At 40.8% G+C, this 144,179-nt stretch overlaps 7 protein-coding genes across 10 annotated transcripts in view; 1 reads left to right on the plus strand and 6 right to left on the minus strand.

Moving 5' to 3' along the window:
• Nucleotides 1-12,615: 12,615 nt before the first annotated feature.
• On the minus strand, nt 12,616-24,179 carry mknk1 (MAPK interacting serine/threonine kinase 1). Of its 2 annotated transcripts, XM_080431034.1 has the most exons (14): nt 24,076-24,179; nt 22,205-22,267; nt 21,253-21,355; nt 20,449-20,547; nt 20,237-20,334; nt 19,476-19,555; nt 19,233-19,306; nt 19,025-19,129; nt 18,876-18,931; nt 18,457-18,552; nt 17,642-17,836; nt 16,597-16,761; nt 16,361-16,404; nt 12,616-15,582 (listed from the first exon to the last, which is right to left on the minus strand). In XM_080431034.1, exons 1-14 carry the CDS (start codon nt 24,121-24,123, stop codon nt 15,351-15,353), a joined length of 1,458 nt encoding a protein of 485 aa, XP_080287160.1. In that variant the 5' UTR covers nt 24,124-24,179; the 3' UTR covers nt 12,616-15,350. The 2 variants fall into 2 exon arrangements, with proteins under 2 accessions (XP_080287160.1, XP_080287159.1); XM_080431033.1 differs by having other exon boundaries at nt 18,876-19,129.
• A 1,035-nt stretch (nt 24,180-25,214) lies between these two features.
• On the minus strand, nt 25,215-32,945 carry mob3c (MOB kinase activator 3C). The gene is made up of 4 exons (XM_080430226.1): nt 32,577-32,945; nt 29,054-29,648; nt 27,251-27,453; nt 25,215-25,538 (listed from the first exon to the last, which is right to left on the minus strand). Exons 2-4 carry the CDS (start codon nt 29,469-29,471, stop codon nt 25,509-25,511), a joined length of 651 nt encoding a protein of 216 aa, XP_080286352.1. The 5' UTR covers nt 29,472-29,648; nt 32,577-32,945; the 3' UTR covers nt 25,215-25,508.
• Nucleotides 32,946-39,608: 6,663 nt separating this feature from the next.
• elovl1b (ELOVL fatty acid elongase 1b) lies at nt 39,609-60,527 on the plus strand. Of its 2 annotated transcripts, none has more exons than XM_080429817.1 (8): nt 39,609-39,761; nt 56,754-56,839; nt 56,953-57,143; nt 57,597-57,677; nt 57,830-57,886; nt 58,453-58,558; nt 58,903-59,039; nt 59,457-60,527. In XM_080429817.1, the coding sequence occupies exons 2-8, from the start codon at nt 56,779-56,781 to the stop codon at nt 59,784-59,786; spliced, it is 963 nt and encodes a 320-aa protein (XP_080285943.1). In that variant the 5' UTR covers nt 39,609-39,761; nt 56,754-56,778; the 3' UTR covers nt 59,787-60,527. The 2 variants fall into 2 exon arrangements, with proteins under 2 accessions (XP_080285943.1, XP_080285944.1); XM_080429818.1 differs by lacking the exon at nt 39,609-39,761 and adding an exon at nt 50,361-50,747.
• An 870-nt stretch (nt 60,528-61,397) lies between these two features.
• On the minus strand, nt 61,398-71,444 carry zfyve9b (zinc finger, FYVE domain containing 9b; the record flags this gene model as incomplete). Its single annotated transcript, XM_080430560.1, has 13 exons — nt 61,398-62,084; nt 62,903-63,082; nt 63,522-63,627; nt 64,807-64,969; nt 65,570-65,650; nt 66,027-66,177; nt 66,373-66,477; nt 66,901-66,983; nt 67,137-67,361; nt 68,647-68,802; nt 69,671-69,793; nt 70,494-70,617; nt 71,196-71,444. 13 exons carry the CDS (start codon nt 71,442-71,444, stop codon nt 61,923-61,925), a joined length of 1,908 nt encoding a protein of 635 aa, XP_080286686.1. The 3' UTR covers nt 61,398-61,922.
• A 4,499-nt stretch (nt 71,445-75,943) lies between these two features.
• On the minus strand, nt 75,944-82,268 carry btf3l4 (basic transcription factor 3-like 4). Of its 2 annotated transcripts, none has more exons than XM_080430150.1 (6): nt 82,187-82,268; nt 81,255-81,315; nt 80,307-80,420; nt 78,765-78,966; nt 76,866-76,925; nt 75,944-76,325 (listed from the first exon to the last, which is right to left on the minus strand). In XM_080430150.1, the coding sequence occupies exons 2-6, from the start codon at nt 81,306-81,308 to the stop codon at nt 76,279-76,281; spliced, it is 477 nt and encodes a 158-aa protein (XP_080286276.1). In that variant the 5' UTR covers nt 81,309-81,315; nt 82,187-82,268; the 3' UTR covers nt 75,944-76,278. The 2 variants fall into 2 exon arrangements, with proteins under 2 accessions (XP_080286276.1, XP_080286277.1); XM_080430151.1 differs by having other exon boundaries at nt 82,065-82,202.
• Nucleotides 82,269-85,873: 3,605 nt separating this feature from the next.
• Nucleotides 85,874-88,334, minus strand: ptgfr (prostaglandin F receptor (FP); the record flags this gene model as incomplete). The annotated part of the gene is made up of 2 exons (XM_080430561.1): nt 85,874-86,161; nt 87,537-88,334. The coding sequence occupies 2 exons, from the start codon at nt 88,332-88,334 to the stop codon at nt 85,874-85,876; spliced, it is 1,086 nt and encodes a 361-aa protein (XP_080286687.1).
• A 50,414-nt stretch (nt 88,335-138,748) lies between these two features.
• The window catches only part of LOC308086919 (scavenger receptor cysteine-rich domain-containing protein DMBT1-like), a gene marked incomplete at both ends in the record, with an annotated part of 18,582 nt that continues 13,151 nt past the window's right edge, over nt 138,749-144,179 (minus strand). Inside the window, 2 exons of the mRNA XM_080430562.1 lie at nt 138,749-138,889; nt 142,941-143,059. Of these exons, the coding sequence (XP_080286688.1) occupies nt 138,749-138,889; nt 142,941-143,059 (260 nt within the window). The remainder of the gene's footprint in view (nt 138,890-142,940; nt 143,060-144,179) is intronic.

Consider the following 144,179-nt stretch of genomic DNA (forward strand, 5'->3'; position numbering starts at 1 on the left):
GCACTCAACACTCATGGCAGTTATTAGGAATTAGACGTAGCCAGCTACTGTTCGAAGGGACATGCTCCAAGGATAACCGCAAAGAGGAATAATATTAATGGCACTTCATTTTAAGAGGCAGACATTCAAAGCCCCATTGTACTCAACATGGGTGGGAGTGCTGGTAGCTACATAAAAGAAACTTCAGCGGTAGAAAGACAAATGACTCGTGCAACTGTGGGCGCATACTGCATGGGCTGGCTCTGTGAGGGAAACACCGCGGGTCACTCACCTGCATGATGATTATGCTGAGAGAGCGGGTCAAAGACACTATAACCTTGCTATTGTTCTATCTTCCAGTTATCTCGGAATGTGGTCTATTTCCTTGGGGAAATGTATTTTTCAGCAGCTACGAGTAGACCTGGCTACGTTTCATGGCCACGGGAGGATAATGTGCATCCCTACTGAAACATAGCAAGCTGGAGGCATGCATGAGGCCCAAGGACGGTGAAGTTTAATGGTAGCCTAGTAGCTAGTAATTTGCAGGCGGTGATACATATAGTACAGGCAGTGAGGTGTATGTACATGGATAAGTTTGATATAATTGACAGCACATTTCCCAGACTGGCTCATCTACACCCTAACAAGTGATTTTCTAGACCGTGGCAAGCAAGACAAACACATGTTGTCAACATAGGATCCTTTTTGACCCTGGAGTTCATAACTGTAATTATGTTTGATGTTTCATTTGATTTAGGTGTTTCTGTGTGCCAGCATTAAGTTAACTGTAGCTATATAGTTTCTGCTCATGCGGGCACACAATCAACAACTAAATGAAACACATTAATGCTATTCCTTAAACATGTGTTTAGAAGTCAACATGACCACTGTGAAAGGGGTTTATTATATGAAATTACTTTTATTCTCTCAGTTGTAATACAAAACTGTCAGGTAACTGCTTGATGATCAGTCCACCTCATACACTGTGGAGCAGGTCAATATCTCCCTCCAGTGACTAAACAAGATATTACACCGTGAATTAATAAAACTCCAAAAACATTTCTTGGATTTTAAATATCATTCTCTATTTACTTTCTACAATAGGCCTATTATTAGACGCATAATATAATGTAGGCTTCCCCATGACATGAATAAATCTATATTGGAAAATATAAGATGATAACATTATTGCTTTGAAAACAAACTCAACCGCTGATAATTGCACCACAAATTAACTTACTGTGCACATACTGAGTAGGTCTCCTCCTCCTGACCTGCATGCAAAAGAAAAAAGAATATTATTCACATCACATCTCTGCAGAATGTATAAACAAATTCTATCTTTGACGTATGAACGTACATTTTAAAATCTGAAGAACATTTTGGATTGTGTCCACAGTGCAAATGAAACCTAGGCTTTGTTTACCAATCTAATTTAGTTGAGTTGAATACGAGTTAGTATGACTGACATAAATGACAGTTAGCCTGCTGTTGTGTTGAGCAGAGCTAGCATATAATTCTAAATAGCTACTCCAGTCCACACAAGCTAAATCAAGATTAAATCAGATTAAATTCAGTGCTGTTTTATAACTGATGCAAGCATTTATAGCCTAATAAAGCAAGCACAAGGTTTATTAGCCCTAGAATGGCTGTGATTCCATAGGCTACATCACTGATCACTCACACAGCCATAGATCACTCCCATGCCCGTTTGTTGGGGACTCATTGCTGCGCATTATAAGTTGTCAGAAATAATTGCTACTGGAGTCAGCTATTGTCATCTAGTTTCATATCCATTTGAAGGTTCTGGCAGAAAGCGTGTATTTAATATATCTCCACTTTCACTCGGACCTCATTCTGTCCACTGATGTTACGGTGTAGGCTACAATTAATAACTGTCGATATGTGATATCACACTAATCACAGTCATAGCCATTCTAGGGCTAATATTAGTTCAAGGGATATTACAGTATGTCTGTGTTGCGCACGCTACGCTACGATATCCTTGCAGTGTTGCCCATTCCAACTAGTCTAATTATCAGTGAAAGTTGTTGGGGGCAGGAGCATCCTGAGTTGGATTGTTGCTAAATGTTGCTAAATTAGCTACTACAATGTGATGTCATTGCGTGACGTCATTACACACTGTCTCAAAGCGTAAACATACACAATGACGACATTATACTATAGGCTAGTAGGCTACTCAACTTAATGGCCATCTCAGCGAAAAAATACGACATGATGTGTTAGTTTGGATATTTTTGTTTGTTTATTATAAAAAAAAAAAAAAAGTAGGCCTAATGTAAAAAACAGCACATTTTAATTGCAGATATTTTTAAGCTCTATCTAGGTCACTTGACATCACTTGTGCACTACAATCAAACTACTACTACTATCAAATGTGTTGTGACTGTCAAAGAGAATAGTTTTTCTGTCATTAGACTGAAAATGTGTGCATTTTAGTGTTTTTATACTGCAAAAGTTGCTAAAATTGCCAGACTAATTTTAAAAAGTAGCTACAATGTAAATGTATTGCTTGGTGCTGTTTGAAAAGAAAGTTATGGGAGTTTTAAAAAATTGCTAAATCGTTCAACGCAGCGATGCAATGTGAGAGTGCGGACTAGTCGACATCATAGCGCCTCTGTCTAGCATTGAGCTCTGCAGTGTAGCTAACTTTGCTGTCACACCACAGTATTTCCCCTCCTAGCTGTGCCTTGGGTTGGCTCCCACAGTGTCAGCTTGCTCGTTACCAATTCCGGGTGCCTGACACAGTGCCTTTGTTGCTGCCCTACATGCCAGCCGGCATAAAGGGCAGTAAGTAAGTAAGACTGGGGCGATATGACCCCATCGTTACAACTGACCTAAGATGGTGGGTTAAAATTTCCGTCCCTTGATTTTTTTTCCTCATCATGTACATCTTCAAATGGGAACATGTTGAGGTTTGAGGTGTGCATTGGATTGGTTTGTTGTAGCCTTGGGAACGGTTTTGGGGGTGAGAGGCCGGCCTTCAACATCCAATTTGGGTCTGATTGTTGGATGTTGAATTTTGGGGTAAGAAACGGGTTCAAGAGTTATTGGTCAAAACGTGAATCGGCCTGTTATAGCACCACCATGAGGCTGATTTGAAGGGGAGGTTCTTCCTTGGCCTACTGGGAGTGTGCATGCAAAGTTTCATGATGATTGGCCCAGCGGTGCCCGAGATTAGCTGTACACAGACACAGACACAGGAGTGAAAACATAATCCCTGCCTGGCTGCCTCCACCTTTGGGCCTGGTGGAGACAATCATCATCATAGACCTAAAGAGATCATGGTAATGTTGGCCTGTTTTCCACAAGGTGGAGACATTTCCCCTGAACCCTGTTAATAAGAGCTAACATCCTCTTGGTAATGTCTTTTGAACAAAATTATGAACCTGCATGAATATTATTCATGGTGCTGTTGCATATGATACAAGCACAAGCACATTGTACTGTATGCCTACAGAACACATTCTTTGCTCTAATAGTGATTTACCTCACCAGATATACTGTACTGGCTGATTTTGTATAATGAAGGAGGGAAAAAAACAGAAGGAACATGGATTGTTTTTTCATTTGTGTATTTGTTTTAGTGGCAGCCCAGCTTGTTACTGTTCTACCCAGAATATTTCCTGTTCTACCCTGTATTTGAACCCCGGTCTCCTACACAAGTGCTGAAATCTTTACAACTGAGCTAATAAAGCCTGCCTGCTTGGTTAGGGGAGACATTTTATTTTGATCTTCAACTCAAAATTTGTCAAACCAGAAACAGATTGTGTCTAACCTAGACACGGGATCTGAATCTCAAAAGAGCACAAAATACAACCACCCCAATAGTTATATTTTGCTAACATACTCCACCATACAGGTTGGACAAAATAACATTTAATTCACCAGAAGATTATATTGTTTCTCTTTCTTTTAGGTAGTCATGGCTGCCAGTTCCCCCCATATTGTGTGGGAGACCTAACTGCTCCAGACCGTACTGAGTATGCAAGCTTGCATAACGTCTTCAGACTAGGACGGTAAGTCTAAGATGTACAGGCCATCATGCAGTTCATCACCAAAGAAGGTGATACAATCTCCCACCATGCAACAGCACATCAAAAAACTCTGAGACAGGCCTTTCCCCTTGGGATCAATCTTCTTCCAGTAGGTCCTTGGAATGCATTTCCATAGATCATTGAAGGTCTGGTTACCATTACGCCCGCCATTCATGCACAGCTTTCCTAAATGACCCCAGTGTCCTTCAGAAGGCATGCTCTGCCAGCAGTTGGTTCACTCTCAAGTGATCTGGCTTTATTATGTCCACCTCGATCACTCCAACCACCTGCATGTCCTCTCTAACCGCATCCACAGAAACTCCTGCTTTATCCTCGCCTCCAACCTACAAACTGATCCTTTAGTCATTTCTGATCTTGTTCTTCCTCCTTGTTGTAAGCCCTAATAGCCTTCTCAATTTCCGCTGCCCCCAGCTCCGCCACCTATCTTTCTACAGGGATACAGGATAGGTGGGCATTAGGGACATCTGGGCACCATATCTTTGGGAAGACTGGGCACTAGGAAGAGTGGGCACCAGGAAAGGTGGGCACCGGGATAACTGGGCACTAAAGAGTGGGCACTAGGGAAATGTGGGCACCTGGAAGAGTGGGCACTTAGGTGTGGAGAAGAGTTAGCCTGGTAAACCCTCCCTCCGGAAATCTCATTTCTATTTGATTCCAGGAGAATCAAATAGAAATGAGATTTCCGGAGGGAGGGTTTACCAGGCTAGAGAAGAGTGGGAACTAGGGAAATCTGGGTACCAGGAAGACTGGGCACCTGGATAAATGGGCACTAGGAAGAGTGGACATTAGGGAAATGTGAGCACCCGGAAGAGTGGGCACTAGGGAAATGTGGGCACCCGGAAGACTGGTCACTAGGAAGAGTGGGCACTAGGTGCACTGGTGCGAGACTTTGAATACTTTATTCCCATCTGTATTTATATGTGTTAGGACCTAACACTCTGCTGTTGGGCAGAAACCAGCTAACTCCAAAATGCTCATTTTTCAAGAAATGAAAAAACTAAATATATTTTTTTCAGGAAATGAAGAAAACCTTATATTTTTAAAACAAAGCAATACAGCTCAAAGACACCGGAAGGAGACAAAACGAGGTGGGTATATTTTTTACTATCCATAAAAAAAAAAAAGCTTTTAAGCTCTCAAATGCACAATTTTAGCCATACGGATAGTTTGTAATGTTACATTTGAAACGTGAGATGATACTATGTGTCCCTTGGGTTAACACACATCTTTATTTTAAGAAACATTATAGCGTTGACACTTGACAAGGAATGAATGAATGGATTACTTTATTGACAAGATTGTGATGGCAGTACAGAAAATACAGATTCACAATTTATGTTAAAGGTAATCAGTGATCACACATTTGTAACTACTAGTACAGCCAGGTACAACAACACAAAATGTCAAAATAATTGAAAAAAAAAAATTGCCTTGTTTATATTGCAATCCTAAGAATTCAATTCACTGTTGTACATAAAATGCACACAGTTCAAAGCAAATATATAGCCTACAAGTCATGATCACAGAGTGATCAATGATCCAAAGAAAGGAAAATAATGTGTTTTTTTTAACTAATAAATAAATGATTAATCAATGTAATTTTAAATGAAGATTTGTGCATGAGTGATTATCAACTCAAAGTGCCCTCTTTTAGGATCATGATAAAGATTTGTTCTCAAGCTGAAATCAACTTGAGACAAGTGATGTCATCATTTATCATTTTCATTTATTACTGTTCCTCAAGTCACGACCATTAAATGTAAATATCTAGCCTAGTTGGTTTACAGTCTTTATGTTCAGGACAAAGTGCAGAGATACTGCACATTTACACTTTGCCACATTTATTATTATTATTATTATAAAGGGGCTGATAAAATACGAGTTTTTTCGTCCATTTTTAGCCATGGATTCTAAACATATAATTCATTATTTGAATGTAGACTATATGTTTCCATGAGTGTAACAAATAAATCAATGAAAATATAAATGAATATAATACCAGTAGGCATTTCTATTGTACCCCCATTTGCGAAACAGTGCCCTAGTCTAATGTATCGCATTAGCGTGAACATAATGGTTCCACCTACCACTGTCAATGAAAATCATGTGGTTGACACAAACACATCTAACCATAATGACCCATAATCACTATGGGCCTTTAGCTTCACTGTTAACATGATTAAATCCACAAATCACCACTTTAATGAGTGGAGACAAATTAAATGAGAATGGGTTTGCAAATTACAGCAATTTCCTCTGTTTGTCAATTACCATAGCCTATGTTTGCAGTCAATAACATATAACCAAGAGAATAAAGAAGATATTGTGCTTTTATGGACACTGCCACTGTTTTGCCACTGTGTTTATTAATAAGAAAGGAACCTCCAAGACAAAATCTTCCATAAAACTCTGGTAAGCTCCACTGTCCTCTTCCTGCAGCGAGCTGTATCAGACATACACTGTTAGGTCTGCGGAGAAACTGGGACATGAGGCAGCATTCTGATATGAGCTCAGATCAGAAAACCTCTTCAAAATAATTCCTCTAGTGGCAGGGTTGCTATAAGGTCAGCACACAGGATTGGCACCAGGGACAGTTTTAGAGGGACGAATGTCAGGACCTCCAGTGAGACAAGCCATTTTCATCAAGCCCCCCAGCTGATGAAAATGACGTGGGATTTCTGATTTACTCAGCACAGAAGCCTGAAAGGTAGAGAAAGCTCTTAAGCAGTTTCCTTTGTCCTTTTAACAATTCACCTGCTCCATATCACAAATTCCAGTAATAATAGCATTCATGCAGAATGTATTTAAACATAGCTTGCATTAATTATAGTAACAATCTGTAACTGTGTTGTGTGTCATGTTGTAAGGAAACTTCAGAATGGGTACAGAGAATTTAGCAAAACACTTTTGTTGTGCTCCTTAATTATTACGGTGATAATAATGGTCATGGTCCAGGGTCCAGTGTACGGTATATGTACAAACATTTATAATTCTGAAATGGCCCTGAAACACACCTGTATTGTCATGTCATATTGTCACAGAACAAAAAAGCACAACAAGAACAACTATCAGTTATGCATCAACACATTCCCTCATATTATCCAATTATGCATACCAAACAATGGCTTTTCACTATGCTGATCATTGATGTCGAGAGTACTGAGTTCCTGACATTAATCCATCCAAGCCTGTCCCCAGAGCCGGAGCTGTTCTCTAGAAGTCAATCCTTGGTACTGACCCTAGCAAACCTACCGCTATAAAAATAAATATTCTCAAGAGGATTTCTGGTCTGAGCTCATCCCAGAATGCTGCCTCATGTTCCAATGCATCTCATCAGACCTCCCAGTGTCTGTCTGTCCCATAGCTATGGACAGGAAGAGGACAGTATAGCCTGCCAGAGGTCAACAGATAGTGGTGAAAAAAGATGTTAATCAAAGACCTGAACCCGACTCAAACCACCCGCAGGACCTGCAGGTTGTGGGTCGACCCGTGCATCACTACTGAAGAAAGTCCCTGTCACCCCTTCAAGGATCCTGAGAGGAGGGGACAGGGGTGGAAGTCCGAGGTTCCTGCAGTTGCAGTAGGCAGTAAGAGAGCAACCGGAGAGTCCAGCAGTAAACCATCCAAGCACTCATATCATTGTCATATCATTATCACCCTACCCCACTGAGGTAGTTGTGCGGTTAGAGAGGAGATTGTTTCAATGACCCTGATTTTCAATGACTCTTCGGCCAAACAAACTTGATTCTCTACATTTTGCTGACACGTCCTCCAACAAGGAGGGGTCATTATTGGCCTAACATTTGGGAATCTTTGACACTGTCATGAGAGTGTCATTTTGAAGGTCAAAACCATATTATATTATATCACTTTGTATTCACTTTGCAAATATTTTGATATCATCCTTCCAGTAAAATCGAGAGAAACTATGTAAAAATGTATCAAGCATGATGGAATGCCTACAAACAAAAACAAACATCTGAACATAACTTTTCATTTTGCTAAAAAAAAAGAAAGAAAAAAGATTCAATGCAAATTGAATAGTAGAAATTACTTTCTTTTACCTCTGCATTGAATGAAATTCCCGTTGCTACCCCACAGAAAATATTAACTGCATGATGGCTTTTGCAGAATGAGTTGAAGTTGCCTAGATATGTGATCCTCATGATCTAAACTCTGCTCTTGGCTAATTGAATCATTCCAAACACCTGCACTATTTGTACAGCTATCCACAAAATTCATGAGTCCTTATCTGTAGCAAACAACAGACAGCGGGGGCTTCTTTTTAATCTTTCTCCATGGCTTTGCAGTGCGCATAGATGTGTTTGTGAATGACAGATGTGTAATGGTGGGTAAACACTGCTCATGGTCTTTGCTAACAGCTGTTGGGTCAGATGCCATGTGATGCCACTATGCGCTGAGAGGAAGCTGTTTGTACAGTTTGCACCGGCTCCTCTGATAACAGCGAATTATCTTCACATCCTGCCTCTATTATCCTACCTGTTACATGAGTGCGGTGTCGTCTTTTATGGCTGTCTCTGTGTATCTTACATAAAAGGTCCTATTATTGAAGTGGGGTTTCAAACAGAAATGAAGACGTGTGTGTGTGTGTGTGTGTGTGTGTGTGTGTGTGTGTGTGTGTGTGTGTGTGTGTGTGTGTGTGTGTGTGTGTGTGTGTGTGTGTGTGTGTGTGTGTGTGTGTGTGTGTGTGTGTGTGTGTGTGTGTGTGTGTGTGTGCGTGCGTGCGTGTGTGTGCAACATTTCAGCTTTATTTCTAGAACTATGTAAACGTATATTCACTTGCAAATTAACATTGGTTGTACATCAAAATTCCTCACAACATCACTCCAATACTGTACAGTTTCAAAATACAGCTACTTGAATGCACCTTATTGTCTCCGCCAGGGCGAAAGGCTTGGCGAGAGAGTATGTTTTACCCCCTGTCCGTCCGTCCGTCCGTTTGTCCGTCTGTGTGTCCGTCATTCTGTCTGTGTACAGCTAATCTCCGGCACCGTTGGCTTGCTCGCAGTGAAACTGTGCACACACCCTCCCTGGATGCCACAGCAGAACCTCTGCCCCAAATTTTTCACATGGGTATTTTATAGCGCCATCAGGAGGCCGATTTGTGCAAAACATATTTTTTGACAGTACTCCTAAAGATTTTGTCCAAAAATCCTGCAAATCGGTACACAGTATCAAACGAAATGGGTCTTTCACATTTTTCATATTCCATCCTGATTGGCTAAAAATGTCTTCCAAAGTTTGAAGGAGTGCTCCGTTTTGAACAAAATGCCTCAAATCATAAACACAGCATGCAATTTCCTTTAAATCTTCCACGCATATTTCCACTATGCCCAGGAAGAAATGCACTTGAACATTTTCAAATCAGCCTCATGGTGGCGCTATAACAGGCCGATTCGTGTTTTTACCTATAACTGCACCGATCTGTGTAAAACTTTGTAAGCGCACTCCCTAGAGGTCAAGGAAAAACCTTTGCCCTGCATTTTTCACATCTGCCTTTTATAGCGCCACCAGGAGGCCGACTTATGTAAAACACATTTTTTTATATTACTCCTTCCGATTTTATCCAAATTTCACGCACATCGGTATTCGGTACACATGATCTCTATAGTCATGTGATCAAGACGGGTGTGTTTGATTTTTCATATTCCATCCTGATTGGCTAAGATTGACATCTAAAGTTTGCAGTAGTGGCTTGTTTTGAACAAAATGCCGCAAATCATGAACGCAGCGTCCGATTGCGGTCAAACTTTGCACGCACATTCTCACTATGTTGAGGAGCAAATGTCACCCTTTTAACATTGGCCTGTTATAGCGCCACCAGCAGGTCTAATTTAGCAAAACAATTTTTTTGAACAAAATGCCTCAAATCATGAATGCAGTGTCCGATTGCCTAAGAAGAAGTGGCACCCTTTTGACATTGGCCTATTATAGCGCCACCAGGAGGCCACAAGAACCTACCTGACCTGGCGGAGACCTGTGCTCCGAGGAGCACTTTTTCTAGTTTTTGTTTTGTTTTTTAATGAAAGGTGAAGGACAAAGACTGTGCTACTGAACATCCTCCAATCAAGGCTCAAAGTTACATTGCAGTTCATACAATGAGCATCAGAAACTGTGTGTAATTGCATGTAAATGGTAAATGGTGCATTTATATAGCACATTTATCCAAAGCGCTTTACATAGATTGGAGACAGTTAGCCTTCTTCTCAATCTTCAAAGTGAAGACCAAAAAAAGCAAGATATTCACCAGTAACACTAAACATAAGATGATATCCCCCTTTATCTGGGTACTTCACTTACTGTAACTAGAATCACATAATGTAAAACAGGCACTTAGATTAACATATTGTACAATGCTCTTGTTTCCTCTTTGTGAATCACAAACCGTAATTGAGCAATTAACATTGAACACGTAATAACCTGTAAATATTCATTATTTTACTAGTGACAAGTCATTAATATTGACTTGCAGTAATTAGACCCTTTTTTACAAATGCCAACACTGATTCACTGTCTTACAGACTAAAGACACATGTCTGTGTGTGTGTGTGTGTGTGTGTGTGTGTGTGTGTGTGTGTGTGTGTGTGTGTGTGTGTGTGTGTGTGTGTGTGTGTGTGTGTGTGTGTGTGTGTGTGTGTGTGTGTGTGTCTAGTTACTAAAACAACCATTTGTTAAGGGCACACACATGCTATACTGATATTCTTATGAGTCTGAACATACTTGCTCTCCAATGTCATCTGGAGCATTGTCTACAATGTAGATGTTGTCTCCACCGCAGGGGGGCTCTGTTATGTACAGTTCACCTGTGGGACCAGCTTCATCCTCACAACCACGTACGACAGCCGCAGTGTCCCCATGGCTGGAGCTTGACTTGTGGGACGAGCTGGGGGAGTTGGTGGCACTGATCTGCACGGCGGTGGTGTCCTGCAGCGTGTGCTCGCTTGTCTCCATTTCAAAGGCGGCCGCCCCCAACCGCATCAGCCCCCAGCTCTCTCCAGCTTTAGCCTTGCCCCTGGCCATGTGTGCCGGGGGTCTTCGGCTGAACACACAACACGCCGTGAAGAAGGCCACGGCTATGAGTAGGAGCAGCGGACCAATGATGATCAACGGATTGCCAGTGGGGATGAAAGTGCCAAAGGCAAAGGCTCCCACCAGGGTGATGTTGATGCCTGCCAGCATGATGCAAAGCCCACAGGCACAGCATAGCGCTGGGGAGGGCATGCTCTGAGGCTGCAGGACATGACGTTTCCTGCTGGGAGCTTTGGTAGAAGTTCTACAATCCTTGTCAGTGACCACCATGTCTGAAGGATGGCTCTGTCCGATACAGAGAGGCTGGACAGCAGATGGACAGTCTGTAGGCTGGTCAACTCCTTACCTTACCTCAAAGGTGTAAGGATGAGCAACTGAGAGAGAAAAACAGAATAGCAACTTCATAACATTGTTGAAGCTTTCATGTTTGTTCAGTTTAGCGAGCTGTCTATTGAACTTGTATATGAACTTGCATTAGGAAACACTTTGGTTCCAAGTTTATTTCCTGTCAGCCACTGAACACTGGACAGGAAACAATCTCGGACCCAATTAGTTGTCAATGTTGAAAAGGTCTATTGCTGTTTTCTATATTCCTTTTATTATTTAGGCTTCTTGCAAATGCAAACACGTTGGTTAATTTCGAAGCAATGATAACAAATATATAAAGCCTATATTAAAGCTTTAAATATTTTTCTGTGTAGACAAAATAAATAGTGCTAAAGTACACACAAAACCACATTTAACGTCACTTCAGTCTGACTAAGCTATGTTTATGATTTCTTTTTTAAAACATAGCCAATATATATATTTTTACTTACACCAGATCAGCAGCTCCATATTGTTGTTTAATGTGTTGCCGCGTGTGTAGTCCTTTCAATTGGATCGATCCGTGGACTTCAGTTAACAGCCAGCAGGAACAGCACTGCTTCAAGCAGGTGATACAAAGACCAGAGAGGACTGCTGCTCCGCGACGCACTCACACGCTCTACTAGTGCAGATATTCAACTTGATATATCGCTAGAGGGCGCTCTTTGTATGCATATGTGGCTCTCTGATGTGACCAGCCTTGATCCAAAGTTGATACATTGGATATTAAGAGTTTGCCTACTACAAAAAGAGAAAATGGCAGGGTCCAGAATACCATATGAATATCTGCTTTGTTATCCATTACTTTTTAGCCTATTAACTCATCATTTTGTGTTGTCTACAAGTAGGGGGGGGGGGCTATTCTGGGAAACGTCCTAAGCTATTATTGTTTTTTTTACATTGTCAAACCATACATAGTGAAGCAAGCAGGATTGCTATTCCTAATGTTCCTGATGCACTTTTACATTTAAACGACTAGCTCCTGTAGTGTCATATATTTCCCACGCTTCTGTAGTGTCATTCCCTATGCTCTCTTTCTTCCTTCATCTTCATACCCTCAATTAATCAATTAAATTTATCCAGTCATGCTGTATGAGTGCTGGGGCTGAAAGCAAGAAATTGGTCAGATTCCATTCTTTTATTCTCCCTTTTCCCCCATTTGAAAACATCAGTGATAACATTTCAGAGAATATTGAACATTGTGAGAGCATTAGCCAATGTGTTGGACCTCATGAGAGCTGAGTAGCTATTTAGTCTGCATGCCAATTACTGTTTCAAACAATGCCATTAAAGACAGAGGGGCAGGCACTTTGATGATTCATAACAATAGGGAGGGGGCTTTAATATAGCCCAGTGAGTGGGATTTAATGTAGCCAGACAGTGACTGTTTTCTAATGTGTGCACTCTGACGGCAAATCACTCCATTCCTGCCTTGCTTGTGTGAAGGACCTTTGTTGCTATAGGGATGGAGTGACCATGGCAACTGGGTGAGATCGGGGATGACTTGTTGACATTATCAGGCAACAAAGTTAATAGGGTGAGAAATAAGTGGTAGACTTACATCAGTGACCCCATTAAAAAATATCCTCAAGGTGTGAGGCAATCAAGCTGACTCCAAATTAATACATCAAAAGCAAAAAGGTTACATAAAATCATAGCTCACTGTCATTCACAATGTGGTGGACTTAAAAAAAAAAAAAAAAAAGTCTTGACCTATGTCATGTCATTGGCAAAACCATTCACATACAACCATCATACATGTTCCAGTATAAAAACAAATCCCTTTGACTCCAGAATAGAATTGCCCTACCGTAAGCCTAATTTGTCATACCACTGCGTTGCTTATCGAATATCTGTTGTTTTCGGCAAATGACAGTCATATTTCAAAGTATTATAAATCAGGCTTTAGCCTACCTAGAATATAAACTATATGCAGAAACCTTTAAAGGGCACATCAATTCATCAATCAGCAAAAAGTACTTTTAGATCACATACAATCTAAAACATGTCAAAGTAATTCAGACAAGCAATACACATATCAAAACAATACACTCATTTACTGTTAGGGAAGCCTGCAAGTCTATTCTGGATGGTTCTGCATTTGTACAAAATGTGCAAAGATGTGGTGCAATTGAGGACTCTGAGGTAATTATGGTAATTATGAGGATAACATGTTAAAAAGATAAATATCAGAGGTTGAGTTCATATTTCTTGACCCAAATCTATTATTCACAGTATTGCTACATCCTTGCCATCTTTGTAAAGTAAATGGGTAACGTAGTGCAAAGAAATAACAATAAGTCATCCATAACAAATCCGGATCAGATTGCATTGAAGATGTGAAAGCTAGAAATTTCTAGTAAAGTACTAAATAATTTGATCAAATCCTGAACTTCTCAAACTCACATTGCATTCATCCACTTTCCTCATCCCAGTGCTTTCTACATACACACTTTTAGGAGAAATGCATGGCATTGCCTAATGCCTACACAACTAAAACATTAAGAAAATGGAAGAGCTAGCTTCAGATTAAGGGACAATCCAAGTCTGTGCAGAAGTAATGGACATTCCCCTCCATCCAGCATTGACTATTTCAGCCCATGTGCACTCACTCAAATCAAAATAAAGCTAGGATAAAATGAATAGGAAAACACACAAAAATGATCTCAAGTGCCTGGAAAGCAGTGCTCTTAAAGCATTCAATAACTATCCATTCAACACCGTAAAAAAACAGTAACAATTTCACAGTTTGGGATGATACAAATAAAACCTGTAAAATAATGAGAAGGACTTTCGTCAACAGTAACAGCTACATAATGTAAGATTCGTAACATTTCCCAGATTGATAATAATACGCTACTATTTGCCATCAACACAGGATTATACTGTACTGTACTGTAAGAGGCCATGTCCACAGAAAGTGCTTTTTGAGCAGAGGTGCGCTTTGGATATCATGTCCAGAGCAATTAAGCGCACAGAGCATTTATTGATGCCCGCAACGGTTCAAACCCATCAACAATGTGACATGGGTGAGCAGCCTCCTCTCCCAAAGTTGAACCATTTTCTATTTGAAGCGTTCAGGGGGCTCTGCCAAAAAACGCTGGACGCAGAGAGCGCTTAAACACGATATTCGGCACTGGGAAGAGGAGCGCTCCAGCGTATTTATCATAGGAATGCATGTCTGAAAGGTGCTGGCAGCTCAAAATACAAGGACAAGGCCCTTTATGCATTATTTTCCAAAACGTACTGTTCCTTTACTGTGTAATGCAATGAAGAATTATGGCCACAAATCCAGTATCCACCTTTAAATATAAAGTAACACTTGAAAAAAAATGGCACAAAAAAATAAATAAATAAGTGCTAACTAAACTGTTCAGCATAGTAGCCAAGGATAAAATGTTCCCTTAGTGCTCAAAGAGATGAGATTACTGGCAATACATTGGAAACAATGGAATCATACAGGAGTTAGGTAGATGACTGGTGCATTTAGTCATCATTTCCAATACTGTGTGGCTAATCCTGATGTGGATTAAAATGTTTAAATATATATAAAATTCAAATAAATAGACAGTAACTCACATGAGACAATGCAGGGGTCAGCCAGAGAACATGAAAAGTGTGTGTGTGTGTGTGTGTGTGTGTGTGTGTGTGTGTGTGTGTGTGTGTGTGTGTGTGTGTGCATACATATGTTCCACACAAACTTGCATCTCCCTTTAGAGAAGAGGAGATGCAGGAACTTGAAATCAATGGAACAAGAAACAATGGGCTATACACACAAGCTGTTAGCAGGACTACAGCTGGGGTTTCTCGTGGTTCAGTATTGGGATTTCTCATGGTCCTGTATTGGGGTTTTTCACAATTATGCACTTGTGTGTATCAGGTTGCGAGGTCCTCTGAAGCGGGCATGAAGTCCGTGGTGCGCAGGGCGTTGGACTGTGCCCGCCTGAGTGCCAGTCTGGAATTGGATGGAGGGGAGAGCCTCATGGAGCATACGATGACACTGACATCCCCCTGCTCCTTTTCCTGCTCCTCGTCATGCTGGGATAGCTGCCGGTTAAAGGCGATGGCATCAGCAGCAAACTGGGTCAGATCTTTGGTGCTGCTGTTCCTGTAATTAGAGAGCAGGGAGAAGACAAAATGTTGAGTTGTAAATACTTGATTAAAAATTTTACTCATTGGCCCATTGTTATTTGCTAGCCATGAGATAGAAACAGATGTCGGAACCGTTATTTGTTCACACCCACACCATGGATTTGTGATTGTATACCTAGTATCTAGTTATTATTTGTGCTGCTCTATAAAGAACACTAAGGAATCTGTGTTGGTATAAGTGCTTTCAAGAACAGATCCATCGCTGCGCTTGGATCTGTCGGTAGCCGTGTTGACAACGCGTGCACATTGGCGTGGGCGTGCTTTCAGATCAGGAAGCAGGCCACGCTTTACCCAATCAAATGTAGTGGGCGGGATTTACATGTGTGCTGCTCGATTCCCACTGGAAACAAACCGAAACTCATTTAATAATAGCGTCCTCGGAGCAGACAAAACCACGGAAAGTTAGTAACATTTTAACTTGCCCTTTCATCATAGAAACAAGTGGGCTTATAACCAAAACGATCCATGTTCTTTGGGAGAAATTGTGTTAAGTGTTCCGTGGAGAAATATTGTTAGTGGGAATGAAAACATAGTCGCACCACCGGAAGTGGAAGGCTGAAGGCAGACCAAAAACCCGGTTTCCCTGAGCACGGGTCCTCCGTTCAGCTCCGCCCAGAGCCAAATGAATAAGTAAAAAACAGCAGAAGGCGCTGTATTTCCTTTTTATTTGACGATGGGTTCCCAGATTGGTGCTTTATAAACATGTGTATGAGTATCAAAGCAACATCTTTTACCTTTGTAGAAAATGAGGAGTTGGAAGACCTCTCTCTGGAGCATTCTGTGGAATTGAAATCACCAAAGTGTCAATGGAAATCGGGTCTTTTGAAACCGTTTTAAACAATCACAAAATAAAACTTGCACCATGGAAAACAAAAAAGGGATGTCAGCACTGATACTGTGTATGCAAAAACTACTAGATGTTTTCTAAGAACAAACAAAAATTATCATAAACAGCAGAAATGACACATACCCCCTGCACCCAAGGGTGCATCAGGACCTGAGCAGCACTGTGACGTAAAGTGGCATCACGGACCAACAGCTTGGATATGAGGTCCTTTGCCCAATCAGAGATGTGGGCCCAGTCCTTCTCTGGAAATTCATACTTTCCCTCCTGGATACTTTCAAACAAGTGGCTCTGCAAAGAAACAATATTCCAGAATCTTTTAATCCCCGTTATAGTGTTCTTCAAATATTGGTTAAAATAACTTGCGATGGGCAATTCCCATAATTTTGTAATTTTATTGTCATTATATGGCCTAAATTAAAGGTAGGGTAAGTGATATATGTATATTTTTTTGTTAAAAAGGTTAAAGTACCATATTCTGATAATCATTGCTACAGAGCATTTGTCTCTCCAGCTCTTTAGTAAACAGAATATAGTACATTTTCAGGTAGGTGACAACATTTAAACCAATCAGGAGAGAGCACTGAAAATGCATTTTCTGTTTAATAAAGAGCTGGAGAGACATGGGAGACTCCTTTTACTGAACAAATACTCTAAAGCAATGAGTACTATCAGAATATAGAGCTATTTAACACTTATTTTAACCTAAGTAAATCACTTACCCTATCATATAGATTCATCAAATAATTGATAGATGAATTGATAATGAAATTCAATAGTTACAGTAGTTGCAGCCCAACTATATTTTAGAAGGCAATAAAATATGCGTTGAAAAGATGCTCTAATCTCTGAGCAGTAAACAGGGGTGTACTTGAGGTGGGGCGCTGCTCCACTAGAAATTTGATATATATTGTGGGTTAATAGATAGGCCTACATCAATATACAGTATATGGGGATAAACAATTAGTTTTTGCGATTTAATTTGAATGTGATGGGGTGCCTCACCATACTCAGACAAATTCCCATTCTACCTTACAAAAATCTAATCTGCAGGCATCGCTTTTTTAATACATTATAAAATATCTTCCAAGACAGGACTTTTTTGTCATGTCCAGGTTTAAGGAAACATAGGTGGAGGCTGGCTGTGTTAAGTAGGTAGTTGAGAGCGTACCTGGCAGGTCCTGCAGGTCTCTCCGCGGTCCCAGCCGCAGTCTGTGCCACAGTGACCCGTGAAGGGCGGACTGCCACTCAGCAGAATATAGAGGACGACCCCCAGACTCCACAGGTCACAGCGTTTGTCGTAAAACGAGGCCTCATCGGTGAACACTTCCACCACCTCTGGAGCCATGTACTCTGCTGAACCGCACTGAGATGAGAAGGCAAAACTAAATTAAACCACACAGTACGGTTGCCATGCTAACAAAGGATCAATCTAGGTCAAGTATCACAGTTTAATTACATCATTTATTTCATTTTGCGAAGTCTAGTTCAGCAGACAATTTGAGCTGCGCTGCTAGACATATGATACTCCCTGCAACACACTTCAAATTTTCCTCTGTAATAAGGCAGTCTATTTAACCAGTAAAAGAGAAACATTGGACAATGCACAGTCACGCCCACAGCAACAGTAGCATGGAATGGGTTACCTGCAGACCTTAAGAGCAACCTAGTTCCCATGTTTCTTTTAAATATTCCCTAAAGGGATGGTTAAGGGGGAGCAGAGTCTGGGTCTAGACTTGGTCAAATGGATTGAAATACATTGTTTCCTTGTCAAGCCTGGTGTTTTATTTTCATTTTGAAATAGTTGTATTTATATTGTTTTGTACTACTTAAAAGTTATTCAAAATACAATTACTACACATACTTTATCTTATGAACGCTGATGAGAATACAGAACTGATTTATTGTAATGGTACACAATGCAACACATTGTGTTGTATCTATGCGTAGGGGTACTATGTTGAGATCGGGGTTTTGGTACATTACCGGTGTGGTGAGCTCTGGAGTCGTTATGGGCGTATAAGCACTGCTCAGCTTCACCCCACTTCCCAAGTCAAAATCACAGATCTTCACTGGGGACACCTGAGTAGGAGGACGTGAAGAACACAATAACTATAAACTGATGAATTACTTATTTCCTGCTGATTAGTTATTGTGCTACAATAAATAATTTAGCCACAATAATAAACAGTATTTACCATTTAAGCCTGAAGCTGTCGCACAACGAAAATAGCCGATCTACAAACTCACAACACATTACAAGCTTGTAGATCTGCTATTTTTATTGTACCGAATAAATTAAGCATATAGCCTTATGTATTTTCGCCTATAACAACATGCCCAATAGAGACATCAGGGTTAATGTTGTTAATAACAATTACAAACAATCGCCATTATAATCTTACCCGATCAGTGTATTCACAAAGGATATTCTCAGGCTTGAGGTCTCTGTGGGCAATGCCTGTTGAAAAGCACAATCCACAATGAGGAAATTTTAATCCACAATGTTTGCAGGTCTGTCTCACAGGTGTAGATGATAAAGTAAGCAACATACCTTTTGTGTGGAGGAAGTCAAGAGCCTGGGCGATGTCTCTGACCACCTTGCTAGCCTCCAGCTCAGTAAAGTGCTTACGATTTTGGATGTGTGTTAGAATGGAGCCTGAGAGCAGAATTTCACTTTTAGAGAAATATAAAAGCCACTAATGGGATCATTCACATGTTATTTTGATGATGTATATTTATAAACACATTAGGAGCCTTACCTCCACGCAGTTTCTCAAACACCAAGTAAAAGCAAGTGTCATCTTCAAAAAACTGGATCAGCTCCAAAATGTTCCTGGATGAGGGACATTTACTATGAATTACAATGTGCTTTTCACGAGTGAAGGACATTTAATATGAATTTCAATGAGCCGTTCATGAATGAGGGACATTTACTATCAATTGCAATGGGCCGTTTATGGAATATCGCTGTTCATCCTCAGGGTGACGACAAGAACACACACCTGTTTCCTTGACATTGGTAAAGTGTCTCCACTTCTCGGAAGACCCTGCCGCGACTGTGGCCTGCACTCTTCTCTATGATCTATGCAAATAGAAATGGAGGTATTACAATTTATGCATTTAGCATATACTTTCCAAAACAAGGATGATAGTCCTAATCATCAAGCATGCTTTTAACCCCATAGCAGTAAGTGGAAATACAGTGGACACATCGAAATCACCTAAACACAAATCACTTTGTATGGTTTGAACGAAGCCTTGAACTTCTTTTTAAATCCTTCACAATTAATCAGGCCTGAGCTATATAAGGCTACCCATAGTAGTGGTAATATGTTGAGAGAATAATATTTATTGACAAGGACTTCTTTGTAGACTTTTTTCCAATAGTGTTTGATTTCACAGCATGGCTCAGACGGGGCCAGATGTTTGTAGTACACGTCCCTACAAAAGTAGACCAATCAAGCAAAAATACACAGCTTAGCTGATGCTGCTACTGTACAGTACACCAACCACAGTCCCAACAAAAGTTTATAAAGTACAGTGTTCAAATCACATTATTGTCTACAAGCCAGAGTAACCAGTACATTCCCAAAATTCACAAGGCATCTTCACCGTTCTGTCAGCCAACATTGATTTGGTGGCTCTTGGTCACTTGAAATTTCCCACTCTGATTTTAAGAATTATTGTGGTTGTCTTGAATGACATTTTTAAGAATCCAGTGAAATATGCAAAAGCAAAGCTGATATTGCAAAGTCTAACTTACCTTTACAGCATACTCCTGGCCATTCTGGAGGCTTATGCATCCTTGGACTTTGGCGTATGCACCCTGACCCAGCATCTCATCTGTCAGCTTGTATAGGTCTGGGGGAAAACATTACATCCTGTAAGTCTGCAGCAGGTGTCTCACATCATGCAAGCATGATCAAGTTATTCCATTTAGCTACGTTTCTAATCTGATCATTTGTGAGTCATTACCATCAAAAGTGCCTGTAAAGCTGTCCGTTGCTCTTGTTCTCTTCTTCTTCCTTCTCTTAGCTGCATCTGGGATGTTCAGAGGCTGACTTTTCTCCATCTCTGTACAAATTTAAGAGCCCGGTGTGCACATGCATGCAAAATAAGTGAGTATTAAAGATACATTTTGCCGATTTTGAACCTAAATCCAATTGACCCGCCCGTGGTTGTACCCCTCTTCGCACCCATTGGTTGCCGTTTCTTGGTTGGACAAAAGTCCTTTCTCTCCATCCACTACCATTGAAATAACGTTTTGTCAGTTGCTTCGTATTGATATTCAGTGAATTCTTATTTTAAACTTGGTCTCAGTAAAAAGGAACATCTCAGGTGCAGTATAAATTTTGTTTTTAAATGTTTTAGCAAATTCAACATAAACAACCATAAGGCGGAACCAGGGCAGAACAAGGCAGAAAGAGCCTGCTGGTTAGTCAGTCAGGGATCTATCAGAAGGCTGACAATGGGTCAATTGTTCTGATGTGAGGAGATCAATAATAGTGTGGCAAAAAATATCCAATGTCTTCTGTGTATTTTTGTGTCATCAGGCAGGCCTACATACGCCTGATGATGTGAAACGAATAATTTTATGTCATTTCGTGACGTCAAAATGTTGCGGAGAAATACACAGAAAACATAGGGTATTATTTTTTGCCACACTATCAATGATCTCCTAAAAAAGTTTCCCTTTAACAAATCCACGCATCATATACATGTTAGTACAGCACCTGGCAAAAATTACATTGATAACAGACAGCCCATGGCTGACAGTACCTGCTTGGCCTTGAGAGAGGTGCTGTCTCTCCTCTGTGGCCGTCCCGTTCTGCTGGATCCCCTCACAGCTCTCACCCACTTGGCCCACAGCCAGCGTGCTACTCTGTAACAGTGAGGAAGAGGCAGAGCGAGGGACGGAGGGAGGGAAAGTACGAGAGGGGCCAGAAATATCATGTGGTGGGTTTGGAAAGGGAGAGAAAGGACGAGAGAGAGAAGGAACAAAGTTAAAATATCAGTGCAACACAATGACTTTCAAAATCAAGTCATAGCTTACAGCTACCACTCAGTATAAGTTATAACAACTCTCAATTATTTTAAAAATCAAAGCTGAAGACTTTTGTTTGCTGTTGTCCATTTGTGTTTTTTGATTCATCACTTGTGCTGCTGTAACTTTATTCTCATATTTGTTTTTAGCTTTTCTATTGTCTTAACTCTTTAAAAAAGATTTGTTATGTATTCAAATGTCCTTTTATAATATGTTTCCTTTACAGTTTGCCTTAATGTTCTTAATGTTTTGTGTAAAGCACTTTGAATTGCCTTGTTTAAATGTGCTATACAAATAAACTTGCCTTGACATGGCCCACTTTGGATAAAAAACAAATGCCCCACTGACCCATATAATTGTCCCACGGTTACTTTACTTTCCCTATGGCAACCTGCCAAAAACAGTGGCGTGGTACATGAATTAATAGGAATACTGACGTAGGCCCCATCTGTCCTTGGATATTCCCAACAGCCGTCATACAAACACTGATAGTGCATGAGTCACGACTCACAGATCACAGATAGGCAACTTCCGCATTTCAAAGAAGATAAACTTGGTTACTGGCACCAGAGGCTATTCTATGTCATGAGATTATCTGACACAACAAACAAGATGAAAGCTTACAGGAAGTTACAAATTTACTGGACAAAACCACAATGTTTAACAGTGTACAAACATTGAGACTACCTGGAGAGAGTGCTGGAAGGCTTGCAGCTCGGCCATAGTCCTCTGTCTCACCATATCTGCCAACTGAAATTCACACATTTCAGTCATTTACAAGTGTGGGCAGGGCAACATGTACGTTATACATCAGCTCAGAGTGACAGCAAAGAATTTGAGCAATGAAGAGACTTTACTAGGTGTAACAGCCACTTTCAAGTGCAAGTTTCCACATGTAGTAATCATTACTTTACACACATTTGCTCTCACAAAGTGTGCACTTGATATTTTGTTTTGTTAATTCTAGATGTTGATCACTTTCTTGTACATTTTTTATTTTTTATTCATTTATTGTATTGTGAACTATAAATATTTCACATCCTTGTATTTATTCTATTAATAATCTGTGGTGTATGGTAATATGGGGTGGGGAGCAATGAGGTTATTTGCAGTCACCCCGGAAAATATCCCTCTTCTTCACAGTCTAGTGTTGGCAGGGGTATGGTAATGTAACATCAGCTAAACGAATTCCACATAGCAGCTTGAGTAAGGACTAACTCCATCTCTTCCTCATTTTGGTTCCGGCTGGGGTTGCAAACTACCAGAAAATTCTAATAATTATTTCCAAGAAAAATAAGGGACGCCCAGAAAAATATAAATTCTAACTGTATATAAGTTTACCACTTGAACCCCAGTATCCATATTCTAATCTGGGGGGGACATTAGCCAAAGATAAACGATCTACAAGGTCACAACGTGTTGGGAGCATATAGATCGGCTATTTTTGGCAAAGAGATTTGGTGTAGACAGAAATGGCAGTCCAAGCACAGTACAGACAACTCAGGTCCAGTTTACTTAAGTCTAGAGGGCCAACCATAGGGGCCAACCTGTACCATTCTTTGAGACACACATCCGGGTTTTTGACCAATAAGCACCTTTGTTTGGCCCGAATTCTGGACAGCTGACGGTTTTTCGGGCTAAACAAATGCATCACGTGATGTTGACCCCCCTCCCATATTCGCTCATACTAGGACATGACGTACTGTATGTGTAGGCAGAAGAATAGTATGTATATGAGCCTTTTAAACCTGTAAGGTGTGTCATTTATTGATTCCCAAAAATAAGTAACTGTGTCCCTTATCAGTTCACTGAGGGACGATTTCTTATCTACCCTAGCTCCAACTGTGGTGGTTGTGATTAAATTATTCCAGTTCAAGATTCAAGTTCAGATTGGAATTGAATGTTGATTTAATTTAACCTGGAATGTTAGTTTGAAGGAGAAAAATAATAATAATAATAATGAAACATGTAAATTGGTGTACAAATGTAACCAATGTACCCGTTGGACAATCCAAGTTCAACGTTTTGCTGTGCATCAGCAACAGCTCTCAGTGGAAGTCATTCATTCCTGAAGTTCAGTATGCTGTAGTCAGCACATCTAGCCTACTGTTTTGCAGCTTCACTAGAAAACACCACAGTGCAACTTTTTCGGACAGATAACGTTATATTAAGTGTCGTCAGCTGTATTTATCTGTAACTGACTCTAATCGGACAATCAAAGCCAGTCTTATGTCAGCCAGTCTTATGTCAGTGACCCGTTAGCACAACAATGCTAACATGCTAGGGAACAACGCTAGCTTGTGTAAGCAATGCAGCAGTAAACCGTGTTTTACGTCCATTAAACCACATTACAAGACAAGGACTTAAAATAAATACACTATATCATTAGCAAACGTCACTTGCTAGCAACGTTAGCCAGCAATATTCACATGCCATATCAATAATTGGCTAACATAAACGCTTCAAGCTAAAACGTTAAATAAAAGTTATCACCCACAGAGTTTAACTTACTTAGTGTTAATATAATAAAGAATAAACAATAACGAAAGTCGTCTAACCTTGAATGTGTGTCCAAACTGGCCAAAATCTTCAGTCATTAAAGCCATCTGGTGGAGTGGAGCGGCTGATGAAAGTATTTCATGAACAACACAACGATGAGGAGGGAAAGTACATAAACACATACAAGTCACGCCCACCCACTGCACGCCCCGCCCACCTGCTACACGCTCACCGCTGCCATTGGCTGAAAATGCCCCAGATATACTCCGTTGCACGACGGCGTCGCGCGTCGAAAATAGCAGATGTACAAGCTCACAACGCGCCACATTCGCTAGCGTTGTGAGCTTGTAGATTTGCTATTTTCGAGCTAAGGCTTAAAAAAAAAAAAATCTTCAACGTCACTCTCTTTATCACGCCCCCACTCTCCAGGGGAATATTTTTGACATGACCATGATACCCATTATTAAATATGTATTCATTCATTGACGCCAGCTAACCACATTAAAGCACTGGTTCTCAACTTTTTTAATTTCAAGGACCACCATTTTTTATACAATGTTTATCTCTGGTACTCTCTGGTAATCTACACTGTAAACTCCTCAGGATCAATGAAAGTGTAACCAAATGGACCCATTTGATTCAATTTTGTGCACTCTCTGAATACAGACCAGAACGGTCCATTTGGATACTAATACTAACTACCCCTGGGGGTCTCCGGGTCCGGACCCTGTTGTGTTGTACCACTGACATGATATTTCATCAGACAAAAAAAGAGGCGGAACTTTCGCGGTCCCTGTCTACTTTTAGTTTGTTCTAGAATGAGCTGGCAGTCTCTTGCCTTGGAACAGTCTCTTGATATCATACTAGATATAATACGGCCTTGAAACATAAGCAGCTCTGTTAAAAAAACAAAATAAATGAATATCCCCTCTATTTATCTTGTTGATATATTTTCTTCCGTACTGAGAGGCAGTTTGGGAAAACAAGGTACATTTATATCTTAAGGCACCTCAAGGTGTAATGACATTCTATTTTTTTTGCCTGAATTTCTGTCTATCAAAAGATCAAACTAGAAAGGAAGGTATGCCTATCAAGGAAAACACAACTTTTGACTCAACAAAATAAGGCTCAATATAAAAAAGTAAAAAACAAGAAAAGACATTAACAATAAGACATGCACAGAGAACAGACAAATCGATATAAAAAGAAAGTATGGTTAATACAGACAGTCCTAAAATGCTGAACATTATCAAAGCATCACAATGATGCAAGACAAGATATCTTAAGGGGCCACTTTCAGTCTGAACATGGCTGAAAGTAACACACGTGTGTTAAGATGAACATAGTGAAAATCTGTAAACTTGGAAAAGCACCATCACAGCTCAAATCCTTTAATTGTCCTTTGCTTTGAGCAATTGGTGTCGAAGCTGATGATTTGTCAAGAGGCTCAGGGAATGTAGAAATGTAAACTCCATTGTCCAAGTGGTTCACTTTAATTACATATCTTCTCTGTCATCGCTTTCTGTAGGAACAGAAGACAGAACAAAACAACAAAAACATATCCAGTTAGTAGTGATTATTATGAAATACTACATTTTCAAAGATGATGACAAGTAGCCACTTATTTTGTTATCATGAGAAATATAATTGAAGCTGTTCCCACAACTAAAAATAAGATTCTATAAGAGAGGTAGGAAAACAAAATAGAGTTGCGTCGTGTTGTTGTGTCTACAAGATTTATCTTTCCCCAGACTATAGACATGACTGTCCCATTAGGGTTTAATTTTGCCTAGGGAATTGCATAACCTGTGGCTCATAATGATGATAGCCAAGGCTTTTTATTGACGCTTGGAGCTCCATTATCCAGCTGCGCCAACGTAGTAACACACTGGTTGTCAACGTGGGGTCCGGGGACCCCCAGGTGTCCTTGAAGGGTCCCAGCTAAATGATTTATAGGAACCAAATGGACGCTTACGGTTCTGTAACTCTGAGTGTGTACACATGTCCACAAAAGAGAGCTTTTTACAGTGATCAAGCAAAAACATTTTTATCTGGGGACTACATTGGGACCCTCCCCCTCCCCCAAAACAACCCCATTTTACAGTAGTTAACAGGCTTATGCTATGATCAATCATCATCAACATCCTTTAATTTTTTAATTTACATAATTATTTTTAGCAATGTTAATACTGTACCACAGTATGTGCCAAAGGGACAGTCAAAGAAGCATCCTTATATTATAATTACCTTCATATGAAAACTGTTTGGTAATGTGTTTTATGGCACACACAGTGTGACTCAGTAATCATCCAGTTTCTCAGGCTTTAACACATGCATGAACAGACATAGTTCTTTGTGACGTGTGGTCGCACTAAGGAGCTTGTTCTGTGATGTGATGTGAAAACGACACCAAGTACAACTCAGTTAAGAGAAGTTACATGTAAAGCGTCTGAGTATGTAGAAAAACGCTATTTAAATCTGAGATATATTATTATCATTATTATCATTATTACATTGGTTGAATTTCTTATTTTTTTGTGGGGTATTGAATCATGGGAGGGCTATTGATGACATCCCATACAAAACTCTCATCCAATGACCTCTACATTGATCACCCATCTTCAGAGGTGGAAGAAGTATTCAAATCCTTTACTTAAAATTAAAGTACCAATAAAAATAGATTTTTAAGTCCCACTTCAAATCAATCAGATTATTACAAGTAAAAGTATTACAAGTATAAGTCCTGAATCCTACTTAAGTAAAAGTACATAGGTATGAGCAGCAAATGTACATAACATACAACAATAATTCTAGAGTTTTGTTGAGCCAAAAAGATTTTTACAATATTTTTATTCCACACCTTTGAAAGCTCTTTTATTCCACACCTTTTTAAAAGCTCTGTGGATGATGGGTTCTTTTACTTTTGTTATTCGTTTTATGCAAAAAATTCTATATATGCTTTAAATACAGTACTTGAATAAATGTATTTAATTACTTTCTTTCCACCACTCCCGATCTTAACCCCTACACCTCTAAAGTGTAGGTGTACTATTGATTTCATGTTTCTGTTTATCTCTGCTACCCTACACACACATTTACACTCAATGTACCACAACAGAAATCAGCTCTGAGATCTGAGCTCTTTTTGACAGATCAATGAATGAGTCAGTCAATCAATCAATCAATCAATCACTCAATCACTCAATCACTCAAAAAAGGTCTCACTAAACTCACCAGGGGCTCAAGTTCGGAGTTCTCAATGAGGCTGAACTCCGAGATGAAGAAGTAGTAGTGCTTGTAACAGGTGTTGATGTGGGCTTCAGCTCCCATACTGCAGATGCTGTCGAAGTGATGGATGTACACGTGGACAAAGACACGAAAGAGACGGCTTAGGATCTTCTTGCACACCTGCTGGAAGTTCTTGGGGAAAGGAACACCTGTACAGCAGTGCAAAGGAAGGAAGAACCTGTCAGCAATGTTTGGCGTGAACAGTAATTAAGTACATTTACTTGAGTATGAGTACTGTACTTTAATAATGTTTTTGAGTATCTGTACTTTACTTGAGTATTTGTATTTTTGATACTTATGGCTTTCACTCCAATACATTTCAAAGACAAATATTGTACTTTTGACTCCACTGCATTCCTAGGAAGGTGAAAAGGTACATTATGAATAAACCACTTAAGCCTTATTTAATATATTTCCCCAAAATATCAATAATAGTGAAAATAGCATTGAGCTTGAAGATTTGGTATTATTTTTTTTAAACATCTTTACACTTTGGGGGGGATATTATTATTTTTTTGAATAATTACATATATTTTTTAAAAGCACTTTAACTTAACACATTGGGTGCCAGAGGTTTATTAAAATATTATACGTTGAGTGCCAGCATTTCTTCCATCCACTTGCGTTATACATTTCGTGCTGTGAGAAGCCCCGACGCGGAAATGCATGTAAACAAAGCGTGCGTGCGAGACGGCGGAGGGTCCCGACTAACGCCTGGAACAATAATATTTCCAACGCGACCCTCCATTGCAGCGTGATCGCCGATCGAAAACGGCTCGTTTCCACCACATTAAAAAGAAATGGAGATATTAAGCTTTTAATCAAGGAGATAACATTGAAAACGCCGACCGGAAGGATTTTTGACATGGAGCCACATCCAGCCTCTTCTTCTCAGAAACTGCTTGGGTGATGTCAAAGTTTCGTTTTAGCGCCCCACGTGGCCCACATGTATAAAAATAGAATTGGGTCAAAAACGGTCCGGACCGTTTTCGGCACTTCTCGTTTGGACCCTCAAAAACGGTCCGGACCGTTTTTGGCATTCAATGTGTTAAGTACACACATTTGACAGAGCAACTTTCATTCACATAGTTGAGTAATATTTGACCAGGAGTACCTATACTTTGACTGGAGTTGAGTACTTTATTCACTACTGGATCTGAGGCATAACCACAGTGCCATTATGGGTCATAATTACAATTCAACTTATGAATATTTAATGTGATTCCTCTTCTATCATGCTTGCAGCACCAGGGGGCAATCAGTGTCTGATAGAATAATCTGACTTCACTTGTGTGAATGGAGTGTAGCTTATTGTTATTGCATCACACATAATACACTATGTAATGTACAGATGATGCATGATGTGAATAATACATTCTCTGTAATAAATACAGGCTGTCATTTACAGCGTTGATGAGATACAATCGGCTCATTCATCCATTCAAACGCTCATCTAAATGTCTCTCTGGTTGTAATTAACCTTTATTTGAACTGCTGCTGTTTCACTTTACGAGGCAGAATAGGACACACTTATACGTATGTGAATATAACACAATGTACTGTACGCACAATGTAAAATACTCAATGTTAATTTAACTCTGATGTTGTTCAAGTTAACTTCAGAGTTATGTCAACACTAAAGATTTTACTATGCATACATAAAAGACAATCATCGGTTGGATATACAGTACACTCTGGCAACAATTTTTGTACATTAAATGTGCTCAATTTTAAGGGATTCACACACACCTACTCTAGTGGGGAAGATGTCCTCATTGTTGATCAGTGACTCTATCCAGTCCATCATTAGGTTCATGTACTTGAGGGCAGGCAGTTTAGTGGGTTTCCTGTAGTCATCCCCATCCTGCCACCTGTACTCGTACCGCAGACCCCCGGACATGATGGGGCAGGTGCGCTCCGTGCAGAACTCGCTTACCGTGCCATAGATAAGGTTAATGCGGTTGAAGAAGTCCACCACGTGCACAGCGATCCAGTCATTAATATTCTCACCCTCTGGCAGCTGAACCACCTTCCTCAGGTCCAGCCCGGACTTAAGCGAGGCCTGGGCCTTCTTGTACAATTCAAAGCGTTGGGTGCCGGGCTCAAACCTCTTCCGAGGCCTGAAGGTTTTGTCTTTGCTGAAGACTTGTCCAAGGCAGAGCGCCATTGACTTAATTGTGGCCCAGGAGATGAGGGGTATGTTTAGTTAGAGTTTTGAGAACGGGCACGTTTCCTGAGAAAGGGTTCAAACCAGATCCGGCACTGAAGTCAGTTCACATGGGGTTGAAGTTGTAGAAGGGTTCAGATTACAGAGAGTTCTTATTTTAAGTTGCTGCATCCGTCTCTGTGGAAAAGAAACAAAACAAGGACAGGTCAGGAGAGGTCACAGGATTGTTTCTCCCTTGTCAATTCATGGCTTTGTCATGGCCAGCAGACACGGATCAGGCTTCATGGCCAAAAAAATGGCTGAATCATAGTTGCAATGCATAAACAACATTGTCAGATTGTATACATGGGGAAAGCTTGCCTGATTTGATAAGCAAAGGCTGTTGATATGTACCGTATCAACAGCCTATCAGGACCATAACAGGACCATATCAGCCATTTTGACATTTGGGTCCTTTGTCACTCTTCCTTTGATAGGATTTCATTCCTCAAAACTGTTTTTTAAACATGTTTATTTTCTGTTATAGAGCTATATCTGCCTATATATGATTGTTATTGAAGTCTGATGCCTCTCAAAACACACAATTCACACAGTTCACTGCAAAAATGTTGAATTTGCTTGTTCTCTAAATAGCTTGTAAGTAGTAAGTAGCTTGCACTGCCATGCTCTGCGAAACCAAAGTTCCCTTGACCATCACAAGACTCTCAATTGCCACCTGGAGCTGGAAATAGCCACAGTGTGATTTAATAGTCAAATCAGATCAGTAGAGATATTCAATTGTAATTGAGGGAACATGCTGATAGCATGCTGCAGCTCACTGGAGACTAAACCAAACTAAAACTAAAGTCTTTAAACGGGGTGTAAATGAAATTTCTTTGTTAAAATAAGTGCTAAATATCTCTATGTTAAAATAGTAATCATTGCTGTAGTGTGTTTGTTCAGCAACATGGGTCTCCTCTTATCTTCAGCTCTTTAGTAAACAGATAATACATGTTCAGGTCAGGATACCATTTATCCAGTTAGGAGATGGACCTCACAGGATACAGGATAAACAAATGAAATTGGAAGTGATGAAACCAAAAATGAGCAGACAAATTCACACTACAATTCTACATGTTCTTTTTGCGGGGTTCTGTCTCCTGATTGGATAAAATTACAAAGTGTCCTGATCTGAAAATGAATTTTCTGTTTTCTATATAGCTGGAGAGATTGGGAGACCCCTGTTACTGAACAAACACTCTATAGCAAAGATTATTATCGGAATACAGAGCTTTAACTTTTAAGTGATTAAGTGGCCATATCATGATATACCACAGTAGTTCTACTCAGACCCAACACTTTCGATTTCAATCAGAGCATTGAGGAATAAAGGTGGTCAATATGCACCACCTTTAGCACCACCTCAAGTTCAAACATCTCACTTCAATTATTGATCATGACACTGACCTGGCAATATATACAGTACAGAGGGAAAAAACACTGAGTGTGACACAGCTGATATATAAATCACATCTATTAACTCTCTGGAAGGTAATTTATTTACTAGGGACTACAATGATACCCTTCTCAATGGTGTTGACATTTTGACGTCAATCAAATATTAACAGTGGCCAAGAGGTTATGAGATCAAACGACTTGATTATCGTGAAGGTGAAAGAAATTTATATTAGTACCTGAACAGTAATTGAAGAGGTTTAAATGGGATCAAGTGGTGAGACATACCTTGAAAGTCACAATTGCCAAACTATGATAAATATATCATATATATAAAAGGTATAATGGCAGGCGATGTACTATATTATAGTTACAGTAGTAACTTCAGTATATAATTTAGGCTAATATTGAAAGATCACAAATGAATAGTGGCTTTCAGTCCTGTATTGTAGTTAACAGAATTATACAGTACCACATAAGGCCTTACAGTTTGATAATGCACTCTCGTGATAGTGGTTTTGATGTGACACTACGACTGCAGATCCACATTTGTGTCCCGTGTCCTGTTTCAAACAGCTGGACTGTACACTTCCTGTTTTGCTAAGGTTTCAGACATTCAAATCACCACGAGTTTAGTGTATGTTCATTCTGTAGTTTAAACACAGATACAGACACGGAGGGATTGCATTGAGGTTTGAAGTTTGATTCCAGTCAAAGAAACCACACATTAGAATCACAGGTTCAAACCAGTATACATCCATGGTCTGGAAGGGGATCACTAGTTAGATTGGATTGAGTTGAGCTATTATTTGATATACTGTAGACAGAATTTGGTGTGCAATGGAGGTATACTCCCTAGCTGTCAAAACGTTTCATAGTCTGCTGGGTGCATGTGGAATATTCACCAGGATCTCACCAGTGGGGGAGCATGAGTAGCCTATGTGGTCACGAGACAGCTACAAATATGAGTAGCCTATAAAGAAACACAGGGAATGGATAACTAGTTCTGTTCCAGGGGGTCCCCAACTAAATTATTGATCATTAGGAACTAAATGGACCGTTGCAGATCTATAACTCTGAGTGTACATATGGAACCATATGGACCCTTATATTGGGTCCATTTGTACACTCTCATAGTTAAATTAACACCCTGAATTTGACTGTGTACACTTAGGAAATCGATTGATTATGGAAGACCCACAGATCAGAGTAAAATGATCATGGGAGATAGAGTTACTTTCACTTTGACTACTTGGCATGCATGCCTCAGCAGCCCCAGACTGAAGCATGTCTGAGCACGTACGAGAGTTGGCAGCCCATCTGTGCATAGTTTCATTAGTTAGAATTTGGTCATCATGACACTGAAACACAACAATGCTGCTTTCAAGATCCTACACAAAAATGTGAGAGAGCGAGAGAAGAAGAATAAGGAGAGAGTGAGAGAGACAGAGAGAGAGAGACAGAGAGGGAGAGAGACAGAGAGAGTGAGGGAGAGGGTGAGAGACAGACAGACAGACAGACAGACAGACAGACAGACAGAGTAAGAAAAGAAAGACGCTTGTACAGCAAACACACAGTGTGCAGATCCCAAAATGTGCAACAAAGGGAGAGGCTGAGAAAGAAAAAAAAGAGGTTACTGAATGGGTGGAAAATAAAATCTCTCCACTGTACCTGGCCGGAATCCCAGAGCGGGGGGCTCGGAATGTGGTGAGGGATTGTGAGGAAAGCCAGGGAGAATTCCGTTGTGAGACCCCTTGACTTTAAACTCCCTGCTCAGTCCCTTTCCAGTTCCTTTGGTAACGCTGACTCCTTCCCCCGGCCACTAACAGCGACACAGAGGCTCCAACTTCTCTCAGCACAACACAGCGGAGACACAAAAAAAAGTGGAAAGAGGAGGAGGGGTGGGGGGTGCGGGGGGGCTGTGTGTGTGTGTAGAGAAAGAAGTTGTTTGGCTTCTCTTCCTGTAGATGATGTCACATCCTTACTTTGTCTGCTTAGGCCCCTGCTGTCTATCTATCCCTGTGTGTGTGTGTGTGTGTGTGTGTGTGTGTGTGTGTGTGTGTGTGTGTGTGTGTGTGTGGGTGGGTGGGTGTGTGGGTGGGTGGGTGTGTGTGCGTGTGTGTGTGTGTGTGTGTGAGACTGTGTGTCTGTGTCTTTATGTGGGTGTGAGTATGGAGGACCTATAAATCGACAGGGGAGGTTCCAGAAATATATAGGGGTGGGAGCAGGCAGGCCTTTACAGATCCCTCTTTCTCTCTCTCTCTCTCTCTCTCTCTCTCTCTCTCTCTCTCTCTCTCTCTCTCTCTCTCTCTCTCTCTGTCTCTCTGCCCTCCCACCATGCCTCTCCTTCTTTTCTTCTACTGTAGTTGTTCTTCCCCCTTTCTTCTTATCCTGTATGGAAGACAAACCAGCCTTACTTGCGCCACAAAACCCTGTCCCTCTGGGCGAAAGCCCTAAGCAAACAACCCAAATCCTGAGTACCAGTTTAACTCTGAGAGTGCAAGGGTCCCAGTTTTACACTCTCAGAGTTAAACTGACGCTCAGGATTTCACGGTGTTCTTATACCACACAGCAGGACAGAATGAGCAGACTCTCTCTACCCACAACCATTTCTGGTTGTTTGGCAGTCCCTGCCTCCTCCCTCCATATGAATACAAAAAAAACATATCATTTAAATTCCTTGTCTTTGTAAAAGATATTGCTATAAAAGAAAAACAGTGGTACGTGTCACAAAAGCAAAACAAAACCAAAATATGTTAAAATTACAATAATCTATCTAAACTTACAATAATCTATATTGAAAACTTTCATGTTAACCAAACTTGACAAGTCAAGTCTGGTGTACTGGTTGTTCATCGGGCACATGTGGTGCCCACACAGAATAAGGTTATACGTGTTTATCTACTTCATCAAGTAGCTAAATGGACGCCGTCCAGATGGAGGATGTAGACACATAGGCTGTAATAATAAGACAACAGGCTGACTCTGTGTTTTGTGGCTATGATTCCCTCCGGTGCTGGAGTCTGATACACAGTAACTGCATGCTGCCTGGAGGCCTGCAGGAAGAGATAAACACAGGCTCAGAGTGAAAGCAGACGCCTCACATTCACATTTATGTTCATGCTGTGGGGCTGCATTATTTGAGTATGTTAATTAATATGATTTCAGAGAAGACTAGTAAATCTGCAGAACATTGTCAATAATATAATTATCTTGATGTATTTGATGGAATGATGCAACGGCTACAGTTTATTTACCAATACACAGGATGAGCTGTAAATATACTGTAGCTTGTGTAATTATCATTTTAACCACTTTAACACTCTTTCATCCCTATTTTGGGTTAGGGCTAAAATAGCAGATCTACATGTAAGTCGGCTATTTCTGCTGTTTTTTTTTTAAAATATGGCTTTAGCAGTTAATGAAATTATCAATATTTTATAAATTACATCAAAATTACATTTTCAAATGTAATTGAAATAATATGAGATCAAATTGCAATATTAAAAAGTGCATCATTGTAATTCAAATAATAATGATAAGAATCAAGCCAACAATCCTGACTTGCAGTGATCAAATATATCCACTTGGTGTCACCATAACTATGTATTGTACTGTACATGTACTGTACACTATCGTGGGCACTTTTAGCCGTGGTTGCAGAATACACCCTGTTAAATTTACCTGCTTAAAAATCCATTACATTTACAATAAGAAATTTAATATAAGAAAATGGTGTGTACAAAAACAAGTTGGGTGTGGGGTTACAGAAAAATGGGTTGATATGTTTTTGAGTTTAGGCTATAATAACACTATGGACGATATCATGAAGGCTGTAAATTTGAAGTCATTGCTTGTTGAACCATATGTAATAAATCTGTAAATAAATGATACAATATAATATTACTATTTGAACAGATTAGGTCACACATCCAGTAAACTCTACTTTCAAAATGTTCAAGCTTGTTGGGTGGAGCATCTCCAGTCTCTTCAAAAGGAACATTTTGTTTTAATTAGCAAATTTCCATTTTTGATGCGAACGCATGCGTCCACTCACTTCTAGTGCATTTAAAGTATGAGACAAATTGTATTATTGTACAATAGTATAATGGTATATTGTTTTTTGTAGACTATCACGTCATGTCCAAATTTGGCTACATTCCCAAATTACGAGCAGTTGCCCTGAATGCTAAATCCTGTCCTGGCATGCTTTTATGACCCTTAGAGCTATGCTGGGCGGAGCCTCCTTACCAGATTGGTCTCAGGTAAGGAGACACAAGAGTCAACACACCGGCCCTCCAAGTTGGGGGTTGGGTGTGGCGCTAACAACGCCACCCCGTAATTTTTATTTTTTTTAAAGAAACTACAGTGTCAAGGGTTAAGTGTCGTCTAGTTCAGGGACACTTTGACACAGACCGGGGTTGGGAGGCGAACCAGTGACCATCTGATTACCAGGTGCAAACAGCCTCTCGATCCACTAGACTACAGTATGGAAACAAATGTACGAACGAGTCCATCCTTTACATCATTCATTTAGGCAGGTCAACAGGGCTACATGTATTAACCAAGTGAACAGAAAATGTAATCGTCGACATACAGACCTAATGACCTCAACCAACTTATGTTTGTGCACGTCACATGAATGTCACCTACTCTCTACTCTCATAAATATTTCTGTTTTCACTTTTGTGATCAGCAAAAGAAGAATACACACACACACACGCACGCACACGCGCGCATACTATATGGTCATCTAGAACAATGCACTGACCCTGGTTGTTCTGTGCAGCAAGGATATCAGTTCCAGTCTCTAGGCCTGAGAAGGTATACAATACATGCATACATTTCACATGTATGCATGCTGCCCCGCACCCAGCACAACCAGCCTCTCTCTCTCTCTCTCTCTCTCTCTCTCTCTCTCCCCCCTCTCTCCCCTTCATCTCTATGAAAGTGGGTGAGCGATGCATGAGATTGAAGGCCTCAGTGTTATCAGTGTCTTTGCACAAGAACCCGTTGGTCACAGTGACCTCTTTGTGGTAAAAGTTACTCCAGCGTAACACAGGAGCTTTCTAGGCAGGTCAACTGGGTTACATTTATTACCAAGCCAACAGATGAGATGCTTGCTGATAGCCTATCTTGTGCTTCAACTTTTACACCTCAGGTCAAGGAGTGTTAATGGAAAGTGCACAGCTACTGTATGTTCCATTGGCACAAATCGTTTTGTACAGTTTTACCTTTGCCCAATACATATTTTTGTCCGTCAGCTTCCATAGAAGTTGACAAGCTGAGGATTTGTATACTGATGGTGCAAGGTTGTATCAAGTACTTCCATGCTTTATTTAATTATTGATATAGCCCAAGTAAATCTGTTAACTTATTATGATGAATAGAATACACAAATGGATCTGAGCTGTTGCATGGTTTATGTAATGTAGTTTACTGTACAATACATTTTGTCTCTACACCTGTACAGGCACAGTAAGGTCCTTATCTCTTCTAGGGATCCCTTACTGTCATTTATCTTAAAAGCCAGCACAGATCAGCTATGTGAATTGCGTCAGTGAATCCTGTACTCTCTGTGCCTGCCTCAAGGTACACTGGCAAGCTGTTAAGGCCATCAGGCTGTTAAATGACAGTGGAAAATGAAATGTGCAATAACTGTACTCTGCACTATGCACTTTCCTTAAACTGATTTGCCTGTGTTTGTTTATTTATTGCTTATGAGCGTTTAATCATGTTTTTATTGTTTTATTATTGGAGCTTCCGAGCACAAGTTTTTCACATGTATGTACCTGTGCATCTAAGTGACAATATAAGTGAATCTGAATCTGAATCTGAAAGCTGCAATCCGGAATTAATTTTTATAAATAAACATATTGTAACCAATCTGTATGGTATGTTAATACAATAACTGGCACATGATCTGCAGTGGTTGGAGATGGTCTCCCTGCTCTTCCATTTAGTCTAGGACCTGGCTAACATATGTATGCACTTAATTTAGGAGAGATTATCTCAACTGTTCTTGACTAATATGACCCCAAGGAACAATTTAGGAACTATGAGAAATTCTCTATCCGGGGCGAAATACTCGGAAATGACCACGCCCCTTTTAAAATGAACACTACTTCAAACATGGCTCTATCTTCTAAACCGTTGGAGCTACAGATTTTCTGTGGTGCTCAAAATGTTCAGAATACTCATGTTTGAAACCCGTGCCCGAGCCAGCAACCCTACAGGTCATCATAGTGGCCAAATCCAATATGGCCACCACCTGAAAAAGGTTTTGTCTATAACTTTTGAACCAGATGAGCTATGAATGCGAACTTGGTGTCTAAATCATGTTTTTTTGACAATTAGAAACATGTTAGAATGCTTATCTTTATGACTGGGTGTGGCTGGACCTCTATTTTGCATATTTCAAAGATGGCGACTATCTGACAATTAGTTTTACTTCCCTTAATCTTCTTCATTTTTGCAAACTTGGTGTCTATTTTATACTTTTTGAACATTAAAAACACATTAGAATGCTCATATCATTGATTGAAGCCATCTAGAGCACTCGGATTTGCTTATTACAAATATGGCCTATATCAAAAATGTTATGTAACAAAGTTTCATCCAGAGTGTAGAGTTGTTGGAATGAGTTAAGATCAAACTGAAGAAAACAAACAACCTGTGTACAGATGTTGAAACAATAGAATATGAGTTGAACACAAATTATACAGCAACAGCCAGTACAGTATATGCAGAGCAATGCTCAGTATAAATTGAATAATATCATACTAGTCAAAGGTGTATAGAGTTTTAACAATATTATGTTTAAATTAGAATCACAGATTTCTTTTGTTCTAATCATACAACTTCTATATCGAGGATATCCAACGGACTCCAGCTTCGCATAATTTGTCCACTACATGACTTTTGAAGCCACGGTGGAGGAGGATGGCTCAAGCTTTACTGGCATCAGCAAGACGGGTGCAGTAAGGTTCCCAAGTCTTAGTCATGGAGTCCCAATACCAGCCCAGCGTACTAAAATCTGGGATGTAATGGCCTTTTGACATGCTGAATGTATGTATCAGTTCTGTTGCTGTTGTAACACAATTATGTACAATGTACAATGATACATATTGTTCAAATTCTATACATCCTATGATAGGATTACATTTATGCTGTGCATTGTTGCACCTACTGTACTAGCTGTATAATTAGGAATGAGTTGTACACTAAATCATTCTATTGTTTCAATAAAATTACATCTGTAAGATACATTGGTTGTTTCATAACATAGTGGCCATATATGTGATATGCACATTATGTCCTCTAGATAGATTAAATCATTAAGATAAGCATTCCAACATGTTTCTAATGATCAAAAAACATGATTTAGACACCAAGTTTGCATTTGCTCATCTGGTTCAAACATAGCCAAAACATTTTCAGGTGGCGGCCATGTTGGATTTGGCTACTATGACGATCCCGAAGGTTGCTGGCTCGGGCACCCTTGCTACATCATCAGAGCTATCTGGGACACATTTGATGCTTTTAGATTGATTCATGCAAAAATATTCTTATGGCCCTGGACTGTAATAAGTTGGCCGTTTTTAGCCTTTTTTTTAGCTGTTCTGTAATAAAATTTACAATTTGACATTTTACACTTTTCTATTTTTCACTAAACATGAGTATTGTGAACGTTTTGAGCACCTCAGAAAATCTGTAGCTCCAACGGTTTAGAAGATAGAGCCATGTTTGAAGTAGTGTTCATTTTAAAAGGGGCGTGGTCATTTCCGAGTATTTCGCCCCGGATAGAGAATTTCTCATAGTTCCTAAATTGTTCCTTGGGGTCATATTAGTCAAGAACAGTTGAGATAATCTCTCCTAAATTAAGTGCATACATATGTTAGCCAGGTCCTAGACTAATTGAGAAATGTGTAGATGGCTGGTGTTGGGTATACACCTACAGCACTGATTGACAAGTGCTGCTTGAAGCAAGGATTCTGTTTGCCCTGGTAGCCAACATTTCAGGGAGGGTTCAAATCCTGGGTAGGACATGACAACTTATGTCAGTCACCCATAAAGAGCTGTTAATCATGTTAACCATGTTTAACCATAGCTGGCTGAATAGCAGCTGGACCAAATTATTACCATCAATTAATTGAGTTGTAGCAGACTGCATTTACAGTAGGCTACCTTGTGTTTTTGTTGTTTGTTTGTTTTAGTTTTTTGCTATTTCTGTTGTTGGAAATTGTATGAATGTATTTATTATTGATAAAAAAAAGTTTCTACTTTTTTTGTGTTGTATCCTTTTGACAGATGTAGCTACATACAAATACATTATGCTCATGTTAGCGTATGCATTTTTGTCAATATAAACGTCAATCAATCAATCAATCAATGAAACCCCAAGGCGAATAAAGAGACTGAAATAAATAATTAAAGAAGTTATCTTACCCTGTAGTGTTTGCACAAGGACAGGTGTGTCAGTGTGCCAGAGGGGGGGGGGGTGAATAGGGATAGTCTATTACTGATTAGTAAGAATTGATGATGACGGGCACCATGCTATATGGAGCCAGTTGATCACGTTGGCGTCAGGCGAGCATGTCGATGGCAGACGGTAGGCTCAGCTAAGAAGACTCCACCTTTTTCTAGTTTCATCAAAGAGCTGAACCAGGAACACACTTCAACCCCCCTCAGATGATCGTGAGAGAGAGAGAGAGACACAGAGAGACATAGAGAGAGAGAGAGAGAGAGAGAGAGAGAGAGAGAGAGAGAGAGAGAGGAGGAGATTCACCGGAGTTATCCATCTCACACATAACTGTTTTTATACTTTACTGATTCACCGGCCGCCAGCAGTGATTGGTGAGTACTTCTGTTGTTTAAAACAACAGTAGTGGTTTATTTGTCAATGTATTAGCAATAATTGGGGCTAAATGTCAGGTGCGCTATTTGACAGTTGGTGGCATGAATGATGTGAGTGATGATGAATCAATGGCGAACTCGACTATAACCGGATGTAAATGTTATTGCGTTTGGTGTAGAATAAATACACATATAACATATAAATTCGCATAAATAATGTAGGCAGTGTATTTCTTTGTGCAGAAAAAGTTTGGCTATAGCTCCACCACCTGCTTCCTGTATTTTTTTCAACAGTCATTTTCCATCTCTTTGATCGAGTCTGACTTTTCAGACTCGATAGAATACATCTACCATAGTCTTGATCCAAGGTTAGCGTGACTGTATAGCCTATACACGTTGTATGACAGTGTAGCTACTCACCCCCCCCCATGCTAATAGCTTTTATTTAGGCTAGTTGTCATTTGCCTCCTACGCATGATGTACTTGTAGATAACAGTGCTAAGGAACGGATCATGAGTAGAGATTATTAGCTTGTGCGTAGGTGCAACGTGGTGCAAGTCAAGATAACTTGGAGACAAGACTACATATTGCAAATAGTTTAGCCCTTCGTTTGCTGATAACTGTGATGGCTATCACATATTTCAAACAGGATCTGCTGTAAAAGAGAACAGATCACGTTATAATTGTTCCAACTGGTGCTGCAATATCGACTAGACTGCCTCCAACTCATCTCCTCCAACTGCCTTTTGTCAGTCAATAATGTATTTAATTTCACAATTCTCAGATATCTAATGAGAACCATGGTCCTAGCTGATGCACTGCCATTGTTCAGGAGTCACTTGAATAAGACCATAATGACATGTCAACAATTGTAACTTTGCAGTTTGCAATTTGACAGTTAATTAGAACGAGCTTTAAGGTGATCACCATAGTTGTATACTCTCATGGTGGTAATGCAAACACTGTGACTGTTAATGCAAACATTACACTGGTGGACTGGAGTGACTGTGACAGTAAGTTATTGGTTATTGCCAGGTCATCAGTTCAAAGTCAACGACATTTCAAGGCACTCAGTTTCGAGGCCAGAAAACCAATGATGGCCAACAATTATTCAGGGTTGGTTTTGCTGAGCACACTTGCTGTTAGGAAGTAACACACCCTGGCCTGCAATCTTAACAGTTCACACTACAGTACAGTAACCTACCCATTCAAGATCTGTGCTCTTTCTGGGGAAGTGTCCGTAGTTGTTGGTAGAGAAGTTACTCTTTCACTGTCCCTAACTAGATTTCATAGAAGTCTAGAGGTTCTAGGTCAGAGGGACAATCCATTTTGAATTGGGCTACCACCCCTCCCCCCAAATCACAACGTTGACGTCTACAAAATTGTAAGAATGTAGAAGGTCATCACGTCCACACGTGTTGAAAGCTGCCTTCTTGAGAATGCATATCCTGAATTTCAGCTGTACATTCTAGTGACAGACAGTGTGCCTGTGACAGACAGGCACACTGTCTGAACCTTCACTAGCTATGCTATGCTGTCTAAAACCCACTCAGTTCAAGTTGCTTTCTTTGTGGTCTGTGCTTCCTTGAATTTCTAAAGCCTGTTTGATACAGACGACTGCAAGTGACTTGAAATACTAAAACTAAAATGGATTGACAAAGAATGTGTACTAAAGAACAAGACTCAGTTATCAGTAATGGAAATGGTAACAGTGTCATAGGGCTGCACAATTATGGCTAAAGTGTTAATCCAGATTATGTATCAAATATTTAATAAATACCCTTTTTTTGTGGTTTTCACATTTCTTTTGACACAGAATCAAATGTTTTATGGTCATGATTCGCCAGCAACCTGTATGACTTGGTTCCAGGCTTAAAATAATTCATATAAATATTTTCTATGGGAAACATTAATGGGTTTTCTATCTGTGGATCCACAAAATAGCCGCCACTGCTATGCCCTATTAAGATCGCTTTGGCGATAATGGCCCATACCAAAAGATGTTGTCATGCTCAGACTTGTATGTGTGACAGGCTTTCCTTACAGATGTGAGAATGGAATGAAGTTGTCATTCCATTCACAGCATGCTTACACATGCATGCTGCGTAATCCCGGCCTCAAGGCAGGTCTGCTTTACAACCTCAAAATACACGTGTTTTTAGGGCGTGGAGTCAATGGGGCCTAGCTGTCAAGAGCATTTTTATTTATTTATGGTATTCATTTATTTTTAAGATTTATTTTTGGTATGTTATGCTCTATTTCAGATAGTGTAGAGTAGTGTAGAGCAGTGGTTCTCAAAATTGGGGTCCGGGGACCCCCAGGGGTCCTTGAGGGGGTCCCAGCAAAATGTGTTAATGCAGCATCACAATAAATTTAACCTCTTTATCCATACGTTTTATACGTTGGCCATTCAAAAATAGCAGATACACAAGCTCAGAGCTTGTACATCTGCTATTTTTGTATTTTTTTTGAAGAATCTGTGTTTTAAAATATTTTAATAATTTTGAATTTCTTAACACAAATCTCTTCTGGGGGTCCCTGGCACAAAACATTTTCAGATGGGGGTCTGCGGCCAAATATATATCAATTTGGACTGGAGGTCCTTGGCACGAAAAGGTTTGAGAACTACTGGTGTAGAGAGTGTAGAGACTAGAGAGACAGGAAATAAGGAAACCCTCACACTGCTACGTGCTTATAGCAAACCACACAGGTCAGCTCACACTGCTGCTACGTGCGTGTAGCAAACCAGACAACAAACCCTACAGCGAACAACAGCCCAGCACAAGCTTCTACATCAATCACAGCTCAGCTCATGTAGAATCACAAAATGAGCGCAGGGAAATTAATGTAAAGTTGTGTGGAATTTGGACCAATCGCAGATTCACTGGCAAATGTGTCTCACCAAATTATTTTATGATCAAGGGCTGAAACAACAAACAGCAAAATATCTTACTAAATTCAGTTACATATTTGTAGTCTAGGACCTGGCTAAGATATGTATGCACTTAATTTAGGAGAGAATATCTCAACTGTTCTTGGCTAATATGACCCCAGGAAACAACTTAGGAACTTTGACTAATTCTCTATCCGGGACGAAATACCCGAAAATGACCACGCCCTTTTTAAAATGACCATAACCGGTGCACTATTTCCAACATGGTAAACCGTTGGAGCTACAGATTTACTGAGTTGCTCAAAATGTTCAGAATACATATATGTTTAGGGAAACATAGTAAAGTGTAACATTTCTAATTTGATATTTTATGACAGAACAGCCAGGGCTTACAGTCTGGATTACAGTCCAGGGGCATAGGGATATTTTTGTGCTAACCCTAACCCTAAAAGCACTACATTTGTCCCAGATGTAACCCAGGGCATGCTCTAATGATTTAGCAAGGGTGCCCGAGCCAGCGACCTTCAGGGCCATCATAGTGGCCAAATCCAATATGGCCACCTGCCAAAGTCTATGGCTATAACGTTTGAACCACATGAGCTACGAATGCAAACTTGGTGTCTAAATTATGTTTTTGTACAATTAGAAACATGTTTGAATGCTTATCTTTATGATTTAATCTATCTAGAGGACATTAATTTGAATATCACAAATATGGCCACTATGTTATGAAACAACCAATGTATCTTACAATGTAATTTTATTGAAACAATAGAATGATTTAAGAGTAGAACTCATTCCTAATGATACAGCTACAGCTAGTACAGTATGTGCAACAATGCTCAGCATAAAATATAATACTATATAGTATTACTATATACTGACCATCTTAATCCGGCCCGCCAAGTCCTCAAAGAAAAACAAAATGCCCCCCCCCCCCCCATCCATCAGCATTCCTCCATCTGTATGTACATCTAATGATGTAACAGTGAAACAGTCAACCTTGAGTCCATATTTATAACATAATGCAATGTGTTTGATCAGTGACATTTATAGGCTCATTTAAAAGTTGATACAGCATTGACGTGGATTGTTTTATGCAAGTAATCTTTTTATTGTAAGGCCAGAGTAAACCAGAGTGATACAGTACAGCTGTAAAAAAAAAAAAAAAGAAACATTATTGTTGTGAAGTAATTCATGCAGTAATTCATGCAGTTTTAACATAATTCAGCACCATGTGTTTCACGTTTCAATTCAATTGTACAATATGTGGCACTTCACTCACTTTATCGAAGTCAGTATGAACCCCTGGAAATAAATCTTGCCCACCCCTGGACTAGTATGATATCATACTAGTCAAAGGTGTGTAGAATTGTTTACATATGTTTATATCACATTATGGTCTTGGTGTTACAACAGCAACAACTTTACTGGCACCTGCAAGATCCAGTAAGGTTCACAAGTCTTAGTAATGGAGGAAGAAGAGAAGCTTGTCTGAAGCAGTTTTTACATGCTGATCGTGTGTGTGTGTGTGTGTGTGTGTGTGTGTGTGTGTGTGTGTGTGTGTGTGTGTGTGTGTGTGTGTGTGTGTGTGTGTGTGTGTGTGTGTGTGTGTGTGTGTGTGTGTGTGTGTGTGTGTGTGTGTGGTGCAGTACTGTATGTATCAGTTATTGCAGATTGTTCTGTTGTTGTACTAACACCAAGACAAATTCCTAGCAACCATTTGTTGTTTAGCAATTAACTTTCTGATTCTAATTTAAACATATTGTTCAAATTCCATACACCTTTGACTATTATGATAGTGTTCAATGCATGCTGAGCATTGATGTGCATAGTGTACTGGCTGTTGCTGTATACTTTGGGTTATATAGTCATATTATATTGTTTCAATAAAATTACATTGTTTTCTCCAGTTTGATCTTAATTTGATCTCATTCCGACAACTACTGTATAGTACACTCAATCTGGATGAAACTATGTTACATAACATGTTTGGTATAGTGGCCATATTTGTAATAAGCAAGTCAGAGTGATCTAGATGGATTAAATCATAAATATGAGCATTCCAATGTGTTTCTAATGTTCAAAAAGCATAAAGTAGACTCCAAGTTTGCCAAAAATGACAAAGATTAAGGTAAGTAAAACAAATTTTCAAAACTAATATTTCTTTGAAATATGTAAAATAGAGGTCCAGCCACACCGTCATGAAGATAAGCATTCCAACATGTTTCTAATTGTCAAAAAACATGATTTAGACACCAAGTTTGCATTTATAGCTCATCTGGTTCAAAAGTTATAGACAAAACAGTTTTTTAGCTGTTCTGTCATAACATTTCAAATTAGAAATATTGCACTTTTCTATGTTTCCCTAAACATAAGTATTCTGGACATTTTGAGCACCTCAGTAAATCTGTAGCTCCAACGGTTTAGCAGATAGAGACATGTTGGAAGTAGTGCACCGGTTATTGTAATTTTTAAAAGGGCGTGGTAATTTTCGGGTATTTCGTCCCGGATAGAGAATTAGTCAAAGTTCCTAAGTTGTTCCCTGGGGTCATATTAGCCAAGAACAGTTGAGATATTCTCTCCTAAATGAAGTGCATACATATCTTAGCCAGGTCCTATACTATTGGTCATTGCATAGGTTATTGTTCCTATTTCAATGTAGGTACTTTTAGAAAACAGTACAAACAAACAAAACTTGTTGCTTCCTGACAGCCCTGCAGTTCCTCTTTCCACTCTGATGTTGGCTGCATGTCCTTAGCTGACCTCTGCCAGACATTACCATATTTCATAGCAATTGTCCTGTTGACATCCTTGACTCTTTGATATTCCTCATTGTGTTTTATATTATTAAATACTACAAGTGTGTAATGGAATACTATTTCTACTTTAATACTATGGATAATTCATATCTTGGCTATTTTGTTTGTTTAGCATCTACTGTATGCACACGCCTGTCCGTCCTGGAAGGGGTTCACCTTTTTTGTGATCCTTGCAGAGCTTTCTTCTTTTTCTTTTCCTGTCAAGGGTTTTTTCTTGGGAGTTTTCAGTTTTTCCTCTTGCCCTTGGCTTAGAATGTTTGACAGTCTACGCCAAGGTCAGGTTCTTTCTTTTGTTATATGTGAGCCCTTTGAGACTACAAACTGATAAAGGTAAAATGGAATATTCTTACTACTGTTGCTGCCATGACACCTGGGCTTCTTATCTTATCTTATCTTATCTTATCTTATCTTATCTTATCTTATAATCTTATCTTAAACAAAGAAACTTGACTTAACTTCAAGGACCATGTCTACTGTAATTGTAATTACATACAATTACAAAACATATCACCAGTACTATTATCTCAGGTAAGGTGTTGATGTAAAAAATCAACTGTGGTGCTATATTTATAGTTTGACATCAAATTGAGAGCAAAAAGTCTTGAGACGTATGTCTTAATTTACAAATCTGTGCGATCTATGTCAGCTACAAGTGGACAGGTACTAAGTAACTAAATCAGTCTTATTTTGGGGTGGAGCCATGTCAATGGGTGGACACAGACCACCGGAGTACCACCATTGTGCGACCCCCTCCACCAACACCAGATGTGCACCTGTCGGTTTTTGCCTTCCATGTGCATAAGGGCGAAGTCCTCTGCATATTTACAATGGAAAGTTCTAGAAATCTGAGTCCTCAGTGAGGACTCTGTAGAGGGGAGGGGGAGGGGGATAGATGGGTGTGTGTCTAGAGAATGAAAAGAGTGTCAAATGTGCAGTGGGCATTTTGCTTTGTCTGCACCCCCCCCCCTCAGTGTCGCCCAAACAGTTCACACTTAAGATGATGCCGCAGCAAAACCAGTTGCCATAAGATTTACATGTTACCAATGTGGGATGAGGAGGGATTGTTTGGAATGAGGAGGGATTGTTTTGGAATGAGGAGGGATTGTGCGGTGAATGTATCTATCTCAGTTGTCATCTCTCTAGACACAGTTAAACTTAACAGAGACCTTGCAACACGGGATGAATGCAAACTAAATGTATTACAATGAATCCGAATGTACGGCGTATCATGATAAACACTTTGTTGCGGGTCCTATCGCAGATCCTGCCTGATGGAAGGCAGGGGGCTCTGGAGCCTGCCCGTCTGTAGATGAACCCTAGTGGTAGCTGCTGCTTGGACGCTATTGGGGAGGTGGTGGGTGACCTGAACGGAGAAGCACTATTGAGACAGGATAAGAGAAGGGAGAGGAGTGGTAGGGCTGGGCAATTATATCGATGTGATGTGATACTATTTTGTAATCACTTAAAAACTGCAAAAATAGGCAATCTACAAGCTCACAACGAGTCATGTCATGACATGCTGTGAGCTTGTATATCTGCTATTAGTTAAAAAAAATAAAATATGTCTTCACAATACAATGTTATTTGCTAAAAAATATTGTGATATTGATTTTATTCATATCATAGTCAATGGCCTCAACTGATCTGTTTTTGAGCAGAGACAAACTGGGTGAATGCGTTAATAGGTTAGAAATGTATTTGAGGCATGCAGCATGCTCAGTCTCTCAGTCTTTCATTTAGAGCTACCATTTAAGTCAGGAGTACACGTGTGGAGAGAAGTCTTCTAAGGTATCTTGGATGTCTGAAATCAGTGAACTTTCACCGTACACCTGGAAAATGTACTGTAAGCCACAGTGTGACTAATGCCCCCCTGGAGCAAGTTTGTCATCCTTCTGGCTCGATTGGAATCCAGGTTTATGTTTTTCTGACCTCCAGATGTCACATTTAGTCTTTAGATAGAGTGTAAAGATAAAAAACTGTCAGACAAACTGTCAGATAATATTAGTTTATAACAGTGGTCTCAGACACCTGTCCACAATCGAGAATTTGTTCAAAATACAGAGAAGGAAAAACACATTGTTGCTCAAAGCCCATGAATGCCTGTAACCATGGTCTCCAGGGAATGTATGGCAATTATCTGAATACATATTATTACATTTAGATCAAATTTGCTTTTATATCCACCATCTTGTACTGTTGTACTGTGTGAAAGGCTCTGTTCATTTTGAGAGCTGAGCCAAAGTCCCCACACTAGAGTGTGAAAAGCAAGTGAAAGATCGGAGGACGTTGCACGGTGCAGCTGAAGCTTATTGCAGATACCCCAGGCCTACAGGCCATACATGTGTCATTACTACACAAAGCAATGGTCAAACAGCATTATGTGGGCGTTGAGTGTCCTTGACAGGATGCTAAGCACACTCAAAGCCCACAGTCGACTCAGTATGATTTGCTTTCAAGGATACTTGATGTTTGTGATATGACCACAAGTGGATGACTGGTTGCTTGGAGCAATTGTGATGGATTGAGTTCTAATACGAAATGGGGAGGCACATTAGCAGAATGCTGTCTGCTAGACAAAGAGCATAACTGGGATATGGCTCTCTTTTTGTTTATATTGTCTATTTTTTCTTTTTTGTTTCTTTGCTTTTGTTTCACAAATTGGGCAGGCAGGTGAGACAAGTCCACCAAAAGCTCACAACAGCCTTTTTTGTTCCCGTAAACAGTGAATCTTATACACTGAGGAGGAAGGAAGGACAAAAAACAAGCAAATTAAACAATTCTTGAAACTGAATGAATTATATATGCTATGCTTTTGATACAGGCTTCATGAATGACATTCTGCAACTACCAGGAATACAATTCCTTCCATACACGTTAATTATTATTATTGTTGTTGTTGTGTTTAATGTTCTCCTTTAATTGCTCATTGGTATTTTGGTGACAGTACTTCTCAGTTTGGGTTTCTTGGAGAATGAGTAGAATTCACTTGGTCATGTAGCCCTAATTGACATTTCAGCATCATTTGGTCGTCCTCACTTTTGCTCAAGGCTTTTTTTTTTGGTGGGATGGGGCGTGGCAGTTGTTTCACACCCCAGAAAGAGTATCATGTTTCAAAACAAAAAGACCACACAAAAACACCATGATCTATATTCCAGTCAGGTGAGTTTCGGTGTCGGTGGGGGGGGGGGGGGTGGCGTTGTGTATGGTGTATGGTTGCAGCATACACCCCTGTCAAAACACTCACACAGTTACAGTTGTGACAGGTACAACCAGCCATGTCACAAATATTGTACATTGCAACAATGAATTGTCCATTTGTAAGAACAAAAATATAGTTGGCTTAACAGAAATATATTTGGCTAAAAGAGGCCATTTCTAAAGACATTTGAATTTATGCGGCTATAGAAATGGCCTCTTAGTTGTTTTGTTTGAGTTGAGCCGAAGAGAGGTCACATTGAAACAAAAATTAACACTGTAACATTTTGTCAGCACTTATTTTTGGGGTGAGACTTGAAGAGATATGTAGGAGAAATTACAATCTGTAATTTAGCCAACTATATTTCTGTATGGCTCTTTGGCCATGGAGATGCATTAAGGGGTTGGAGGGTTCACCAGGGAAAATGCATTTGTTTTCGTCATGTCTTTGACAGAGCACACACTGGGACAGGTTGATGAAGAAGACCACTGTGTCAAGTGTACATTCTGGTAGTTATTCATTGAGCTAAAATATTGTTCATCATCATGGATGGCTGTAGTAATCATAATCAAATAGACTTGTAAGGATAGCCTTTCTCCATCTCTAGTAATCCTCAATGCACAGTTAGACTTATCTTCAATGTTTGCTCTTCTTTGAATAGCTGGGTGTGGAGGCGAGATCAGAGTGAGTGATTTCCATTTTAGGCAAAGGGGGAAGTCTACTTGCACAATGTACTACAAGGGATAATTGAAGCATTATGGTATGAGTCACAGTTGTAGCAATAGCAGTTGTCTGTCATCACATTTGCCAGCCAGCATTGAATAAATATATGGTGATTTGTTTTTGTTATTACAGTACTGAGCCAACATAGCTCAAACTACTGTTGTTCTGGTTAATAGTAATTAGTATTGACTACTGTAAGCACACTTTGTTATTTATGTCAGATGGTGGGATCTATCTTATCCGTAGTAATCTCATGACACCTAACGGTCGTCATTTGATAAACACCTGCTATTTGATTACAATCACAGCCTATTGTTTGTGACCAAGGTGTATGTGATCATGATCAGGACACTTTGGTGCCAATACAAATGCAAGGCAATAAAGCACAATAATTTGAAGGTCACCTTTAGTGTCTTGACATGCATTGTGTGGAATGATACCATTGCAGTAAACCCCATACATCTGTTTCGTCTGAACATGTTTAAAGGAATGTTTGGTTTTGTCTTCACACTTTGACATGGGTCTAACACTTTGGTCATGACACTGATGATTGTCTTTTTCTTCTTTTTTTGTTTTGTTTGAGAGAAACTGATGCTAGTTGTTGCTTTCTGGGTGTTGGTTGGAAGGGAGCTGGTTGCAGCATAACAATGCCCCCCTTCATAATAACAGAGTCGCCACTGATTTCCTCGCCCGCTGCCTGTGAATAATATTATCAGCCTGCCCCAAGAGAAACCCACAGGGCAATTCCATAGTCGTGTGTCTGTTGGTGTGGTATAGTTTCAGAGTATTTGAATGGGGGAGGGCAAGTAGGTGGGTGGTAGTGCCTATCATCTTTTCATTTGGGAGGAGTTTTGATATTGTGGGTTGAAATCGAGGCTAGCTCTCTCACTTGGCTCACACTCGTGGGTGCGTGATTATTACACACAACTCCTCTTGCGCGCTCTCTCTCTCTCTCTCTCTCTCTCTCTCCCTCTCTCTCTCTATCTCACTCAACCTCTTTCCCCTTGCATACGCTGTCTCTCGCTCGCTCTCTCTTTCTCTGAGGTAGTTATTCATCCAGTGTATGAGTCAGGGAGGGGTGGGGTCTTGGAGGGCTGCAGTACCAGTCACACTTTTCCAGTTTTCTCTCACTCTCTTTTCCTTTTTCTCTCCCTCCCTCTTGTCTCTCTCTCTCCCTCCCTCTCTGTCTCTTTTTCTCTCTCGTTTCTGCTGCTCCTCTTGCTGCTACAGTTGTGCCGGCCTCTCTGCCCTGTAGTTTACAGAGAGCCTTGTCCTGCTTGCTGTGAAACAGGAGTACACACACTGGCACCCGTCTGTGACGACTGAGGGGGAACAAACCTAGTCCCAGCAAGGTAAGGCGGTGAATGTAGGCTAGAGGGCAACCTAAAGAAACTAACTCCTGTCTCAGTTGGGTCCTACTTGTTGAGCTTGCAACATTTTACCGGTTTTCAAGTCGTCTCCCCGACGGGGGAAGGTTTCTTTCCTTTTTTTTGAGGACTGTGCTTCATGGACAGAATCCTGGGCTGTGTTGTGAAAGTATCCTCCTGGCACTCCTTTGTAAACAGATGCCTTACTGTGTGTTTGACTAATGCGCTCCGGGGCTCCTGCTGTCTCCCAGTGGATGTAGTCTTCTTTTCTTCTGTCATCTCTCTCCTGCGGTTTGTTCCAGAGCCTGAACGATATATTAGTTTAGCCGATATATCTGCAATTATTTGACTTTTTTGATGACATCGGTATCTGTGATTATGCAGCCGTGTCCTGATTTTTTTTACCACTTTCAACCTGGCATTTCTTATTTTGGGCTTGTCATTATAGGTGAAAATGTTTTGACGTTTTTAGAAATGTTCTAAAATCTTCAAAACCTTTCAAAAATATAAGAAAAAATATCACAAGGCATAGGGATGTGACACGTTGTGAACTTGGAGATCGGCTGTTTTAAAAAAATGTTTGGGTAGTGATCTAGAACTCTCCAAAATCGGGACTGGCATCGGACCAAAAGATCTGGCATCGGCTGGGCTCTAGTTTGTTCATCATTAACTCTGACCTTGTGAGTGGAGCTCCCTTTTTCCATCCTTGTGATTCATTGACAGGGCTCTCCTTCCTAGCCACTGTACTGGGAGTTGTAAACCAGCTACTCTGTTGTCATGGTTTCCTTGAGGCGTGGCCCAAAAGATTAAAAATATCATCTCAGTTACACAGTAAGAAAAATAATAGTCAATGCACAGTAACAATAGAAGAACAGGAATACTTGTTTTTCCCACATGTTTTAGCTAATTGTCCATGACTAATAGTGTAGTATCTGCAGGAGTTAAATACATACATACAAGCCCTGAACCTTGATGTAATTTAATTCCAAACATGCTACTGGAGCATGATGCATGTGACTGAAGTTATGCACAGCCATAGTTCTTCATAGTGTGCCATGGAATTATAGAGAGCAGCACAGTGACTATTTTGACTCTTGTCACAACAGTGAGAGGTTCCTTGTGCTCCAGTCGTAGTAGTGCTGACTTTGCAAGTGACTTTGTAACGACAACAACAACCTCTCAAGGACATTATGCTACTACTGAGACAGTTCAGGGGCGGGGATTAGGAGCAGTTTGGTGATGTTGCATTATTTGAGTTGGCAGGAGTAATCATGTGCAGGAAGACATTAATCACTTTCAACCTTGTGTCCCTATTTTTTACATGTCACTATAGGCAAACGTTTTAAAATATTTTTTTTAAATGACAAAATATTTTCAACAATTACGAAGATTTGAAAAACTAAAGCAGCCCCATAAGTGGTTAAGGGTGGGGTTAATACTTTGTATTCAACTTGTTACTGTAAATGGCTTTGCCTCACCATGCTACATTTACATTAGAGTGGGTTAGAATCTTTAGCGCAGCTAAATGATTGGATGTGCTTTATTTCATTTTCTTCCGTGGTGCCTTCAGGATGTGGAAGTATGCTATGCTATTTCCTCTTTTGGGGTAGGCTTGTCTTTGTCACAAGACTACCCTGCTGACCTGCACACTTTCTGTCACACTCACACTGTTGTAATAGTGGGCAGTTTTACTTAAAGGTCTTATGACATTCATTTTCATTTTTTGGGGGGTTTTATCAATTACTCCCCAAAAAACTGAACTTTGAACATTCAGTGGATTTTCTGTGGTCTGGAGTTTTCTGAATAATTAGGGAAAACGGTGCTGGGATTGGCCCCTTGACTTTGACGTCATAGTCCACCCCTCCCCTATCCTTTCCTTTGGGGGGGGGGGGGGGCAGAGGCGATGATTGACAGGCAAAATCCCTCAATAGTGACACCCGCAGGCAAAGATTTATGTTTTCATTGCGCTTAAAAAGGCTTTAGAAATCAGAGAGAAAAATACCTGCCATGGATCACTGGAGTGGATTTTTCAGTTAAAACATTTTAATACACGTTTGAAGGGCCATGATAAAGACTTTTAATGTGTTGTAAAACTGAATGTAATGAAACCTTTAAAGGAAACTGAGCTTGCGTTGTGTTGCTTTCTATTTTGACAATTTGATCCATATTTGAACATTAACAATTAGTTTGTAAAGGTGGATTCCAGAGAACAGAGAATCATGAATCATATAATTATGCAAAAGCATAGAAGTATATACTTTTTTGGACAGAATTGTCCATTGATCATTGGCTTCACATCCAGTGATCATGATCTCCTATTGACAGTATTCAATCAGGAAAATTAGCCCTAGAAAATCACCCTGACCTTAAGTTAACTACTTAACTCTGATTTATACTTTGTCGCATGACGGTGTCCTGCGGCGAAAAAAGCCAATGTGCAAGCTCACACAACGTGTCGATGTGTTGTGAGCTTGTAGATCAGCTATTGATTGCTATTGCAATCAATAGAATAATCGCTAAGACAATTTTATGTGGCCTAGGGTGGATTCGCACCTTCACACCTTCCATCATATGCCATCCTGGGAATTCTCACCTACTGACCTCTCTTTACTCATATTCCAAGCATTTGTCCTCAGAACAAGACCAGACGTGGTTGATATTTGAGAAGGCACCTTGATGTCACGGTCACAGCACACAATGTGTCACAGCACACAATGTGTGCTGTGACCTCAAATAGGATGGTGCTCACGTGAGGCACCGAAATGCCTGGTGTTGGGCAGTGGTGGAAGAAGTACTCAAGTAAAAAGTAGCAATACCACAATGTAGACATACTCTGTTACACATAAAAGACCAATTTATTTGAGTAAAAGTCTACTACAGTATGCAACTTTTTTTAATGAATACAATTTAATTTTGTCCAATCTGTATGGTGGAGTATGTTAATACAATATAACTTATTCAAGTGGGGTGGTTGTATTTTGTCTCCCTGCTCTTCTATTGAGACATTTAGATCGTGTCAAAGGTCATGTCTCACAGGATCTGACACGAATGTTGACCTGATGGTCAAGATTCAATTTATCTCCTGAGCAAGCAGGCCAGCTCTATTAGCTCAATGGTAAACATGTCAGCACTTAAGCAGGAAACCAGGTTCAAATCCAGGGTAGAAGAGGAAAGTTACATAGTGCTGCTTTAACTACAGTACTTGAGTAAATGTACTTAGTTTCTTTCCATTACTGGTTTGTTAGGGAAATGAACTATTCCGAACCAATGCTCATCCACACCTGCAGGTGCAACCAAAGCACAGTATAATGAACTCTGCCCTACATAACCAGTAGGAAGCTATGATGCAAATTCTGCTGGCGTGGTAGATATTTACACACAGAATCTCAAGGATTACACTTGGCGGGTGACGACGTCTGTAAGGAATGCCTTGTTGGTGAAATCTATTCTATTGTCTGTCTGTATGTAAACGTTTTTGACTGCCTTGAGGAATCTTTGTATGTCAAATATGTTAGAGAGGTTCCCTAAATTTCCTGATTGTTGCAGGATGATTTGCTTGTTTTAAACTCTTTTCGACTCAATATATGAAATTGTCAAAGTAGAGTTGAAGAATTGAAATACTGAACCATGTTGACATTTTCACCCTTTTATGAAAGAACAGGTGCCACATTATACCACCTTCCTATTATTTGTAATAGAATAGAGCAGAGCACAGAGTCTTTATGTCCGTAAAATTACTGCCAGTATTAAAACCCTGCTGCCATATCAGGTTTCCCCAAGTTCCCTAGGAAACGAGTGCCGTTTAACAGCATCTGATGATGATGATAATAAATAGACCTCCAGTATTATCTGTAAAAATGTCAACATCCCTCTGGCAAGAAGATATTCTCAAACTGTTATTAAGCAACGCAATGTTTATCTCTATAATGACTAGTTACTATAGGCGCAGTTTATAAATTGCATTCCTTTTTACCATTTTCGCAACAGCCACCAACTTTACCTCTGCTCTCCTGCATCGCATTCCTCTACATGACATTATTAGCTTTTAATTGTGTTGACTTAGGGTGGGTTGTTCTTCAGTTCTAGGGCAAACTCCTATATTGAACATCAGGACAATGACTTCCCCTCTTGCTCCATATTGTGGGGAGAGGCGACCACACCCTCTACTCTACATCCCATAATGTTGTGGTTACTGGTTACATTCTGAACAGTTGAGATTTGATATGGTGAGGCTTTTGTCACGCCTGGGAATGCCCAAACCTGAAAACCATAGCAGTGCTCCTGTGTACTGCACATAATAATCTCATCGTTACATATTAGGCCTAGCCAGAAAGTAGCATTACTGATTAATATCCCTCCATGGATTAATAATGGTTTATCCTGCTATCTTATAAAAGTTGCAGCTTGTTGTATTTAGCGTGTGTATTTTAAGCATTTAATTCACAAAGTCATAAAAAGTGACTTGGAACGAATGCAATTGCACAATAGAAAAAGTTTAAATCTGTCAACATCGTCATGAGCAACCATTATTAAGGATTGTACTCTGTGCTGCCTCATTATAAACACTACTTGATAGTGGGTGCCTGGTAGCTCAGCACAGACCCCATGGAGTTTGAATCTGGCTTCTGTCGTGTCTCGCATGATTCCCTTTCCTCTGACCTTGGTTTCCTGTCTCTCTACACTCTACTAGTTAATGAAGCAAAGACTGAGAGAAAAAAAGAAACCCTACTTGCTGGCACCGTAGCTTTTGTTTACTGTATAAACGCACAACTTCTATTTCTTGTTCGGTCAGGGTGCTCTCTCTAGTCTGTTGGGGCTGTTTGTGTGTTGCTGCGGGTCTTGAGTGGGGGCCACTGACTGACAGAGCACTGACTGTCATCTGTGGAACAAGGGATGCCCAGCCTGTTTCCCTGTAGCACCTCCCCCTCCGGTATCAGGCCATGTCTGACGAGTGTCTGTAGCAGAGGCAAAGCCTCCTGGGATATCTGTTGGGACTGGAGTGTGCTTTGGGCTGGGGATGAGCTGTCCTGTCCCCTACCCATTGCAGTCCTTTATTACCTGTAATTACATTGCAATGCTGCTGAATCAGGCAACAGCAGAAAACATAGGCTACCTCCTTGAAGACATTCATTGGTCACTGGAGAGGACACCAGCTGCCATTATTTGGTTTCAAAGGAATCTGATTGAATCATAACATGGTGTCTATGGGGGGCAATGTAACTTTTGAGTTAACTTAATATTATTTCAGTGCCCTCTGCCCTGAGATGGTTTTAGTGCGTTTTGGTGGATGTTCACAATTGCTTCGCCAAAGCATGTACTGTAGGTTCTCCCCTGCCCCTCTGTTGGTCCTGGGGGGAAGAATGTGGTACATGTTCTTCTGCAGGCCATGATAAATATTTCATTTTCAACCTGGCGTCACTATTTTGGGCATGTCATTATAGGTGAACATTTTCCACACTCACAAATCGCGCTTAAGTGGTTAAAATTGACGGGGCAATATGTTTCAAGACTAAAGATGATCGCGCCTTTGCAAGTTTCGCCCCTTATGGAATTCTCTCATGGCCTCTGTGGACATCTTCAAAAGACTGTTAAAGACTCATTTGTTCAAACAGTTTTTCAAGTTTGTCAAATGAAGTTGACATTCACCGATGGCAGTAGCCGATATTTATCTCTTGTTGTTAAGTATACGTTTTGCGCTGGCTATGTTGGTGTGTTGGTTATCTGCAGCCTACCAAGCTATAGATTCTGAGCAGTTATTTCTTAAAATGAAGATTTATTTGTTTCCCTGGCAGAAAAGGGGGAAGTAATAACACCAAAAACGAAATAAACAAATATCAGTATCGGCTAAATTGTTATTTTAAACATCGTCATCGGCCAAGAATTTCCATATCGGTGCATCCCTAATTACAGCTCTGTGTGTTGTAAAGCACTTTGTGTCTGTCAATGTCTCTGAAAATGATCAACTTGTTTGTCATGTTTGTTCTTCCGCAGATAATTGTGGCCAAACTAGGTCAAAATGCTGCAGGAGATTGGCTCACAAGTCATGGAGATCTATGACTTCGTCTTGTCGGGAATCGGTAGGTATTACTATACAAATCTACTTCACTAAAAACTACAAAATGCTTATTTGTCTCTGAGCGATATAATCATTGCCATTCCTCTCCAATTCAATGTTTCTCTCTAAATTTAGACCCACGGTTGAAGCCCTATCCACTGATGGAGAAGCCGGGTCCAATGACTGCAATATTGCTGTGCTACCTGTTCTTTGTACTGTACCTTGGGCCTCGCTTCATGGCAAATCGCAAGCCCTTCCAGCTGAAGGAAGCCATGATAGTCTACAATTTTTCTCTTGTGGCATTGTCAATATTCATTGTCTATGAGGTAGGAAACCAGAATTAAAAACGTTCTACTATTCCAAGATTATGCTATATGCTTTTAACCACATGAACTATAGCGTCCCCGTTCTGGGCATGTCATAGGAATATATTCAGCAAAATAGAAGATCCACAAACTCATGCGACACGCTGTGAGCTTGTAGATTGGCTATTTTATTTTGATAATTAAAAAAATTAGGGGGCCCAAGGATAGACCCAATTGACCCCGGTCAATGAAGTATATATATGATTTAAGTGGTTAATGGACTTGATTGATGACATTTTTAATTTAGACTTCCTAGCATTTCCTGTGTCTAAATTATTTCATTTTAAATACATCTGTAGCTATGGAGTTGAGTTAAGCTTGTATTTTAGACTTGTATCAAATGAAAATATGATGTATTTTTATCCTTGACTTGCTGTATTTGAATTTCCTATCGTTGGTTCTTTTGTTATTTAGTTCCTGATGTCTGGCTGGCTTACAACATATACATGGAGATGTGATCCTGTCGATACCTCTGATAGCCCAGAAGCTCTACGAGTAAGTCTTTTTCCTCATTACTACAGATCAACTCCTGACATACTGCATGAAATGATACTTCAAATGGACCCGCAATTGGAGGGTTGCATAGTCCGTAGTATTTGTACAGGTCTTGTTCAGATAAATATCAATGTCTGTATTCCCCTCACTAGATGGTCCGAGTGGCTTGGCTGTTCTGGTTCTCCAAAATTATTGAACTGATGGATACGGTAAGCCCCTGTGCTATTTCAATTGCCATCTCAACACATGATTTCACTACTAGTGGCACTTGGCAAATACATAAATGCATGAATAGTTGAATCATTAATAAGGTAAGCTTGACGTTCGATAGAATCTTTGGTTGTAGAGTAACCTGGGCATGATATAATAAGTAACGATTCCATTCACTCTCATTGTATGGCAAAACCAACCAAAATTATATATTTTAACTATCAAAGCTTATTCTGCCAATATATTAAAAACTAGTCCTAGTTGCACTGAGATTTGTGACTTGATTTTTGTTGCACTAGAGAACTTCCATCACAAGTAATAGCCTATTATATGAATCAAATACCTCAATTTTCCGGTTTCTCACGTACAGAAATCAGAAGCAACAGATAAGGATTATGTACAATATTTGGACTTATATCATGCTCAGGTAGCCAAGGTTCAACATCGATTTAACTTAAGTTAGGTTTAAGTCAATGTCTCTTCTTCGCTAATGCCACCAACACTTGTACTGTACATATTATGTTGAATATTAAAGATATCTTTGAAAATGTCCTCCTTGGGTTAGATCTTCTTTGTGTTGAGAAAGAAGACTGGACAGATCACCTTCCTTCACGTCTTCCACCACTCCTTCATGCCCTGGACCTGGTGGTGGGGGTGCGGCTATGCTCCTGGTGAGTCACAGACTGCTATTGATTCAACCTTTGGTCAACGTTTCTGATTGTACACCTTGTATTTCTTGGAGAATGATCTGAAACTCAAAATGTTTACTGGAGATCCACTCGAGTTCACGCAAGAATAGTAATTGTTGTTTACTCAACTTTTTTTTCAAAGAAAATTATTAACAAAGTCTATTGTAGTCATTGATAGGTCTAGAGATGAACACTATTATCTGGCGCCCCAACCTACCCATTAACCTCCTTTTAGCGCAACATTCTTGACTCTTAGTGACATGTCATTTGGTTGGCATGTGGCCCGGGTTGGTCTGGTAATTACTGTAACCTTGTTCTTGTTACAGGTGGAATGGGATCTTTCCATGCTATGGTGAACTGCTCTGTCCACATCGTGATGTACTTCTACTATGGCCTCTCTGCTGCTGGACCGCGCTTCCAGAAGTTCCTCTGGTGGAAGAAATACATGACTGCCATTCAGCTGGTATGTTTTAGCTTTTGCTACTTGAGGACTTGATGCTGCATGCTGGCAGTATCAAGTATCCGCAGTATCAGTATCAAAAGTACATTATGAATTAACCACTTAAGCACTATTTCAATTATAGTGAAAATAGCAGATCTACAAGCTCACCACGCAATGCCACGCGTAGCGAGCTTGTAGATCTGCTATTTTCTTTTTATTGTTTGAAAAATCTTAGAATTTTGGGGGTAAATGTCTAACATTTTAATACAGCGATGCATTGATCATTAAAATATTGCTCCAGTACTTTAACTCAAGTACAAATTTGACGAGCAACTTCCACTTGTAGTTGAGTACTCTGAACCAGTGAGAACTTCCTGAAGTAAGTGTGATTACAGAACGTCATGGGAATTAAAAGTTCTAAATTGCCTCCCCCAACAGGGCCAGTTTGTATTGGTATCTATTCACGTCTCCCAGTATTACTTCATGGACAGCTGCGACTTCCAGTTCCCCATCGTCATCCACCTCATCTGGATGTACGGAACCTTCTTCTTCGTGCTCTTCTCCAACTTCTGGATCCAGGCCTACGTTAAGGGTAAACGGTTGCCCAAGCAGGACGCTAAGGCAAGCCTAAACGGTGCCGCGGCACACGCCAATGGCAAGCACCACGAGAACGGGACAACCGGCAAGGCTGTGTGCAATGGTGACAGCAACGGCTCAGCCCACCATGAGAACGGCGGCTCCCACATGAGCAAAATGAAGAAGGCCTAGGTTCTCTGGAAGGAAACACCCAAGATGTATGACGATGTGAACTATTATTTTGGATTCCAAAGAATATTTTGGCTGTGTTTCTTTACAGTACTTTTTTCCTACTTCAAACATGGGGAAATGACGTGCTCAATAACCTCCACAGTAGGGGTCCCACATTTTGATTGTGTTTTGTTTGGTTTCTTGTTTGTATGGGAAACCACCTTAGGACCACATTCACACGGCGACCATTTTGCTCTTACGTCATACTTGGGGGTGGGGGACCCCTATGTCATGTCTGAGTACCCTGAGTATGACATAAGAGCAAAATGGTCGCCATGTGAATATGGTCAATGGAACATGATGTATGAAGAGAAGATGTTATGAACTAATGTTGTCTTCACTGATGTTGCAAACAGCCTCATTGTTAATTATCACAGTGGTAACATGTCCATAGGAATGCATAGCCCACATCCTTCAGTACTTATCTGACCCCTATGCACCCACACTCTTTCCCTCTCCCTCTGACCACCCTCCCTGGTGGACAGATAACACTGTACAGTTTCTATCATCAATAGCCTCATTTATGCTTCGGCGAAAAATGCCGAGTGACATGCGTTCGGGCTAAACTTGAATATGTCTTGTGTAAATAGTTTTACAACCAAAAAAAGGATAAACTAATGGTATTAGTATGCTTTAGACTTTCTAAATTTTGTTACATTGTCTATTTAAAATTAAAATGCCAATAAATTGAATTTTAAAGTAGCATGTCTCACTTTTGCATTCAGTCATTTTCATTAACCCCCCCCCACAAATGGTTTTCTTGTTTGCATACTGTATGTACACGCAAATGTGTTCTGGTCTGATGGATACTTGATGATGCATTCAGGGAAAGTTGTATCCATTTATATTTGTCAAGCTGCCAAAGTGTTGAGACAAAAAGCCCTAAGTTTACAGAATCGCTCTGTTCCTACCAAGTATGAATGCATTTGCACTGCTTGCCTGTGCTGTTGTCTCAGCCATCTGAAGTATGTGGAGCATGTAGGAGTTAAACAAGGGAACCCATTCTGCTTTGTTTGAGGAGGATGCATCGGAAGAGCTGCGGATCGAGCGTCCCTTCAGAGCGAATCATCACCCACCCCCGACACAGCCATCGGCCTGGGTGAAAGGAGGGGAGGGGGGAGCATGGCTCAGGGTTGGTCGGGGTCAAAGATAAGTTTATTGAACCTCACAGTCATATCACTGATAACAATGCTAGGTGGAATGGTATACTTCATATCCATGTAGATAATGCATGATTTATATTCAGTGATTTAAAGCGTAATAGTGACATTTCCTGAGAAATTGTACAATTTGTACAACCGTCTATTCAGAGCAATATTGCAGCAACCATAAACATTTATGGTATACTGTACCTCGTGGAATTGCTGCTGAACATTGATGCTGTAAGACAGGAAATGCTGTCATTCTTTTTGAACAGTAAATTGTTTCTTGAAGACTGCTCAAAATGGTAAATGACTTGAATGGATGGATAGTCCTGAATATTTAGAGTCAGTAACTCGGATTCATACGTTTAATTTTTCAGGGTGACAATTATACATCTCATGAGCAATCAAGGAATTCAAATGCATCCAATATGAAAACATTCTTAGGCATTCACTCAGTGTGCATCAAATAGCTACATATCTACGTCTAGTATGGTACTTCGTCAAGTCATTCTCTTTTCTCATTGCTTTTAAGGTTTGCAGGGCTGAATCCAGCTCCCAGCTTTAAAGGCATTCTCAAAATATGGGTATTTGTATTGAAAACAGTTGTGACGTGAATGATATCAAGCTACATGAAACTGCCACTACAGTGCAGCGCTGAACCTTAATCTGATGGCTCATCATGGGTTTCAGTATCTGCACAGATTGTCTGCTGCTGGGTGGGAGCCATGATAGGGTGACACGAGAGAACTTTAGATGAGTTTAGATCCTCTTCTTCTGTTTCTCTACCAGAGATGTGGATAGGATGAACACATTCACCTGGAAGCAGTATGGTCTGCCCTTTGAATGAGTGTTTTTTCTTTTTGCTACCAGAGGTTTGCTCAGAAATCTCCAGTAGCACTGATGAGAAGTGCTGAAGGAAGTGGTTGAGAAGATGAGTTTTGAGTAATGTGTTTTAGGTAATGTTCTCCAGGATGTAGAAGATGAATTCCATGACTATGGGCTCCTCGTTGCTCTTGCGCCCCCTGCTGTGGATGACAGGGATCAACACGCTATCCAGGGCATTGAGGTACTGAGCTGGGAGGGGCTGGCCATTGCTGCCGGCCACATATCCCACCTGAAATAAGAAATTCAATGTCACTTACAGAAAGATCATCATTATTCATCATCCTCGCTGGATGGAGCTTGCATGATTTCAACCTACATCATCTAGCTCAGTGGTAATCTCAACTTTTTCAGGCCGTGACCCCCCAAAATAATCATATTTGAACTGAGGACGCCCCACCCTGACAAGCACTTGGAATGTAGGAGTTGAGGCATTACATTTAGTTTGGCTAGGTTCCACAGAAAAATATTGTGAAAATAGCAGATCTACAAGCTCACAACGCCTCGAGCGTTGTGAGCTTGTAGATTGGCTATTTTCTCAAGTTTTGCTGCTTTCTTATATTATTTGACAATTTGGCCAAAGTTTGACCAGTTTATATAGTATAGTTTGTTGATTACCTTTGATGCAGCAATGGTCTTATTCTTTTCTCTTTTTTTTGGTATTAAAAAGGTCTTAAAAGTCATTAAAGTGTCACTTTGTCATCTGGGGACCCCCCCAAAATCATGTGGGGACCCCCCTGGGTGCCCCGACCCACAGGTAATCTAGCTCTGCAATTCCCTACCCACTGGGCCCCGGCCCCCCCAATAAACAGCAACTTAAAGTATACTACCGGTATGTTGGTACCATCGATCCAAGCCAGAACATAATCGATGGATTGATCATTTTAACAAATATGTCCTGAAAATGCACGTGGCCTACCCAGGCCAGATGGGTGGGCCACGAACACTTTCAAGATTTTCAAGTGGGCCCTAATCCATAAAAGGTTGGAAACAACTAATCGAACTTATCGTTTGAAATGTTGTATATTCAACATTTTGCACCGTGCTGACCTCTTGAGTGTCAAAAGTGACCCGCAGGCCCAGTTTAGCCATGCCGTCCTCCTTCAGGAGCTTGAGATGTGGGCACAGTGCCAGGCAAAAAGCCCGGGCTATCCGCTCTGTCAAACGATTATGTTCAGCAGAGCCAGCTGCAACTCCCTTGCCGTGATCCACCCTCTGTAGAAAAAAGACCTGGACAACACACACACTTATGTGCATGTGTGCACACAAATGAAGACATACACATGCAAAGTAAGAAAACCGCTTTGGAAGCACTTCCAGTTTTCATGTTCTTCCAAAGCCCTGCTGGACTGTCGTCTGTGAAACCTACTGGATCCTCCCTGTTGCTGTGGTTGAATACTGAATGGATACAGTATATAATGATATACAGTACTATTAAGCTAGGTATAGTATAATATGTCCACAGTAAAATCTTCAGTGTTTTGTAACTCTGAGAGTTAAATTAGCACTGTCCCCTTGTGAGGTCATTCTGTCGCCTGCATCAAAGTACTCATTGTACATTATGTGAATGGCAATACCTGCTTGCACCAGATACATTGATGCATATCTACTCTGGTGAATAGAACTATTCTGATGTTGAATCTAATCGTTAGCGGATGTTTAGGTCTACCTCAGTCCATCGGATGATCTTCCCATTTTCTTTGTATTCAGACTTCTGGAACATCTTGGTACTGCTGATGGACTCCATGGATTTTCCATCGATTGGGCTGATAACTCTGGGAGACACAAACCTGGTGTTAGATTTGGTACGACGCAACTGTAATTTGAACTGCCTCTCTCCAGATTCACCACTAGGACTTTATTCAGGATCTTCCACAGGTCTCAAACCTGAGGAAGATCCTTTGTGGATTGAATCAAAGTCTGCAAAATAAAGTCATGTTGGTAACAATGTGCTGTGTCCTTCTCCTTTGTTTCTGAATGGATTATTTCTGTTTCAAAACATTTCCTCCTGCAGGAGTGCAGAAGTATAAATTTTTTATAGCCCAACTGCCTGCCTGCCACCAGCAGTCATAAAGTCAAATCCTCATGCAAAATTAATAGGCTATGCCACTGCAGGGTTATATTCTCTTCTTTCATTTGGTGTCAGTGCTCTGGCTTCTATTAAATATCAGTCTTTTGACATTTTAGTCTACATCTTAGTTAATGGTGCGGTCCTAGGGAGTCCCCAGCTAAATGATTGATAGTTAGGAAACATGACATGGATTTTACAGTGTAGACTGGGGGTCCCAGAGATAATAAATAATATAAAATCTGTGGTGTAATGCCTATAAAACTGAGGGTCCTTGACATTAAAATGTTTGAGAATCACTGGTACCATCTACGTCCAAGGCCCCCAATAAACAGCAACTTAAAGTATACTACCGTTATGTTGGTACCATCGATCCAAGCCAGAACATAATCGATGGATTGATCATTTTAACAAATATGTCCTGAAAATGCACGTGGTGTAATGCCTATAAAACTGAGGGTCCTTGACATTAAAATGTTTGAGAATCGCTGGTACCATCTACGTATTAATCTACCTCCGCATGTAATGGGCATTACATTTAGTTTGGCTAGGTTCCACAGAAAAATATTGTGAAAATAGCAGATCTACAAGCTTCGAGCGTTGTGAGCTTGTAGATTGGCTATTTTCTCAAGTTTTGCCACTTTCTTATATTATTTGACAATTTCAAATAAGAATAATTACAGTGAATTATTCTTATATTGTTCTCTGTTGGCTCTTTTCAACTACAAGAACTAAACAAACTGAAACGTATTTAACAGGTTCTGGATTTGTTTCCATTAGGCAACGGCTCGGCTTCAGATAAGGTTCTCAGAACCTAATTTGGGCCACGCTAAGAACGTAATAGTAACCCTGAACCCTAAAAAATCAGGAGCAGGGTTCTTCTCACCCTCTGTTCACAGTGCATTTCTCCTCCACCCACTGAATGAAGACTTGCTCCTGGCTGTCCGATTGGTCAAGCCGTCCACAGGTAACGGTGTAGTCCTTCATCTCACGCAGCGCCCGGCGGAGCTCCGCCATGGTTTCCACCGTGCTCTGCACCATCAGCCCATCTGAGGAGAGGGACAGCGATACAGGAGAAACACACACACAGACAGCAACGAGGACGCACACACTCTCATGCGCATGAACACGCACTCGCTCTTACACAGGCAGTCTTTTTAAATGTACATTGACACACACACATACACACACACATTAGGGCATTCACAAATAGTGATTTTTATCATTCGAATTATTCGACCTATAAGTATTCGAATATTCGATTAATCGATTTGATTATAATTTCTTTTTTTTCTTTTTTTTGCCAATGGCATTGACGACTCGACTCAAGGAATGCGAGTTGACGTCACACCAGAGCTCACAGCTGCGTGTCTGCTGTAGAAAAGCCACTGAAAAAAAAATAGAATAATTGACTTTGATGTACAGTGGTCGAATAGTGGTTTGATAGTCGAATATTCGAATATTCGATTATTCTGTTAATGCCCTAACACACATACATACAAAGATCGACAGTGTTGTTCAGGAGGGATGTTTACTTGCTTCACATAACGTACTTATGTAAACTACAGAATTCCTGGAGGTGAGCAAGTAAACTGTGTGGGGACATTGACTGCCTTTTGAATGACTTTCTACAGACTTGTATGTCCTACCTTCCACAATGCTGGACTTGGCGAGGTATCCTGCAGACGCTTTCAGGGCACTACTGAATACAAAAAAGCAAGAGCCGGTGACTGAAAACAAAAACAAAACAAAAAAACATAGAAAGTATTATGAGAGTCAAACCCTACATCTTATTTTTATAGACAGTCCACCAATCATTGCGTTATATTATTGTATACAAATGTTAACTCAAAGTGCCACCCTGTGGTATGAAAGGGATATTACAGCATCTTAATTCCAGGGCTTGTATTCAAACATAAATAAAATATTTTGCAACGGGCAAGGTGAATTACACGTCTGTCAGGACTTCCCCTCTTGTTTCTCGTTTCTATACTTAGAGAAGAAAGAACTTCCTCTACCGCTAGCTTGATTACAGTATGTGTCAGGAAGTCCAGACTCCTGTGTCACCAAATACGTTTAATGAGGTTCTCGTCTATCCCTGCAGACCTTTGCGTGGCTGATTGTGAATGCTGATAGCCTGGGTCTGATACTGGCCGTCCTCTCCCTGAACACAGATGAGGTGGGAGTCTGCGGCCTCATTGAAGCACGCTCCCAACGCCAGCACGTGCTCGTTGGACTTGTTCAAGGCCTTCATCAGCTAAGGAGAGGTAGACAGACAGAGGACAACAATGACTGATGAAAATGAGAGCTGGCAACAGAATTACGGTGCCAGCTTCTTTCAAGGTTGAGTGTTTTTATTTGTGTCTTATTTAACCTTCAGTTGACCATCTCTCTCAGCAGCATCAAGACAAACATAAAGTTAATGGTATTACATTATACCATTAAAGCATACCTCGTTATAGCCATTTGTTGGAATCTTTATGCATGTCCTCTGAGCTTCCAGATCCACAGTGAGTCCAGGCACCATTGGTAGACTGTAACGGTAATTCCTAAAGTCCTGCAATCAGAATGAGAGGAACATCTCATAGTTAAAGGTAGTTTGTTAATTTTGTTGCATTCTCTCTTTATCAGCTTCAACTTTCAACTTCATCTATATATTATCCCTCAGATGGAAGTTCTACCGACAGAAACATCCGTGTTAAAAATGCACGTTATAATAGACAGTCAAAGAAATGAAATCTTCACTAACATTGAAAACAGAAGAACACCACACAGAAAAATCACAGGTTATCTCAGCCTTTAAACTTCTATTCCTAACTATTGGTTTTCTCATAATGTCGGCAACCTGGACATTGAAGCTCATTTTACAGTTGCACTTGCTATAGGTTTCTCTGGATAAGAGCATCAGCTAGATAGTCTAAAATGTTAATGATAATGGAGGAGACTTAGCAGTAATTAGAAGGACGGACGCATTCCTCACCACCAGCAGTCTCATTATGGTGTGTCCTGTCTCTCCGAACAGGGCCTTCCTAAAGCGTACGCTATACAGTGGACACGGGTAGACTGTAGAGAGATAGGAACAAGACAACTAGATAACAGTGTTTTAACCGGAACATTCAATACTCAACGTTTACACACACACACGCACACGCGCACACACACACACACACACACACACACACACACACACACACACACACACACAAACACACTCACATCGGTATTCAGCCCCAAGTCGCAGCATGAGGCGCAGGGGGAAGGCTTTGGCCCAGGCGATCTCTGCCCTATGAACCAACAGGCCGAAGAGGCAGGGCTGGTTAGGCAAAGGAAGGCCATGCACGGACTGGAGAGTGGAGCGCACGTAGAGGAAGCCAGCGTGTTCATCGCTGCCCAGGAAGCAACCGCCAAAGAGGGACAGGGTCAGGTGGCTCACAATCTTCCCTAGAGAAACATGGTGGATGTCAGGCCTACTTAGAGCTGTATACTTACAGGACACAGTGTAAGTATTTTTGAGCCAAAATAGTGTCACAAAAAAAAAATCTTACGCCTCCCAAATAGGCAAATGTCCAAAGTAAAAAGATGAGGTAACAGACCGGTGTACAATGCAAACATTTGAATGCTTTCAATTGTGCATAATTTACAGCATTTTTCTAGGCTCACAAACACAAAAGACTTAAACATGTAGACGACTTGACGACACAACTCTTCCTCAGGCAACAACCTGTTCTTAAGCCTAGACAACGCTGTAAAGGATGCTTATTTTAAGGTATTAAATGTTTTTTGCATTGGTCTCTCTCATCTTTTCACTTTGAACCAAAGTGTCCATCACTCATTAAAACAAAAAATCTTTTGCAGAACCCTGATTCATTTTGTATCATTTCCTAAAATGTCAAAAGTGCACATAGGAACTTTACTACAGTATTAGTAAGTATGTGCATACTGTCTGATACTGTATGTACATAAATGCTAGCCTGGTACACCATCCCGGTCGCATGAATTCACAATATCATGTGTCTTCTAATGTGAATTCACACGACCGGGATGGTTTACCAGGCTACATACATGCACAAGGACTGAGAGATTAACGCTATGCTTCTATTCTTCGTTTTGTGCTTGTGTCATGTGCCGGAAATAGAATATCTACAAGCTATGTGAGCTTGTAGATCAGCTATTTTTGGTACGTGACACACTGAGTTGCAATCAGTAAATCAGTGCAAATCTGGCAACTGTTAATGACTGTTACTTATGCAGTGATGTTGTAATTGTCACAGATGAGACTTTCTTCCTCATTCACTGTCCTGTCTAGGTTTTGTATTTCTATGTGTATTATGTTATTTCTATATTCCTGTCTGCCCCAGCTGTTTCTCATTTGTAATCACCCCCCCTGTGAATATTAGTCTTGTTCCCCAGTCAGTCCTTGTTGATCATTGTCTTGTGTGTCATGTGTGTGTTAGTATTATGTTTGATAGCTCTCGTCTTTGTTCACCTGTGTCACCTGCATTAAAACACAGTCTTGGGGTATAGGTGTATATCACCTCTTGCCTTGCTGTCCTGCATTTCAGTCCTCACCAGCACAAAACACTAACATGTAACAATGTTCTGACCGTGTTAAAAGAGTCCCAGTATGTTATTTGATCAAATGAGTATCTACCTCATGACCTAAGAGTGAAACCTAAGAACCACACTCCACGAGGATAGTACTGTATGTTGCTGTACAATGGCTGACCTGTGAGAGCGTCCCTGTACAGCTGAATGAAGTGGCTGAAGATGTCTTTGGGGAAGCTCTTCTCTTCAGGCAAACACTGCAGCAGTATCACTACCTCCACCTGGCCTACCGCATGCATGCCCTTCGAGGTCACACACCAGCACTTCCTGTTGACATCTACACAGAGTCGACATACAACCTCAGGAATCAGTACGGTCTATCAAACCGATCTCACCCCAACACAGTGAAATAACACAGATTGACAATTCCGTAAATACAGTAGACGACTAGAAAACCCCAAAAGCTGTGCATAGGAGCCGCGAATCCCCTCCATTGACTTTGTTACGTTTTGGACCATGACGGAGGCGCGCAGTGTCAAGTGAACTGGAGACGCGAGAGGCACCACCGAGCGAGCTAAAGCGAGCGAGTTGCCGTGCCGAACGTTGCGACGTTCGCTTGAGCCTACTCAGCGCAGTCCGAGTTACGCACCGATAGGCACAGAATCGTAAATCATGTTGTGGGGACAGCTCTGCTTCCGGGTTGCAATCTGTGTTATTTCACTGTGTGATTCGCGGCTCCTATGCAAGGCTTTTGGGGTTTTCTAGTCGTCTATTTACGGAATTGTCAATCCTTGTTATTTCACCGTGTTGTGTGAGATCAGGCTCGGTCTTTAGGCTTAGTCGCTGCAAGACGTGTAGTTTTGCGTTGCCCGGCGATCAGAGATTTGAGCCTACCGATACGTCTGGTGACATCTACTGTACATTTGATGTAGTCGCTAGAACAGTGGCCAGAACGGCCCCTAACAAACCTACATCTACTGCTTTGGAAACAATCCTTAAGTCTTCTGCAATGCAGTTCTTTTTTCAATCTCCAAATTGTTTCCACCCAGTTTTGGCAACTACATTGAATTTAGATGCCACCAGATGTATCGGTAGGCGGAGATCTCAGATTGTTTGGCTACGTGAGACTACGTGACAACGACGTGTAAGCTGCTTTTCACGCAAACAGTTACTGACTGCTGAGCAAATAAAGAAAATGTACATACAGTTAACCAGTTTGACCATGGCAAGCAGGTTAGCATTGAGGACAAAGACCAGAGGTTTGGGCCTGCCGCTCTCCAGCTCTTGAATGAGGAGCACCTCAGACGGTCTTTCCTCCACAGTATAATCTGAGGAAAACACAGTTACACAGATATTAGCCTGGAGAGTCCGTTTCAAACACAGACACTCAGTGCTCTCACTTTCACCGCTATCTGCCCCGGCAGGCTTCTGAGATTTATCTTTGGTCGCTGAGGACGAGCGCAAGCTTCATTAAAATTTTATGTAAGAAAGCTGGCTCAAGGACGCATAATAATGAATGTTTCTTGGAAGAGCCTGATTTTAAACATCAGAATCTAACATCAGTTAGCATTCATTGCTATTGTTAATTAACCTTAATTGAACTTGCCAGTGTGTGTAAGAGCACAGTTTTGTTTTTGAACTATCGTGGCCAAAGGAGATTAGTGGCAGGGTGTGAGAGGGAACACACACACACACACACACACACACACACACACACACACACACACACACACACACACACACACACACACACACACACACACAGGGTGCTGCACAGTACAACTGCTAAACTAGCACTGCTGCTGGTACTAAGCAATTCCACTGGAGCGCGTACGCCTTGTTCAAGAGGCTCACTATTGTCCAGGATGGGCAGAGTGTGTCCTGGTAATTAAGTGGGGATATGAAATGATGACCTTTTAGCCACAAGATAACATTGTGCTGTCTCTGAGCTCACTTAAATAGGCGACCATTAGCGCATACAGTACGTTGTGTTGTGATAACACATGAATAGAGCCTGTCCTACTGCACCTCCTTTCACTCCGGTTGAGGTGAGGATTGGAGGTAGGCCATCCAGGGGGATAAGGTTGGCAGAGCTGCTGATGTGGCTGCTCACTATAGCTGCAGTCCCCCAGCCATAGGGACCACATGCCTCCTATATGACAAAGGAGAGAGGGGGCAGGGGCAAAAGGGAGAGAGAATGGGCATACATTTAGGTATATTAGGTATAGCTGGTACAGTCAAAAGCACTGGTTTTCAACTTTGGGTGTGGGGACCCCCCAGGGTCTTGCAGGAGTTCCAGGGGGTCTCCAGCGAAATGGCTGATTATTAGGAACCAAATGGCTCTGAGAGTGTACAAATTGAACCTTAGGTAATAAAAAAGGTTGAGAATCACCAGTGTTCGACAGACTTGGAAAGAAGGCAATCTGGAGTTCCCTGGGTCATTATTGGGTAAACTGTAGAATTTCACTGAACAAAAACATCATGTCGTTGCTGTCGGGTGGAAACCTCATTATGTCCAAAACTGTTACTTTTCAGGATTCAAATTCAAACATAATAGGAAAATAGCTCTACAAGCTCAAAACTTGTATATCAGCTATTTTAGCTTCTTTTGTGTGACACTGTAGTACGACAAAGTAGGGCGTTAATTTACAGAAAAACATAACAAGTTTAAATATGGAGATAACGACGTTCTCCACGGTCAATTGGATGTTTGAATCCTCATTATCTCACATTGATGTTGGTTTCCTGTGGCCGTACACCGCCTCTCCTCGTCTGAGGTGAGTCGGCGGGGCTTCTCATTGGTCCTCCCAGGCAGGGTCTTCTCATGAGTGGTGAGAAAGTGGGCCCGGCTCTGACCGGCGTAGTCGGTGCAGACTCTGACTGCTTATGAATGTCATCAGCAAACCACACCCTCCTCCTCCCTCGGGGAGGTGTCCCTGAGGGGAACAAAGTGTCACTGTCAAGCAAAGTCACGCACATGTTGTATTATACAATGCAGCTTTTCAAAGTGGGGGCAGCCAAGTTCGCAGAGCGTGCAATTGGAAAACACAAAAAAGATCAAATAAATCATGAATAAATAAATACATACAGAATATAATTTAAATTCTAATAAAATTCATAAAGATTATTGTGCTAGTTTAATAATTTTCAACCTGGTGTCCCTATTTTTTATTTATATAATTTATGTCATTAATGTCAAGAATGTCAAGAACTTTTTCAAACATTTTCTGACATTGCAGGCTATTTCAGAGGGGGTGGGGGTATGGCTATTTGGGGGTCCTTGGCATGAAAGATTTTGGGAACCCCTGGTGAAATTACCTTTTGTCCTGTAAAGTATAAGAAATGACTCCTTTCTCACTTTTAACAAGAGCTTAATTCTCACTTTTAAGAAGGCTTGAGTGACAGGAGACACAAACACGTCCCTCCTTGCCGTCCAGGTGTGTGAGTCGGAACTTCAGATTAGAGCAAACTGCACAGAAAACCTGGGTAACACATGGGCACACATCAATTCACCATCTGCCATTAAACCACCATTCAACACAGTTAAATATCATTTGAGATTGAACAAATAGCATAAACAAGTGAACAAGCAGTTAATCTATAGTCGCACTAAATATCTAAATTCTAAACTTTACAATACAAATCTTCTGTTGCGTCATCCATTTTCTCACCTTCCCGCAAGCACGGCAATGGTGTCTCCTCTTAGTGAAAGTAAACTTGATCTCGCACTTCATGCAAACTTGTGCTTGGGCATCAGGCACCCACACAGGGGCCACCTCCCCAAGGACGCTTCCTCCTCGCTCCTTTGCCAGAATACCAACCCGACCTGATTGGCAGTCGTTGTCAGGATCTACTGAGGGTAGCGCATCGGAGTCTGTGATGTCAGCCCCCATTACTCCCACTCCACTGGCTGCTCCGTTGGTCTCATCGTGTCCATTAGAGTCAGGGATACGGCCCTGGAGATCATTGTTCCCCAAGCTGCCATACGTCTCCTCCAGGTGAACATCTGAAGCGCTGGACTGCTCCTGCTGCTGATCAAGCCCACTCTCCTCCAACTCCTTCTCCTCAATCACAGAGTCCTCCTTGGACGGGAGTGACTGGGGCTTTTTATTCTCCTCCTCTTCCTCCTCCTCTTCTGGCCATGCAGCTTCAGCAGGGCTCAGCACCAGGGGACTGCAGGCCTCTCCAAAACACCTCTCCCCCCACGTGGAGAGGGTGGTCACAGTGCAATGGCCCTCCTCAAGGTGTTTGAGGAGCTTCTGAGATTGGCTCTGCAGCTGCGGGGCTGGAGGGCTCTTTTTGACAGCCTGCCATGACTGAGTGGGTTCTGATGTCTTCTGGTCCACGGGCCCCCCGTCGGGACATTGGACAGTTCCATCTGTGGGGGCTTTGGACGGGGACTGTGGTCTGATGTGAGCACAGCTGCCCAGCCCTGGTTTAGTGACATCCCCATCTTTGAGCACCAGGAGGCAGGGTCTGTTCAACCACTGGTGCTTGGTGTCCATTCGAGACGGAGTGTCCCCTTCATCTGGTGATACAGGAACGTGTTATGATTATAAAATAATCTATTCTCCCATCACTCAAGCAGGCAATCGCATGCCAAAGGACACACTCGAGTGCACAATTCCTTCTCTACACACAGACCAATGCCACACTCACACAGCTGGACACACTAATGCTTCAGGATGCAATCCAAGCGTGTACGCACGCACATTAATAAGAACACATTAGTTGGAGAAACTTGTGTTCCCTGGAGTAATAATGGGCACTAAACAGCTTGGGCCCCATTTATATCATCACCCCCTCACTAAGCTAATAGATTTCAATCATCACTGAAGCCCCATTACCTCACTCTTGCCCCTGAAAGGTGTATGTGAGCTGAGTCACACTATAGTGGAATATCGTCATTGCTGAAGGATGCCAGCTACTCTCTGAAAAAAGATAGTTCTGCTGCAGTTTGTGGACTGAAAGGTAGGTTATCCAACCATCAATGAAAGGAGGGTGATTTAGCCAATGAATGGTACTTTACTGCTATGCAAATAACTGTTAATGGTTCTGTACATATTTTTCCATTGAAATCTGCTATTTTCAGCAAGCCCATAAGCCTCATGGCCATGAAGCTTCCCTCGAGCGAAAATACTTCAATGATTCTGTGTTCAATATACAGTAGAACCACAAACGGATTTCCGTGCAATGGCAGTGTATAATGGTCATCTTGGCTTGTATAATATTTTATGTAGAAGCATAACCTAACTGATGTTCATTACAGGCATATTTGCTTATGGCATTTTGATGACCATATGCCATGGTCTTGTGATACATTATAGCTACATAGTGACAGGGTTTAATATATTGCCTGGCAATAATTGAACCATTGATTTTCTGTCTATCGGGCAATTGCTCACAGAGAAGATTGTGTGCACATCTTATGCCTGTATTTAGGCAAGGTGCTGGACATCAAGGCATCAAGGCGAGAATCAAGGAGAAGATAAAACATCTGCACACTGTTCTTAAGCTCCAAAAACGTACCTTTATTTACTGGCACGTTTCGACCCTTTTATGTCTTCATCAGGCAAATAACTATTTATTATATGATATTAGCCTGATGAAGACCTAAAATGGTCGAAACGTTGCGCCAGTAAATAAAAGTACATTTTTGGAGTTAAAAACAGTGTGCGGATGTTTTTATCTTCTCCTATACCTATAGGTCTATTGCACCTTCATGGTATATGAATTGGCATTGGGCTATATATGCCTATTTATTCAGCATGATTAAGAACATGTCTAACCAAATATGGTTTTGTTTTGATTCCAGCCAAGTTATCTCAGTCAGCACCTTCTTAAAAGCATAGGCCTATAAAAGGTATATTTTAATAACTGTCGACAGTGAACAGCACTGAGATGACTCTAGTAGGCAATTTCAATTTCATTCACCCAGTAATCACTAACCACACAGTGATTCATGATCAATTATGGCACAGGATCCAACTAATTGAATAAAGAAATAAAAATAAATAAAAGGCAAATATTCAGCTGGCTACTTGTAGGCCTTCTGTACGTCATAGTTCACTGTCATAGTTCAACACACCACATACTGTATACAACTGACTCATTCAAATAAACCGAGAATGTGGCAACAACTCCCGATAAAGTATTTTGCCGGGATAAACTGCATTGCAGGTGCTTTGCAAAAAAAAACTCGTCGCTGCCCATCATGCTGGCGGACCACCGATCAGAAACACATTAACGTTACATTCTCTCTCATTCAGCTGACTGGGCGCTTGTTTCGCGGGACAGTGACGCATCTAGCATGATCACACGTGGAAATGTTTAATCCGCTTGCGACCATTGAACACAGCAATGCGACATTTGCTCCCCGTCCCGCTAGGCGAAATCAAGCAGAATAATGTTCCCCAATATAATATTCGCTATATAATAACATTGCAAGTGAAGCCCGATCGGTGCGTTGAGGCACAGCACCGATGTTTTAGGTGTAGGGGCTGATCGAGCGCCACCAAATGCTAAATCAGCGTTTTTCTCTGACATAAACACAGGCGGGTATATAGAACCATATGATCGTTCCATAACGCACCAATAATGATCTGAATGAAAAATCCTTGAATGAAATCAACACAATCCTTACCCTCCGTTATTGCACCCAAAAGACTCTCGTTCTCATCATCCCGGGCGGTGAAGAACTTGAGCATTTTGATCTGACAACATTTGCGGGCTGCTGAGGGAAACGGTCTCTGGCTCACAACACAGGCGGGGGATTGGATGATTTCTCCTCTCTGCCCCCCTCCCCCCTCCTCTATATGACCCCCCCTCCTCACTGCAGTTCTTTGAAGAAACTCAAGGTGTGCATAAATGTATTCCCCCAGTGTGCAGTATATGAAAACATACAGCAGAACAGTGGTTCTCAAACATTGACATTTCAAGGACCCACCATAACTGAGAGCATACAAACAGAACCAAATGGACCCGAAAGGGTCCATTTGGTTCCGTCTGTATGCTCTCAGGAGTTATAGAACTGTAAGGGTCCATTTAGAACCCCCTCAAGGAACCCTGAGGGTCCCTGGACCCCACTTTGAGAACCACTGCAGTAGAAGACAGTGTAAAAAGCATTTTATAAGACATGATCACCCTTTTTTGATAAAAAGCATTATATTGCACAGTTGGTTGATGTTGAACACGTGCTGCTGTTGAATAACACTGGACAAGTTGCTTGTCAGCATCATTAACTGGAGAGAAGCATGCACACTTGCACAGTATAGGCTACTCATCAGCACTGCACTGCATCATCACTTGGGGTCTATGCCATCACTGTAGCATTCTGCTTGGAAACCATCCATGGAGCTTCAACTTAGTGTCTGTGGTGAAAAGTAAATACAAAATCTAAAAGAAAAATCAACTGAGGGGTCCAATTTAGCAAAGACCATTTTCAAAATCAGGAGCAATAACCACAGCACCATCTAGAAAACGTTTATCGGTTTTATTATTACGTTTCATAAACAAAACAAAAAAATTTAAGACTAGCTTTTATGACCACTGCCAACCGGCTGACATTGTGGTGACAGGTATTTTAACTATTGACCAAAGAGAGGGATTTTCCCCTTTTCTTTTATGCACTAGCCAGTCTGACAAAGACATTCTTGGGGCATTTGGGAAATAGAAAAGTCTCTGGTTGACGGGGGGTGAGGATTTGATATGTCTTGATAGCTAGAGTTAAAACACCGGGGGAAAGTTTGCTTTGCTTCGCTGCAGTCCAATCTGTGTACAGTACGTAGGAACCATGGGGTTGGGTTGGGGGGCATCAGTTGGCCTCATTCTTTGACGCTTCATCAAAGTTCTCCACAAGATCTGCAGGGGGAGGAAAAAAACAATGTAGACAGCAATGTCTGACTGTGAAATAAGATAACGGTGCCTAATAAAAATAAATAAAAAAACAACCATGCCAACTCACAAAAGAAATGCTACACAATTTTAAAAAGTTACAGAACTTAACCCATTTAGACCTGGAAAGCCTATACATTGTTATACCCTTCAATCCTGGAAAGCATCCGTGTCAATTTGGTTGTTACTATATATTGTCACTGTCGGGCAGAGTGACAATAGTTTCAAATGTGTATGTTTTTTCGTAATTTAAAGCTCTACTTCATTATACAAGAGGCTGCACAAAAGTAGTGAAAATAGCAGATCTGGTAGATCGACTATTTTCATTTTAAAAAAAGGAACGGTTTAGACATACAAGGTTCCCACCCAACAACAATATAGAAGTAAATTCATCTTTAGTTTGTAACCTGCTAATATTTCCACAGAACAGATTTGATCTATTTGACATATTGAATGACTTCCCAATTAATATTATGTCCAGACTGAGCTGAATACAGATAGTCTTACCTGGAACATCATCATCCTCCTCCTCAATGTCTTCTGCCTTTGGAGCTTTGCTGTCAAGAGCTGGAATAAGGAACAAGGGAGACGTCTTACTGCTTAGCTCAGGGGATTCTCAACCTTTTTCATTTGAACGACACCCAGTTTATGATAGGCCCACGGACCCCCTATTTGATATGATTTGAATGTCTGGGACCCCAATCTACACTTTAAAACCCTCAGCGTTCATTTAACATGAATGGTTCATTTGGTTCTAAAACTATCCATCATTTAGCTGGGGAACCCCTGGAATCCTCTGAAGGACCTCTGGGGGCTCCTGAGCCAATGCAGAATCTCTATCGTTAGTCATTCATGACTGACGTCAGTGATCGATGGCAGATCTATGACTTATGACTTCAATTTGGGCAAGGTTTCAGCCTGATCAGAGCCATTGACTTCCATTATGAAAGTTAATTAAAAAGAATGTGAAGAAAATAATAAGTGAAGGTATGTCTGTGGCCTACTGGCAGTGTGCATAAGAAATGTGGCGCTGATTGGTCCAGCGGTTTGCGAGATTCGCTCCGGACAAGATTGACAGACACACAAACAGACAGACCCTCTTATAGATGGCTACACTCCTGCAGAGCCACACGGTACAAATGCTCCTAAATTACACAATATAAGTTCTACAACAGTATAACCACGAAAAACCATGTATGACATATTTATGGCTTTTTTTTTAATGGCTTTTTTTTTGTTGGTGAAAATACACCACTTAGGAATAACTGTCTTCAAACTATTTCTTGGGCCGTACTAAAACAAGAAGGTCCAGTGGCTATGTGGAAATGACACATCCACTGTGGGGCAAAAACAAAACACAGAAACAAATCCCTACAAAACAAATGGTATCCACATGACAGACAACAGCATCCCTGAAGAAGTTCACGAAAGATTACTTAAATGTATTACTCAGGTACTGTAGGTAGTGAGTGTTGATGACAAAATATAGATTTGAGTCTTCATAGAATATGCAATACTGAGTCCTAATACAGTGGTTCTCAAACCGTGTGCCGAGGCACACTGGTGTGCAATGAGACAAGTCCAGGTGTGCAATGGGATTTTGTGACAAGCCACACATTTCAAAATATACAGAACGATGACTGAATTTTGTCTTCATTTACAATATCAGTAGTTTGTGCATACTCATTCCCCAATAAAGAATCAAATTCTATACCCTAACAAAATACATTTTAAAATCACTTTAAACCTGGTGCCCCAATTTTGGTCATAAGCATAGTCACAATGTGATGCAGTGTGTGTGTGTGTGTAGATTGGCTTAAAAATATATAATTGTGAAATACGGTTTAAACGTTTTATTGGCCTTAGTAAATAAAAATGTACAGAATGGTAAGACATGTTGTGCTGTAGGGGCTATTTTGCACGGATATTAGTACAATACAGGTGTGCCTTGAGATTTTGCCTTGCGTGCCTTGGCCACAAAAAGTTTTAAACCCACTGACCTAGTCTCTCGAGACAGAGTGTTGGCAGGCACACAATTTTCAAATGCTTCCGCCTAACATTTTGTACTTCGGGAGCACTGAAAATGCATAGAAAATGAAGCAATGTCCCTACTTCCCCCACTTCTGTTTTGCCTTTGCAGTCGCATAAATAGGAAATAAGTCCTACTGGAACCCAAATTAATCGAAGCCTCCCCAGCTGAGCAGAAATGGAAATTCAAAACTATACATCTTAAAATATATTTTCATGAACGGAAATGGCAAACAGATGACAGCTTCCTGTCACACCTTTTGCTAGGCGGAGTTGCAGACTCTCTGTATCATTCCAAGATTGCATGAGGGACTATTCAATACCTGATACTTGCAGAACTATACGCTGCCACACGCCCTGCAGGACAGACAGACTCACCTTGCCGGGGAAACTGTTCTGCCAGTTTACGCAGGCTGGTGAGACTGTCAGCTCCCAGCTGACTGAGGATGCCCGGAAGCATCTCTGTTAGCTGCTTGGTCTCAGCGTGGCCGGTGATGGCGAAGGTGTTGGCAGAGAGAGAAGCCTGCACTTTGGGGTTGTTGAAATGGATCACAGTGCCATCATCCTTGATCATGTTCACCTGAGAAAAGATAACAGTTAAGGTTATGCTTACAAATGTGGCCTTCAAATGATTTTCAACTTTTATTCCATGTTGATGTAGTGAATGTGATGTCTCTGTGATCATGAAACACAATTTAATCAAGGGTGGTTTTCAAACAATTTAAGAAGGCTATGAGGTGCCAGGCAGCTCCGCCACTTCAATCAACTTTATTGTCACAATTTTTATTGGGGGGGGGGGGGGGAGAAAAATAAATCAAACAGCAAAGAGAAACGTGTCAAGGATAGGCAAAGATCTACATACATGTATGCATAATCCAGCTGGTAAAGTATGTACATGAGGTTAGACATTAGTTTAGACACAACAGTGGTAGCACTTTGGTAGGTCTACATAGCAGCAGGTACGTAAATGAGATTAGACATTAACGTGCAAAAGAGTATCAATGTATTCATATTGTCAGATTCAACCACATCTCTCTTTGCCTTTGGTGTCCTGTCTCTCTATACTTTCCTATCTTAGATACAAAGCACGGAAATGCAGGGAAAAATAAAACGTACAAAATAATAATAATTTAGAAGACTATGCCATACTGGAAATGTGTGTGATTAAAGGGATAGTTCACCCAAAATAATTTGTTCTATCGATTAGTCACCCCATGGAGACTATTTTTTAGTTTTTGTCGCATTCCTAAGCCAATAATTTGATGACCGGTAGCAGTTCCGGTAGGAGACACAAAGGAGACTCTTTTTGTCTCCTGCCGGAACCGCTGCCGGTCATCAAATTATTGGCTTAGGAATGCAACAAAATTAAATATCCATGAATTCAAGTCTCCATGGGGTGACTAATTGATAGAAAAAGTCATTTTGGGGGTGAACTATCCCTTTAAGGCCCAATCAGTACAAACATGTGGAGAAAACAAATATCAGTGGAGAGATGTTTTTATTTTCTGTATGTGATTGACTCAGCTCTTGATGGAACAAACACAACAGATACATTATTTATTTTTAAACTTCAGCTGCTGTATGTGGGGGATGTAATAGATGTGTTTACATAGGTAATATTTGTAAACACTGGAGTAAAATAGACCCATATTTTGAATTATGAAGTGGTAAGAAAGTTCCTAATTGCATCATCTACAAATTATACTCTTTAAGAATGTATGTGAATATAACCCTAATGTTTATGCTGATAACAATCACAGTTTGGGCGGGTGCAACATGTGTCAAACACTGATTAAGCGCATCAGGGACAATATTTAAAAACAATTATTCTAAAACATCTTTCAGCAACCTGCCAAATGGCTACATCAGTGAAACCCAACTCATTATTCCAGGCTGCGGTGCAGTTGTGTGTTCACTTACCTCCTCAATTCCAGCAATATTGTTGACAGCCAATTTTTTTAATGAACTCTGTAGTTTTTTGTCATCAGCTGTCGCTGTTCTGTGTACCACCTTCTTCTTCCTACGAGCTGAGCCCTGAAACCAAAGCAGACATAATAAGCCCAGAACGTACTCAAAAGTTTAGCTTTGGGCTGAGCATAGCTCACAAGAACGACTTGATTATTAATATATAGGCAGAACCCAGGGGTCCTTGAGGCTGTTCCAGGGGGTCCCCAGCTATATGATGGCTAGTTAATCGGAGTGAAATGCAGCCTTACAAATGGAAGCATTATTTATAAATGGTTCCATTTGTCAATTCTCAGAGTTAACCCAGTAAAACCGGGAAAGCATCGTGTCATTTTAGATTTTAGCATTGGCAATTCAAAAATAGTAGATATACAAGCTCACAGCTCGTCACTTCATGCGCCGCTGAGAGCTTGTACATCTGCTATTTTTGAAATTTTGAAAGTGTTTGGAGAAAAGAATTCAACACATATCTTCTCTTCTGGGGGTCCCTGGCACAAAACATTTACAGATAGAGGGGCCCCGCTCCCTCAGCCAAATATATATCATTTTGGGGGTCCTTGACATGAAAACGTTTGACAACTACTGACTTAGAAGGCATTTGTAGAATCAGCCTCAGGTCTTAATGGGTTAAATTGACAGGTTTTTACAGTGTATAATTATGTAGATTGGGGTTCCATATCAAACTAGAGGTCCTTTAAGGCCTTTTTAGGTTGAGAATCACTTAAAAAGCTTCTGGTGGAGTCCTTAACTCAACCTTAATAAACCTTAATTGTCTGTTTGACAACACCGACTTTGTGTATCTTATCTGATCCATGACAGTTGATATGGTTTATTGTGCAATAAAACTGATCCCCACCTTGAAATCTCAAGCCAAACAAACAGATTTCCTGGATGTCAACATACCTTTCCTCCTATCCGCACCTGGGCTTGAAGTTTGGCCAATTTCTCTTGATTCATGTTGGTACTATAATAAAACAGGTGTACATTGTGAATGTGACAAGCTTGTGAAAATGTCAAGAGATAACATCTGATCGCCAACTATGCATTATTATAACGATTAGCTCCAGCATGCTACTGCTTCCATGATAACTGGCCTTGCTTGCTGCGATATTAGCTAGAGTAGCTAGCAGATGAGCTAGCAATGGAGCAGAGTCGATTTAAAATCCCAGCCTTAATGAAAACAGACAGACACCTTAAGCTAGGATAGAACAAAAAATAAAACAGCATGTAGATTTCCATATAAATCCACAAATATGTCATAAATCCACAGAATGGATGCTGATGCAATAATCGCACCACGCACAACAAGCAATAACCACACAAACCAGACACTGATGTCAACCTGTTTATATGAATTCCAAAACGCTCGCCCCAAAACACAGTCGCCCCGGGGCAAACCCGACGTAACCTCAGTTAACTATGCCTAAACTAAACCTAACCTTAATCCTAGACGTAACCTCAGTAAACTATGCCTAAACCTTACCTTGTTATTCCTAAACTTAACCTCAGTCAACCTATGCCTAAACCCTAAACTTAATTCTAACCTTATCCTCAGTAAAGCAAATACAAGAACCGCTGGTCTGCGAAAAGAAAATGGGGGCGAGCGTGTTTTGGGGCGATCCTTCCGGTTACCACCGCTGCGATACTAGTACAAAATGAAAACACAAGAGCCTTTATTCAGCCACTCATCATCTCAGAACCTGTCAATAATACCCGTGTTTTCCTGACTCGTCTCTACGTCGACCAAACTATCAGTCCGTACACCGCTTTAACTTGTGCCAGCAGATTTCACATACATGCGTATGTAATTATGTTTTTGTTGTATCAATCCAAACCTGATCAGATATCCACAGATTGAAGCATGCGGCGGAGCGAAAGATGGAGGGGATGAGGACGATGTGACGTCACATACATAGGGTTGCCAGATTGTGTGAGAGAAATAAGTAACCAGGTCTAGGAAAACAAGCATAAAATAAGTTTTGATTGATTGATTGATTGATGTACTTTATTTAGTAAGACATGAGAACAACAGTACATGGAAGTACAAATTCACAATACAAGGTCTACTAAACTGGAAGACTCATTAAGCACTGAGCTTGTTTAAGATGAGATCCCCATGCACACAAATCATGATGACATATAAGAGACAGACAGATATACACACTACAGAACGTCATACAATCAGCTTACAGGTTACTGGTATGAAGAGTGAAAAATATGTACAAGAGAAGAAAAAAAACGGGGAGGGGGGGTAGGTTAAGACTTAGACAGGGGCCATTTTCGAATTGCAGCCTCCGAGGTGTATCTTGGGCAGTTTTGAAAGTGAGTAGGGTTTTACACTCCTTTACTCCTTTTGGTAGGGCATTCCACATTTTTGTTGAATAGCATGAGAACGAGTTCATTCCCTTTGTTGAGCCAAATCTGGGTTGAACATGATTCGTGGAGCTGCCTCTGGTGTTATGATCAGCGGTGAGCTGTGGATTTTTTAACTAAGGGGGCTATATTTTATGACGTCACGTGCGCGCGCACGTGCACGCGCGCGGGCACATGCGCGCGCAGGCATGTGCATATAGCAACATGCCTGCATATCCAACATAGCAACATTATTTTCCTTTTTTTTTATATAAAAGCCCTTTACATATATTCACCCACACATAAGTACTTAAAATAATCAATCAACTTGTCTTTACTTGAATAACTTTTTTTTTGAAGACTTACATTGCTTTTAAAACAGTGTTTTTTAAAACAAGTAAAAAATAAAAAAATACCCTTTTGCTACTCACCAAAACAAAGACGGTTTTATGGAGTTGAAAGCCTACTTTACTAAATGGGAACACTCAACACTGTGAGCCCCCACCTCACGTCTAAAATACACTTTTTGGCCAGAAAATAAAATATTTCACCGGAATTAAAACCTGTTTTTCGTTACTCCACAGTGCCCTCTACAGATCTGGTCAATGGAATTTTCCTATTGACCAGATTCTTCCTTCCGGTGAAATATTTTATTTTCTGGCCAAAAAGTGTATTTTAGACGTGAGGTGGGGGCTCAGAGTGTTCCCACTTAGTAGAATAGACTTTCAACTCCATTAAACCGTCTTTGTTTTGGTGAGTACCAAAAGTGTATTTTTTATTTTTACTACAGACGAGAGGCTGCGCTACCGCGGTGCGAGGGGAAAGAATGGAAAGTACCATAACGTTAAGGAGAACTCCTTCTAACGCTATGGACCAGAGCTAGACAGGGATAAGTTTGTGAGTGTCTGGCAGGCTACTAGCTCTTGTCCTCTGCTAAGCGATTAACCCTTTCACACTCCATGTCTTTAATGTTATGCAAAGCAGCCAGGTTGAGGCCATTGTTAAAGGTGTTAAAGACGGCTCGCCCCCATAGAGGTATAATATAGCTCGCCCCTGACGGTGCGTTGTTGTGTTAATGATTGACGGCTCGCGGGCGGCTGACGATGAGTGCTCGCGCGTGCATGTGGAGCTCGTGCATGTGGAGCACGCGCGAGCCCCCAGCCTGGGAACTAAGGGGTCGACGACCCCCCGTAGCACCCCCTTCAGCTCAACCCTGGTTATGATCGTGGACTTCATTAACGTTTTGGAAGTATTTTGACAAATACAGGGGGATACCAATGTTGTGGTGTATCTTCAAGTAACTTGGGCCACAGCCTATATAGGAGCACTTTATAAAAGTGATTTGCTATCGGCTATTTGAAAATAGACGATCTACAAGCTCACAAAGCTTGTAGATCTGCTATTTTCAAAAACTCTTGCAATAAAATGTGGAATATTTTTTTTGAAACATTCTAACAACACAAATGCTCCCTGGCACAAAACATTTTCATGAAAATATTTTAGAACCACTGGTTTAAATAATAATTAAAACATTTGGAAGCAAGCCTAAATAAGCAAGTACACTTTAGTCACAAGCTCAAAAAACCGCAACCCGCAACTACCAATTTTTACGAGCAACTTATAATAAGTGGACATGGCAACACTGGATACGACGTCACACACACCATATGGTTGGGTTTTCTTCTTCTCTCGGCGCAGTCCGCAGAGAGCTGATATGGGCTGCTATACCGCCACCTGGAGGTATTATTTGTGAATTAAGCCTGGTGTCTCATCATCATTACATCAGTGGTCCTTCTCAAAGCTTAATTTCAAGGGCCCCCATAATTGAGTGTACAAATGGAACCGAAAAGACTCTTACGGGTACATTTGGTTCCATTAGGGGTCCATTTGGTTCCATTTGCACACTCTCAGTCAGAGTTACAGACCTGTAAGGGTCCATTTGGAACCCCCTCAAGGAACCCTGAGGGTCCCTGGACCCCACTTTGAGAACATCTGCAAGAAGGCAGTGACTGCTTCATTTACAGTCTCATCATTCTCTGGTTATACAAACTATAACACCGACACACTAACGTTTTTTTTATTCAGTAGAAATGGATGAAATCAACATATTTTTATGAGTGTGAGCCTTTGCGTTTACAGTTTCTACAGCGCAAGAGTTTGTGGTCAAGACCGAGTTTAATGATGATCCTCTCAAGACCTTAAATGATACTAACGCATCAAAACAATATAAAAAATGCACTAGTGGGGATAACAGCTGAACGTGACAGCTGAACAGCTAAATATGTCCTGCAGGCTGCAGCTGGCATTCCCTGTTCTCAACACAAGGATGACTCAACAGGATTGGCCTGGTGAAAGTTGTTTATGGATGTTAAAGGACAATTGAGAGAATAAGCCAATAGGCCAATGTACTTAACACAATAAATTATCAGTTCAAAATGTCATACAAAAGTCAGGTGGTCAAAAGTATTTCTAAAGATACCATCAGCAATAGCAGTTAATCTTCACAAGCTTCAGGAAAGATACTGTACCAGAGCTGAAATATTACAGGAGACATAAATACCACCAGCAGAACACAGATAGCAGCTTTGAAACAGCAACGGTATAAGTGTAATTATCCATGTTTTCTGAACACTATGAGTAGTTATAATGGAAACATGTTGTTCATAGCTTCTGATTAATGAATAAGAGACAAAAATCTCAGCTATGTAATAGTTCAAATTGTGCACATTGCCTTCCAGTTTCATCAGGCATCTGCATCAAAATGAGTCACAAAGCACTGACTAATTTTTTAGCATGTAAGGCAACATATTTCAAATATGTTCACAAATAGCTAAAATAGCCAATCTCATTGTGATGCAATGTGTTGTGAGCTTGTAGATTGGCTATTTTTTCTGTGTTAGCAGCACAGCAACACTGTCGTACAATGAAGTAGAAAATAGGGCTTAAGACTTAAGTGGTTAAAAAAATAAAGTATGATGACTTCGACTGTCTTATTTCTCTTTTCTTACTTTGTTTAGTGGGAGAAGTATAAGCATTTTATCAAAGCAATTATAAATGGAAAAACGTCCTTCTCTGAGAACATTGTAAAGTGACAATTGACATATGACATATTGTAATGAGAGTCCATTTCTCTCCTTTCCCATTTGTCTCAGTAGTAAGGTCCTTTCAGATTACGCTGTGCTGGTTGATTTGATCTCAGTGCCGATCCGTTGTATCATACCCTGGCAGTTGTTTGGCCTGACACGCATGCTGCTGACCTCCACCACTGAGCTGAGGGGTATGTTGCACCTCCATCGCTGTGGAAGCAACTGGAGAACATTCCTCAGTACAGCCTTCCTCAGCAGGATGTAGGCCCAGGGGTCCAGGATCTGGTTCCAGGTGGCCATGCGCACCACCAGTAGCAAACTGAAAGGAGCAGGCTTGTCCTTGGTATGCATACTCAATATGAAGGTACAGATCTAGTCAGGACACAGAACATTACAATGGGAAGAGAAGTGGTAGATATGAATGCAATGCCAATTATATGAAATGTGATAGTATTAGCATACTGTTATCAAAAATAATAAAACTCCTAATAATATGATTACCATTTTGAATAGCAATAGAATACAGAATTCTAAAACCTGGGGATTTAACTTTTACCTGTGTACCTGCCACTCAAAGTGTATGTGTGCGTGTATGTGTGTGTGTGTGTGTGTGTGTGTGTGTGTGTGTGTGTGTGTGTGTGTGTGTGTGTGTGTGTGTGTGTGTGTGTATGTGTGTGTGTGTGTGTGTGTGTGTGTGTGCGTGTGTGCGTGTGTGCGTGTGTGCGTGTGTGCGCGTGTGTGCGTGTGTGTGTTTATCTTTTAAAATACAGTGATGTGCTGGAGGCTGGAGCTGAATAAAAGTGAATTGAAGAAAGCATCAACCGCACACCCAAAACACTGTTCAAGTATCCAATTTATTGCGAGCTTTCGACTTATTGCGAGCTTAGCATTTGACCTTCTTCATCCCTGCCTGAAGAAGACAGACATTCTTCAGGCATGCCTGAAAAAGGTCAATTGACCGAAAGCATGCAATCAATTGGATACTTGCACAGTGTTTTGAGTGTGCAGTTGCTGCTTTCTTTGTTCAAAACCTGGGGAGTGCAAATGAGAAGCAGGACTATGAAACTCTTCAAGCAAACTGAAGAGCTGCGGGGTCTTAAGTGTGTCATACAGTTGCTCTTTGGGTGGTTCACCAGCATTGTAGATAATGGAGTTGTAGTTACGTTGCAATCTGCTCTGGTCTTTGTCAGGTCTTTCTTCAGGATCTGATGACGACCAGAGCAGGTTGCAAGTTGCAACACGTACTGTATATCATTTTCTTTAGCTCTATAGGCCTACTCTCTCATGAGAAGAATTTGTTTATTCCAGTGAACTGTCCTTTTTCTTTGACTATCTATAGCTAGTCTATTTCACCTTTTCCTTTTATTAAATCATTAGGTAATACATCCTGTCAAGTCTTTTGCAATTTAAGAGTTTTGTGCCAAAATGAGAAAACAACTATTTGAAAAAAAGTGTTTTACTTATGAAATTTAGAACAAATGATTGTACTTTATAAAATAAAGGACCATGGGTTACTTAAGTCTTTGGTTGTCCTTGGCCTGTTGACCTCCATTAATCAGGGCTGTTACATTGTTAACTTCACATCAACATCAAAGGATTTACCTGGCTTCAAACTATAAAGGCAGAAGGCATGTCATAGAAGTCTTGGATAATCCTACCCCATACAGTAACTCTGTGTGGACAGAGGACTTCTTGAGCCACATAGCAGAGATGAGGCTCTACCTGGGTACCAGTAGGCATATCTTACCAACAAGGGTCCCCAGCACACACAGGATAACAGCATTATAGCCAGGAGCTGGCAAATCATCTCTAAGTCATAGGAGGTGCCTCCTGTGCTGTGCGGTTTGCGGCGCAGCCTCGACTGCAGCAAGGTGCAGCTGGTCAGAGTATTGCTCACAATGGAGAGCAGCAGGGCTAGTAGACCCAACATAGAGAAGAGCAGAGGCAGGAGGACATCCAGCCTGTCCCTCTTTCCCTCCATGCGGAAGAAACACCAGCTCCTCGACCACTGTACCTGGTAGGGCTTCCGCAGCAGAACAGGCAATATGGCCACCAGAGCCGCCAGCAGCCAGGAGAGACCCAGCAGCTTCTTTGTGTGGTGGGCATCCAACGCAGTATGGAAGAGGGGCCTAGTGATTGCGAGGCAGCGCTCCACAGCCATGGCGCTTCCTAAGAACAAGGGGCTCAGGCCAAAGAACACCATGCTCACCCCAAAGAGATCACATAATCTGTTGTGGGGGTCAAAGGTCTCCCACTCCTCATCAGAGCTGTAGATGTAAACTACCAGAGAGCCGGTGATGAGGTGACCCAGGAGGTTTGTGATGACTAGGCTACTGGCAAACACAAAGAATGTGGCTTTGGACTTCAGATGGATGCGGCGCCGGCGGTAAGCCTTGAGCAGGATGAAGTAGGCCAGGCTGTTGGCCAGGATCCCCATCGTCATGGAGATAACAGAGGTTGTGACCTGCAGTTCCTTCTGGATGGTGGTATTGGCAGCTCTGACCTCTGAGCTGTAGATTGTGTCTGAGGTCCCATTAGCCAACATAGTCAATGTGTGAAGTCTGATCAGGAGCATAAATGGAAAAATGAAAGGGTGAGTCACAGTTTATTTCACACAGAATTTAAACAGATTTTAATTTTAAAGTTAATTGTTTTAATTTCACTCACAATGTCTGATATAACAGGTTGACTGAATAGCCTGGAAAATGGATGATAAACAGCATAATGATAACGTAATTTGGTCATAATGTGATCATAATGTATTAGGCTACATAATGTAGCCTAATACATTATGTAGCATGTTATTTAGACAGATGGTTCATTTGTTTACTTGCTGGCATCCTATAGTTTCTATGGTTTCAATGTACAGATTGTTTTTATATTATATTGTTTAGACTGATGCTAGGTTCTTGGTTTAGGCTACCTGATCCTAGATTACTGAGGCACTACACTGTTTCTCTGCATTTCATGTATGTGTTTACCTTGCTTACTGTAAATCGCTCTGGATGAAGAGCATCTGCTAAATGCCTTAATTGTAAATGTAAATTGTAATATTAAATTGGCACCAAAGTGAATTAGGATAATAAATGAAATAAATGCTCCATGTAAGAAAGTTAATTACATTTTCACATGATGCAAGCACTGTTCTATAGAAATGTATAATATAACATCATATTTTATTTCTACAACTATAAAAATCAAATAATTTCCAAATATGGAAGACATGCTCACCCTTTTGGTTAAACAAAACAGTCTTACAATAAAGTTGTTCTAAATATCTACACGTGTGGCTGGAGTTTTGACCATCTCACCCTTTTGGCTTGCATGCATCAAACTCGATCACATTGATTGAGACATGTTCTTTAATGATAATGGATAATGATTTAATGAATAGCGAATATTTCCTTACCTCAGGGTAGACCATCGTTCAAATTTGCCATAATAATCCCTCTCCCTGGATTTCAATTCTCCATGAATAAACCAAAGCTATCACGATTCTTTAAATCCACTGATGGCTACAGCCTGTCCAATGTGTTTTTTTTTTCTCGAAGAGCCGTACGGTTCAAAATCATTTCTTCATTGTTGTTCCATTGTGATGCACCGATAATGCGCGTTCTTGTAGCGGGGCGCACTAGACAGACAGTGGCAGTCTGTCACTTCAAGAACTGCTGAAGAGGCAGTGTAGAGATGCTGTACTTAAAAAGACCAATGTGTAACGTTACGTTTATAGTAATCAGAATTGTGTCGGCGGCAACAAGAGCGTCTTAACAGAAAGAAAGAAAGAAAGAAAGAAAGAAAGAAAGAAAGAAAGAAAGAAAGACATGAATACAAGGTTAACAGGCCAGGGGCGGGGAGTCTCAGCACAGAGGGGTGCTGAGAATGTAAAATGTACTGTAAAATAACTGGTATCCTATCATAAACACAAATTGTTACTCATTGAGCTAGTTCTGAGGGACACAAAATAGAAAACAGGTTGTCATGGACATGGAGTCGCGACATGCATGGCATCGTTTGGCGAAAGGTTCAGAATCAGCACCACGGCGATGGACAGCGACAGGCTATGCTCGCTGGATGACAGTGAGCAAGACAATTTAACGACTTTTAACACATTTCTAATTCCAAAAAAAGAAAGAAAAGAAAAAGACCATTACTGCATCAAAAGTAATCAACAAACTATATGTAACACAGCGTGAAATAGACAACGCCACCCAGTTAGGCTGAGTTAAAGGGAACTCAATAAACACCATACAGTATAAGGTTTCCCCAGTCAGGCTGTCAAATGAATGACAAACACAGAGTATATCAAATCATAGTACAATAGTACTTATCTTTATTAAGAAAATATATGAGGTTAGAAGAGCAATAGATATTAGATAAAATATAGCAAGACAATTACTGATCAACAAACCTGGGCAGTCCAGCGAACCCTTTAACACAGAACCCAGTTGGGTCACACCAAGCTGCACATAGTAGTATATATAGGCTACTGATGTCTGAACGCTCTGTCGTGATGAAACTGTGCTCAGATGGGAAGCAGCCAGATTAAACAATATACAATAAATAAATAAAAACACAAACCCATATAAACTAAAAGGACAATAAACCATAGGGCAGCGGCAGACAACGCCTCGGCAATCTGCAAAGTGTTACATATCAATGTCAATAATAGCCTACACCACAATTATTCATTAGATTTAGAATGTTGCCATGGCATGTGCCTACTACTATGGTCCACTGATCATGCCACAGCAGCTCTCAGCTCACAGCCTTTGCCAAGCCCTACATAAACAAATGTAATTTCAAATACAACTATAAAATCGATAAACGTTACAAAATTGCTGCACATATATATAAATGTTTGCCTACCCGCAGTTTCACCCCAGCTCAGCGTGACGGCAGGTGTACCGCACCACTCAGCTCCCTACTCAACACTTTTATACTAATCATTTGGCATCGGTTGCAGCTGTGAGCTGACGCCGGCTGGGAGGTCCCACAGGCTACATTCACTGTACAAACTGGTCAAACATTGGCCAAATTGTCAAATAATATGAGAAATAGGCTGATCTACAAGCTTGTAGATCGCCTATTTTCACAATATTTATCTGTGATACCAAGTCAAACAAAATGTAATGCTCAACTACATTCCAAGTGCTTATCAGGGTGGGGGGTCCCCAGTTCAAATATGATTATTTTATGGGGTTACAGCCTGAAAAGGTTGAGCACCACTGTACTACAGATTCAACTGTAAGAACCAACTGTGTGGTAAGAACACACAATGTTGGCAAGAAATCTTTTCTCATTTCATAGGACACTGTGTAAAAGAAGTTGGAAGTTCTTTGTTATGTCATGTGGACGTAAAAGCCAAAAATCCAGTAATAAGATACAACCATTTGCTAGCTAACTTTGTGGACTTATGCAATGTTTATTCAATATCATGCATCCAAATCACTTTAGCCTAATCTGGGTTGTGTTGTTGTGGGGGTGCAACAATAGTAAACCTATAAAATAACCCTGAACAATCTTTTCAATCTTTATTCTCTGGCCTGTTGCTGATTGTAATGAAGAATGTAAAATGTTAAAGCCGTACTTGGAAAGTCCAAAAATAACGATATTTAGCAACCTCTGCTGGTCACTACCGTCATTGCATGTCTTTAACCCGTTCCTGCATTACACAGAATTCCATTTGTTTTCACCGGAAGGCGGAAGCGTTTCAAAAAGCGTTGGAGATACAAAGAGACCCCTGTTATTGAATAAACACTCTATAGCAATGATTAATATCAGATTATAGAGCTTTAACCTTTTAACAAAAAGGGTTTTGTTAAAACCAAACAATATGGCGAAAGGGCCTTTCTATGTGGAGTTTGCATGTTCTCCCCTGTCTCCTAGGGTAGGTACCCTCACAAAAACATGCAGTAATCCTGGTCGCTATACCGCCTCCCCCTGGCCTGATTGAGGGGAAAGGAACTGGTTGGAATAACGTGTTCCTCCACGCGCGACGTCCTACCGGGGAAACTCCCCTCTGTCAGGTGATAAGAAGGCTAGTTGGCTCTCATGCATTGAAGGAGGCATGAGCTGGGCTCTGGGCTCCCTAGGCTGGCAGGGGGAGTGTAGCGCCCAGGATTACTTAGACAATTGGCACCGGATGAAAAAGGGTAGCAAAATAGTGGGAATATCACATACCCTACCTTTAATGCTTTTTTCCTTGGAAAAAAATAACTGTTGTATGTATTTAACAGGGTGTTTCTCATTGTCACCTCAGTCTGCTGAAGAGCATCAGCTTGAACATCACACAGGCACATTGTGGGCACCCACATTGTTCTAATCAAGATTCTTTCATTAGTACACAATTTACATTCTTGTGAGAATGCATTAGACAATGTGTGTTGAAGAGAAGATGTGTCATGTTGTCTTTTCCCTTGCAATTCCTTTCTCTGGCCTGTTGAGGAGGTGAAGTGACAATAACATTAGGCGACGTAATGTAGGCCATGCTTTGTACTGCTTTAATAGAGTTGTTCAACTTAACATTTTCAAGGTTGTTGGGGCAAGGCCTCAGTGTTCCCATAGAAACGGCCCAGCCTGTGGTGTGCCGCAAAATCATAACCCTGGAGTGTCTTCAGCCACCTCAGGCTCTCGTAAATTGAGAAGCATTATTAAATTTATAGCTTTTAATCCGAGCCGTGGCATGATCCGAAGGAGATCTTCATACCTACCACAGTTTTTAGCCCTAACTGAGTGGGTCCTCCTGCCGCTGTGTGTTATACTCCTGACTCCCCGAAATGTCCCTGTCCACTACATATACCTTCCCCTAATGTGAGCCTCTCAGCATATAGATGGTGTTTGGCCCATCAAATCAATAGTATCCGTAACGGTTAGACCATCTATTTCATATAGCTCAGGCAAGGGTATCAACACTAAGAATCTTCTACCCTTAACAACATCCAGCCCCCGTAACTCCTACAGTTGTCCTTTACCTAATCTAATCCTGGAGTTTCAAGTTGACTTTATAGTAGGGGGTACTAAGCACAAAAAATTGCCAAATCGTTACGCGGCGGATAAAAGCACCAAATTTGGTACACGGCACGCACTCTTTAGGATGTATCTCATCATCTCAGAAGGGGTGCCCAAAAATTTGGACCCATTAAAGGGTTTTTTAAAGGAAAAATCAAAAATGGCCGCCAGAAATGACCCATGATTCCTAAAAGTTTATATAATTCTGACATTTTGGCTGATTGTGCTAAATATAACTTTTACATTTATAGTAAATAGACTGATATTAAAGGATTTGGCAAAAATAACCCATGAAAAATGTCTTAAATATTTTTTAAACAACTCTAAATGCCCAAAATTGTTTTAAAAACCACTCTGAATAAGATGACCTTCCACATTAATCATTTTCTAAGTGATATATTGTCAATGCCAAATATACTTAATTGTTTTCTAAAACTTTTAAAAGACCCTATGAATGATTACCAATACATAATATATTGTACAAATCTTCATATGACCAGAGATCAAGCCCTCTATTGGCTAAAAACATAGCGTTTTAATGCCCCAAAAATGTAGGAGAGTGTGGGAGCAGACAGGTTCTCGTGCTTGAAATTAAACAAAGTTGCAACCTTGTGCGGGAAAGCAGAAGATCAAAGACACACACACCAGCACCCCCCCCCCCCTTAAAAACGGTCTGGGGGGCTCACAAAAGCCTGAGTAGACGATAAAATGACCCAAAGTTTTTTTGAAAGTGAAATATCCCTTTAACATGTTGTCCTTGCTACCTGCATGTCACACAGTTAACATGTTGTCCCTGCTACCTGCATGTCACACAACAGTTAAGATGTTGTCCCTGCTACCTGCATGTCACACAGTTAACATGTTGTCCCTGCTACCTGCATGTCACACAACAGTTAAGATGTTGTCCCTGCTACCTGCATGTCACACAACAGTTAACATGTTGTCCCTGCAACCTGCATGTCACACAACAGTTAAGATGTTGTCCCTGCTACCTGCATGTCACAAAACAGTTAACATGTTGTCCCTGCTACCTGCATGTCACACAACAGTTAACATGTTGTCCCTGCTACCTGCATGTCACAAAACAGTTAACATGTTGTCCCTGCTACCTTCATGTCACACAACAGTTAAGATGTTGTCCCTGTTACCTGCATGTCACACAACAGTTAAGATGTTGTCCCTGTTACCTGCATGTCACACAACAGTTAAGATGTTGTCCCTGTTACCTGTATGTCACACAACAGTTAACATGTTGTCCCTGCTACCTGTATGTCACACAACAGTTAAGATGTTGTCCCTGTTACCTGCATGTCACACAACAGTTAAGATGTTGTCCCTGTTACCTGCATGTCACACAACAGTTAAGATGTTGTCCCTGTTACCTGTATGTCACACAACAGTTAACATGTTGTCCCTGCTACCTGCATGTCACACAACAGTTAAGATGTTGTCCCTGTTACCTGTATGTCACACAACAGTTAACATGTTGTCCCTGCTACCTGCATGTCACAAAACAGTTAACATGTTGTCCCTGCTACCTGCATGTCACACAACAGTTAACATGTTGTCCCTGCTACCTGCATGTCACAAAACAGTTAACATGTTGTCCCTGCTACCTTCATGTCACACAACAGTTAAGATGTTGTCCCTGTTACCTGTATGTCACACAACAGTTAAGATGTTGTCCCTGTTACCTGCATGTCACACAACAGTTAAGATGTTGTCCCTGTTACCTGTATGTCACACAACAGTTAACATGTTGTCCCTGCTACCTGCATGTCACACAACAGTTAAGATGTTGTCCCTGTTACCTGTATGTCACACAACAGTTAACATGTTGTCCCTGCTACCTGCATGTCACACAACAGTTAAGATGTTGTCCCTGCTACCTGTATGTCACACAACAGTTAAGATGTTGTCCCTGCTACCTGTATGTCACACAACAGTTAAGATGTTGTCCCTGCTACCTGCATGTCACACAACAGTTAACATGTTGTCCCTGCTACCTGTATGTCACACAACAGTTAAGATGTTGTCCCTGCTACCTGCATGTCACACAACAGTTAACATGTTGTCCCTGCTACCTGTATGTCACACAACAGGTGAGTCATTCCACGAAACCGGTACGATTTGCACTTTTTTTTTTTTTTTTAATGACCCAAATGTTTCACGTTTCTGAATACCCCACAACATTAAGGACATATTTAACTTGCAGAAAAAAATATTTTCCCATCTCAGGCATTAAATCCATATTATTATTGGTCATTATTATATGATACGGTACTATATTTTCTCAACCCCGTTATGGACACTCTGGAAGCCGTTTGAATATGATTATGAACTGTATTTGTAATGAAACAAACATTTTCCTATTCATAAAATGTCCCTCACACTAATTCAATAATTGGAAATATAAAAAGTATATCAATTCTCCCACTTTTGTTATACTAAAGCCTTAAATGTGCCATTTTTTAAAATTCTTTGATGCTTTTTTATCATAAATCTACTTTAGCATTTGACTTTTAACTAAACAAGGTATTGTTATGATTGCTCTGAACATTTCTGACAGAGTTCAACAAACATTACATACATTTTCATAAAATATGAAAGAAATAATCACAGAAAATATAGGTGTGACAGGGTTGAGACTAGGATAACAGGGTTGAAGGTTGTAAACGGGGTTGAAGAGACAAATACAGCTTAACATAAATAGTTGTTTTTAATCTCAAATTCAATGTAATATTTTCTATAAACATTGTATTTCATTATGCAACCATTTAAGAAGAACAATAGACATCCATTTTAATTTAACTGAATTGTATTAACACTCTTAATCCAGGGTCTTAATGATATGTAATATAGCAGTTCTACTAGCAGTTTGCTAATGATCTAATGATCCCCTTAATCCAGACTCTTGTCTGGAGGGTTACTGTCAGGAGGGGCTATGTCCATGGGGATATTGACAGGAGGGGACATGTCTGGATGGACAGGTTCGGGAGGGGCCAAGTCTGTGTCCGGGCAGTCAAAGTCCGGGGGGACCATGTCTTCAGAGCACTGTGGTGGGCCTTCCGCACTGTCAACAGCAGAATGGACAACATCCTGTTCAGGGGCTGGAGAAAGTCAGACTGTGAGAGAGTCAGACAGGGCAACATCAGACCCTTGGTCAAGTGAGTCGTCATCCTCTTCTGAATGAACTTCATCTAATCATCACCTGCCTGCATCAGCCAGTTGACTGTACGGACATCACTGTCTTCCATCACGTGAGGCACTTCAGGGCACAGATCACTTCCATGTGCAGCAGCATCACATTCTGAGTGTGCAGATCCACTGTCCACTTCACCCTCACAGGGCAAGAAGCTAACAGAGAGTAGTAGATTCTTGTGGACGACTCTCTCTCTCTGCCTGTCAGGCAATCCTTGACTCTGTAGACATTGATCTCAGGCTTGACTGACATGACCTCATAAGGAGTCGACTCCCACTTGTCTGTAACTTTTCGTTTCCCTGGCACACCTCTGTTGGCGATCAACACTCTGTCTCCAACGACGAGGGGTGAGCCCTTGACTTTGCGATTGTACAGCTTAGCATTGCGAGTCTGTTCTTTGAGACTGTTCCTCTGCGCAATCTGAGCAGCCAGCCTCATGTAGATCTTTCTTCAGGTGGGACACAAAGTCTGAGTGGCTGACAACAGCGTCATTGGTGAGAGCATGCTGAAACATGACGTTGACGGGAAGACGAGGGATTCTCTTGAACACAAGGTAAAACGGTGCAAACCCTGTTGTCTCATGCTCCATGCAGTTATAGCAGAAGGTGAGCAACTGCAGCATTTGCAGCCACTTTGCTTTGGATCGAGGGGGAAGGGACCTGATCATATCTCCCAGCGTTCTGTTAAATCGCTCTGTGACACCATTTCCCATGGGGTGATACGGAGTCGTATGGGATTTCTGCACCCCGGCCATCTCTAGAAGCTCCTTAATCAGCTTGCTCATAAAGTTGGCTCCCTGATTCGAATGCAGACGACGGGGAAAACCATAAATGAGAAAGAAGTCATTCCAGAGACGACGAGCGACTTGCTTGGCAGTCTGATTCTTGCATGGGAAGGCGTGTGCCATCTTGGAGAAATGATCAGTCACGCATCCACAGACCACATCCACAGACTTGCTCCCTTGCTCAGCAGTCCAAAAGTCTATGCAGACTAATTCCATAGGCTCAGAGTTGACTATGTTCTTGAGTGGTGCACGGCTGTGTGGCTCAGGTGTCTTCCCTACTATGCAGCGCTGACAGGACTTAACATAGTACACAACATCACGTTCCATGCCACTCCAGAAGAACCGTTGCCTCACCAGAGACAAGGTACGGTGCTGGCCTTGGTGACCCGCCGTGGAGTTTGGCACTATGAAGTGGAAGATCTTCTTGTTCATGTGGGGATCTTTCTTTGTCTTGTACAGTATGCCATTCTGTATGGTGAGTCTACTCCAATGCTTCAGCAGCTTGATCACGCTACGTGACTCAACAGCTCTCTCAAGCTTGGTAGGTCTCTTGTGCCTCTGTACAAAGTACATGGCCCTGCTTATTCTGTTGTCATTCTCTTGTTGACTGACAAGCTGGCTCTGCGGGAGTGCAGTGGACTGGTCTTCCTTCTGCAGTTGATTGAAGTCAGCATCTGTTCCCATCGCGTGACTCAGACCCCCAGTGGACTGAGCATTGAGGATGGCTCTGATGCGACTGAGCATCTTGTGTCTGGAACTGCCTCTTGCACTGGCATGTTCGATGTCTCACCGCCTTCATCCACAACAGCCTGACAGTTGTTGGACACTCTGAACACCTCTTGTACGGTTCTGTCGTTCACGCCGTTGACCTGGTCCAACAGCGAGGTATAAGGCTCGGTCACAAGGCGATGACTGACACACGACTGGACAAACGGCTCACGGCTCAAGGCGTCGGCTACGATGTTCTTTGGGCCGGGGATGTACTTCAAGTCAAAGTCGTATGCAGTGAGCTTCGCCACCCACCGCTGTTCACACACATCAAGTCTGGGATTGGTCAGAATGTATGTCAAGGGGTTATTGTCAGTCCATGTGGTGAAGTGTCTGCCTTTCAACCAATGGCTGAACTTGTCACATACTGCCCATTTCAAGGCCAGAAATTCAAGCCGGTGTGCGGGGTAGTTCAGTTGGGAATGAGAGAGGGTTCTACTCGCAAAGGCGACTGGTCTGGCTAGTTTTTCACCACCTTTTTCATCTCCAGGATAAACGCTGGTGCCGCTGTCATTGATTGCTTTTTTCCCCTTAGCCTCTACATTGTTTTTCCATCTTTGTCGTTCTCTCTGCAGGTATTGCTCTCTCCTTGCAGGATCAGCATTTAGGCGGGCACGGTACTGCCTCTGCCTTTCTGCCGCTGTTGTTGGTGCCATCTTGGACTCATAGATGTCTGTAGATAATTACATTGATATAATTAAATCAAATATACTTCCAGAGCTACTCTATAGGCAGAAACTTTTATAGAATAGAAAACTTTTCCAATGATGTGATTCTGATAAGCTATTACTGTATGACTGTAAAAAAAAAAAAACAGCAAACCCAGCTTTAGCATAGACATTATGAAGTATATAATATGCATGTAGTATAAGAATGTTAATGTAATATAATAATTCATTTAAATAATATTCAACTTCACAACTAAAGTGTTAAAAACACAACCCCGTCACAATCTCTCAACCCTGTTATGATGAAATTAATAACGGGGTTGAGTGTAACGGGGTTGTGATTTTTTACTCAAGATGGCCACTACTCTACCTGTGTTGATTAAGAGGAGACCACATGGCATGCATGATAGTAAGAAATCCAATATATTGTTGAAATAACAAAGATAATTGTCCAAAACAATTGTTATCTATATTTATTACATGTAACGGAGTTGAGCTGTTAAGCTTTACGACCACACTATGCAAGTTTAAATGACTATAAAACATTGTAAAAGAAGGTGGGAAGTTACCTTTCTCTGCAGCATGTTGTTCAGAAGACTTGTAGAATGTCACTTCCTGTTGGTGATGTCACTAAAGGACCAGTTCATTATTTTTATGGAGGGTGGAATGACTTGTGTGACGGGGTTGAGTGCGACTGGGGGACGGATCTATATAATGCAATTTTAATGATTAATCATCTATTTATTAAAAAACTAAACATGACCAGCAATAAAGCACGGATACAATTGTATGTCAATGGCAAAATGTGTAATTTTTTTTACATTTTTAATAGTCATATCTCAAGTCCACTTTCATCGAAGGCCATGGGGGACATGAAAAAATGGACAAAATAGGTGGTGTCTACTGAAAAAAGCAAGATAATTTATGATATAAATATAAAATGTATGTAAATTGTTTACACAGTATTCAAGGTAACATTTCAATTGATTCTAAAAAGCTTTTAAAATTTGATTTTGGTGACCCGATGGATACAATACACTCAAAAAGGTCTGAGGGACCGCAAATCGTACCGGTTTCGTGGAATGACTCAGTTAAGATGTTGTCCCTGCTACCACTAAGTGACTGTCACTTCCTGTTTCAGATTTTTTTGGGCACCCCTTCTAGGATGTCTTAGGATGATCCAAGGGACATGTGTGCCAAATTTTATGCTTTTTGGAGATTATTTTGGTGTCTTTTGAGTCAACGGTCAACAGTTTAGGTGGCCATTTTGGATTTTGTCCATAACTCACTTCCTGTTTAAGATTTTTTTGGGCACCCCTTCTAGGATGTTTTAGGATGACCCAAGGGACATCTGTATCAAATTTCATGCTTTTATCCGCCGCGTAACGATTTTTCACTTAGTGCCCCCTACTATTAACAAAGAAAAAGGGCTTGGGTTTATTCATATGTAGTACGTGTAGTATTTTATCAAAAGATAAATTTGATTATATCAAAGTATGGGCCCTAAAAACAAATGCAGATGTCTTTGTTTTCTCTGAAACTTGGTTATCTAGCAAAATTCATGATTGCCCTAGGCGGATATAATGTGTTCAGGACCAATAGAGTTGGACCTACTACTGGTGGAGGTATTGCCATATTTGTAAAAAAGCACATTTCTGTTTTCTGTTGTTCTTTCTCTGTCAAGCCATTTGTCAAGTGCTTTGAATACCTAGCTCTAAGAATCAATACTGCCAACTGTGACCTTTCTCACCTAATCACAGTCCCAACTAGGCCCAATAACAATAATCCAATAAGATCCTCCATATTGGATATAATTCTAACCAATATATACCAATACAAATCCAGTGGTGTCCTCCCACTTGATTTCAGTGATCAATGTCCTATAGCCTGTATCAGAGATACAAGACAACAAAAATCTCAACATCAGGTTATAGTAAAAAAAATAAAATGAAGAAGCTTTTATACACGATTTGTACCTCAGTGATATACTCAACACTCTTTCTATCACCGACCCCCACTTAGCCTTACATCACTTTATTTTGATCTTTAATTCGATTGCTCCCTATAAAAAACGTAGAGCGAAGAAAAGGAGGAATCCCTGGTTCTCTTCTGATATCTCAATGGAACTAAGAGCCAGGGATATTGCATAGAAAAAAGCACGTACCTCTGGCTTAAGATCTGACTGGCAAAAATGTCACCCTATCCGAAATAAATGCCTTGCCAAGATTCGGAAGGCCAAATCATCATACTACATCTCCACCTTGTCTGAGTGTAGCGGAAACCCTGGCAAATTCTGGAGTACTGTTAAATCACTTTCCGAATGTCAACCCTCATCTCTACTCAATTAGATTACTACTGACTCATCCACAGTCTCGAATAAAAGTGAACTGTGCAATGTTTTTAATGAGCACTTTGTTGCCGTAGGAAGAATTCTGGCATATCACCCAGCAATCCTATCCACAGACCTAACACCCAAACCTTCTCGCTCAGGCCCTTGTCTGGCTTAGAGGTAAGGGAGGCTCTATCTGCCATTGATCCCACAAAATCTATAGGAGCTGATGAACTTTTTTATCACTAAATCTTGAACTGCCACCAATCAGGTTTTAGATCTGGACACAGCACTACGTCGGCTGCCACTAAGGTGGTAAATGACATTGTCTATGCCCTGGACAAAAAACAGGTCTGTGTTGCAGTGTTTATTGACCTATCGAAGGCCTTTGATTCTGTAGACCATGTTCTACTCCTATAACGTCTTAAAGCAATTGGTTTTGATCATAAGTCCTGTAACTGGTTTAAAAACTACCTCTTTGGTAGATCACAAGCTGTTGTAGCTGACGGTCACAAATCCACATTTTTAAATATTAGCAAGGGGGTTGCTATTAGCAAGGCTCCATTTTAGCCCCATTCTATTAACAGTGGAGTTGTAAACAGTACATTACATCTCTACGCGGACGACACAGTCATCTAGCCACGCGTGGCCAGGCTATATCACTGCATGGATATGAGTCTGGTGCTTCTATGAGGATGTTTTTTTCCCAAGGGGCGGGATCAAAAGAATGGAGTCTGCACGCAATTGGTTAGACCTACAACCAACTACCAATTACAGTCGCCCATATTTGAATACTGGGCCCTGATTGGTCACCCCAGACTTCGGGAGCAGGAAATGGATTCACAATGGAGCGGTGCCAGACCCAAATCGCAGAGGGCAATTTTATTTTTGCACTGGCAGATTCGTCTGGTCCCAGGCTAACAGTCATCTACTCGGTCGCCCCCTCAGTTGACTTAACATTTCAAAACCTTTAATCAGACTTTCATTTAATCCAACAGGCCCTAATCAATCTGAAACTCTCATTAAATCCCAGAAAAACTAAATACATGGTCTTCTCAAGAAAACACAATGCTACTCCAACTATAAATAACATAACCACTATAGAGGGGACTCCTATTGAAAGAGTCTCAAGCTACAAATATCTAGGCACAAACTATCCTTCAAAACTCACATTTCAGAACTCATCACAAAACTAAAACCAAAATCAGTATTCTCTATAGAAACAAAGCTTGCTTTGACTCCAACAGTAAAAAACAGTTAATTCAAGCCACAATTTTAGCAGTTCTAGATTACGGCGATATTATTTACATGCATTCTGCTCCCTCAACACTAAAGCCACTTGATGCAGTCTACCACTCAGCCCTCCGGTTTATAACTGGAGATGGGTTTCTTACCCATAACTGTAGGCTTTACGAAAAGGTTGGTTGGCCATCATTGGCTATAAGACAAGAACAGCACTGCACACTATATCTACAAAGCCTTACTCAAGAAATTACCTAACTATCTTAACAGCCTATTAGAACCCAAAGTTGGCCATCACCTCACCCGTTCTCAGGATTACTTTATTTTAGAAATTCCCTCTGCTAGTTCTGAACTGGGTAAGACAGCCTTTCGTTACTATGCCCCTCACATATGGAATTCTCTACAATCAGTTCTAAAATTGGAGAACTTGATCTCACTTGATCGCTTTAAAATACCACTTAATAGTTCTAACTGTACTTGTACATTCTGAAATGTTTATTATCCTGTAATGTATTGTGTTTAAATTGTAAGCTTTGTACACTGTAATCAGGGCGTCATTGGAAAAGAGAGCTGGCTCTCAATTGTCCTTCCTGAATAAATAAAGGTGAAAGAAAAGAAAGAAAGAAGCCAGGTCAAGGAGGTGTGATGGAAGTGTCCCATGGCCCGGACCAGCACCAGAAGTTCTTGTTGGGTTACACTCTGGATGATTGAGGGAGAAACTGTAATAGGCCAACAGTCACTCCCCATGCCCCCCATCTTGAGGAAAGCACCTTAACCAGGCCTATGTCGCCGGCGTCCATTAGTGTCCATTATGAAGGGCTTACTGCGGTCAGGGTATGCCAGGACAGGGTGACTACTGGTGAATGCTTCCCGCAGCTCACAGTACTGCACCTCTCATCCCACAGGAAGGGCTGCCCTTTGTGTGTCAGGCGGTGCAGTGGGGTGGCATGTGCCGCAATGCTTCTAAACTAACATGAACACTGAACTGACCGATGACCTGGTCATCAAATTATTGGCTTAGGAATGTGACGAAAAAAAAGCATCTCCATGAATTCAAGGCTTCGTACTGTGTGTAATTGATAGAAAATAAGTCATTTTTGGAGTTAACTACTCCTTTAAGGAGCGCATTCAGGTGACAAAGACATTGTGCCACTGTAAGAAAGAAAATAGGGGAGCCAGCAGAAGGTGATTTAAGAGGGAGAGGAGGAAAGTAGCCTATACTGTACAGCATCATTATATGATCTATAAAACAGGACATGCTGACATAGTACTATTCAAACTTCAAAAGAATGAGTTTCTTTAACAACCAAAAACTGTGTGAATGATGGGCTGATGAGATCGTGCCTGTTGAAAACTTCAAAATAGGTGACATCACACATCAGAATTGAGCCCTCATCTCTGTCTAAAGGAAGTAATGATGATAGCCAGAATCCCTGTCATTCTCTGTCCTGTCTGGCGGGTAGTAAAGGCATCATCTGTGTAAGTGTAATCATATAATAACCTGACTGCATCCATGACATCTGAGAGTACATGGGGAAGTAAGATGGGGAAATAACCCTTAATGCACACAGGCCACTAACTCAGAGTCAGACACTTGTGGAAGTAACAGCCTTGTCTTCTTTCACATCTCTCTCTAATATAAACCACTTTCAACCTGGCATTTGGGCATGTGCCTAAACGTTTTTAGATCAGCTATTTTTGAAAAACCTTGAATAGGACTTATGTAAATGGTTAAAATACCCTGTTCTGGCCTGGACGGTTGGCATAGCGGTCCAGGCACCTAGGCTCAATGTAGCCTGACAACAAGTCGAGGTTTAGAGTCCCGAGCCCAATGGTCTTTGCTGCATGTCACTCCTCATCTTTCTCCCCGTTTCCTGTCAGACTACTGTCCTATAAATAAAAGCATAAAAGCCCAAAAATAAATCTTAAAACAAAAAATAAATCCCTGTTCTCCCAATAGCAGTGAGGTAACTTAGAGTTGGCTTGTGGTGTGCTACTAGGACCTATCTTTCTTTCTTTCTGTAGATGGGACGATGCACATTAATGAACATTCCAAATTAATCGGCTAATCATGTTCTCATGTAAACATGCCAGATTGACATGATAGACTGACTGGCTGTTCCATCGCACACTTCCCCTCACATCCTTAACTTTGGCCGGGCAAAGACTCCATATTTTACCTGTGTTGAGATGCATGATGATAAAAAAAACTCGATTCCCAAGTTGAAAAAAAGTCACAAAAAGCCCCTGGAGGTAGAAGGTTTGTCCTCTATGCAAATGTAACACAGAGGATTTTGCTGTATAGGGAAGACCAGGAAAATATGAAAGCACAAGGTAGATCAACTATGTGAGACAAAGTATTAGTGAAAACAAAGTATTATTAACCACTTTACACTTTAAGTATAGTCCAGGTGTGGCCATAAAATAAGACACGAAATATTCAAGAGATTTTCTCTTGCATATTTCGCGTCTGCCATATTTTATGAGATGTCTTAGCTAGCAGGTCAGACTGAGGCTGAGCAACAGAGGTACTGTGGATCTTCAGTGCCGTAACATTAGTTACTGAAAGAGCTGGTAATTTTGTGTTCTGACATTAGAAGTAGCAGAAGAGAACACTCTAGTGGTTTAGGAGCAAGGCTTTTAGCTGGCAACTATTATAGTTGTAACCATCAGCTGTAATTGTTTTATGGAACATAACTTGGGAACTGCAGTTGAGTAGCTATCGGCATATTTGCTGACACAAAGATGTTTCTGAGCTGCTTAGAAGTGCTCACTATGAAGTGTTCAATTTGAAACAGCTAGAACTTGCTGGTCCAACATTACACAACAAGGTATATTACACGGCTATATTTTATTGGTCTTGCAGTCCCATTGGCTTACATTCCTCTACTTCTAATGCTATACTGTACTGTGTACAAGTAAGACGCGCGAACGCTGGAGGCGAACGCAGATTCGCCTCGATCTCCAGGCTTTTATTGCTTAGTTTTGCTAAAAAATAAAAGCCTGGCCCAGCGGGTCGGTGTACTCGGAGGTGGAAAGACTGCTCGAAAATTGTGTGTGTGTGTGTGTGTGTGTGTGTGTGTGTGTGTGTGTGTGTGTGTGTGTGTGTGTGTGTGTGTGTGTGTGTGTGTGGCAGGCTGTGTCTGCTGCACTCTGGCGCTGCACTCTGGCGCCCTCTACTAGGTAGTGCATGAACACAGACACACACACCGACACACACACACACACACTGACAAGCCGAGCAGAGTTTCATAGTAGGCTCCACTTGGGCGAGCCGCGCCTCCTTCCGCGTTCGCAACAATACCTTCCGACTCTGCCCTTTTATTCTCTCTGAGACTCAAGCAAACTGTTCTAGCATGGAGGGGATGCATCTCAACATGGGGAGGCTAAACATCATATGATGAAAGATGAAATGTACAAGCAGAAATGCTTATCTTCTCTTCCCAGCTGCTCAGCCAGGTCAGCCATACACCATTAGTTACCTTTTCACCATTTATCATTGTGACAAAAACAAAGACCATTGTGAGCTTGTCAGTGGGTGACAATGTCATACGATGGCATATAGGCGGGGAGTGTTTAAGTGTCTTGCTCATAAGTTCTGGTGTGCTGGCAAGGAGGAAGCGTGAGCTCCACATGGGTTACCTCAACAGTTAGCTATATTTGAGAATATATTACCAAAACCACATTTTCAAACATTATCAATCGGACACCGGCCCACTCGGGAGCAATGCAAGTTGGGAACAATGCAAATTGTGAATGCATGTCCCACACAGTTTTGTAATACCTGTTGTACCCGTTGCCAGTATACCTGTTGTACCCATCTGTCTATGTGTGTCCCTTTTATGCCCATATATGGAGATCCCTGATGTCATTGGCATTTGGAGAATTGGATCTCCAAATATGCCTACAGTTATATATGGGCGTAATGGTCAAATCTGCAATTCTGGATAGCCTATCCGGTCGACTCAACGGTGTGCACTCAACCCATAAGGTCCTTACACACCGGGGCGAATTCTTCATGCGAATAAATACGTTTTTTTTTAAAACCTTATAAAGTCAATGCAAGCGTCCACATCAGTTTCGCGAAGCGAAAAAGCGTCTTTTAATTATTCGGAACGAGTCCGAATTTTGCGTATATTCGCATATTCGCCGGTGTGTAAGGACCTATAGAGTTATAATATATCTAGAGGGCGGATTGCCCCGCCCCCAGCTATTCATTGTCTCCGCCAGGCCGAAAGGCATGGCGAGAGAGTATGTTTTACCCCCTGTCCGTCCGTCCGTGTGTGTGTGTGTGTGTCCGTCCGTGTGTCATTCTGTCATTTCGTGTACAGCTAATCTCTGGCACCATAGCTTGATAGCAGCAAAACTGTGCACACACACTCCCTGGATGCCAGAGCAGAACCTCTGCTCCAAATTTTTCACATGGGCCTTTTATAGCGCCACCAGGAGGCCGATTTGTGCAAAACTCATTTTTGGACAGTACTTCTGTCCAAAACTCCCGCAAATCGGTACACAGTATCTCTATAGTCATTAAAAGAAACGGCTAATTTCAGATTTTTCATATTCCATCCTGATTGGCAAAAATTGCCTTTCAAAGTTTGCAGGAGTACTCCGTTTCTAACAAAATGCCTCAAATCATGAACACAGCATGCAATTTCCGTGACATTTTGCACACACATTCCCATTAGGCCGAGGAAGAAATGCCATTTGAAAGTGTTCAAATCAGCCTCATGGTGGCGCTGTAACAGGCCGATTCGTGTTTTTACCTATAACTGCACCGATCAGTGTAAAACCTTGTCTGCACACTCTATAGAGGCCAAGGAAAAACCTTTGCCCTGCATTTTTCACATTTGCCTTTTATAGCGCCACCAGGAGGCAGACTTATGTAAAACAGTTTTTTTGATATTAAGCCTTCAGATTTGATCCAAATTTCACGCAAATCGGTACACATGATCTCTATAGTCATGTGAGCAAGACGGATCTGTTTCGGTGTCTGATTTTTCATATTCCATCCTGATTAGCTAACATTGACATGTAATGTTTGCAGGTGTGGCCCGTTTGTGGCCCGTTTGAACAAAAAGCAAATCATGAACGCAGCGTCTGATTGTGGTGAAACTTTGAATGCACATTTGCACTACGTTGAGGAACAAATGCCACCCTTTTAACATTGGCCTGTTATAGCGCCACCAGCAGGTCAAATTTAGCAAAACACATTTTTAGAAGAAAATACCTCAAATCATGCATGCAGTGTCCGATTGCCGTGCACGGCCTAGGAATAAATGGCACCCTTTTCACATTGGCCTATTATAGCGCCACCAGCAGGCCAAAATAACCTACCTGACCTGGCGGAGACCTGTGCTCCGAGGAGCACTTTTTCTAGTTTCTATTAAAGTGCTCAGTGGCGTTTTGAAGCACCCGGAAGTAAGACATATTGGTTCCATGGAACCAATATGGATCCATTCCATTGGTTCCATGGGTCGCGACGCGTCGTGAGCATGCGCACAAACGGGAGATGCACGCGCAGTAGCATTTTAAGTGCATTCTCAGATTTGACCACCAGGCTTGGCCGCTTCACTGTTCTACCGTAGTTCTGGGGGCTTGACTCAACCCCTAAGGTCGGCGGCGACGCAGGTGCCGAATTTGAAGTCGGTCGGTCAGATTTTCAAGATACGTGAACTATACCTGTACGTACATATGTACAGAGATTACGTGCATTTTGTATAAGATTGTTACATACATATTGTTACATATTGTTGCTGCTAATGGTGCATGGCACAAGGCGCATGAGAGTTGCTTTGTCATCGTCGACTGAACCGCTGGGTACGGAGAAACCCTCTCACTTTAGACTGTAATGAGGGCCATTCAAGAGAGTAATGAGGACATTTCACAGGCAGCAAATCAATACCAAAATAGCTGGCATTCAAGCTTCACTGACAAAAATCTAATCTGCTCTTTCAACTCTCAGTGACTAAGTTATGGAAATGGAAGGTTGTTTATCTGCTAACAGATAAGAAGCTACAGCTGATTGAAAAAGTGGACAAAGAATTGCAGGCATTGAAGTACAAAAAGGATGACTTGGAGAACAGGAGCAGACTAAATAACATTAGGATTTAATTTAACGGAGAAGGCTGAGGGCTGTGACGCAGCCAGATTCTTGGAATGAGTAATTTTGCACGGAACCATCAAACCATCAATTGGTTTACTGACCCATCTGCAGCAGTGGATTTCTTGAAAGAAATTGATAATGACGGAAATGCAAACACCTGCACACTTGCTGCAAACAACTTAGGTGCTATCCAGAGTGCGTGCATAAGTGCTTGTCTGTCTGTCTGTCTGTCTGTCTGTCCGTCCGTCCGTCCGTCCGTCCGTCCTATAAATGGTCCAATTCCAATATGGGACAAACATAGAGAAAACAATATGACTAACATATGGCAAACTAAAAACTAAATATAAGCACATGCACACACCTACAGTATGCATGTGGTGCGATTGTTGTGCAACGTTTGGAGGTAATTGGACGACTGGTCTACTAGGTCATGAGAAGCATTCTGGACACACAAATCTACCCTTTCCTTTGTAGTGGGCTGCTTTGCTTCAGGTCAGTGTATGCTCTTTTCTTTGGTCTCCAGCAGCCATGTTGATTATGATTGGGCTGTGATTGGCTCATTGGCTTAAGATTAGTGTGGGCTCATTTCTTTTGTCTCCAGCAGCCATGTTTGTTTTGTTTTCAGTACCTTTTACACAGTCCCTAATGCACTGCAAATATATTTTTCACCTTTCTCTTAGTTACGCCAACATTGCTCTTAGGAACCGTTTTGTTCATTGAACAGATTCGCCACGGTTGAAGGCAGCCTCGCTGTAACATACTGCTATATTGATACAGTAATCTTGACACAGTAAACAAGCGAATCTTCACCAACATTGTTTATACAAAGCTGTTGATGTAAACGCTTATACTGAAACCTATTATTTTCTTATTTAAATGTGTCTATTTATTGTTTGCCCTGTTAGGCGGGTGCAAATATGGTTTGACCCAAAAAAAATTGGAACAAAAGGTTTCTCAATGGTTTATTGTAGTATCAGGTGTACTTAATAACATATCAAAAGTCTACCAAAATCTGATCATTAGAAATGTCAAATTTCCAAGATGGCCGCCACCAGTTCCTTAAAAGACCATTACTCCTTCATTATTTGCCCTACACAAGTAATTATGGTGCCTAACCCCATGTTTTGGTGATCTAGGAACCAATTAGCATATATACATTATAGTCAAGTGATTATAATTACAATTCAATATTGAAGCAATTGGTTATAAGCATATTTAACAATGTAATTGGACATTTCTCCCTTTTCTACACGCCATAATGCCCAGGATTGGTGAATTTAATCACCTATACATGTAATTCACATTCTGTTGAAGCTTTCAAAATTTCTTTGGATACCAATAAGGAATAAATTCATTATTACTGGGGGGTACTGTGACATTTGTAAAAACATGGCTGCCAAGTGATAGACTGGGAATATTACACAAATCTTGGAAGAAATTCCTTACCGAGAAATGTCTTCACCAATTTGTTTGTAAAGGTGTCTGGTTCCCAAACTGGGGGTCCCCCAAATTATTTTGGGGGGTCCCCAGATGGTTAGCTTAATGTGCAACATTGTTTTCTCACTCAACAGTAAACAAACCAACATACAGTATAAGTGTATACAGGGTATCTGCACATTTCTAAAGTTACAATTTAATTACTCTTAAGACTAGATTATCTATATATTATCTCAAATAATAGGTAAGAAAGAGGCAAACATTGTGAAAATAGCCGATGTACAAGCTCACAACGCTACACTCAGTAGGAAAAAATGGCCACTTGTGGGCCTAGAGAGGGTGTGCAAGTCAGTACAGAGCTATCACAACATGTATCTAGTGTCTTCTACTGGGTGTCTAGGCAGGGGTGGTGGAGGAGTGTGGCGTGGATAAGGTTCAGATTTGCTTGTCACAGACATCTCCTTATTCCTGTGAGTAGTTGTGTGAGGTTTTAGTGCAAAATTAATTTCACATGTCTTTGTTTTGTGATTGGTACTGCTGGCAATAAGCTTGAACCTTGATCTTTTTTTCTGGATAATTGTAACAGCAAGAAGGTACGTATAGGGGACAGCCCATGACGCCCTGGGCTCCAGTCTCCCCATAGAATCCCAATCTAACCGACCTCCACGCCCATAAGGGGCTGTGTCCCTGCTGCTATCCAACAAACAAGCATTGCTTTCGGCATACACCAATTTTTTGTTCTGGAGCTGTTCTGGAGAGGGGAGAGGACGCTCTGAGCCATAATGATAAGTCACTGTGGGCCCCTGGGAATATTAATGGTCAGCCACCACCAACTCTCCTGTGAGCCAGTCCGACATAGACACCCTTGTCTGCCTGACACACAGTCATGCACCACCACGTGGAGGTCTTACAACCACCACTATGGGGGGGGTGACCCTCGGGGGGGGTGACCCTCCTCACTACCTATGCCCACTCACGAGCACCTATCTCGGGCATAGGAGCCAGACCCGCCAGGAGGTCCATTTGGGACCAGCATACATAGGGACATGACTGTCTGCCTGACACAGTCTTGCAACATGTGGAGGTCTTACAACCACCACCACTGGCTACCTATGCTAACTCAAGAGTGCCTATCTTGGGAGTGCCTATCTCGGGAGCCAGCGTGGAGGTCCACTTGGGACCAGTGGGACTATCCAGTGAGCCAGGCGACATAGGGACACTCCTCTCAGCCTCACGCATTAGCTAAATTCCAATACCTTAATTTCTGCCTCCTCCTCACTCCGTCCTCCAGCGTGTAGTGACTTAGAAATCATTTGCATCCCAAATGCTAATTTGCTTTTGGAGGAGCTGAGAACGAGGAGAGCGCAGGCTCCCTAAGCCACTTGGAATGAGATCTGGCAAAGAAGTTTATCTTTCATGTATCGTTTGCAGAACTGTCTTCGTTGAAATGGCGTATCATTTCTGTTGGTTTGCACGTCGGACATGGGGGAGATCAGAAGCTCAGGGTCTCTTTGACTCCTAACTTTGCTCTTCTGTGCTCCAAGTGCCCAGGGAGCAATCCAGTAACCCCCATACTCCCCTCTACCCACCTGAGGGGAACCCTAGGCCCACTAAACTCTAGACCAGACCCACCCCGCATACTCCCCTCTGTCTAGGCACCCAGTTCTGACAGCTCTACACTAACCTCCATAACCACCCCATCCCTCTTTGCACACTCACACTGATTGCCTTCCTAATGTGTTAAAAAGTTCTATAAACATCTATTCAATGTTTTTCAAAATCGTGTGTCTACGAGATGACACTGCGCTTGTCCACGAGAAAAATAAATATTCTCGTGTATGTAGGGGAGGAGTTATGAAGTTCCTGTGGGGTGGGTAAGGGGAGGGGTGCAGAGAGATTGGTTCAAAATGCAAGATATTGTTTTTGAGTGGGGTGTATAGTCAAAGATGAATTTGGTTTGGGCAATATTGAAAACAATACTATATTGCAACTGACCATATTCTCTGCCACCACCTTCTGCAAATGGTGACTATTAGTTGTGTTGTGTTTTGAGGATATCTTAAAGCCTTGTTCCAGTAAAAAAAATATATAAGTTGTTGGACATTTATTATATAATTAGTTAAGTTAACTTGAAACGGGTGACCATTTCAGAGGGTGTTAATAGAGTCTCAAACAAAATATAGGATTTCACAATTATCTAATTGTATCTCTGCAATTTGGACAAGTCCAATGGATTCCCAGGCCCCCAAAACATGGGGTTAGACACAAAAAGTACTTGTCTAGGATAAATAATGAAGGAATTAAGCTATTTTAACGTTTTTTTGGCCATCTTGGACGATCTTGAAAATAACACCTTAAAAGTGGTCAAACTTTGGTAGACTTTTAGTATGTTATTCAGGACACCACATACTACAAAAAACAGTTGAGAAACCTTTTGTTCAATTTTTTTGGGGGTAAGGTGCTTTTTTTTTCATATATGCACCCGCCTACAATGCTTTTCTGTAGATTTCCTGCACCTTGTGACCTACCTATTTGCAATAAAGCTTGCAAATAGGCCCTCGCAAACTCCGCCCTCGAGTGGGCAGTGGACTCCCTCAGTATCTTCTCAGACTCTCAGTTCATCTCAGTTCATTCTTCAAATGGACCATCGAACCCTGAAGTTGATGCAGTCCATGCAGAGTCACAACTCCAGAATACTGCGCTGGTGACTGGCTCTTCAGCCATACTGCTTTATTATTGAGTACAGTCCAGGTAGGAGAAACCTAGTCCGTGACCTTTGTCGCGTACCAGGAATTCATGATTCAGAGGGAGAGGGGGTAAGAAATGTCACAGAGCAGCCTCTTTCAGACACATTTTCTCTTGGTTTCTCTCTGCTAACCCAACATATTGAAATGTATTGTTACGCTTGTAACATGAATTCCCAGTCACAAATATGAATGTAAAACGTAACTATAAAGTAGGCCTACAAGTCACACATATGAATCTAAAATGTACCAATAAAGTATCACAAACAGGGAAGCATATTTTTGGTCATTTATTTGAACAATCACCTGAGCCCCACCACACAGGCTCAGCACTTTCTATTAAATCATCAGAGTTAGTAAAAAAAGAGACAGTATAATAGAATGTGTAGGTGTGTATATGCCTACAGCCATACTACAGATGAAGCATTACACATTGTATCAAATTGTGTTGCAGATTACACATTTTCCTAGATTTCATAGATTCATGCAGCACAATCATCAGTGGTGTGTAAATTCATGTTTATCTTTTCTATTAAAATGTTGGATTCATGTTAATGTGTATTTTCGGACATTTAACCACTTAACCCTCAACACTTAGTAAACTTGACCTTGGCTGTTTCTTCCCTCTTCACCACATCTCTTACCGAAAATAGCAGATATGCAAGCTCACAAGTAACTTGTCACAGCTATGTTCTGTGAATAGCGATGAATAGGGATGCTAGGGTTCAAGTGGTTAATGTCAAAAAAAGAAACCCCTAGGGGCCTAGACCCCCTGTTGAATCTAAGGCCTGTCATCCTAGTGGTTCGTCATGGCTACAGGACAAAGGATAACATCTGCGGTGGAACAATGGCCCATACAACTCAGTAGAACCTACAGCTGTGAGACAGGTACCAGACAGTCTAGCACAGTGGTTCCCAAACGTTTTAGCTCCAGACCCAAAAGAGAAATTTCTCCCCGATGTACAAGTCACGATGTGACACATTGTGAGCTTGTAGATCTGAGTTTTGCTTTTCTTTTTTTTCAAATTTATGGAATCTCTTGGATTCTTTATAATTTTCTTTAATTTTTTGATTTATGAAATTCAATAAAACACATTTTTAATTTGTTTTTAATTATTAATGTATTTTCTGAAATCTTAATGATACTTATTTTGCGACCCATAAACGACTGGTCTAGCATACAGTAGGACAGAGTCTAACACAAAAATACATGCAAGGCAGTTATTAAGACAAATCAGTGATGCAAAAATAACATGTATCTGCAATCTTCCCGTCACCTTGATTAATCGGTTATAAGTGGTTATAAATTGGTTCTAAATAAATTCTTTCTAAATATCTGTTTCGATACATGTTGGTTAATTGCCCAGCAGCCCTATAGTGCGGAGGCAACACTAGAGGTCCACCAGAAGGGGGTGTTGTAGCTGAAGTCGTCACTTTTTCATGTGAACTTTCATCAGCTTGAGTATGACGTCTTCCGGCAGCCCCCGTCTGACCAGTTCCGCCTTAAGCTACAAGCGAAAGAACACACTATTGTTGATATGTAAGTAAGCAAGTAGGTCGGAGAGGCTTATTGTCGGTATCAACCGAGAACGCAGGAGTCTATATCCCTGTTACAATGTGCTAGACCCCTGAAAGATGGATTTCAGAGGTGGAGCGCCACGCCTACCATCAGCTCCCAGTACTTACTACTCATACGCTGAGTTGGCAGTGCCCGGAATGGAACCCACGACCTTGTGGTACAAAGGCTCTACCGACTGAACAACCCGGACACCAATCTGGGAACCCATAGTAAAAAAAAAAGGGAAGAAACTGTGCCCTTCTGCTGTTTTTTTCCTTTGAATTTGACTCTGGGGGACCTCCCAATAGAATCTGGATAACAGGATGTTGGCCGTTAGGTCCGCCCTCAGCCCTCCAGCAGAGCAGACCGTTCAAATCATTTAGTATAGATACAACTGTCAAACAGAAGGTTCAAATAATTTAGTGGATAAAACTCACAGACACTGTTTTTGTTCTTTGTCTTTGTTCTGGGCCATGGGGTGTGGGTTTTATGCTACAAGATGTTCAGGACACTACCGGAACATCTATAGACTTCAGATGTGAAATCAGAGCACTATGTCACACAAAATTCGGCCAATCAAATCTGTATGTAACGACGTTGTGACCGAATTGTATACTTGTTTCTGACCATATTTTTAGCCTGTTAAATTGAGTTTAGGTTATCTCATTCAATAAGAAGAAAAATACAAAGGGTAGACTGCGGACATCCCTTTTAAAAGAAGTTAATTTGAGAAAAGAATGCATGAAAATATCTACATCTACAGCTAGTTAAATGTTACCTATTAATTTGATTACCTGCTCCAACACTGCAGTCTTGATGTCGTCTTCGGTCAAAAGAGTCTTTGAGATGAGCGCCACCCTCAGGCTAATTTTGTGACCTGCAGATACAATGTCCCAGCATTGGAAAGTTGTTATTAATGTGAGTAGAACCGTGGGTTGTATAACTACCTGGTCATATAAGTTCCATTATTGTAAATCATCTTTATCAGTTACTCCTATGCTCTGGGAATGCAGAATAACATCTCTCAGTGCATAGTGAAACAGCTTGGTCTCACTGTTAGCACTGCTAGCACAAACACGCACAAACGAAACAAATTCTGCCAATTTATATATATATATATATATATATATATATATATATATATATATATATATATATATATATACGGAGTGGTAACACATTGGTACACAACCCATACTGGACTACTGTTGACCATGTGTTTTTCAATATTATACTGATGTCAAACAAAAATGTACTTACCAGCATCACACGTACTGTCTCCAAGATCATTGGCCTTCCCACACCCAAACTCTGTGACATTAATGACAAAGCCATCACATGCCTAGCACTCATAATACACACCTAGCATTCACAATACACACCTAGCATTCACAATACACACCTATCACTTCACAATAATGCCATCTGGACAGAGAGATAGAACTTTGAGATGGGAAACAATTTGCTTTAGCAGCCCAGTGAGCCATAGTCGGCTATTAGACCTCCGTCTAAAACAGGGTTATAATTGGTCTAACGGTGAAAGTTTTTTAGACGTCTAGGCTTAGCCTAGACGTTGATGAGCTGTTTTTTAAGCGTCTATATGTAGACGTCTATATTATAGATGTCATTTCAACGGCTATAATATACAGTAGACGGTCTATAAATATATGCTTAAAAAACAGCTAATCAACGTCTAATCAACGTCTTACCAATTATAACCCTATTTTAGCCTAGCCCTTAGACGTATTTTAGACGTCTAATAGCCCGAAAAATGCTCAGTGGGGGTAGTTTTGTCCACAGGGCCAATGCAGCGTTAAACAAACTTATGCTGACATATTGTAGTGTGTTAGGAAGTACGGATTCTGTACTGTATGTATCATCTTTTCTGTCTAGGGGTGGGGAGTCACACTTTATGATCCTGTGTTGTGCCACCGCACATAACATATCCTAGAATAGAATCCTTTACAGATGTATATATATATATATATTTACTAATACTTATAGTTAATGTATGTGTTTATGTGATGACGTAAATAGTGTTTATATATCCATTATGGAGAAACGGTCACTGATAGCGCAGCATTTCTTATTGTTGTTACGTACGTTGTCCCGTACATCATTGTGCTTATGCTAGCTGTACATTTCTCAAGATGAAATTCATAACATAACAATGAATGATTTTAGGTGAGGTTTTAAATGTGGCTGCGGTTAACGTTAGCCTGCTGTTAGCCTAACGTCTGTATCCACTGATTGCCCAGTGTGAGTGTAAAATGAATGGAACAGAGGGGGCCTGGGGGCGGAGAAAGGCTTTAGAGGGGAGCAGATCTACAAGCTGTCAAGCTGCAACATGTTCGTTGTGGGCTTGTAGACTGGCTATTTTGATAGAAATAAAATAAGATAACAAATTAAAAAATAAATAAATTAGTTTTTTATATAAATAAATATTTAAAACATTTTAAAATATTTGAGCATGCAGAGTCGAGTTACAAACCACTTCCTGTTTAACGGCAAAATATAGAAATTCAACTCTTGACTACAACCATGCTGTTAGACCCCTATCCCTATGACATAAATAAAAGAGAATAATGTAATTATGTTTACAGATGGCAAGACATTTACCTTCAGTTGCAGGCAAGGCTGTGGATGGAGGCCTTGTAGAGCTCATGGAGTTATCTGAAGTTTTAATTTAACAGTTAAGGAAATTAACATTTCTGAAATTCAACAACATGCCATTAGACCCCTATCCCTATGAAATAAATTAAAGAGAATCATATACAATATTACAGATGGCAAGACATATTTACCTTCGGTTGCAGGCAAGGAAGTGGGTGGAGGCCTTGTAGAGCTCATGGAGTTATCTGAAGTTTACATTTAACAGTAAAGAACAGAACAAAAATGAACATCCAAATCTTCAAAGCCAGCACACAGCTTCTACTAAAATGATAATGATCATGACGTGTTGATCGATTATCTACATTAAATAATGTGGGTAAACAAAAAAGAAGAAAAAAAAGAAAAGGCCATTGCATGCCTGTTTGCCATGACCCTCTACCATTCTGCAAAGTATTGTAGAAAGCAACTGGTCGGTTAATCCAGAACTGCAAAAAGTGGTAGAAGAAGAAAGAACTAACACATAGTGTGCCTGCAAACACATCATGCTTGCCCGCCTATTAAAACAAACAATGGGATGCCTATGCACTTTGTGCTTGGCCCTCATATACAAACTGGAAGCAGCGATAATCAGGATCTCAGACATTTTTGCATGATATAATATAGTGACACCTGCTTGGCCATTAATGAAAACTGCATCACTATCAGGTGACTGTTAGGCAGGTTCTTGTCCTAGTTTGCACTGACCAATGGTGGGATAGCTAGCCAAAGACCCATCCAATGGCAGGTTAATATTGAAGTTGTTAACCGTACCGACGACAAGTCAGTGCTGGATATGTCTTATGCAAAGCAAAGGTTGCATCATTGTGATGACATGCAAAGCCAGGTAGACAGAATAACACACAGGGCGACACTACAATACACACATCTATCTATAGACACATAGAGACAATCATGTAAAGATATGCTGACAGAATGGCAAGACATATTTACCTTCAGTTGCAGGCAAGGCTGTGGATGGAGGCCTCATAGAGCTCATGGAATTATCTGAAGTTTTCATTTAACAGTAAAGAACACAAATGACTTTCATGTCTTCAAAGCCAGCAAGCAACGTTTACTAAAAGTATGCATGTACCATATTAAGAATGTGTTAACCCTACATTAAAGAATGTGTGTCTCAAAAAAGAAAGAAAGAAAGAAGGTTATGCCAGAACTGCAAAAAGTGGTGGTGGTGGAAGAAGAAGAAGAGAAGACAAACAAATAAATACATTAATAAATACAAGCACCCTTTGTGCTGGCCCCCCTAATAAAACTAACAGATACAATATAATAGGAAGCATGCACTGTGTGCTTGTCCCTCCTATTAAAACAGCAATGTGTGTCTATATTTGCAACATGTTTATACATGCAACCGTTAATGTGGAGCAACAGAAGTCCTAATCAATGTGAAGTTTGTAAAAGTATAGGGACTAAAATTCCTATCGCCAGTAGGTGGTGCTGTGACTATCCTAAAAAATGGCCTATAGATTTCTTCAGGCCAGGACTCTCAACAAACCTATGAAATCTGGAAAAGATATGTCCATGTGTAGTAGAGTTATACCTTCTAGTGGTCAGTAGGTGGAGCTGTGACTATGATTGGATATTAGTGTGTAGATGTGTCATCAAAATTGGAAACTTGGAAGATATTTAACCATATGGAGTACAGTTACAAGTTATTGTCAGCAGTAGGTGGAGATATTGGTCTGTAGATGTCTGAGGCCAGGATTCTCATTAACCTTAAACGTAGAGATATAAAACCCTGTTGCCAGTTGGTGGCGATATGAAAATGACTTGCCTACGTCATTGACACATAAATGTTTTCAGACTGGGACTGTTATGTGAAGTTTGAGGCAGATTTGAGCGTGTAAAAGAAGTACGTTCAAGACCTCACTACAGCCTTGCCGTAGTGCCATAAATTAAAGAGAGTTTAATATGTTTTACTAAACTGATTAATGTACCATATTAAGAATGTGTTAACCCATTATTGTATATATTGTACCCATATATTGTATATTTACAAAAAAGTGGCACTATGTCCATGATTAATGTTTGTTGACAGTACGTGGCGCTATAACAATGACTACATCTCAACATTGGCACATAAATGTTTTCACGCTGAGCCTGTCATTTATATGTTACGTTTGGGGCAGATTTTAGCATGTCAAATCGAGTTACAAACCACTTCCTGTTTCACGGCAAAATATAGAAATTCAACTCTTGACTACAACCATGCTGTTAGACCCCTATCCCTATGACATAAATAAAAGAGAATAATGTAATTATGTTTACAGATGGCAAGACATTTACCTTCAGTTGCAGGCAAGGCTGTGGATGGAGGCCTTGTAGAGCTCATGGAGTTATCTGAAGTTTTAATTTAACAGTAAAGGAAATTAACATTTTTGAAATTCAACAACATGCCATTAGACCCCTATCCCTATGAAATAAATTAAAGAGAATCATATACAATATTACAGATGGCAAGACATATTTACCTTCGGTTGCAGGCAAGGAAGTGGGTGGAGGCCTTGTAGAGCTCATGGAGTTATCTGAAGTTGGCATTTAACAGTAAAGAACAGAACAAAAATGAACATCCAAATCTTCAAAGCCAGCACACAGCTTCTACTAAAATGATAATGATCATGACGTGTTGATCGATTATCTACATTAAAGAATGTGGGTTAAAAAAAAAGAGGAAAAAAAAGAAAAGGTCATTGCATGCCTGTTTGCCATGACCCTCTACCATTCTGCAAAGTATTGTAGAAAGCAACTGGTCGGTTAATCCAGAACTGCAAAAAGTGGTAGAAGAAGAAAGAACTAACACATAGTGTGCCTGCAAACACATCATGCTTGCCCCCCTATTAAAACAAACAATGGGATGCCTATGCACTTTATGCTTGGCCTTCATATAAAAACTGCAAGCAGCGATAATCAGGATCTCAGACATTTTTGCATGATATAATATAGTGACACCTGCTTGGCCATTAATGAGAACTGCATCACTATCAGGTGACTGTTAGGCATGTTCTTGTCCTAGTTTGCACTGACCAATGGTGGGAAAGCTAGCCAAAGATTCAGAGACCCATCCATTGGCAGGTAAATATTGAAGTTGTTAACCGTACTGATGACGAGTCAGTGCTGGATATGTCTTATGCAAAGGTTGCATCATTGTGATGACATGCAAAGCCAGGTAGACTGAATAACACACAGGGCGACACTACAATACACAAATCTATCTATAGACACATAGAGACAATCATGTAAAGATATGCTGACAGAAGATATATTTACCTCCAGTTGCAGGCAAGGCTGTGGATGGAGGCCTCATAGAGCTCATGGAATTATCTGAAGTTTTAATTTAACAGTAAAGAACAAAAAATTATATTCATGTCTTCAAAGCCAGCAAGCAACTTTTACTAAAAGTATGCATGTACCATATTAAGAATGTGTTAACCCTACATTAAAGAATGTGTGTCTCAAAAAAGAAAGAAAGAAAGAAAGAAAGTATAAAAAAAGTATACATGATTAAATACAAGCACCCTTTGTGCTGGTCCCCCTAATAAAACGAACAGATACAATATAATAGGAAGTCTATGCACTTTGTGCTTGGCCCTCCTATTAAAACTGCAAGTCGTGACGATCAGGCCCTCAGAAATGTGTCTATATTTTTAACAGATGTTTATACATGCAACCGTTAACATGGAGCAACACAAGTCCTAATCAATGTGTAGTTTGTAAAAGTATAGGTACTATAACTTCCTATCGCCAGTAGGTGGTGCTGTGACAAAAATGGCCTATAGATTTCTTCAGGCCAGGACTCTCAACAAACCTGTGAAATCTGGAAAAGATATGTTCATGTGTAGTAGAGTTATAACATCTAGTGGTCAGTAGGTGGAGCTGTGACTATGATTGGATATTGGTGTGTAGATGTGTCATCAAACTTGGAAACTTGGAAGAGATTTAACCATATGGAGTACAGTTATAAGTTATTGTCTGCAGTAGGTGGAGATATTGGCCTGTAGATGTCTGAGGCCAGGATTCTCATTAAACCTATGAAATTTGGAAACAGATCTAGCCTTGTGGAGTAGAGATATAAAACCCTGTTGCCAGTTGGTGGCGTTATGAAAATGACTTGCCTACATCATTGACACATAAATGTTTTCAGACTTGGACTTAGTAGTAATTAGTATGTGAAGTTTGAGGCAGATTTGAGCGTGTAAAAGAAGTACGTTCAAGACCTCACTACAGCCATGCCGTAGTGCCATAAATTAAAGAGAGTTTAATACTTTTACTAAGATGATGAATGTACTATATTAAGAATGTGTTAACCTATTATTTACATAAAAAAAAGTGGGACACAAAAAAAAAGTGGCACTATGTCCATGATTCATATTTGTTGACAGTAGGCGGTGCTATATAACAATGACTACATCTCAACATTGGCACATAAATGTTTTCACGCTGAGCCTGTTATTTATATGTTACGTTTGGGGCAGATTTTAGCATGTAAAATCGAGTTACAAACCACTTTTCACGGCAAAATATGGAAATTCAACTCTTGACTACAACCATGCTGTTAGACCCCATCCCTATGACAAAAATACTAGAGAATAATGTAATTATGTTTACAGATGGCAAGATATTTACCTTCAGTTGCAGGCAAGGCTGTGGATGGAGGCCTTGTAGAGCTCATGGAGTTATCTGAAGTTGTAATTTAACAGTAAAGAAAATTAACATTCATATCTTCAAAGCCAGCAAGCAACTTTTACTAAAAGAAAAAAAAAGTACAACAATACAGAAAATGTCTAGGTCTAGTCATTTAATGCCCGTTTGGCATGACACTACACCGTTATGCAACATTTTGTAAAAAGCAACTGCCAGGACTGCAAACATTTCTGCAACCCTGTTGCCATTAGGTGGTGCTATATCCAAGATTCATGTTGCCCGTAGGTGGCGCTATGACAATGACTACATCTCAATATTGGCACATAAATGTTGTCAGGCTAGGATTGCTATTAATATGTGAAGTTTAGTGCAGATTTGAGCGTGTTTCATAGCAAAATATGGATATTCAACTCTTGACTACAACCATGCTGTTAGACCCCTATCCCTATGACATAAATAAAAGAGTAGAGCTCATGGAGTTATCTGAAGTTTTAAAAACACTTGAGTTAATAATTATATATATATATATATATATATATATATATATATATATATATATATATATATATATATATATATATATATATATAGGGCCTCATGCTTCATGCCCTTTAAATAAAAACTGCAACAGATATACAAACACTGCAGTTCATAATTATGTATATTACACATCTCTGCTGTCGGGCAGAAGCCAGCTATGTCCAAAATATGAACTTTTCAGGAAATTTAAAAAATAAAAATGTTTTTAGAAAAACACAATACTGCCTTATCGAAGTTGGTATGGTGACTTTATACATTGCCAGATACTTGAAGGTGTACTTATATTATCATCACCCAAATCCAGCTCAAATGGAGTTAGGAGGTTTTTTGACCATTAATGTGCAAATGTGTTACGTCTGACTTCATCATTCTAATCAATGATGGACAAAACAACATCTCTACAAGTTGGAGTTTGAACGACGGTTTGAAGATCCAATGGAATACTTTTCATTAGTTCAATGTTTGTAAAACCCACACACGGACGTAAAGGGTGTTATTACAAAAATAAAAAGTAAAACAACAGGAGATAGCTGTTTTTTGCCTGACAGCGACAATATTTACCTTCAGAAACAACACTAGCGTCGTAGTTGTGAACACAGTTGGTGATTCCAATCCCTGAACGGATGCACTGTGAGAGTTTTGATTCACTGCCTGAACATTGGACCCGATCCAACAATATGTCCCCAGTACCCGGTCCGAAGTGTGCTCCCCCTGGTGCAGACAGGACCCTTCCACAGCCTAACTGTCTAGCCACTACCTTGGCATCATTCAGATCCCAATAATCGTGACACACCGTTCCCCAACGGCCACCGTGGTAGATCTCTACTCTGCCAGAACAGCTGTGTTGGCCGCCGACCAGCCTCACTGGAAAATCAACTGAGTGAGAAGAAAAACATAAAAGCAGAATACAAAAAAAATATTATTATTATTATCAATAATAATTATAGTCCTAAAATTGCTGTACAAAGGGCCTTGAAATACTAAATCTTGGTCAATTTCCTACATACAACTGCTGGTTAGGAACTTTTATATCACGATTTGCACCTTACTCCATACAGATTTTTTTTCTACTGATGCGCGGTATTATCGGTAGCTTATCGATATCGGACGATATTTCTTTATAAATGCAATATCGGTATTGAACCGATGTCAAAATAATTCCAATATTATTTCACTGATATGGACCAATATCTTTTCACCAATATTGACTGAATTTTTACCGATATTGACCGATGTTTTCCAATATTTCACAGATATTGACACAATAATAATATGACCGTTAATGGCTTTGAAAAAAATAAAATATATATCTGCAACAAGCTCAATATAAATATAATATATCATTAAAGCTGCAAGCAGCGATGACCGAGCCCTCGACGTTCTGTCCACTATACCAGCCTTTATGGCAATCAGCTGAAAAGTTAGGCTACATAGTTTAAGCAATTAAAGCCTGTCCCTATTGGCCGTCTAAGTGCACCTAGCAAGTTTCGGAAGTTTAGCATGCAGGGAACAGGAGTTAAGGCTGTTTAAAGCCCAGCCAATAGAAACACAGAGTGGGCAGGGCCTAAGCAATTTCAGCTTGTCCCTATTGGCCGTCTAAGTGCACCTAGAAAGTGTCGTAGGTTTTTGATACTGGGAACTGGAGTTATGGCTGTTTAAAGCCCAGCCAATAGGAATTGTAGATCGGCTATTTTCACTTCCTGTTTGGCGTTGAAGTTTGACGCTTTGCCACCGTCACGCCGTTTTTACGAAAACTCAAGCTTTTGATAACTTTTCATCGTTAAGGTCTTTTGTGTATGCTGAGCGAATCTAGGAGGAGTGTGTTAAAGTGCAACCCGTGAAAATTGCGTGATGTGCACACAAACGCCACTATAAATTCAAAATGGCCGACTTCCTGTTTGGTTTAGGTCATGGCTCCAAGAGACTTTTTTTTACGTGGGAACATGATACAGGTGTGTACCAATTTGCATGCATGTAGGTGAAACCATATTGTGGGGCTTGACATACAAACCTTTGTAGGGGGCGCTATTGAGCCATTAGGCCACGCCCAGTTTTTTAGACGATTCAAATACGTATTTCTTCGCCACTGGTAATGTGTGTGCAATGTGGTGTACCTTTGGAGTACATATTGCCCCTCAAAAACGCGATTCATTTGTGCAAAGAATAATAATAATAATCATTGCAGTTTCTATAGGGGTTCGCGCTACTGTGCAGTGCTCGGGCCCTAATAATGTAATATATTGGTATCGGACGATTTGACCCTGCATATTATCGGATATCGGATATCGGCCAACATTTCAATATTGTGCATTTCAACTTTTTTCTGTGGTGCAGTGTGCATGACTAGTCAACACTAGCCCCCTACCCCTCACCTCAAACCACCCACCTCCACCGCTGGCCACGCCTACATTTGTTGTGTTGTTTCATAAGCGGTAATCTGACTTAAAATAAAGGTTTTTTTCATGCCCCTTTAAATAACAATGGCAACACATATAAAAACACCACAGTTCATAATTCCATAGTTATTAATCTGTATATATTTACCTTCAGAAACAACACTAGCATCGTAGTTGTGAACACAGTTGGTGATTCCAATCCCTGAACGGATGCACTGTGAGAGTTTTGATTCACTGCCTGAACATTGGACCCGATCCAACAAGATGTCCCCAGTACCCTGTCCGAAGTGTGCTCCCCCTGGTGCTGACAGGACCCTTCCACAGCCTAACTGTCTAGCCACTACCTTGGCATCATTCAGATCCCAATAATCGTGACACACCGTCCCCCAACGGCCACCGTAGTAGATCTCTACTCTGCCAGAACAGTTGTGTTGGCCGCCGACCAGCCTCACTGGAAAATCAACTGATTGAGAAGAAAAAGCAAAAAAAGCATAATACAAAAAAATATTATTATTGTTATTATTGTGGTTATTGTTGTTGTTATTTTCATTATTATGAATGGTCCTTAATTAAAGGGCCATGAAGCACTAAACCCGTTTTTGTTAGAAATTAAGAGATAACTGTCGTTGCTAGTGATAGGGGAAAAAAGTGTTTAAGACCATTTCTTCGTATTTCTGTGCATGTTTTGTTTGTGCTAGTTTTTGGATTTAAATCGGGTGTTTTTCCTTTTCCTGGATTGAAAACAAATATCGGCACAACTTATTGGACATTTGCTATCTGTACATTTGGTCTGATACTACGTAGGCAGTCATTTTATTGTACCGCCTCTATTAATATGTTTTATTTTTTATCGATAAGGTGTAGTTTCACTGTTCTTATGTAGCTCAATGGGTTTGTTGAGCTGACAGGCGTTTCACTTGCGTTTTCGCGTTCTCTCTTCTTGCTTCGTTACACAACCAACATTCCATAGGTGTCTAAACATTATAATAATGGGGAAAATGTTAACCAACGTTAGCAAAACTACCATGACAGTAGGACATGGCATCTTGTTTGTGCGCAAAGGAGGAGGACCAGGCAGCAGCAGTGACACCGTCGTATATAAGCAGCTTGTAAACCTGATTGAGCGAGAGAGCGGTGTGTCGATCCTCGTCCAAGTGGGATCAAAGCCTGCAGCTACGACCGCCTGGATAATTCACAGACAGGGGAGAGAAGTGGCGGGACTGGACGCTTGTCTCTGGCAGCTTCTTTGTAAAAGGATTTATATATTTTAGCCAGTAAATAAGCCATGCAGCTGCTCGGTCTTGATCGATATCCCAGATTCACCTGCTGGTTAATAACTTTTATTTCACGATTCGCACCTTCCTCCATAGCTGTTTTTTCTACTGATGCATGGTATTATTGGTAGCTTATCAAAATCAGCCGATATTTCATTAAAAATGCAATATCGGTATTGAATCGATGTCAAAATAATTCCGTTATTATTTCGCCGATATTGACAATATCTTTTCACTGATATTGACTGCATTTTTACAGATATTCACCGATATTGACTGATATTTACCAATATTTCTTTTTTTTTTTACTCTAAATTTTTATCCCGCGATTTTGTAACCCTATTTTTTACACCCAGTGCCAATTGTCTATGTAATCCTGGGCACTACCTTCCCTCTGCCAACCTAGGGAGGCCAGGGCCGAGCTCATGCCTCCTTCAATGCATGAGAACCAACTGACCTTCTTATCACCTGACAGGGGAGAGTTTCCCTGGTTGGACGTAGCGCGTGGAAGGAACACGTTATTCCAACCAGTTCCCTTCCCCTCCATCAGGCGCCCCGGCTGGCCAGGGGGAGGCAGTATAGTGACCAGGATTACTGCATGTTTTTGTGAGGGTACCTACCCTAGGAGACACGGGGAGAACATGCAAACTCCACACAGAAAGGCCCTTTCGCCAACCCCACCTAGGGTATGGGCACTGATGACGCGGAGGAGAGAACACGCCCCCAGCGCCCACAGCGTCCCCTGCGGGAATCGAACCCAGGACCTTCTAGCTGTGAGGCGACAGCACTACCGACTGTGCCACCGTGCACCAATATTTACCAATATTTCACCGATATTGACACAATAATAATATGACCGGCTTTGAAAATGAAATTTGAAAAAATCAGTAATGAGCTCAATATAAGTATAATATATCATAATATAATATCGGTATCGGCTGATTTGACCCTGCATATTATGTGTGCATGCCTAGTCCACACTAGTCTCCGCCCCCTCCCCCTCACCTTAAAGCACACATCTCCACCGCTAGCCAAGCCTACATTTGTTGTGTTGTTTCATAAGCGGTAATCTGACTTAAAATAAAGTGTTTTTTCATGCCCCTTTAAATAACAATGGCAACACATATGAAAACACCACAGTTCATAATTCCATAGTTATTCATCTGTATATATTTACCTTCAGAAACAACACTAGCATCGTAGTTGTGAACACAGTTGGTGATTCCAATCCCTGAACGGATGCACAGTGAGAGTGTTGATTCACTGCCTGAACATTGGACCCGATCCAACAAGATGTCCCCAGTACCCTGTCCGAAGTGTGCTCCCCCTGGTGCAGACAGGACCCTTCCACAGCCTAACTGTCTAGCCACTACCTTGGCATCATTCAGATCCCAATAATCGTGACACACCGTCCCCCAACGACCACCGTAGTAGATCTCTACTCTGCCAGAACAGTTGTGTTGGCCGCCAACCAGCCTCACTGGAAAATCAACTGATTGAGAAGAAAAAGCAAAATAAGCATAATACAAAAAATATTATTATTGTTATTGTTGTTGTTGTTGTTGTTGTTGTTATTATCATTATTATGAATGGTCCTAACATTTCTGTACAATATATCTTTAAAGGGCCATGAAACACTAAACCCGCTTTTTTGTTAGAAGTTAAGGGATATACAGTTGTTGCTTGTGATAGGGTAAAAAAGTTTAAGACCATTTCTTCGTATTTCTGTGCACGTTTTGTTTGCTGTTAGTTTTTAGTGCTAAATCGGGTGTTTTTCCGTTTCCTGGATTGAAAACAAATATTGGGACACCTCATTGGATATTTGCCATCTTTGTACGTTTGGTCCGATATTACATAGGCAGTTATTTTAATAGTCCCGCCACAAACTCCATACAGAAGTTTTTTCTACTGATGCACGGTATTATCGGTAGCTTATCAATATCGGCCGATATGTAATTAAAAATGCAATATCAGTAGTGAACCGATGCCAAAATAATTCCGATAATATTTCACCGATATTGACCAATAATTTTTACCGATAATGACCAATATTGACCGATATTGATCGATATTTACCACTATTTCACTGATATTGACACAATAATAATATATCTGTTAAAGGCTTTGAAAAAAAGAAAAAAAAATCTGCAATGAGCTTAAAATGAATATAATATATAATCATGTAATGTATCGGTATCGGCCAATTTGACCCAGCATATTATAGGATATCGGCAAGTTTTAGCTCTGGCCATTTGATTTTCCTATTTGTCTCATCTGTTTAAGAAAGTAGGTAGCTTATATATTGCACTTTTACCTTAAAGCTACAGTAGGTATACTCTTAGTTGCTTGTTTTAGAAGAGAATGCACTTAAAGGGGCCACACCATGAATCTAATTTTTTTTTTTGGGGGGGGGGTATTTTTTGGGCTCCCCAGTGTCTCTTGTACCCCAAAAAATATTTTTTTTTAACATTCAGTCATTCATTCTCATTTCAGAGATTTTCAGAATGGGCGTGTCTGAACAGGCCATTTCAGAATGGCAATGCAAGTGACATCACTTGCATTGCCATTGCATTGATGCTGGCCAGACAGAATTGCTCAGTAGCCCCCCCTGCCCAAGAGGACGTTTTGGTATTGCAGCTGAAAGTGCTGTATAAGCCAGAGACAATTGACTTGGGATGAGTATATCTGAGTGATGATTTAGGCTCAAACCTTTTGAAAAAGGTTTGAGGGACATACACCATATGATATTAAATATCAAATATATTTTTTAAATTCATGGTGTAGATCCTTTAAGACTTCTAGTCTACTTTTTTATGTGGTGCAGTGTGCCTGCCTAGTCCACACTAGACTCCTCCTCCCCCTCACGTCAAACCACACATCTCCACCACTGGCCACGCCTACATTTATTGTGTCGTTTCATAAGCGGTAATCTGACTTAAAATAAAGGGATTTTTCATTCCCCTTTAAAGGACAATGGCAACACATAAAAACACCACAGTTCATTATTCCATAATTATTCTTCTGTATATATTTACCTTCAGAAACAACACTAGTATCGTAGTTGTGAACACAGTTGGTGATTCCAATCCCTGAACGGATGCACTGTGAGAGTGTTGATTCACTGCCTGAACATTGGACCCGATCCAACAAGATGTCCCCAGTACCCGGTCCGAAGTGTGCTCCCCCTGGTGCAGACAGGGCCCTTCCACAGCCTAACTGTCTAGCCACTACCGTGGCATCCTTCAGATCCCAATAATCGTGACACACCGTCCCCCAACGGCCACCGTAGTAGATCTCTACTCTGCCAGAACAGTTGTGTTGGCCACCGACCAGCCTCACTGGAAAATCAACTGAGTGAGAAGAAAAACATAAAAGCAGAATACAAAACATTTATTATTGTCTCCGCCAGGCTGAAAGGCATGGCGAGAGAGTATGTTTTACCACCTGTCCGTCCGTCCGTCCGTGTGTCCGCGGGTGTGTGTGTGTGTCATTCTATCTGTCTGTGTACAGCTAATCTCCGGCACCGTTGGCTTGCTCGCAGCAAATCTGTGCACACACACTCCCTGGAGCAGGACCTCTGCCGCAAATTTTTCACAGGGGCCTGTTATAGCGCCACCAGGAGGCCGATTTGTGCAAAACACATTTCTTGACAGTACTCCTACAGATTTTGTCCAAACATCACGCAAATCGGTACACAGTATCTCTATAGTCTTTAAACGGAACAGGTTTTTCAGATTTTTTGAATTCCATCCTGATTGACTAAAATTGTCTTCCAAAGTTTGCAGGAGTGCTCCGTTTTGAACAAAATGCCTCTAATCATGAACACAGCATGCAATTTCTGTGAAATTTTGCACGCACATTCCCACTACGCCAAGGAAGAAATGCCACTTGCAAAATTTCACGGAAATCGCACACTGCGTTCAGGATTTGAGGAATTTTGTTCAAAACGGACCTATCCTGCAAACTTTGGAAGCCAATGTTAGCCAAGTAGAATGGAATATGAAATATCGGACACATCCATCTTGATGACATGACTATAGAGATACTGTATACCGATTTGCGTGATTTTTGGCCAGAATATGAAGGAGTAAGAGCAAAAAAATTGTTTTACAAAACTCAGCCTCCTGGTGGCGCTCTAAAAGACATAAGTGAAAAATGCAGGGCAAATGTTTTTCCTTGGCCTCTAGGGAGTGTGCGTGCAAAGTTTCACGCAGATCGGTGCAGTTATAGCTAAAAACGTGAATCGACCTGTTATAGCGCCACCATGAGGCTGATTTGAACGTTTTCAAGTGGCATTTCTTCCTGGGTCAAGTGGGAATCTACGTGGAAAATTTCACGAAAATCGTATGCTGCGTTCATGATTTGAGGCATTTTGTTCAAAATGAAACAATCCTGCAAACTTTGGAAGACAATTTTAGCCAATCAGGATGGCATATGGAAAATCAGACAGATCCGTGTTGATCACATGGCTATGGAGATACTGTGTACCGATTTGCGTGTTTTTTGGACAAAATCTGTAGGAGTAATATCCAAAAATGTGTTTAGCAAAAGTCGGCCTCATGACAGGCTGATCTGAAAAATGTGGGGCAGAGGTTCTGCTGTGGCCTGTTGCATCCAGGGAGTGTGTGTGCACAGTTTCACAGCGACCGGGTCAACGGTGGCGGAGATTAGCTGTACGCAGACAGAAGGACGGACACACACACACACCGACGGACGGACGGACACACGGACGGACGGACAGGGGGCAAAACATACTCTCTCGCCATGCCTTTCGGCCTGGCGGAGACAATAAAGACAATGGCAACACATATAAAATCACCACCGTTCATAATACCATTGTATTCATTTGTATATATTTACCTTCAGAAACAACACTAGCATCGTAGTTGTGAACACAGTTGGTGATTCCAATCCCTGAACGGATGCACTGTGAGAGTCTTGATTCACTGCCTGAACATTGGACCCGATCCAACAAGATGTCCCCAGTACCCTGTCCGAAGTGTGCTCCCCCTGGTGCAGACAGGACCCTTCCACAGCCTAACTGTCTAGCCACTACCTTGGCATCATTCAGATGCCAATAATCGTGACACACTGTTCCCCAACGGCCACCGTGGTAGATCTCTACTCTGCCAGAACAGTTGTGTTGGCCACCGACCAGCCTCACTGGAAAATCAACTGATTGAGAAGAAAAACATAAAAGCATAATACCATTTTTATTATTATTATTATGATTATTATTATTATTATGAATAGTCCTAACATTTCTGTACAAATTATCCTTAACAGGCCATGAAACACTAAACCCCATTTTGTTATAAGTTAACAGATATACTTGTTGCTTGTAATAATGAACAAATGTTCAAGACCATTTCTTTGTAATTCTGAGCATATGCTGTTTGCTGCTAGTTTTTGGAGCTAAACTGGCAGTTTTTCCCATTCCTGGATTGAGTACAATTATTGGCATACCTCATTGGATATTTGCCATCTCTGTTCCTTTGGTCAGGTAGGTATACTAGGTAGGCAGTTTTAATAGTCCCACCTAAATCATTTTTTATATCGATAAGTCATAGTTTCACTGTTCTTGTGTAGCTCAATGGGTTTGTTCTTCACTTGCTTTTCCGGGTTCTTTTGTCTCGTCTCTTTACATAACCTACATTCCATAGGTAACTTAACGTTATAATAATGACAGTAGAACATGTCATCTTGTTTGTGGGGGAGGAGAACCAGGCAGCAGGTGTAGGATGTAAACCCTCCTCCAAGTGGGATCAAAGCCTGCTGCTGTGCCCCGGGAGTTCACAAACAGGGAAAGACTGGACGCTTGTCTCTGGCAGCTTGTTTGCAAAATGATGCTTATGTTTTAGCAAGTAAATAAGCCATGTACTGCATGAGTCTCGATTAATTTCACACATGCATCTGCTGATTAAAAACCTTTGATATCACAATTCACAGCTTCCCCCATACAGCAGTCTTTATCTTTGGTGTAGTATCAATGATGGCCGACCCCCCCCCCCCCCCCCGCCTCACCTCACTCCACCCACCTCCATAATTGGTCAAGCCTACATTTGTTGTGTCATTTGATAACCTGGAATCTGACTTAAAAAAGGAAAAGGGGGGTTTCGTGACCTTTAAATAAACAACACATATTTGATCATCTGTGTGTGTATATATATAAATATATATATAAATATATATACATATATATATATATATATATATATATATATATATATATATATATATATATATATATATATATATATATATATATTTACCTTCAGAAACAACACTTGCATCCTGATTGTGACCACAGTAGTCGATTCCAATCCCCGAACGGATGCACTGTGAGAGCGTTGATTCACTGCCTGAACATTGGACCCGATCCAACAAGATGTCCCCAGTACCCTGTCCGAAGTGTGCTCCCCCTGGTGCAGACAGGACCCTTCCACAGCCTAACTGTCTAGCCACTACCTTGGCATCATTCAGATCCCAATAATCGTGACACACCGTCCCCCAACGGCCACCGTAGTAGATCTCTACTCTGCCAGAACAGTTGTGTTGGCCACCGACCAGCCTCACTGAAAAATCAACTGATTGAGAAGAAAAACATAAAAGCCATAATACAGGGAATGACATTGATAAATGACAACAATGATAATAAGGGTAATAATAATAATAATAATAATAATAATAATAATAATAATAATAATAATAAAGCTGCAAGCAGTGATGAACGGGCCCTCGACGTTCTGTCCAAGATACAAGCCTTTAAGGCTACATAGCATAAGCAATTACAGCCTGTAAAATGAACCGAAACCTAAAAAAGTTAGGGGAAAAAAAGGAAAACAAAAAATCAAAGAAAAAAAAGTATGGATAATAAAAGGTTTTAAAATAAAATTGTGGAAAAAAAAAAAAAAAAAAATCCACCCATACATTTTGGACAGTTATAGCTGTTTAAAGGCCGGCCAATAGGAAGACAGAGGGGGCGGGGCTTCAGAAATTACAGCTCGTCCCTATTGGTGGTCTTAGTCCACATAACAAATTTGTACTCTGTAGCATACTGTGAGTTATGGCTGTTTAAAGGCCAACCAATAGGAAGACAGAGGGGGCGGGGCTTCAGAAATTACAGCTCGTCCCTATTGGTGGTCTTAGTCCACATACCAAATTTGAACTCCGTAGCATGCTGCGAACCGAAGTTATGGCTGTTTAAAGGCCGGCCAATAGGAAGACAGAGGGGGCGGAGCATCAGAAATTACAGCTTGTCCCTATTGGTGGTCTTAGTCCACATACCAAATTTGTCCTCAGTAGCATGCTGCGAACCGAAGTTATGGCTGTTTAAAGGCCGGCCAATAGGAAGACAGAGGGGGCGGAGCTTCATAAATTGCAGCTCGTCCCTATTGGTGGTCTTAGTCCACATACCAAATTTGGACTCGGTAGCATGCTGCGGACCGAAGTTATGGCTGTTTAAAGGCCGGCCAATAGGAAGACAGAGGGGGCGGAGCTTCAGAAATTACAGCTCGTCCCTATTGGTGGTCTTAGTCCACATACCAAATTTGTACTCGGTAGCAGGCTGCGAACCGAAGTTATGGCTGTTTAAAGCCCAGCCAATAGGAATTGTAGATCGGCTATTCTCACTTCCTGTTTGGCGTTGAAGTTTGACGCTTCGCCACGGTCACGCCGTTTTACGAAAACTCAAGTTTTTGATACATTTTCATCGTTAACGTCTTTTGTGTACTCTGAGCGAGTTTGAGGCGGATCCGACAATCCGCCTAGGAGGAGTTTGTTAAAGTACAACGCGTGAAAATGGCGTGAAATGCACAAAAACGCCACTATCAATTAAAAATGGCCGACTTCATGTTTGGTTTTGGTCATGGCTCCGAGAGACTTATTCGTAAGTTGGGACATGATACAGGTGTGTACCGATTTTTATACATGTAGGTGAAATCGTATTGTCGGGCTTGAAGCACCAAGTTTTGTAGGGGGCGCTATTGAGCCATTAGGCCACACTCACTTTTTTTTTTTATACGTAATTTTTCACCGCTGATGATGTGTGTGCACAGTAGCGTAACTTTTGGAGTACGTGTAAGCCTTAATTTTCCCGTTTCATTATCGGGAAGAATAATAATAATCATTGCAGTTTCAATAGGGCTTCGCACTACTGTGCAGTGCTCGGGCCCTAATAATCATTGCAGTTTCAATAGGGCTTCGCACTACTGTGCAGTGCTCGGGCCCTAATAATAATAATAATAATAATAATAATACAAATTATAATGAAAATATAAAAAATAATAATGATGATAATAATAACAATAGCCAGAAAAAGTGCTCCTCGGAGCACAGGTCTCCGCCAGGGCAGGTAGGTTATTGTGGGTCAGCAATGTTTGAAATTCAGTCATTATAGAGGTGAGTGGAATCGCTCCGTTCATGATAAAACATTTTATCCCACGATTTTGTACCCCATTTTTTCACCCAGTGCCAATTGCCTATGTAATCCTTGGTGCTGCTCTCCCTCTGCCAGCCTAGCGAGAGCCCATAACTCAGCTCATGCCTCCTTCAATGCATGAGGAGCTAGCAAGCCGCTTCTTCATCACCTGACAGGAGGGAGTTTTCCCGGTTGGACGTAGCGGGTGGAAGGAACACGTTATTCCAACCAGTACCTTTCCCCTCCATCAGGCGCCCCCGGCTGACCAGGGGGAGGCAGTGTAGAGACCAGGATTACTGCATGTTTTAGTGAGGGAGAGGAGGAGAACATGCAAACTCCACACAGAAAGGCCCTTTCGCCAACCCCACCTAGGGTATGGGCACTGATGACGTGGAGGAGAGGACACACCCCCAGTGCCCACAGCGTCCCCGGTGGTAATCAAACCCAGAATCTTCTAGCTGTGAGGCGACAGCGCTACCGACTGTAGCACCGTGCCCCCCTGCTGCGTTCATGATTTGAGGCATTTTGTTCAAAGCGAACCCCTACTGCAGATCCGTCTTGATCACATCACATGACTATAGAGAAATAATGTGTACCGATTTGTGTGATGTTTGGACAAAATCTATAGGAGTAATATCTTTTTTTTTTTTGTGCAAAAATCTTCCTGCTGGTGGCGTTATAAAGTCAATGAGAAAAGGTTGACATTTCTTCTTCTGCCTAGACGGAATGTTTGTAGGAGTAATATTAAAAAAATTGTTTTGTAAAAGTCAGCCTCCTGGTGACGCTATAATAGGGCAATGTTGGAAGAGTGGCATTTGTTTCTCAACGTAGTTCGAATGTGAGAAAAATCTGAAACACCAGTTTTGTTTAATGACTATAGAGATACTGTGTACCGATTCGCGTGATGTTTAGATAAAATCTGTAGGAGTACTGTTAAAAAATGTGTTTTGCAAAAAGCGGCCTCCTGTTGGAGCTACAGTATAACAGGCATCCAGGGAGTGTGTGTGCTCAGTTTCGCTGCGATAAAGCGAACGGTGCTGGAGATTAGCTGTCCACAGATGGAGGGGGCGACGTACACACGGACGGACACACGGACGGACACATGGACGGACGGACAGGGTGCAAAACATAGTCTCGGCCATGCCTCTCGGCCTGGCGGAGAAAAAACATGATAACTATTGTACAACTGGCAACTCTGGGTGCAGTGTGAATGCCTAATCCACACTCCGCTCTGCCCCCGCACCCTCTCACCACTCATCTATACAGCTGACCACTTGGAGATAGATTATGTTGCAAAATCTGCGAGCAAATACAGTTCATTTGATTTGAGCGCTCGTTATATGCGATCTGAACAATTGTAGGTTGGAATTTGCAATGTGTAATCTATCATCTTCCAGTGCCATCTATTAGAGAGTTACGCCAACTCCGTTCACTTCTTCGTGCCAGGTTTTCTACATACTGTACACATACATTGGCGAATAGTGACAAATCCCTAAACCGGAAGTTCATGGAATGCATTGAAGTCGACGGCTCCTTGTCACTATTTCCAGCTACATGAACCACGTGACCGACACTGTTTCTGACCCCTCATTGGCGCAACTCTCTAATAGAAGGCTCTGCCCTGATCTACACACATGTAATCTGAATTTGAAGTCACAAAATAGAAAAACATTTGAGCTTGCAGAAAAAAGCACACACAATGTGTAAATCGCAGTTGCACAATTGTAATCCAACATTTACACGTGTGTTTTTTTTTTTTTACTTGAGCCCACTTTCCAGTACAACTTCAAATCACTTACTTAAACCTCTCAAATCAGTAGTTGCAACAGCACAGATCTGTTTCCACACATCACAAATTTGTTAAACTATTGCGCTTGGATATTGCTACATACTTGGCGATGCGTCTGTTGCAAAACCTGATCTGAGCGAGCATGGGATATTGAGGAATGTGAGAGCTTGTACTGCAATCTACACATGTGCAGTTGCCATTTGAAGTCAAAATAATAAAATTTGTAGTCACAGAAAAAAATATCACAAACGTGTAGATTGGCTGCTGCAAACGTGTAATCCATAATTTACACGTGTGTGTATTTTTTCCCCCTACAAATGCTCAAATCTGCTCTGCGGGACAATTATGCAACAGTTTTGTGCTGTCTTTAAGCCAAAATCGACTTGTAGATTTTGTTTATTATTACAAAACATACATTAACCACTTCAGCCCTACATACATTTTGGCCATTTGAAAATAGCAGATCTACAAGCTCATAATGCGTCGCATCCCGACACATTATGAGCTTGTACTGTAGATTGGCTATTTTCAAAAGATTTTTTATACATTTTGAACTTGTGAAATGGGACATTCTGCACAATGACTACTTTTACTTTTGGTACTTTAAGTATATTTGATGCCAATACTTTTGTACTTTTACTCTCAAGTACATTTTGAATACGGGACTTGTAACAGTACTAGAAGTTCGGCCCGCTACGGGCCGTACGTCTAGCGCCCACGCAGCGCCCACTTGGCAGCGCATGGCTCGGTTAGTGAAGCCCCTGCGTGCCACGTATAGCTGGCCAAACTCCAGGCAGGCGCATCCAGGCAGGCGCATGGGCAGTTCTGCCGATGCAACTTTGACCTAACTGTAACCTACCTGCAGAGGCACACTCCGCCGCGCATGGGCAGATCTGCCGATTGTATTATAGGATTGATACTTTTACTTAAGTAAAAAAACATAAGTACTTTTTAGATAGATAGATAGGTAGGTAGGTGTGGACGGACGGACGAACGGACGGACGGACGAACGGACAGACGGACGGACGGACGGACAGACAGACGGATATATATAATTATCGCTGTCTGCTTGCAATCAATATGAAGAAGCAATAACAACCAGAATGTTGAACTGACTTGACATCAGTAAGTCAGGAGTTAAAAGATGTCGTTATCAAAAACTATTGAAAAAATATCAACTTAATATGGAAATGCTCAAAATACTTCCAGCTTGTCGGAAATATTGAGATTTTTTTTTTATTGTGATATCAAACGATAGAAGCTAATTTAGGTCAAATTACAGTGTAGAATGAATACTATGAGATATAAATAGACTAATGGCGGCTTCAGACTGGGTCCGTTTGAATCAAACCGTTCCCGAGTACGCTTGGCTAGCCAGCATTCACACTGGCCAAGACTCGAGACCATTTCATTTAACAGTAATGGTAAATATGTGCCTCATGGGGGCGCTGTGGACTATGGGGCTTTGGGAGAGAGAATGTCATTCACAGAAGAAAAGTCACTCTAGAGTGAATAATATAGTTTGACTGTGTTCCTGACGTTGTCTTGAGTTATAATAACAACAGATCAACAATACACAACCAAAGCAGTGTGTGCACTGGTCTTTGAAACCTCGAAATGTAACGTTGTCTATTAATATGATATTGGCGTCACGGACGCATCCTTGGTATTTTAGCAGTGACGTCACGGACTAATCCTGGGTGTATTTATCCTTATAAAAACGTGTTTTTTAATTATTTTTCACGGCTCGCGCTACTCAAACACTAGCGGGATTATTATTTCTTGTCAACATTCAAGTATAACTATGAGAAGGTATAACCCAGCTAAAATAATGCGTCTATATAATGTGCATAAAAATATATAAATGATATATGAGTAAAAAATATATATATATAATATATAAAAAAATATATATAAAATGAGTATTTTTGTTTTGACTACAAATGCCATTGTACAAGTGTGAATAGTAATTTGCACTTGAGCAGATTGCTGTGTACGAGCGCTCAAATAATTTGCAACAGACATATTGCAAAATATGTAGCAATATCCGAGCGCAATAGTTTTACGAATGTGTGATATGTTTGTGCAGATTTGTGCTGTTGTAATGACTGATTTGAGAGGTAACTAAGTGAGCGATTTGAAGTTCTGGAAAATGGGATCAAGTAAAAAAGAAAATACATGTGTAAATGCTGGATTACAAGTGTGCAACCGTGATTAACAGATGTGTGTGTATTTTAACTGTGACCTCATTTTGTGTGACTTCAAATTCAGATTATGTGTGTGTGGATGACAGATTACAGATTGCAAATTCCAACCTACAACTGTTCGGATCGCATATTACAAGTGCTCAAATCAAATCTATTTGCTCACGAATTTTGCAACATATCTCCATAGACCACTACATTTGTTGTGTCGTTTGATAACCTGGAATCTGAGTTTAAATAACAATGGCAACACACATACATACATACATACATACATACATACATACATACATACATACATACATACATGCATACATACATACATACATACATACATACATACATACATACATACATACATACATACATACATACATACATACATAGCAGGACATAATGCCATATTCATTCATCTGTTTATTTACCTTCACAAACAACACTTGCATCCTGATTGTGACGACAGTTGGTGATTCCAATCCCTGAATGGATGCACTGTGAGAGCTTTGATTCACTGCCTGAACATTGGACCTGATCCAACAAGATGTCCCCAGTACCCTGTCCGAAGTGTGCTCCCCCTGGTGCAGACAGGACCCTTCCACAGCCTAACTGTCTAGCCACTACCTTGGCATCATTCAAATCCCAATAATTGTGACACACTGTTCCCCAACGGCCACCGTAGTAGATCTCTACTCTGCCAGAACAGTTGTGTTGGCCGCCGACCAGCCTCACTGGAAAATCAAGTGTGTAAGAATAAAATAATGAGAGCATAATACAAGATAAATATTAATAATATTAATAATAATAATAATAATAATAATAATAATAATAATAATAATAATAATAAGTGTAATAATAATAATAATAATAAAAATAACAATAATAATAATAATAATAATAATAATAATAATAATAATAATAATAATAATAATAATAATAATAATAATAATAATAATAATAATGATGATGTAAATCTATAAATTGCTATTCAACTATTAAAAACATTGTTCCTCATGACAAGACGCATTATGTGTTAAAAAGTTTCATGGCTTTAGGCATGACTCATGTCTATTCAAAGGTTGTATTTTTCAATTGATTGCTACAATAATGTATAGGGACTATAACTTTGTGTCGCCAGTTGTTGGTGCTATGACTATCATTAAAAAATGGCCTGTAGATTTCTTCAGGACAGGACTCTCAACCAGTGAAATATGATGTAGTTAGAACTTCCCATGTGGGTGGCACTACGGCAATTATATTGAACGCTGCCTTCGGGTTCGGCATGGAATTTGCTACCATAGTAAATGCTGCATGGATTCATGGTCTGGAGAGGGCAATGTTTGCAGACGGGTAAAAGAACAGGGGCTTGAGCCCCCTTTGATGTTTCTGGCTGAGACTGTTATTAACAGTGTCGGGTAGTAACGTGATTATTGACTTACTAAGTAATATATTACTGTATATTATTACTTTCCCCAGTAACAAGCTGCTGAAACAGTAATATTATTACATTTTACTGATCCAAGTAACGCCGCATTTTTTGTTACGATGAACGCAATTTGTTTCTAACCGAGATAAAAGCATTTTGTCCTTGCTGTCTCGGTTGTACTTTGTCTGAGCCGCGGTGTGTCTGTGTACAGCCGCTCATTCAAGCACCGGTTGTCACATGTGCTAAAAGAACAGATCTACAAGCTATAAACACTTTGCAATGCTACATATTATTAGCTTGTAGATCTGTTCTTTTTAATCATGCACCATCGCGCAATGTTATGATGTAGGATAGTATACGTCCAGGACGGTCTGGGTTTCTGGGGCATAGAGTTAAGGTCTGTGGCAGGCTTGTGCTCCTCCAAGCATGGCTCAAAAACGCATTGAACATGCATACTTTAAACACTTCCAAGTATTGTCATTATTGTGAGTTTGTATAAGTCAAAGATACAAACAGCACAGTCCATTGTAAACTTTATGCGGGCAACAAATATGGAAATATACATACCACCAAAAACTGGGTGTTTATTAGGACTCCTTGAATTTTAATAAACAAGTTTCTAGTTTTGAAGCTTTTAGCATACTTGAACTGAACTGGAGTTATGGCTGTTTAAACCCCAGCCAATAGGAACACAAAAGGGGTGGGGCATCAACAAATTACAGCCCATCCCTATTGGCCGTGTAAGAGCACCCAACAAGTTTGGAGGGGAGCCTTTGGCATGCTGGGAACTGGAGATATAGCTGTTTAAAGCCCAGCCAATAGGAACACAGAGGGGGCAGGGCTTGAGCAATTAAAGCCTGTCCCTATTGACCGTCTAAAAGCACCTACCAAGTTTTTGGCCGGTGCAGAGCAACTGTGCACCTCACAGCTCTGCATGCTACGTTTGTGACGTCCACCCACCGTCGACCCACCCACCCTATAGGACTACGTATTATATTACATCTTACTTGTACAGTTTCTTTCTAGATATTCCATGATTTGGAACAATAATTATCCTATCCTGACAGGAGCAGTCAAAAAACCTAGAGCGTATCTTAATTGCTGAAGCCCTGCCCCCTCTGCTTTCCTATTGGCTGGGGTTTAAACAGCCATAACTCCACTTCCCAACATGATACAGGCTCCAAACTTGGTGGGTGGTCCCACAGATGTCTTCTGTTTTTTTCCCTTCCTACTTCCGGTTTGTCAGATTGCCATAAAACTTCACCCACACTCTCTGAGGGTTGTGGAGTTCAACCCAGAAGTGAATCTGTTCACTTCCGGTTTTACCATGAAGTAGTCGTAGACAATTGCAATTTGTCCCTCACTCTGATCATTTCTTTGCCCCTACCTTCCGAACACAAGGTCTCACAGGTATGAAACAAGGGGCCAGCTTGAGATTTTTACATTGACTCCAATACGGAAGAGACAGTTCATATGAATGGCCTGTAGTTTCGCTGTTTTACCCCTGCTGGTGTCAGAAATAATTTATTACCAATAATGGTCTGGTGTCATTCTGCAGGATATGACACGATATGACGCGATATTGAAAGATGGCGGATTTGAAATTGCTGAACAATCGGCTTCATTCACGGTCTGTAGAGTCTAGGGGCGTAACGCTGTCCATTTTTTTATACAGTCTATGGTATGAAAGTGCACCTGGGTACTGCAAGTGGATCACTGCTCGGCAGCAGTGTTACAGCAGTGTTTAACTTTGACCATTGCTCTTATTAGCGCAACATAGGACTAGGTTTGAAGGTGGCGTAGCTGCCTTAAAATCTACAATAATATATTACTCTTGATTCGAAGTAATAAGTAATATAATATTATTACATTGTTAAAGGAGTAATAAGTAAAATATTACTCTTCCTGAGTATGTTTACTGATGGTAAGACATATTTACCTTCAGTTGCAGGCAAGGTTGTGGATGGAGGCCTTGTAGAGCTCATGGAGTTACCTGAAGTTTTTTATTTAACAGTAAAGAACAAAAATGTACATTCATGTCTTCAAGGATCACAATGGAAACAAGCCTTCAGGCTTTCTTGTGTATTCATGTTTTTGAATACATTTTCAATGAAGTGCTCAATCAATCAATCCAAAGCCAATATTCAGAATGTGTTAACCCATTATCTGCATTAAAGAATGCGGGTCACACAATAATAACAATAATAAGGGTAATAATAATAATAATAATAATAATAATAATAATAATAATAATAATAATAATAGTATTAATAATAATAATATTCTGCTATTCACATCCACTAGGTGGCAATAGGTAGGATTAGAGCACTGATATTCAGGATCTGGTAATCTTGAAAAATCTGAATCTGGATGAAGGTGATCATATCCTTCCAGATCCTATGCTGAATTTCTTTGAACTCCCGGGACCAAATCTGGATTGTCTGATCCTGGATCAGAAAATATAGGATTTCAAAATCTGATCCGATCAGATAGGGACTGAACGTTTTTAACTTGTGGGGCCCTGTGGATTGCTTATGTTGCCAGTTGGTGGCACTATGACCATGACTCATATTGCCAGTAGGTGGCATTATGACAATGACTACATCTCAATATTGGCACATACATGTTTTCAGGCTGGGATTGTTATATGTTAAGTTTGGGGCAGATATTAACGAGTTACAAACAACTTCCTGTTCCATGGTGAAGTATGGAAATTCAACTCCTTGTTATGTCTAATTAGTATTATAAAGATAATAATGTTATTATGTGTACAGATGGCAAGACATTTACCTTCAGTTGCAGGCAAGGCTGTGGATGGAGACCTTGTAGAGCTCATGGAATTATCTGAAGTTTTAATTTAACAGTGACGAACAAAAATGCAAAACATTTCAGCAAACAACTATTACTAAAATAATTATAAAAAAAATATATATATATACAAATAATCCTTAAATAAAATGTTAATAATTGATAACAGACCTAGTAACACTTTACTTAATGATGTTACATGGATTCATATGTATTTTATATAATTGCCATATAATTATACGGAAAAAAGGAAACAGGGGTTTCATATGCCCTTTAAATAACAATGGCAAAAGACATACTGGGCCCTATTGAGCTAGGCCTTGGCGCTATGTGCTATCTGTTAATTACGTGATTGTCATCCGCAAAAGTTTGACTGTTAATTCCTTGTGTCAATAAGTTGTGTTTTTTTTATCAGGAGTTGTTAAGCTTATCAAAGACGAATGAAATGTTGTTTGATCTGCGTTTGCTATAACCAGAGCAGACCATTCAGTTTAAATCATCTAGAACACAAGCGATTGCTGTAATTTAAAGTTGGAACCAGCAATGTGTGAGGGACTATTTTGTGTATTTTGTGTGTCAAATGTTATTTTATTCCAAGGCAATCAATGTGGACTGCCTCTTCCATTGGCAGAGAGGGACTGAGTGTACAATAACGCTGGGCATAAGGCATAGCACAGCTGGCCCTTAAAGGTAATGGCATCGGGCACGCTGATTGGTCTTATTAATGTAATGCCAAAACCACACCTATGCATTATGTAAGGGGTAGTGCAGGTGTTTTAGGGATAAGGCTGGTGGTGTAAGATAGCAGCAAGGCCACACAAAAGCCCCTTTGCGCAATGCTAAATCCCAAATAGTGGGTTGCGCGACTTGGGCGCAAGACAGGGCCCACTGTACAAACACTGTAGTTCATAATGTTATATTTATTCATCTGTATTATATATTTACCTTCAGAAATCACACTTGCATCCTGATTGTGACGACAGTTGGTGATTCCAATCCCTGAACGGATGCACTGTGAGAGTTTTGATTCACTGCCTGAACATTGGACCCAATCCAACAAGATGTCCCCAGTACCCTGTCCGAAGTATGCTCCCCTTGGTGCAGACAGGACCCTTCCACAGCCTAACTGTCTAGCCACTACCTTGGCATCATTCAGATCCCAATGATTGTGACACACCGTCCCCCAACGGCCACCGTGGTAGATCTCTACTCTGCCAGAACAGTTGTGTTGGCCACCGACCAGCCTCACTGGGAAATCAACTGAGTGAGAAGAAAAACATGACATTATATTACAAGGACTAAGATTGAGAAAGAATACAATTAATTGCTGTACAAACTGAAACAACTGACAACTTGAAACACTGAACCCATTTTGTTTAGAAGTTAAGAGATGTACAGATTTCGCTTGTCATAGGGAACAAAACTATAAGACAATATTTTCATATTTCTGTGGAATGGTTGCTGACATTTATGGAGCTAAATCTGCCTTTTCCCCCCCTATTCCTGGATTTAAAAAAAGGATGGCACACCTCATAGGATATTTGCCATCTCTTTACCTTTGGTCAAATACTACGTAGGCAGTTCTTTTAAAAGTTCCGCCCCTATTATTAAGTTGTTTTTGTATCAATAAGGCATAGTTTCACTGTTCTTATGTAGCTCAATGGGTTTGATGAGCTGACGGGCGCTTCACTTGTGTTTCCGGGTTCTCCCTTGTCGTTACGTAACCTACATGCGTTTGTTAGCTAAACGTTATAATATTGGGGATTTTATGTTCTAACGTTCGTAGAACTACAGTGACAGTAGGACATGGCATCTTGTTTGTGTGGAAGAGAGGAGAAAAACATCAATTTCATCAATCACACCTTCCAATGTAGGCTCCAGAAGTCTTTTTTACTGTGGTGTAGTGGGCATACCTAGTCCACACTCAACCCTGACCCCTCCCCCCTGACTTCACACCACCCACCTCCACAGCTGACCACGCCTTAATTGTTGTGTTGTTGGATAACCTGGAATTTGACTTTAAAAAGGGAAAAGGGGGGTTTCATGCCCTTTAAAGGGTCTACACCATGAATTCTTTTTTTTTTTGGTTTTTAGTATTTTTTGGGCTCCCCAGTGTCTCTTGTACACCCAAAAATATATTTTTTTAACATTCAGTCATTCATTCTCATTTCAGAGATTTTCAGAATGGGCGTGTCTGAACAGGCCATTTCAGAATGTGCAATGCAAGTGATGTCACTTGCATTGCCATTGCATTGATGCTGGCCAGACAGAATTGCTCAGTAGCCCCCCCTGCCCAAGAGGACGTTTTGGTATTGCAGCTGAAAGTGCTGTATAAGCCAGAGACAATTGACTTGGGATGAGTATATCTGAGTGATGATTT

The sequence above is a fragment of the Gymnoscopelus braueri genome, assembly GCF_963280865.1.
Source record: "Gymnoscopelus braueri genome assembly, chromosome: 6".
Taxonomy (NCBI): Eukaryota; Metazoa; Chordata; class Actinopteri; order Myctophiformes; family Myctophidae; genus Gymnoscopelus; species Gymnoscopelus braueri.

Coding starts and splice junctions, on each gene's coding strand:
- mknk1 (XM_080431033.1), bottom strand. CDS start 24,123: ATGGCTTTAATGACTGAAGATTTTGGCCAGTTTGGACACACATTCAAG. Junction 21,356..22,204: donor CCTTCCAGCACTCTCTCCAG/GTAGTCTCAATG, acceptor TCACTGTTACAG/AGTAGCACGCTGGCTGTGGG. Junction 20,548..21,252: donor CCTCTCTCAAGGCCAAGCAG/GTACTGTCAGCC, acceptor AAATTTGTACAG/AGATGGAGAAAAGTCAGCCT.
- mob3c (XM_080430226.1), bottom strand. CDS start 29,471: ATGGCGCTCTGCCTTGGACAAGTCTTCAGCAAAGACAAAACCTTCAGG. Junction 27,454..29,053: donor CATCTTCCCCACTAGAGTAG/GTGTGTGTGAAT, acceptor ACTGCTGTACAG/GTGTTCCTTTCCCCAAGAAC. Junction 25,539..27,250: donor ACTCCGAACTTGAGCCCCTG/GTGAGTTTAGTG, acceptor CTGTTCCTACAG/AAAGCGATGACAGAGAAGAT.
- elovl1b (XM_080429817.1), top strand. CDS start 56,779: ATGCTGCAGGAGATTGGCTCACAAGTCATGGAGATCTATGACTTCGTC. Junction 56,840..56,952: donor CTTCGTCTTGTCGGGAATCG/GTAGGTATTACT, acceptor CTCTAAATTTAG/ACCCACGGTTGAAGCCCTAT. Junction 57,144..57,596: donor CAATATTCATTGTCTATGAG/GTAGGAAACCAG, acceptor TTTGTTATTTAG/TTCCTGATGTCTGGCTGGCT.
- btf3l4 (XM_080430150.1), bottom strand. CDS start 81,308: ATGAATCAAGAGAAATTGGCCAAACTTCAAGCCCAGGTGCGGATAGGA. Junction 78,967..80,306: donor ATATTGCTGGAATTGAGGAG/GTAAGTGAACAC, acceptor ATCTTTTCTCAG/GTGAACATGATCAAGGATGA. Junction 76,326..76,865: donor GGAGGATGATGATGTTCCAG/GTAAGACTATCT, acceptor CTCCCCCTGCAG/ATCTTGTGGAGAACTTTGAT.